Source organism: Magallana gigas, chromosome 5, assembly GCF_963853765.1.
Source record: "Magallana gigas chromosome 5, xbMagGiga1.1, whole genome shotgun sequence".
Taxonomy (NCBI): Eukaryota; Metazoa; Mollusca; class Bivalvia; order Ostreida; family Ostreidae; genus Magallana; species Magallana gigas.
The window spans coordinates 38,935,198-39,058,373 of record NC_088857.1 but is presented as its reverse complement, the minus strand read 5'-3'; the positions used below and the strand labels follow the sequence as shown (position 1 = coordinate 39,058,373).

The 123,176-nt window shown below is 35.3% G+C and overlaps 5 protein-coding genes and 1 long non-coding RNA gene across 6 annotated transcripts; 4 read left to right on the top strand and 2 right to left on the bottom strand.

Moving 5' to 3' along the window:
* Positions 1-6,881: 6,881 nt before the first annotated feature.
* Positions 6,882-8,114, bottom strand: LOC136275623 (spindle assembly abnormal protein 6 homolog). Its single transcript, XM_066085232.1, has one exon. The coding sequence runs from the start codon at positions 8,112-8,114 to the stop codon at positions 6,882-6,884; it is 1,233 nt and encodes a 410-aa protein (XP_065941304.1).
* Positions 8,115-13,340: 5,226 nt separating this feature from the next.
* LOC105322743 (uncharacterized) lies at positions 13,341-60,834 on the top strand. Its single transcript, XM_066085092.1, has 2 exons — positions 13,341-13,417; positions 59,248-60,834. Exon 2 carries the CDS (start codon positions 59,249-59,251, stop codon positions 60,821-60,823), a length of 1,575 nt encoding a protein of 524 aa, XP_065941164.1. The 5' UTR covers positions 13,341-13,417; position 59,248; the 3' UTR covers positions 60,824-60,834.
* On the top strand, positions 35,697-47,993 carry LOC117685947 (uncharacterized). The gene is made up of 16 exons (XM_066085453.1): positions 35,697-36,161; positions 37,668-37,787; positions 37,961-38,020; positions 38,326-38,370; positions 38,485-38,550; positions 39,124-39,307; positions 39,599-39,729; positions 43,283-43,548; positions 43,786-43,907; positions 44,484-44,825; positions 45,188-45,301; positions 45,619-45,859; positions 46,023-46,221; positions 46,308-46,355; positions 46,509-46,588; positions 46,687-47,993. Exons 2-16 carry the CDS (start codon positions 37,706-37,708, stop codon positions 47,023-47,025), a joined length of 2,319 nt encoding a protein of 772 aa, XP_065941525.1. The 5' UTR covers positions 35,697-36,161; positions 37,668-37,705; the 3' UTR covers positions 47,026-47,993.
* Positions 50,556-53,892, top strand: LOC117685946 (uncharacterized). The gene is made up of 9 exons (XM_066085231.1): positions 50,556-50,592; positions 50,910-50,961; positions 51,056-51,161; positions 51,278-51,411; positions 51,496-51,598; positions 51,966-52,070; positions 52,447-52,575; positions 53,295-53,514; positions 53,660-53,892. The coding sequence occupies exons 1-9, from the start codon at positions 50,556-50,558 to the stop codon at positions 53,881-53,883; spliced, it is 1,110 nt and encodes a 369-aa protein (XP_065941303.1). The 3' UTR covers positions 53,884-53,892.
* Positions 60,835-65,750: 4,916 nt separating the features above from the next.
* On the bottom strand, positions 65,751-70,074 carry LOC136275622 (uncharacterized). The gene is made up of 2 exons (XM_066085230.1): positions 69,752-70,074; positions 65,751-66,891 (listed from the first exon to the last, which is right to left on the bottom strand). Exons 1-2 carry the CDS (start codon positions 70,045-70,047, stop codon positions 65,751-65,753), a joined length of 1,437 nt encoding a protein of 478 aa, XP_065941302.1. The 5' UTR covers positions 70,048-70,074.
* Positions 70,075-119,438: 49,364 nt separating this feature from the next.
* LOC136275368 (uncharacterized) lies at positions 119,439-122,620 on the top strand. Its single transcript, XR_010713927.1, has 2 exons — positions 119,439-119,813; positions 122,431-122,620. It is a non-coding gene; the product is annotated as an uncharacterized lncRNA (long non-coding RNA).
* Positions 122,621-123,176: the final 556 nt, after the last annotated feature.

Here is a 123,176-nt window from a genome sequence, read left to right as displayed (position 1 = left end):
ATACAAGGTTACTATTTAGAGTTTTTGAACATTCAGGAATTATCTTGAAATTTTAAAAATACAGTTGTTACTTATAAATTTTTTTTTTACCAGCTTATATATATTGCAGTTCTTTACATCTTATGCCGGGCATTTATTTTTCATCATTGTTAATATAAAGAGGATGGAATTCAAAGTTTTTTTCACTTCTCTATATTAATTGTCATAGCGGGGCCCTTCCTGACTGGTCAGTTTTCTAGTTTTATTCTGGGTTTTTTTTTCTTTTTTAATGGATGTTTTGGTGTTGTTGTTTTTGGTTGCTATGTTTATATTAAAGGAAGCCCTGATTAAATTCAATAAATGGATGAGAGCAGGATAATTAATTCCCTGGGATTAATTATCTTGCCTGTTTCAGAAAATCTAAGGTCTGTCTTTATTTGTTATATGTATTACCGTACCCATGTGTCTGCAAGTGATGTTTGTTTGAAGTTGAGGCAAAGCCTAGGCATCATTGCATTGGTATCAATTCTTTGTTTTTTTAACAATTTTATTTCATCCCATGTTAACCCCCTTTATCCCGTGGATATGACTCATTGGATATTTTTTTGATATCTCACAGCTGTGACTTTACAATGGAATTTGCGTAGGCATAATGAAGTAAAATAATGTGGAGTTTTATAAACAGTGTAAACAGTGATTGTGGTGTATAAAACATGGGATAAATAGAATCTCATATGATTTGTAGTATAATATGATTTTTATCCAACTTGTGTGTTTTATCCCCTCACTAAGGCTTAAGAAAAAAACACTTTAATTGCTGGATGAAAATCATATCAAACTACAAATCACGAGATCCAATATATTCCAGTTCTTTACATCTTCTGCCAGGCGTTTATTTTTCATCATTGTTAATATAAAGAGGATGGAATTCAAAGTTTTTTTCACTTCTCTATATTAATTGTCATAGCGGGGCCCTTCCTGACTGGTCAGTTTTCTAGTTTCAACAACTTCCATTCACAGTATACAACGTAACATAAAAATCAATCACAATCAAAACATTAAGTATAAAATATATCAAACAACTTTCAATCAATAGTTTTAACAATACACAATGTTATCTCAAGAATTAACATCATTTAATTATCAATACTCAAGCATAAGTTTATCGACTATATAGACATCGAGCTAAACCGGAAGCGAGCAGACAGGAAAACATGTGGCTGCTCATGAACATATACATGCAATTTCCCGGCCATATAACAAAGGTAACATCATTTTACATAGATAAGACATAGCATAAGGACAACTAAATAATATCATCTTTATCAACAATCAAGTTGAAATAAAACGTAATAACGAATTCGTGTACAGTTCGAATTATCTCGACACTGTTTACACATGCTACCACTCATATTCTAAACTTCTTTATTATATCATAACACAAAAATATTACGTAAAAACAAATTGCATACATGCAACTTTTTAGAATCGAGCTCTGGATGTATTAATACTGTATCAACCCGCTCCAAATCACCACAATGTACAAAAACATATTACAGTCATTGACTCTATTTGATAGAAATATCAACCCGCTCCAAGCTCTTACAAAATAGTGAAATATTACAGTTATTGACTCAGTATAGTTCATTGAACACTGCCATAGATGAAACAATAAGTTAGACTGTGTCATCAAACATTATTGTCATAAAATAAAAAGTAGAGGGGGGGGGGTACATCATTACACTGCCCTCCTTTTAAAATGTTCATGTCCCCATGAACTTAACACTTAACAATACATCTCCACCTTATATCTATACGATATCAATACAACTGACAACACATAAAGACACTACTGTACACTCACTCAAAAGACAAAGACAATATAAATAGACATCACATCATTCACAAAGTGCTGAAAATAATTAATCACATCTATGCATTCATATATTCATCATAGCAACTGAGAAAAATATTTATAAATTAGGAATAATGAATCAATACTATGAGAACAAATATACTAACAGACTCTCAAAATAATATCACAGACAATACAAATAACTGGACAAAATATTGTCAAATAAAATCAATAACATTGGCCGACCCAACAACAAAAGTCTCGTCGGAGAAAAAATATAATATACATGCAATCCTGCTAACAAAAAATATCAAATAAAATGAGGTTCTATACAAGGGTTAAAATATGAACAATATAACAGGATATATCTCATAACCAGAACCTTTCGGTGATTAACCGTCGTTAATTACACCTATGCGGGGTCAGTCGTCACTGAATACCCGAATTTACACTAATTTTATTACATAAGAAAAACTAGTAAAAACTCTGACACAGAATTAAAAAAAAGTCAGGATCCCTGTAAATCCTGAAGTAACAATAATAGACCATAATTTAAACACACCAAATATCAGTGAGAATAAGTAATTAAAAACATTTCTCCACACTTTGTAATCAGTAAATGGATGTAATTATACATAAGAAGGCTCTACCAAACAATATAGTACATGCCTACATCTAAACAGGAATATAGTCATCAATATATACACAGAGGCAACAGCAGAAACAATATATCATATTTCAAACAATACAGCGAAGATGACATATTTGGAGACACCTAGTTAAATCTTCATCTTAATGAAGATATATATAATATGTACAACATCTAAAGTCCTCCCCCCAACCCAAAAATCTACACAAATATTTTTACCTCTACTTATGAACAATCTTAACTACCGACTTGACTTTGGGTGACGAATTTCTTTGGTGATGGTCTTTATCCTTGAAAAGGGTTGTGGCTATCCTCCATCTCATCTCTTGCCAGGTGTTGGCTCTCTTATTTATGGGACGGTGTCTCCTAAAGGAAGATGTATGGGGGGCAAGGGGAGCTGTTTTCCTTCTGACTGGACTTCTTGGTGTGCTTCTTTTCTTCAGGGGTGGAGTCTGTGCTCTAAGAGGAATTGGAGAGAGCCCCTGGTTGGACCGTTTCGATATAGTTCCGAAACCATTCTGAATACTTCATCTATTTTCTTCAATTTCTCGTCCAGTATCTTCTCTTTCTTAGCTATACATGTATTACCTTCCCTTGGTTTGTCATTCTCCTTATCTGTCTCTTGGTCGATCTCGTACGCGGGGGTGTTAAGGAAGGATATGGGCAATTTAGCGTCTTATTTTGACTGTTATATTCAAAATCGTGAAATTAAATAATTATTTTAAATAAGATCAAAAACTTAGTATTATCCTTTAAAATAGATGTTAGTGCAATAAAATCGGGTAGTACATAACTGCCACATTGGTGCATTATCACGTGACAACTATAAATAGCTTACGTATATTCCTTAACATAAAATGAGATAGAACAACACTACCCCGCGGTTTCAAAAATAAAATAAACATACCAAGTGAAAGCAAAACATCTCAGTTTAATCAAAACCGCTGCTAGAATCCTATTTTTTCCTTATTAAAAAGTTATTTATCCGGTTCTCGTAAAACCTTTATATAGTTTGCACGGAAAACGGCAAATTGCATCAAGACAACACACAACATGGGATTCTAGCACACTTTTCAATTTAAGCATTGATCAAACTAACGATACGTATAAAATTTTAAGTTCAATATATACGGAGTAGTGTTGTTCTTGTCGGAGTTTCATATCGTAAACAACGACAGAGGAAAGCCTGGCCGAGAAATAAAAGCAAATTTACATACCTTTTAGCGATTTATTGATTAAACTAACATCTCCCCCAGTATTCTTATGTTCAATTCTCAATAAATCACACCACAATACTTTATGAGAGTTCTTAGATTAGTTATATTTTGAATATGTTCACAATGCTTTCCGATAAAATTCACACGACATTAAATATTCAACTTTAAGTCATGACGTCATCAATGTGTAAATCTACGTAACACAAACTAATTTCTGGAAAAAAATTGTCTTCAGTATTTTTCATTTGTTTTTTATCTACGTTTCATCGCTTAGATATTTGAAAATGTATATAATAACTAAGATTTGTGATTTCAAGGAATTACATTTAACTCGGATTCCATATGCTTCCTTAACACCCCTGCGTAGTCCTCATCTTCTACTCCCAACAGTTGCCCTGCCCTCTAATAATCTTCTACTCTTTCTTCTTCCACCTCCGGTTCAGTCTTACTATTCTCAACGCTGCTTAACTTTCTGTCTGCTTTGTCATCCTTGTAGTTTATTATACCAGAACATAACTGATGTTGCCTTTTCCCATTTCTTCAGCTTCAATTATGAAGTACTTAAAGGTTCTTCTCCCTTGGTAACTTCAAATGATCCTTGTCCTTGGCTCTTGTGGGGAAGGTATCACTTTGTATGTTTTACTAATTCCTTCTCTGTCATTGATTCAAAGTCGCAAACAGAGCATTTAAAAGGGACTTTGACTTGAGCTGTATGTTTTTAAAAGCAGCACATGTCTGATCATGGCTATCCGTTCTCCATGCTCGGAACAATCTGTATGCGTACATTGGAAAACTGTGCCTCTCTTCTTGGCCAACTTTAGAGTTATTGGATCTATGGTGGCTCTTCTAATCAACGATGATAACAACAACTGTAAGAAGTAGATACATAAGAAGTAGATACATGTAAGTATAATTCTACTTATATATGTATAAGTAATCTATAATCCCTTGAATTTCCAACCCCAGGCCAGGACAAATTTCTATGATACATTAATTATGTATTCGACTTGGTAATATATTATCATACGAATTCAAAATACATCATCTCCTTCCTAAGGTATTGATGAAAAATATTCTTTTGACAATAAACAGCATATAACATATCTATGACCAATATATCTTGGTTATTATATGTATTTAATTCTTCTTGATAAACTTCCTCATCCAAGGCAACATTTCGCCTACATATGGTTTCATTTTATTGTGATGTATCATCTTGACGTTAGCTTGTTCGCTGATTTTAACTCTGTATAACAAATGTATTTTAGGTTGCAACTTGTGGCTCTCAAGGTCAGTATCTGGGCTCTCCATTAAAACAGAGACTAAATCACCAGTCTGATATTGATTCAAGTTTGACTTCTTATCATATTTATTCTTTTGTATGTTTGTTGCACATTTCAGGTTCTTCCTGACAATCTGGTGAGAGTGATACAGATTCTCTCTGAGTTTATACAGGTAATCTCCATATGAAGAACATTCTTCTGATTTTTCTGGGTCAGAGTATATAACTTGTAAGGGGAGTTTTACGTCAATCGCAAGCATAATCATGTTCGGAGTAAACTTTGTAGATTCTTGAGGAGTACTTCTGTATGCAAAAGCCAGGCACCCTAAATTTTTATCCCAATCTGTTTGTTTGCCTTTAATGTATGCTTTAATCATACTAATCAAAGTCCTATTGAATCGCTCAACTAAACCGTTGGCTCTTCGCGGCTATGTTAAGGCTGTCCGAAGCTAAATATATATCGAAAAATGATACTATTTTAATTATCGAAAAATGCTTTGACCGAGTGAGTTTCTTTAAACTTTTATTACCTAAGTAAACAGTGGCATCCAACACTATATTTGATGTATTTTTGTGACGTCATATAATTTTTTTAAGCACGTGACGGGTGTATTCTAACACGGTAAAAATTCTATAAAAATCGCATCGCCACAAATGAATAATGACATTAAACAAATCAAAAATATTTTTATGAAAAATCCTTCGATAAGTAATGTATTTTGCAGTTCTTGCTGGAGGTTCATATAAATATTTCGTTTATTTCAAATATTGTCAAAACATTTCGCACCGCCATCGAAATTAGGCACATATTTACCTTTTAGGCTCGATTTACACAAAATCGGGTCAATCGGTAGGTTTCCCCCAGCAAGATTCAAAGTGGTACTTATTTTCTCTCCCGATTTCACGTAAAATATACTAAGATTGTTTTTATCTTTCACTTGTGCCAAGCCTTTTTTTAAATGCACATACATATCACCATTCATTAGATTACACGTAGCAGGGGGAGTCTCAAAACCATTAGTTTATGAATAGTTATTTACATATTACGAAGCTTTAAAACTGTTGATTTTTTATACTCCTTATCGGTGATATTGAATTTAGTATCACTAGTATTTACAACAGTGTCTATGTAAAGGAATGAATATCGCTTATTACGTTACGATACATTCCCTAAGAACGATCGAAAGGAATGCAGATCGTGACGTCAAAGTTAACTATGACGTCATATCTTATGAAGTACAGACAAGTGACTTTCTACATGTCGCGATTGTATAGTGGTCTTTGAGTCAGATAGAATGAAAACACATCTGAACGCTTTGACTGGTTTATCTAGACTAATTTGAACATAAACATAATTATTGTCACGTTACCATGACGTCATATTATGATGACGTCATAATAGCAATGTCTCACAACGTCACATGCACCTTGACGTCATGCAAGATATTTCCCAACATACTCCGGGCCGCAAAATGTACAAAATCACAATTCAAAAAAAAAATATTAAAGTTCATATTAGGTCGCAAAATGTACAAAATCACAATTTACAAAAATTAAAAGTTCATAATAGGTTCGTTGTGTTTTGAAATATTAATTAGAAAGTCTTTCACTTCTCCTCAATTCTGGCTCTGATTTTCATATTTTGGGAAAGTCAGTATGTTCTTGGACCAATTCTCCAATCTTGAATTCGTTGAATGTAGCTCCTGCTCTCTTGTGGTAATGCCTGTGGTGAATATTGTTTTCTTCTAATGCTCTATAGAATTTGAATTTCTCCAAGTTGTTATGGGTATATGGATTCAATTCCCATAGCTGTGTCATCAATGATGAGTTTTGTTTCATTATCTCCTCTAAAGTAGCAATATTCTTTCCCATCTCCAGATTGATCACTCGAAGTTCTAGTTAATCCAGGTAGAGTCTCAAGTCTGCTGTATCTTTGTTTGCCATTTCCTGTGATGTGGTGAGGGTCTCACTGCATGGTTCCACGTTGGATTGAGTTTTCTGTGTTTGTGCTTGAAGCTGGTTGTTCAGATCTTCTAGACTCTTCATCTTCTGTTCTAAATCTGAATTTTCTCTCTGTATTTTCTGGATTTTGTGATTCTTAAAAGATGACTTTCTTTTAAGTTTGAAATTCTCTCTCCTTAACTGCAAAATCTCTGATTTAAGCTTTTCCACCATATCTTCTTGTTCTTGGTCTTCCTTCTCTTTATTATAGACTGTGTTGAAAGCTGACTTTTTTGTCTGATTTGTTCTTGTCTCAGCAGTCTGTAGTTTGGTATTCAGTTTGTTTGTCTCCTTGGTTGTGGTTACTTTCTCTTCCTCTTTACTTCGATCTCCTTTCAGCTGTTTTGAGTAATGTAATTGGATTGACTGCTCTAATTGATGTGATTCTTTCTCCTTTGTCCTCTCTGAATTTTTGACTGAGCTCGTAGATGGTGGCTTCAGGAATTGTGACTTGTAACATATGCTGGTGTGATGAGTCTTCTTACAAATCCTGCATTTGAAATGTGACTGACAATTTTTTACTTTGTGTTTCCCTAAACAGTTGAAGCATACTCTTTTTTCTTTTATGATGGATATTCTCGCCTCACAATCTTGAATAATACGGCATATTGCTGGTGAATGTTTACCATTGCAGAATAAACATAGCTTAACAAAATGTTGTGGTTTGTTAGTCTTTTTATGACTTGACCCAACAACCAAGTTAGCTGCTGGAATGAATTCCTGGGATTCCTGGCTTGATCTTAGATTGCTAGCTTGTCCAGCATCTTGAATGCATGGCTCTACCTTTACGGCTCTCCTTAGTGATTGTAAATCCCAGATATCATTATCATCTTTTTTGTCCACAGTATAATGAGTCATAGGGTTTCCTGAGTTACCTTGTGACATGTCATTGCATTGAGCAAACTCTTGCGCATTTACATTTAAATTGATGGATGTAGATTGATGAACATTCTCTAAAGTCTTGGTAGATGAAGCGCTCTTTGTCAACTCTGCTAATTTTAGTCTTAAATGTAACATGTACTCAACTGAATCTCTGTTTTCCATTTGGATCTCTTCCTCACTCGATAATTCTTGTAGGATCTGACTGTTGATTTTCTCTAACGTGTCTTGTTTCTCCTCCAGTATCGCCATTATGGTTTCTGTATCCTCTGAATTGTTTTCCTCTAAAATAGATTCTTCCAATTTTCTCAAAAGTCTTGTTACAGCACTTCTTTGTCCTGAACGAACTGCTCTAAGTTTAGAAGTCATATTCTCTCCGTTTGGTCACGGCACCAAAATGTCGCGATTGTATAGTGGTCTTTGAGTCAGATAGAATGAAAACACATCTGAACGCTTTGACTGGTTTATCTAGACTAATTTGAACATAAACATAATTATTGTCACGTTACCATGACGTCATATTATGATGACGTCATAATAGCAATGTCTCACAACGTCACATGCACCTTGACGTCATGCAAGATATTTCCCAACACTACATATCGCTGTAAAATTAATCGGGCAGCCTTAACATAGCCGCGTTAGATTTCTTGGAGTTGTCCTGGTTGTCTTGATTTCTAATATTTTACAAAACTCTTGAAATAAACTGCTTTCAAAATTCCTACCGTGGTCGCTGTGTATACTTTCGGGGCAGCCATATCTTGCAATTACTTCATTTAAAATTGTGTCAGCACATGTTTCTGAAGTTTGATCAGGAACGGGTAATATCTCCACCCATTTACTAAAATAATCCATCGCAATAAGTATATATTTGTTGCCTCGAGGAGTCCTTGGTAATGGTCCAAGTATATCTATAGATAAACGATCCATATGTGCTCCTGCACTCATGTTACCCATGGGAGCCTTTACAGGTTTATTAGAAATTTTATTCATTTGACAAGCATGACATTTCTCTATCCAGACTTGTATATCAGTTCTCATTTCGTACCAATGGAACAATTTCTTTATTTTTTCAGTTGTCTTTTTAATGCCTAGATGTCCAGACACTATTGAGTTGTGCATCTGTTGTAATACTTCTTCACGCAAGGAATGTGGTAACAATAGTGGAAGGTAAGTATAATTGCCATCCTTTGAGATGTACTCTTTGTACAAATTGTCATCTTTCAATACAATAGAACTCCACACATTGAAGTAATATGTGCAAGCAGGACTAGTATCTTTTAATAGAACTTCATCTGGTTGATGACCCTCTTTCTTTGCATTATGAAATAATTTCAAATCTGGATCATTTTGTTGTAACTTTGGCATATCTGGGTATATCCCTCTAAATATTTTTAGAATCGGTAGGACAACAAAGTAGTGCATTTAAGCAAAATAGTCCCTGTACTTGCAGAGTGTATAAACATTTATTGGGACATTTTAAATCAGAATGCTTGACACATGTCAGAAAAGAGGATTTGCAATTTTAAAAACAAGTGTCAAAATTGAATTATCATTTGAAGAAAAGAAATGAAATTGTTTGATGTACACCCTTTCCAAAACTGAGAAATTCCCTACTTTACTTTCATTTTCAGAGTTTTTCAATACAGACGCATTTTGCCGGAAAACGAATCTGACTTCAAACCACAAAATTTTAACAGGAAAGAGACAATTTGATGAGCTTTCATTCAAGAGGTCCCTCGTTGCTGAACGAAAATTAGGGCCGGAGCTATGAACCATAACGTTAACATTACCGCCTATGGAAAATGCATTAGTGGACTATACCCATATCTACAGTTTTGCAAACATCATTCCAAGATGTGAATTCTATATGTGTCTGATTACGGGTAACAGCACGAATGTTATTTTCATCACTTGTATGATTTTTATGCCACCTTTTCTTTTGGGGAGACTCTTCATTTCTTTTAATACATTTTTTACAGGGTCCACATTTTAATGTGTCTGATTACGGGTAACAGCACGAATGTTATTTTCATCACTTGTATGATTTTTAGGCCACATTTTCTTTTGGGGAGACTCTTCATTTCTTTTAATACATTTTTTACAGGGTCCACATTTTAACTTTGTGTCAACAGAACATTCACAACTATGAGGATTGGGGCATCTTGATAAAGCATCAGCATTGCCGTGTTTATGTCCAGGTCTGTTTTCTATTAAAAAATCATATGCTGATAGTATTTTTATCCATCTGGCAATACGTCCTTTTGGTTCTTTAATTTTGAACAGCCAAACTAAGGCTTGGTGATCTGTTCGTACTCTAAATTTTCTGCCTAGTAGGCATTGTTTAAAATATTCTACAAAGTATTTCACTGCTAATAATTCTTTGTGAGTGACGCAATAATTTGTCTCGGCCTTGTTCATAGTTTTACTGGCATACGAGATAACTCTCTCTTGGCCATTTTGAATTTGACTTAGGACAGCTCCAACGTTGTAATTACTGGCATCAGTATCAAGAATAAATTCTTCATTAGGCATAGGAAAGGCCATAATATCTGGTCCCGTAAGACATTTTTTAATTTTCGTAAAAGCTATATTGCAATCTTCAGTCCATTTGAAAGGGACATCTTTCTTTGTTAAATGAATTAAGGATCCGCAATGGCAGAGAAGTCCTTGACAAATTTTCTGTAATATGGCGCCATTCCTAATATTTGCCGTATTTCAGTAACATTTTTCGGTATTGGGTATTCCAAAATCTTGGAAATATTTTCGGGGTTTGGTTTAACACCGTCTTTGTTTACCACATGACCTAAGAAGGTAACTTCTTGTTGGAAAAACTGGCACTTTTTGGGTTTTAACTTTAATCCAGCTTGATGTATACAATCTAAAACTTCTTTGACTCTTTTTTAAAATGTTCATGGAAAGTTGATCCAAAACGATAATATCGTCTAAATAAATTAGACAGGTTTGCCACTGCAGTCCATTCAAAATGATCTGTTCTTTGGAAGGTTTGAGCACTTCCCTTTAGTCCCATTGGCATTGTTAAAAATTCCCAAAGGCCATATTTAGTATTTAATAAACGCAGTTTTTGGAACATCAGATTTCTTTACTGGCATTTGGTGATATCCAGAAGTTAAGTCAAAGGTAGAGAAAATAGAAGCTCCAGCTACAGCATCAAGACAATCTTGTATTCTGGGCGTCGTTTTTAGTTACATCATTCACCTTTTGATAATCGATACATGGTCTGACCTTTCCATTTTTCTTCATGACTAAGTTTAAAGGGGGTGCCCATGGAGAATTAGACTTCTGATTGATACCCTGTTTTTCCATATCTTTTATTAATTGAAATTCTGCATCAGCGTAGGCGAGAGGCACTCTTCTTGGTGGCAATTTTATAGGCTTACTATCACCAGTATCTATTTTGTGTTCGGTCACTGTAGTATATCCCAAATCTAAGTCATCTTTAGAAAAAGCACCACTGTATTCACAAAGTAAATTATAATTTTTTTCTTTGGACAAGTCTTCAAAATCATTATTTTCAACAGCATTGGTATACAAATCTTTCATATGGCCTGGCAATTCTTTAACTTCTCTTGCGTCAATTTCAGTAACGTCTCTGATCGACAAGGTAGAAGTGTCTGGATTCTTTATTCCACCTGTAGGAAGTTGAACATCATGTATAAATTCATCTGCTACACCTATAACAGCATCTCGATGGATACACTGTTCCGTATTGGTAAGGTTGAGTAGTCTAACAGGTACGGTAGTATTGTTTTTAATATCTACAAGAGTATTTGCCATATGAAGTTCGTATCGTTCAGCGAAAAGTTCTGACGGCTCAATTAATAACTCCTTTTGTTCATTGGGATCTTCAGATCTCTCAACAAAGGCCTGTATGACTCTTTCGCTGAACAGTGGAATTTCGTAATTGTCTGCCGCCGTAACTCTACGACATTTGCTGTTTGTAGTAGTCTGGAAACAAGGAATTTCCTTATTTTGTAGTTTAAGTATCCCTCTACTCAGTAATATTTCTGCAGGCATATTATGTTCTGCATATAGGACATCAACACCCAAAAGACAATCATCATCTATTTCTGCAACTATGATGTGCTGATCAGTTAGGAAATCTCCCAATTTCAATGTAAATTTTGCTTCACCAAGCACTTCTATTTCTCTGCCACAGGCATTCAAAATTTCAGTAGTCTTATGTAGAGGAGGTTTCTTCTCCAAAGTTTCGAAGACTGATTTTGACAAAATTGTTCTGGCAGCTCCAGTACCTAAAGTAAATATAAGACAGGATCCATTAACTTGTCCTTCAACGTAAATTCCAGGACTTCTTTGGTAATTACTATTTATAGCATTTTCATTTTTGATCTTTTGTAGATCGTTCTTCTCAGAGTCATGGACCGTTAGTCATGGACCGTTCGTCGACCACCAGTTACGATCCTTGGATGTTTAAAGGAGCAGCAGAATACGAGTTGGATCTCAAACTTCGATTATAATGTTGACTTACAGGAGGGGTTACATATGGTTAAAAATGCAACATGGGACAATCCTGTTTGAAGTGACCAAGTTTTCCACAATGATAACATGACATGGAGGATTTTGTATTCTTAAAAGGAGGGTTTCTTTGACTCAGTTGTTCAATGGATTTCTGAATCTCTGACATTAATTGTCTAAGTTTATTCATTTCATCTTGCAGCTGATTTTCTGATGATGAGTAACTTGACGACTTGTTGTTAACCTTTGGCTTTTGTTGTGTACCACTTGAAGTTTCTTTGTTTCTGGGATTATTCTTGAAATTATTCTGAGGAGCTTCAGTTATGGCCCTTGTCATTTTTTTCTCCTGCTTATTGCTGTTTCTTTTATTCATATCTTGGAAATTAACCACTTCAAAGACTGCATCATCGATGTTGTCAGGATCCTTGACAAATTCTACTTGCAATTGAACCTTTTCATCAATTAAACCATCGAAAAATCTTCTAAGAAGATCCTCTCGTTTAGTTTTGTCGTCTCTATCAGGATATGCTTTTGCATAAAGTTTCTTTAGTTCTCTAGCATACGTTTCAACACTTTCATTAGATCTTTGTTTACGGTTGCTAAATTTTGCCTCTAAGGATTTTTTTGTTTCCACAATTCTATATCTGCTATCTATCTCATCAACAAGTGTACGGTAGTTGCTTCTAGTTTTGTGTTTCAACTGATCAAATACAAATTCGCCAGCTTCTCCACGTAATTTTGGTAAGAGTTCATCCTATTTTTCTTCATCTGACCATCGAGATCTACTCGCTACAGTTTCAAAACGACTTATCCAAACGGACCATTTCTCTTTTCCTTCTCCAGTAAAGGGAGGTAACTTGCATGTAGAATGTTTTGTTCTCTTGTCTTTCACTACTCTAGTTGACATGCTAGTGTGGTACAAGTACCCTTTCTATTATCTTACTATTCATCGGGTTCGGGGTGCTATTAATACAGATAGATATACAGACCCTGACCACATGTACATGGAACAGACCAGACTCCTCTCCGAAGTCTTAGTTTGACCGGTGTATTCTAAGGTTTGTGTATACTTGCATATACATGCCAATAAATATTGACAGTATTCACTCGTCTCACGACATCTGGCGTCGCCGGGACACGGATCTACAATTTGTTGTATTTTTTTTCCGAGTCAGTTGAACTGTCGGCACTGACTCAGTTCACTCAGCTCATACACGTGTTTCGTCGAAAATTCACATTTTTTGACACGTGTTTCTTTATTAGTGTAGGTTAACGTGTTCCCTTTTAGTTTTTGAACGCTTTCAATCTATCTAATATTTTTTTTTTGATAAATAATTTGGAAGATACGAATTTTTTGTAGTTCGCTATATTTGCACATAACACGTGCTAGCCATTTTGGATTGGAATTGAGCAAGACGGAAGCACGTGACCGCGTGACCGGAATTGGTCATCTCAATCGAAAGTACTTTCATTTTGAAACTCAGTTTGTAAACAAATCAAGTTTTTGGTAAATTTCACGTTATTCTTACAATTTCTTAGGATTATTTGGGAAATTTTAATAGTAAATTAGCCACGTTATATATTTTGTGTGATATTAAAGGTTAGGAACATTTTACTGAGAAATAGCTGCCCTTATTTCAACATTACTTTATATATATAGTAGGTTGGTAGGGTCAGAGACTCTCAAACTGTTTTTGTGTTATAAACCTTTTCTCAAATATTACGGTTACACACAATTGTACAACTATGGCTGTCAATATCTATGCTGCCATTGCTCAAGAGTTGCGGACATTTGAAGGTGTTGGAGAAAAGAAAGCAGCCAGAATTATCAAGCTGCGTGAAACTGAAGAAGTTACAGAGGAAAATTTAGCTGCTGAAATTCAACTTCCCATAGAAACAATTCAACAGTGGATACGGGAAAACAAATTGTCACTGCTTAAGATACCAATGTCGTTGCCGACCCCCCAAGAAGATAGTGGTTTGCCTGCAGACCAAACGTCATCTGAAATGCGCCTTAGTCGTCTGGAGACCATTATTTTCCAGCTTGGACAGTCAGTGCAGACAATTGCAGAGGAGATGAAATCCCTGAAGGACTCCACCCTAGCCGGTAATGAAACAGTCCAGGAATGTCAGCAGATAATTCAGGAACCTGACCAAATGGCAGCACAGTTTCAGTACAGAGAAACAGTAACAGAAATTCAGTCCCAAAAATCAACAAGACGATATCAACAAATTGCTAGACGCTATCCCATCAAACGGAATATATCAAACAGCCGCAGGAGAAACTTTTCCCAAGGGAACCACAGATAGTAGAGCAAGCTATCAGAAAACAAGTACACCTATTTCGGGTAGCTGTGGAAAGCCTGTGCCGTTCTCGTTAGCTGCTGACTCCATGTCCCCTGTAAAGCCATTGGATAATATTCTGCATGGCGATTCAACCAGGTTTTTCTCAGCTTCAGGAAGCCTGCCTACCATGAGCAAACAGAAAATTTTACACCGTGATGTACCTCAAGTCTCTGAGGATCTCGTGCATGCATCATCAATGCCAAGAGTCAGTGTAGTAAATTCAGCCCCGACCGTGCCATTTGCAGCCAGCACTACTGTGGGGTCAATGGCTCCCGTAGCTGCGCCGAGTCAAAGCACATCATCCAAGAGAAGAAAGCGACATCGATACAGATCCAGCTCATCCTCATCAGATAATGGTGATTCTGCACCTCGAAACACCCAATTTGCTGCCAGCACTGAACTTGGTCATGAGAGTCGAAGGGACAGATCAAGAAGCCATTTGAATATGAATATTCCGGAGTTTTGTGACCTTCCAGTCAATGCCAGAACTGAGCATGGAAATGAACGACAGAGAGATAGGTCCAGAAGCAAAAGCCCAAACATACCAAAAATGGCTACCTTCAAAGGAACTGACTCGCCTAATTGGGAAGCTTTCATCTACCAATTTGAAAGAACAGCTGGTAGAAGACAGTGGTCTGACAATAAGAAGTTGTGTCGGCTACTAGACTGCCTGGGGGATGTTGTATTGGAATATGCCCGTCGAGTTAATGTGCACAATGACTATCATACCCTCAAGAAGTATTTAAAGAGGAGATTCAGTACAAAGGAGGCTCCTGTTGTAGCTCGCAGACAACTTCCATTCTTAAGGTATTCGATGTATAACGACCACGTTTTGTACCTAATAAATGAATGGTCCGATATTCTTAAACATGATATCATTTTGAAGATGTTATAAAATGAAAATACTCCACCAAAGGAATTTTCAAAATATTGATTATGGTCCAACTAATTACACCTTGAATTTTGCATTAGAGTCTATGGGCAACGTATGTTTTAATAAGATATTGTAAAAAGTAACTTAAAATTTGTAAAACTCTCTTGGTTAATACATGCATAAACTTTCTCTCTTTTAAAATATGAAATAAAATGAAACATTTACCGCAAATATTTTGACGAAATTAAAATGTTCTTCTTTTTTAACAAGGGGAGATAACTCTTTAAAAAATTTTAAGGTTCAAAATGACCGGCTTCTTACATGTTGTCAGTCATGTGAATTTGGTTCATTTCACTTTTATTGTTATCTAGAAACATATATTTAACTAGTTTAAAATGATTCAAAAATTTTCAACATCTCTTCATTATACATTGAATACCTTAAAACAACATGAAAATGAAACAATGGAAGAATTTTCTCAGCGAGTTTATTCCCTTACATTAGATGCTTATGAGGAATGTGAGGGTGATATCATAGAATAGATGGCAGTGAAGGCTTTCCTGAGAGGCTGCAGAGAGAAAAGTGCGGCAAGACATGCAATGGATATGGAACCTCGTACCATCCACAAAGCTTTAAAGTTTGTTAAAACTGCTTTAACCAATGATAGAGCACTCTTTGGAGGAAGGGCTAATGCTTACTACCACCGCCAAGTCACATTTCAAGATGAATCAAATAAGACAGCTTGTACAGGTTCCGCTGGTAACTTGCAGGACCAAATTGATATTCTTACCAAGGCAATTGAAACTCTAAATACTAATCTAAGAATGCCAAACCGATACTCGGGACCTGAGAGCAGACAAGATCGGTTCAGGTCACCAAGCCCAAGTTTGAGAGGGAGAAGCCCAAGAAGATTTTCAGACGGTCAGCAAGGTGAAAAGCTTAGTGATCGGAGCCCTATGCGCCCTCAGTACGGTCAACAAGACAAGTCATCTGCAATGTCCTACTATCGACAGCACGAAACACATTCACAGAGTAGGGCACCCTCGCTCTCACCTGTAAGAATGGGTAGTGCTAAGGATGAGGGTTTAAACACCAAAGGACCAGGTCGACAGGCCTAGATTTGGTCCACAAACAGAAAGGCCAAGTTCTTGAAGCTATGACAAGGTAGTCAAAAGGAAAAAGCCTAGTTGTAGATGCAAAGTTCAATTCAACACCATTGAAGGCCATTATAGACACTGCAGCAATGCTGACCCTAGTAAACAAGAAGCATGTTGAAACCCAGAGTGAAAATCATGAGGTATACATGTAGTTAAACTGAAGGGTATAGGAGGACATACTATAATGGGGTTTTAATTCTGCAAATAAAAGATTCAAATTGGCGCCCTTTCTTTTACCTGGGACTGTTGCGCTGTTGCTATGAATGATGACATCATAATAGGACTCGATATTTTGGAGGCTCATCATGGGATTGTCAACCTTAACAACAAGACTCTTTCTCCCTGCTTTCCAGTCGAGTTATTCCCCCCCAATACCATTTTAAACATACCAGTTACATTGGAACAAAGTCTTCCTAAGCATTACATAGTACAGCCTGTGCAGGATAGTACAGGAATCCTAGGCTCAACCATACTGGGAAGGGGAAAGCAAACCTTCATGCAGTTTATCAATGACTCCAACAAGTGTATTAAGTTGCCCGGTGGCAAGTGTGTTGGCTTTGAAGAGGTAATTGGTGAAGATTGCTTAGTTGGACCATCGGCAAATAACGAGGCTGAAATTAGACAAATAAACATAGAGCCGGATAGTAAACTCGCCCTACCTGAACATCTTGTAGACTTATTTAATAGATCTGCAAAAGACCTCAACGAAATCGAACAGGAACATTTAAATATATTGCTGACAGATTTTCAAGATGTGTTTGCTAAGCATGATCTGGACCTTGGTTGTCTTTCAGCAATAAAACATCGTATCGATACTAAGGATGCCAACCCAGTTAAGCACAAAATGCGTCGAACCCACTTGGATTTCAACACCAGGAGGAGGAGCATCTAAAGAAAATGCTTGACGCAGGTATAATACAGCCATCAAACTCAGAGTGGGCATCAGCACCTGTCCTAGTCAAGAAAAAAGATGGAAATATAAGGTGGTGCATTGATTATCGCAACTTGAACAGCGTCACTGTGAAAGATTCTTTTCCCTGCCTATCATAGAGGATTGCCTAGACACCTTACAGGGAACCAAATTCTTCTCAACCTTAGATATGGCCTCTGGCTATTACCAAGTTGAGATTGCAGAAGAAGATAGAAAAAAGACAGCATTTATTACCCGTTACGGGCTATTTGAGCACACCCGAATGGGTATGGGATTATGTAATGCCCCTGCCACTTTTCAGCGGGCAATGCAATTGGTCCTTAAGGGACTGACTTGGACTCAAGTTCTTGTCTACCTGGATGACGTCATTGTCCTAGGAAAGGATTTTGCTGATTGGCTTGCTAATGTAAGAACTACATTACAAAGGTTTAGAGAGTACTCTCTAAAATTAAAGCCAAAGAAGTGTGATTTATTTCGTCCCGAGACAGAATTCTTAGGAAAGGTTGTCAGCTCATCTGGAATTGCTATAGCCCCTTCCAAAATAGAAGCAGTAATGACCTGGCCTCGTCCAATGAACCAGAATGAAGTTTTGGCCTCTCTGGGTTTCTTAAACTTCCACAGGGATCACCTTAAGGACTTTGCTTCATTGAGTGCATGTTTGTATGATCAAGCTCACACAAAAGGAAGTTTTTTTGTGGGAAGATACACATGAAGAGGTTTTCCGTCGAGCAAAGACTGCATTGATAACCGCTCCATACCTATCATATCCACGCCCTGATGGTCTATTTGTACTGGACACTGATGCTTCGGATCATGCCGTAGGCGCAGTACTTTCACAGGTCCAAGACGGAAAGGAAACGGTAATCTGCTACGCAAGTCATGTGCTTTTAAAACCCCAGAGGAAGTACTGCACCCCGAGGAAAGAGCTACTAGCAGTGGTAAAATTCTGTCGGCATTTCCGACACTATCTACTAGGCCGACGATTTATGGTTCGTACTGACCACAATAGTCTTGTCTGGCTAATGAGATTTAAGCACATCGAAGGTCAACTAGCACGCTGGCTAGAGGAACTGGCTCAATTTGACATGGAAATCTTACATCGCCCGGGAAAGAAACATACTAATGCAGATGCTCTAAGCCGAATTCCAGATGATGGGCCAATATGTGATTGCTATGCTGCAGGTGCATCCCCTGAAAGCCTTCCGTGTGGTGGATGTGGCTACTGTGTAAGGGCCCATAATCAATGGTCAAGATTCTCAACGGATGTAGACGATGTGGTCCCTCTGTCAAGGAAATATGCCCCAGCAGACAACTCTCAGATGGAAAAACCAGAAGATGCTTTCAACATCCTTGCAGCCAAATTACTAGATGATCCCCATTTGCCAGTATCCTGGATTGAGGGGTACTCTGCAGAAGACATTGCCACCATGCAGCGAGAGGATGCAGACATTGGCATCGTCAGGACCTGGCTAGAAAAGGACGAAACCCCAACAAAGTCGCAACTACACCTGGAAAGCCCTGCCACCAAGGCACTCTGGTTGTTTAGAGAGTTCCTTCACATTAAAAATGGTGTCCTATATTATGAGTGGATTGACAAAATTGATAGGAGATTCTGCCTTGTAGTACCAACATGTCTCAAGAAAACAGTTCTAAGTTTTTGTCATGATACTAAGTCTGCAGGACATTTGGGACAGCAGAAGACATACAACAGGGTTAAGCAGTCTTTCTACTGGCATAATTTATCACAAGATTGTACAGAATATGTTAAAGGGTGTACCACCTGTAATCAAAATAAGAAACCTCATATCAAACCTAGAGCTGCCCTCAAGTCTTATCATGCAGGATTTCCTATGGAGAGGGTACATTTAGACATTTTGGGTCCGTTTAATATCAGTGAATCTGGAAACAATTATAAACAGGGTATTATTTCAACTCGGAATAATTATTTAACTCGAAATTTAAAGAATAAAAAAAATCGAGCAACTAAGTCCCCTGAGATGTTTGTAAAGCTCAATAAGGAAAAAATGTAGCTTAGTTTTCTTCATTCTAAGTCTAATGCAGTATAATAGCAGTAAACATTTTGTTTATTTGTACTACATGTATGTATCCTCCCTCTCAGATAATGTATATGATTATTTTATTTTATTTTATTTGTTTATTTCATATGTTTGTTTCATTTTTTATTTTGTTTGTTTTCATTTTTATTTGTAAACAATACTGTTGGCGGTGTACTCTGGATTAGATGAGAATTTTGCTTGGTTAGTTGGCGCATGCCCAAAGGGGTTAGTTGCCGCTCGGCGGCGACTAACCCCTTTGAGCATGCGCCGATTTTCTTGTTTAGATTTATAATAAATCCCCCAAAAAACTGTAAATCTCCATCTCTAATGTCAGTAAATCCTCGCGTTGTACGAATGAATTTTACGGTAACTGACATGATATAGAAGCATTTGAACTGCCACACACACGTAAATGCAATAGCATATTACATCCAGATCCTGCCTCGGTCTTCAATGCCAAATCCATCGATGTTTTACGGAGTTCTGTGAGCAGACGAATTGCAAATCAAGATAATCTCTGTAACTACGTACCATTTGCCTACCTCGGTCACGATACTGTGGGTTTTCCGATATCGGTGGTCAAACAGAGGCATTACGCAGTGCAACTTGCATTACGAGGTCCGATCAAACATCCTTCTGTCCTAGCAGAAGTTTAAACTGAGCGTCACTTCCTATTTGTGTGACGTCACATTTCCTTAGTATGGCAGAGTCAAATATATCGGCGGATCCATTCTCTAACTTGCCACCACAATGTATATAATTTATTTGATACGGAATGTTGACAATATTTATACACAGAAAAATAAACTAACATTCTTTTGCAGGTATCAATGAAATTGGAGGTATATATAGCAACGTTATACATATTTTCTTTCTTTGTTTCAGTAAATCATTTGTCTGTTCGTTTGTTATAGATTCATATTTTGAACTGTTGCAGGATTTGCCTGTACATTTATGTGTTTCTTTCATTCTTGTTCCGTTAATTAGCATGCATTGTTCATTGTGCATTGTTTATTAATTATATGATTAAATCATATCTAAAATACCGAGATGGCTTAAAATTTAACCTACATATTACGTGTATAGATAAAAATGGACAAGAGTCTATCGATTCCACTACACTTAATATAAATGCCTATCTGAAGTTGCATCTTCGATAAACTACCTGGTATCGTAATGTTTATAATATATACATGTATGTATCATTTTCAATGGTGCGATGTCCTGATAATATTTTTATGTCTGCATTACGTGCATTTATATATTTTTTCAGTTTTCTTTTCTAGGATCCTGCCATCTTTTTACGTCAATTCTTAGAGTGTCCCCGACTTGCATTGAAACATGTCCGAAGAGCAGTTCAAAAATATATCCATAAGAAGAAGAAAACCGGTCTCGAAAACATGAAAATCCAGGATCCGCCAGCCCATTTTCACTCATTTAAAATGCCACAATTTAGCGACAAAAAATCCAAGTACAAGCAATTCGTGACGTAGAATTTGATTGTGACGTCCGATCACGGCAATATCTATAATAATTTTGCACAGAGACTGGGTTAAAACAGAGAGAGAGAGAGAGAGAGAGAGAGAGAGAGAGAGAGAGAGAGATTGTGTTTTATGAATTCTATTAACTCTTAACCCCTTTCTATATATAAAATCCTTTTAATTTGGCCTCTATAATCTGCTATGCTTGTAGAATAATCAATATACCCCGCTTTAAGATAGTAATGCATGTTTCTGTGTTTTATACATGTGTGTGCCAGTGTGCGGGGTGTGTGTTGTGTCTGTGCACCTTCTTGTCCGCACTCTACTGATAGTACTCTCTTTTGTGAGTTTGTCTTTACAGCGTGTTACTTGTTCATGATTTGGATTATGTACTCTGCTTCAGCTTAGCAATGCATGTTTAATCACATTTGTTTCTGTAGTATATGCACCCTCTGATCCTTAAACACCCTCTGTAGTATGCTAGCTAGCTTTGTAACATAACTGCATGGTGTGCGCTTTAGTGCATATGCGTATGGGTCACTAACCAGCTAATCCAAGCACTATGGACACTGGGGGTTCTAGCTAGTGCTATCGAATCAAATCTCACATTTGTTTAACACCGAAATAGAGTTCCTTTCGCGTTTTGGTCTGTAATTCTTTGAATAAAGAAAAAATCAGATTTTTTTGTAGGAATAAATTCTGTCCCTACATAATTTACATGTACACCAGAATAAACTGATTTTGACAGTTTATGCGTTATTAACCGCCAAGCGGTTGATAAGAATAGTTTACAAATTGTTTCAAACTTGTTTACTAGCATATAATATGAATCCTATTTCATTTAAACGGTAAATGGTCACATCAAAAGTCAATCTTCTACCATGCTTTACTGGCATTGTTCGATTTAAGAAATAAGGAATCATTCTTTGGGTATTATGAGGTGATAATTTTGGTCGCAGCCTGATCAAATCCAATAAAGCACGAAGGGCTTTATGATATATTCAATATTTAAAGGATGATTCCTTATTACTTATATTATATAATTTTCAGCAATTGTATGATTAAATATTTGAATATTAATAAGGACACGCCCCTTGCGCCCCAATTATACGTCTTTTGAATTTATTGGACTGTAAACTACAAAATCGATACGTAGTGTTATCACGGGCAAAGACACTGGAAAATGTAAAATTATTTTATTAACTAAGAGAAGTTCTTGTCACTGAAACAACGAGCAGTTGAAAGAGGATTGTAATATATTGACCATTGTTTGCGGCTATGAAATTCAGTAGAGCTTCGGGAAAGGGACTAAAACTTAACATATGACGTACTTTGAGTGCACCATTGTCCTAAGATAGCCTTATGATTATACCTACTGTATACCTGTATCTTTTAAAACTTCATAATTTCCTGAAAGAAAGTTCCCGCTGACTTTCTTGATTGATGCATAAGTTGTTGTTTAGTAAAAATGTTTACAATTAATGTTTATAACGTTGAACGAGAAAATAAGCACCATCTTTAAATGAAGTGTTTCAGTTCATATGCTATTTTCCTAGTTGAGGAATGCATTTAATATTTATTAGTTTTATACCATACCGGTATAAAATAGCTTGGAATACTTTGCGCTTTCTTACTATTGAATTCAGCTTTAACTAATTGAATATGAAAACAGTTTTTACCTTTAAATTGTACAAAATCCAAATTTAACGTCAGTCTGATTGATACCGTCCAACTATGATGGAGGCAACAATATGAAATGAAATATTTATCTACCCAGTCAGAAAAGCGTTACAGCTAGAATTAAATTATAAAATGGAATCGTCATTGTTGTGACAAACTGCTTCCTTGACTTTGGAAACAAAATTAATTTAATCTTAACCTTCAGAGTCAGACAATTTCTTAAAAACTGCCATTTCAGATTTTTGTTTCAAAGAGGTAAATTTAAAAAAAAAAATCTAACTTTGGAAAAAAAATTAATACTTTTGAAATGTAAGAACTTTGAGCTAAATTTCCTCTAAATGAGTCATGCCTAGATTACAAAGAATAATCTCGCCCTGACCAGGCTACGCTCAGGTCACAGTAAGAATTCGTCCCATACCTTGCAATGAAGCAGCCGCGAAGCGGATCTGCTTCGCGACGATTTTAAGTCTGTTAAAAAATAGTCTACAGGAGAAAACGCATTTTTATACGTGTGTATAATGAACCTTTTTAAAACAATTATTAATATATGTTGTTAAGTCCACAAAATATACATTTAATGAGTCCTACCAAGGCATTTGGATAATTTATTTAAACAATAAAATGCTTCCTTTGGTGATTCTTGCGCGATATGAAGGTGGAATGCAAATTGAAGCGGACGCCTAAGAAAACATTGGATTGAAATTGTATTTATATATTTTATTTCATCAATAAGTATATAATCAGCAAATATGAGGAAATCACAATTCTAGGGAGATTAAACGCAAGGCAAATGCGTTGTCCCATGACTTCAGAGAATCAGTCGTCACAAGTCTGAAATCAAGTGGGGCCATTGTTGAAACGGAGTTTATTCCAAAAGGAGAATAATCTAAATTCTGCTCCTATATTTTTTTTCGCTAAGTTAATGTATACGAATAGTAATGAGCGTTCATTGTTTATTTAGTTATACACTAACAGAAAAATCACTTACTTCGATTAACTTGTGATGACTGATTCTCTGAAAACATCGGACAACGTATTTGCCATGCGTATAATCTCTCTCCAATTCGAATCTTTTCATATAATATTTGCTGATTATTTACTTATTAATGAAATAAAATGTGTTCGCTTTGCTGTTACTAAATAAAATGTTTTTCGATCGCTTTTAACTTATATAGCAAGTTAAAAAAAACGCTGAGGTGGATTGAAAATACACTTCCCATAACTTCAGTTTCAATCCGATGTTTTCTCAGACGTCCGCGTCAATTTGTCCCCGCCCATTTCAGATGTTTTGACTGTTACAGGTGAAATTGACGAACATGTAACAGGACCTGTATAAGCTATATATTTTCAATGTTGCCAGTTAATGTTCCGCGGTCTGATATATTTTTACTATTTCTACGTTTGAATTTGCCTGCCATTTTGCCGGAAATCCCACTATAAATATCTCGGATATCATCACTATCATTTAAGTTACACAATCTTAAATGATACAAGGCTAAATTGCACAAAAATAATTTTAAAAAACCCAGAAGATGTAACTTAATCTCTCTATTTTTTCATGTTTCAATTTAAGTGAAAAAAAATATTTACTACTTGGTGGATTCGATCCAGCGACCACAAAATCAAAAAGACCTCCGCGTTACCACTAGGCCACGCATCTAACATTTTCAGAAGATGCATTTTCAAGATATATGGCTATATACATGATTGTTTTAGAAAAAGACACTAATTGAAATATTTGTCTAATTTTCAGTACGAAGACCACGTTAAACCAAAACTAATTAAATGTAAACGTGAACTACAATACATGTAGAACATAATTTTAATCGGATTTCTTTGGTTTAGAGTGGTTCAAATAGTCAAATATCCAATTTTTTATCTTATACTAACTACAGACCTATATATCCCTATCAAAACCTTAATATTCTAATGATGTCGTATAAGATAATTAAGACTCTTAGAGCATGGTAATTGTGTAATTTGCGTTTCTTTGAATACATTGAAACTGAATATTGTATAATATTGAAAATGTCTGATGTTTGCAAAAGTGCTATATTTTGGACCAAATCGTATAAGACCGCGGATTAGAAATATACAGCTTACGTCAACTTCACCTGTTACAGTCAAAACATTTGAAATGGGCGGGAACAAATTAATGCGGACGTCTGAGAAAACATTATAGGATGTGTATTTTCAATCCACCTCAGCATTTCTAAAGCAGTCGAAAAAAATATTTAATATCAACAAAGCGATTGATAAACATTTCATTTAGTCAATAAGTATATAATCAGCAAATATGGGAAGATCCCAATTCGGGAGTGATTATAATATAGGCAAAGCATTGTCCGATGACTTCAGAGAATTAGTCGTACATGTACATTGTAACAAGTCTGAAATCAAGTGGGGCCATTGTTGAATCTGGGTTTATTTATTATTTATTATGAGGAGAATTATTCAAATTTCGGTTGAATAATTTCAAATTTTATCCAAATAAAAACTATATTTTTCCGCTTAGTTAATGTATACGAATAGATATGCGCGTTCATTGTTTATCTAGCTCAACATAAACTTGCGACGACTGATGTTCTAAAGTCACCGGACAAAGCTTTGCCTTGTGTATGATACATTGGCGGATCCAGAGGGGGGGCTCCGGGGGTCGGAACCCCCCCCCCCTTTCTCTGGGACATATGAATTTTTTAAAAACGTTTAATGCCTACTTAAAGGCAATTTTCCCCATTTATAATAGAAATACTGTTATTATCTCAAATAAATGCTTTTAAAATTGCTTATTTAAAGAATTTCGTACTGCGTCCCATAATTTTGTTCTTACATGAAAAAAATTAATCGATTTTTTATCGAAATAAAGTACATTGTACTCCCCTTCAGCATCTGGTGTTTACTACACTGAGTAAACACTGAGTAAACATGTGGAAAATTAAAGCAAAAAAAAAAAATACATAAAATTAAGCAGTATCGCTAAAAACACAGATTTATAATAACATCCACAATGTATTTCTTTAAAAAAAATAGATTATAGTTCATATACTGTTTTGAACTGTCAAGCCATCGAGTAAAACGAGTACACGTATTCGTTTTAGTTTAGAAAGCCGATTTGAAATGTATTGCTTAGTTAATTAACTAAAGTAATTATAATAGATGAGTTTTACTTCGTTTCATACGAAAAATACAAAGAAAATTACATGACCCGCTTATGCGGGTTATGCTATTTTTCTGGAATGCTAGCTACCTTCATACCCACTAGAAACACAAAAAAGGGTTTTTTTGTTTTGTTTCCAAGAATCAGAAATTCTGTTACAAAAATACCGTGTAAAGGGTTTATATGTAAACCATTATGAAAATGCCCAACTTTTCAAAACTTTTCTAAATATGATCGCATTTGTACTAGTGCCAGATGATGTAGCGCACCCATTACAGAGGTCACATCAAGTTCCCTGGTACGACAATTGCTTTTACCATTGTATTACACACGTACCATTTATTCAGCAGATAAATTATTCCCATTCTCTTGTCATATCCTATCATTTAGACCTTTATTTAGAAAATCAAAATCGATAAATAGTTCAGAATTTAAAGACATAAAAAAAAACGCCATTTTTATAATAGTTTGTCGTAATTAGTCCGAGTTATTTTTTGTTTCTTAGTGTTTCTTTTCTATCAAGCATAGACGCACTTTCTCATTGCTGGAGACTTGAGTTTCTTGACGTTAGATATTATGCACATCTTCCTTACCTAAACCAAAACGGCAAAACGCTCAATAATGCAGTGCAAGTACTCTGCTGTTGAAATAGATGTAATAGTGATGAGATAAATGTTTATTAAATACAGTTGTATACGCACGGAAAACGTTCAAAAAGTCCTTGTTAATTGACAAATGATGAATTATGCACATATTGGTTTTCATCAAATGGACCCCCCCCCCCCTTTTTCAAATTGCTGGATCCGCCTCTGTGATATCTCCCAAATTAGGATCTTCTCATATAGAATGATTATCAATCAAATATCTCAATTTGATTTATTCAGCTAGACAAAGTTATTTGTACAAATCAAAGTAAACTCATGCGCTCAGAAATGTATATTTGTATATTATAAGATTTCAAAGTGACATATAGGTCCAATGGGCTGGGTGTAATTTGATAATGTATAATTTTGTAGTGTACTATACTCATGACATAGACATGTCACTATAATAAAATATTTACTTACTTACTTACTTACAATCACCTTGCTGATATACTAAAAAAAAGTTCGATCGCTTTAAATCATTTACTCAACCAAGGTAGAAACGGTGAGGTGGATTGAAAATACACTTCCTATACCACTACAGTTTCAATCCAATGTTTTCTCAGACGTCCGCTTCAATTTGTCCCCGCCCATTTCGAATGTTTTGACTGTTACAGGTGAAATTGACGTAAGCTATATATTTCCAATCTTGCCAGTTAATGTTCCGCAGTCTTACATGTAGTTACATCCTACTGAAAGTCAAAGGCCTTGTTAAAATAGTTCTAATATATACATGTACTTTGATTGAAGTACATGTAAATATATGCAATACAAACAAAACATCATGAATTAAACACAAAATATCACAGACGATGCCAAAAATTTCCAGATACATGTATACTGTTAACACCACTTTCTGTACTTTCAGATTAAATATGTTTTAATTCTTTGTAACGTTTTTAAAAAAAAATTAATTTTACATATGAACCTTGCGTCCTTTACTTATTTACTACTTGAAAATTATTATATATAAATCATAATCTGTCATTTAATGATATTTTACCTTTAAAGGGACCCTGTACTAAATTGTCTTAAATTACATGGATTTCGTTATTTCAACAGATTGTGAGAATGAGTCTAATCCGTCTATATTAAATATTTTACATGACATATCACTGGCGCTTAACATATCTAACCGCTATTTTGATAATTTTAGATGCAGTTTGCTTTTAATCATTAGTGCTAAATTTACCTCCAAAAATATAAATATTTCATAAATAAATTAGTATAATAGGTTCCCTGTAAATTCATATATGGAATTTAATTAACGTAGGAAACAGTATGATTTATATAATTACCGTTAAGTAAAAATATTTTTCTTATTTCATTGTACAAATCAGTATTTTACATTTAATGCATGCTATCAGGTCATCAGGACATTATACAAAAAATCAGGACATAATACTCCTGAACAAATTATATGCTCTGAGAAATTAATTTGAAAGAAGTTTTAATTTATTTATTGTCTTTTTCTGATAGAAAATAATATTATTTAAATAAATAGATAAAAATATTCTTCTTATTTCATAGCACAAATCACTACTTTACAAAGCAGGTCATTGTAAGACCGCGGAATATTAACTGGCAAGATTGGAAATATACAGCGTACGTCAATTTCACATTTGAAATGGGCGGGAACAAATTGACACGGACGTCTGAGAAAACATTGGATCGAAACTACATGTAGTTATAGGTATTTTCAATCCACCTCGGCATTTCTAACTTGCTATATACATGTTAGTTAAGCGATCGAAAAACATTATATTTAGTATCAGAAAAGTGATTGAAAATCAAAATTATTTCACCAAATAAGTATATAATCAGCAAATAGGCAAGGCATTGCCCGATGACTTCAGAGAATCAGTCGTCACAAGTCTGAAATCAAGTGGGACCGTAGTTGAAACGGGGTTTATTCACAGAGAACAATCAAAGTTCCCATTTATAAGATTAAAAATATATTCAATAATAGAATATAGAAAATGTTTCATATAAGAAGTCATCGGACAATGCTCTGCCCTGCGTATAATATATATCCTAATTGGTATCTTTTCACATTTGCTGATTATTTACTTACTGATGAAATAAAATGTTTTTCAACCGCTTTTCTGATACCAATTAAAATGTTTTTTGATCGCTCTAAATTATTTAGCAAGTTAGAAATGATGAGGTGGATTGAAAATACATTTCCTATAACTACAGTTTCGATCCAGTGTTTTCTCAGACGTCCGTGTCAATTTGTTCCCGCAAAGAAAGTGAGCGTACAAGATTGTAAGTTTGCAGGAATCCTCGACACGAATCAATTGGGATTTAAATGTCTATAACCTCGAAAGGCTACATGTATGTCAAAAATATATTATGTTGAGAGTCGAAGTACATGGCTATTCCGGTTATTAAAAAACTCACAAGCTTTCAAAAAATGACAATGAGAGGTTAACTGATAACTAGTTATATTGGAAATGTTAATGCAAACATATTTCAATGAAGTTATATTGTGTATAGCCTAACAAACTAGTAATAAGAAAAGAAAATTGTTTGTACGTTATTATAAAACTTATATAATGCATACAAATTCTGCCTTAAGTCTAAAAATACATGTAGCTTCATGAGCTTGGGGCCAGGTATTGTATTAGAAAATTAAGTTTTGATTGTTACTAAATATTGCACTTTTGAAATGCTTATTATATATTTAATGTTCTTTTGATGCCGCTTTAGTACATTTTTTATGCTCCATCAATTCGCAGATTCAGATTTTTTGTTAAGGGATAATTGTGTTGGCGGGGGAGGGGGGGGGTATTTTGCTATGTGAATTAAATAATTAAAATGTTCAAAGAGAAACCCTCCCCCTCTCGATCCCCTCTTGCTGTGCATAGTGAACGTACAGTTGAACGAAGACCCGTAAGCGCCATTTTAGCATTTTCTCCATATCAGGATCATATATATTTTACAATGTCTCAACTCATGAAAATTACAATTTATATGTATTGATCTTGTATAAAAACACACTATAAAATAAAGTTATGAATTGGCATATATACGGGTGCATTGAAATGGAAAAAATGCGCTGTCATGCACACTCGAACTGTACTCGGCATCTCAGCTATGAATACGCCTATCAAAATAGCACGTGATCTTTACTGTATTTTATGATTGGATGAAAAAAAAAAATAGAGTACCGCCTCGGTTACGTCAGCAGCTTGCTAAATACAGTAGCTAGACGATCTGCCAGCATCAAAGGCTAGCCGCCGTCACAACACCCACGCAAGAGTTGCCAGCCGATCTGCCAGCATCAAAGGCTAGCCGCCCTCACAACACCCACGCAGAGGACAGACAATTTGAGAGAGAGAGAGAGAGAGAGAGAGAGAGAGAGAGAGAGAGAGAGAGAGAGAGAGAGAGAGAGAGAGAGAGAGACCCACGCAGAGGACAGACAATTTGAGAGAGAGAGAGAGAGAGAGAGAGAGAGAGAGAGAGAGAGAGAGCACTAGATTTTTTTGTAAAGGCATCGATATATACTGAATTATGATAGGCCCAAGTATTGATTAAAGTCAGTGGTAAGGTATTCCTCAAATTCAGCTACCGGTAGTTTAAAATGTACTTTGTTTGTATCCACGCTATTGATGTGACATGCTATGTATGGTTCAACAGAATCGGTTTTTTTTTACTTTGGGAGAGGTATATATTTTGACAAACAACCGGTTCTACTTGCCTTAATGCTTTTAAAGTTTTATTGAAGACATGCCTATTTATACATGTTCATACGTGTTGAAGAGAAAGATTTTTATAATTATTATTCACGATATGGTCATATTGTAGTAGCTGGTGACTTTAATGCAAGTTGTTTGGAGGTAGACATCGGAAGATGCAATTTGTACAAATCAAGGGAGCTTAAAAATTTTGTAAAAGAAAACCATCTTAATCATATGTTAAGGAATGATAAAGCGCTCAAATGTAATCACACATTTACGAGTACAGAAACTATGTTAGATTATGTATTCTCAGATGCGCATATGTACATGTCACTCAGTTCTTATGAAATCCTTGCCGAAGGGACGTTCTCAAGCACGTCTGACCACCTTCCCGTTTTGGCTGTGTACAATATACAAAGCAATCAACATCATCTCATTGAATTTACTAGCAAAACTCCAGCATGGCACAAAATATCAAATGAATCCAAACAAGCCTATGAAAGAGAGGTCACTCACCAGTTAGATAATATAATGGGGAATAATGTACCAGAGACCCACCCCGAAATTAACGAATTCTGTATGGCATTCGTTAAATGTATAACAGCAAGTGCGAATACTGTCGTTCCCAGGTCTAAATTTAACCCCCACTGTAAGCCCTACTGGACAGGGGAGGTCAAGGAAGCTCATGCCCAAGAACGGAGAATGAGGGTCATTTGGGTTAGGGAAGGGAGACCCCGCGGGATGCATCACACATCGTACTTTAACTATAAGCGTGCTAAAAGGCGTTTTCGTAAATGCCAGTCACTAGCATTGGAGCAGTATATCAAGAAAACCTATACCGACATAGATAACGCAGCCGGCTGCGACACTCGACTGTTTTGGAAACTAATTAGCAAACAACGACCCCGCAAAAGCAGGGTGTATCCGGAAATTCAGTACGGTGGTATAACTGCAAATACCCCCCAAAGTGTGTCCGATTTATTTGGAACGTACTTTGAAAATGTATATACCCCTCAAAACAATGGTATCTATGACGAAGAAAATTTTATGTACATAAATAAATTATATGATGACGTTAAATCTGATAACGAATGTGACAAACGTCTCGAATACGACGTTTCCGTATCGGAAGTAGACCAAGCCGTTAAATCCCTTAAACTGCGTAAAGCGCCGGGAATTGATGGTATTCAAGCAGAACATCTAAAATATGGGGGCAATAAAGTAATCTTTAACTTATGCAAATTGTTCAATGGGATTATCAAATGCGGGGCGATACCCAGTGAGTGGAAAAAAGGTATTGTTGTCCCAATATATAAAGGAGGCAATAAAACAAAAAACTCCCCAGATAGCTACCGACCAGTATCATTGTTGTCGTGTCTGTTAAAGGTTTTTGAAAAAATCCTGCACAATAGAATTTCGGACGTAATAACTAGCGAAATTAGGTTCCCAAACCCCCAGCAGCAAGGGTTTCAGAAGGATTTGAGTTGCATTACCGCAGGTTTTAATTTACAAGAGACTATATGTCATTACAATGACCACGGTAGTTCTGTATATGTGGCATTTTTAGATTGTAAAAAAGCTTATGACACAGTTTGGAGAAAAGCGCTCATGTTTAAACTTCACAAATTGGGATTAAAGGGTAAGATATGGAAAATAATAGACGATTGTCATATCAATAATGAAAGCACAATAGCTGTGAATGGCACAATTTCTGAATGGTTTAAAATTAGACAAGGTGTTCGTCAAGGAGGTGTATTGTCGGGATTTTTATATTGTGTGTTTATCAATGATTTATTGAATTGTTTAGAAAATGTAAGCAGTAACTTTGGTGTTTACAATGTAAAATCAACAAACCCAGCATTAGCCGACGATATTGCATGTTTAAGTTTAAGTCCGACGGGTTTACAAAAGATGCTAAACGTTGCATATAGATATTCATGTTTATGGCGCTTTTCCTTTAATGCGCAAAAATCTAGCGTTGTTAGGTTTGGTAAGGGAAGGCCCCCAACGCAGCATGCCTGGAAATTAGGAGAGGAGGACATCTCAATCAACGATAGCTACAAACATTTAGGTATTATCCAACACTCTCAATTCAAGTCTGGTGAGCGAACAACGGAAAGCTGTAACAAAGGCAGGAAAGCATACTTCGCAATACGGAACGACCTGTCTCATAATACGAACCCTCTAACTCTTGGTGGACTCTACCAAAAAATAGTATTACCTACTGTATTGTATGGATGTGAACTGTGGAACAATTTAAAGCAAACAGATTTACAAGTTTTAAATAAATTTCAACATTTCGTGATAAAAGACATCCAAGGTCTAAAAATCTCAACAAGGTCAGATATGTGTGAGAGTATGCTTGGACTACATCCCATCGTTTCGGAAATAGATAAAAGAAAATTAGCCTTTTTTGGAAAACTGTGCAAGCTTGATATTAACTGTCTGACGAAAAATATTTTCTTACTTAGATTATGTGACTTTTTACAGGACGGCAACAAACCATTTTCCGGATTTCTAAAGGATATTTACGAAATTCTAGCCAAATATAATTTACTTCAATATTTACATTTATTTCTTGAAGCTGGCAATTTCCCTGAAAAAAAGGATTGGAAAACTATAGTTAAAAAGTCGATTCATAATCACCATACTGAGGAATGGAGAAGTCGCACGGAAAATGACCCAGATTTCCGAATGTTTAAAGTTTTTCACAATACAGTCTCTCCTATCAGACTCTGGAAATTTGAATTTTCATTCGATGAAGTTCCATTTATTAGATTACTAGCGAAACTCTGGACCATTCCACCCATGTATATAGACCAAAACTGCAGAATATGTCAATGCACTTACAACAACCAATTTCAGCATGCTGCATTGGGGTGTCCATCCACAGCTTTTGTTAGGGATTCGTTTTACAACAGTTTAATCAATAATTTTGATGTCCATTTATATGTAGAGCTTTCACAGCTAAGAGATGAAGTTTTATACTATATTTTGCTCGGGGGATTTGAACCCACAACATTATTTGATAAAGAAAACAAGAAAAAATTTATCTGCAGTTGCGCAAAATTTGTATGTAGTGCAGCAGCATGCTACAATAGAGCTCTATTATTCTTAGAGCAAATGTAACAATTTATAAATATTTTCCTTACTATATATGTATATACGTTGTCTTCACAATTATTTCCTATTTTTGTACGATTGACTGATTTTCTTTATATATTGTAATTTACAACATGAAATCTCCGCAAGGGGGAAATAAAGATTGAATGAATGATACCAATTAAAATGTTTTTTGATCGCTCTAAATTATTTAGCAAGTTAGAAATGATGAGGTGGATTGAAAATACATTTCCTATAACTACAGTTTCGATCCAGTGTTTTCTCAGACGTCCGTGTCAATTTGTTCCCGCAAAGAAAGTGAGCGTACAAGATTGTAAGTTTGCAGGAATCCTCGACACGAATCAATTGGGATTTAAATGTCTATAACCTCGAAAGGCTACATGTATGTCAAAAATATATTATGTTGAGAGTCGAAGTACATGGCTATTCCGGTTATTAAAAAACTCACAAGCTTTCAAAAAATGACAATGAGAGGTTAACTGATAACTAGTTATATTGGAAATGTTAATGCAAACATATTTCAATGAAGTTATATTGTGTATAGCCTAACAAACTAGTAATAAGAAAAGAAAATTGTTTGTACGTTATTATAAAACTTATATAATGCATACAAATTCTGCCTTAAGTCTAAAAATACATGTAGCTTCATGAGCTTGGGGCCAGGTATTGTATTAGAAAATTAAGTTTTGATTGTTACTAAATATTGCACTTTTGAAATGCTTATTATATATTTAATGTTCTTTTGATGCCGCTTTAGTACATTTTTTATGCTCCATCAATTCGCAGATTCAGATTTTTTGTTAAGGGATAATTGTGTTGGCGGGGGAGGGGGGGGGGGGTATTTTGCTATGTGAATTAAATAATTAAAATGTTCAAAGAGAAACCCTCCCCCTCTCGATCCCCTCTTGCTGTGCATAGTGAACGTACAGTTGAACGAAGACCCGTAAGCGCCATTTTAGCATTTTCTCCATATCAGGATCATATATATTTTACAATGTCTCAACTCATGAAAATTACAATTTATATGTATTGATCTTGTATAAAAACACACTATAAAATAAAGTTATGAATTGGCATATATACGGGTGCATTGAAATGGAAAAAATGCGCTGTCATGCACACTCGAACTGTACTCGGCATCTCAGCTATGAATACGCCTATCAAAATAGCACGTGATCTTTACTGTATTTTATGATTGGATGAAAAAAAAAAATAGAGTACCGCCTCGGTTACGTCAGCAGCTTGCTAAATACAGTAGCTAGACGATCTGCCAGCATCAAAGGCTAGCCGCCGTCACAACACCCACGCAAGAGTTGCCAGCCGATCTGCCAGCATCAAAGGCTAGCCGCCCTCACAACACCCACGCAGAGGACAGACAATTTGAGAGAGAGAGAGAGAGAGAGAGAGAGAGAGAGAGAGAGAGAGAGAGAGAGAGAGAGAGAGAGAGAGAGAGAGAGAGAGAGAGACCCACGCAGAGGACAGACAATTTGAGAGAGAGAGAGAGAGAGAGAGAGAGAGAGAGAGAGCACTAGATTTTTTTGTAAAGGCATCGATATATACTGAATTATGATAGGCCCAAGTATTGATTAAAGTCAGTGGTAAGGTATTCCTCAAATTCAGCTACCGGTAGTTTAAAATGTACTTTGTTTGTATCCACGCTATTGATGTGACATGCTATGTATGGTTCAACAGAATCGGTTTTTTTTTACTTTGGGAGAGGTATATATTTTGACAAACAACCGGTTCTACTTGCCTTAATGCTTTTAAAGTTTTATTGAAGACATGCCTATTTATACATGTTCATACGTGTTGAAGAGAAAGATTGTGCAATGCTAAGAAAATAAAATATAGATCTGTATTTTCGTAGCCCCATACTTCACAGCCATTATAAATAAGATTTTGCCAATAACACTATTGAACAAATCAAATTGACATGGCACAGTATTGATGCAATAGCCAATTATCACGCACGTGTATAGGCCTACATTACACCATAAAACATGAACACGTTGGTTTTTCCAGAAACCACTTAATTTATCAAATATAATGAAGTGATTTGGATAGTTCTAAATATAGTCAAGAAAATACGCACATGTATCCTATATCTTGCATGGATTCAAAAATTTTCCCTACAAGGGAGACGGGTTGTCTCAGATATAATTTTGTTTGAGGAGGGAGGGAGGGGGGGGGGGAGGGGGGGGGGTCTTTGTCAATTCCAGGTAATTTTACCAGTATAAATAATTTCAACTTCACAACTGAAGGGTCTGGATCCACTCAATCCCTTCTCGGTCAGTGCAAGAGCAATGTGATTTATAAACTTCTTTAGAAACATTTATAATATATGGCCGTTATCTAAAATAATACTACTAATAATAAAAAGTTAAAAATATTATTTTACCACTTCTGAGTACTAACTAGTACTGTATATGCATACTACCTTATCACAGTGTGATTATTTATTTTACTCATAAACAATCGATATACTAAAACCCTTGTATGAGTACACATGGGCCCCCTTGGTTTTTTTTTAGAATATGACGTCATTTATGATATGATGATGTAACGAATTAAATTTTGAAATATGACATTCCGCCATTCTTCGCCGATAGAGAGAAGACAGCGTTGTTGAATAGGCATAATAACTGAAGTTTAGACCCTAACTTATACAGGTGAGATTTAATCATTAGGCCTGCTGTTTATGAATATTTCAATTAAAATAAGAATTTATTTATAATAAAAAATATATCTTTATAAAAAAGCGTACATAATATATAAACTGGTTTACCAGTAAGACCAATTTCGCTAGTTCTACTACGTTATAGCAAGTAAACGGATACATGGTTATGATTTGGTAAGCATATAAGAATGCATTACATTTACTTTAGAAACTTGAATCACTTTTACGTTAAAAATCTTTTTAAATGGTGTTAAAGCCATAGGCGTCGGAACCGGGAGGGAAGGGGCTATGGAGCTTAGCCCTAACCCCCCAACCCCAAACTTTTTTGCAAAGTTAAACCTACCATAAACAATCCCCTTTTTTTCTTTTTGTTTTTTTTTTCCTTGTCAAGATTTCTGATAAGTCCAGCCCTTTCATTTTTATTTGGTTTCCTTAGTCCGAAATATCTGACGTTTTTCTGGCTTTTTCAACGATTTTGATATTTACTTGCCAGGAATTCTATTCTAATTAGCTATACTATATATCGTATGCAAAATCCAAGCTGAAAAATCTTACTTTGGGTTGACCGTTGTTAAAATCAAATCCCACAAACTGAAGTAAATTTCTGACAATGAAATTCTGACAATGAAATATATAATGAAAAAAAAATTTAGAAGTTTTCCTGGCAAGTAAATATCAAAATCGTTAAAAAAGCCAGAAAAACGTCAGATATTTCGGACTAGTTGCACCTATAATTTATTACACTTTTTCTCGGAACAAACATTTTTCTTAAAATCACATAAATATTTACAAGTGAATTACAATGAACCCCCCCCCCTTTTTTTTTGGGGGGGGGGGGGGTAATAAAAACTGCAGTGAAAATAAGAAAATTTAGAAGTGAAATTGAATTCATACACCTGCCTGCCCAAATTATGTTATTTTTTTCATTTTTCCTTATATATTTCATTTAAAACAAGACTTTTTTTTGGAAACAGTTTTCTGTTGTTATAATTTGTTAGATTATGAAGAAATTTAAATTAACTAAAGTAGATTCAATTTGCACTTTTTGACATACATTGAAATAGTTTTTTGGCAAATCATTTGTAAAATTTGATATTTCAGTCACAACATAATTTTTTTTTATAGAGCTATACTATATATCGTATGCAAAATCCAAGCTGAAAAATCTTACTTTGGGTTGACCGTTGTTAAAATCAAATCCCACAAACTGAAGTAAATTTCTGACAATGAAATTCTGACAATGAAATATATAATGAAAAAAAAATAATTTACATACGTTTTGCATGGAATGTAGGTATACTACCCCCCCCCCCCCACCCACCCCCACCCTCACCCTTCCGGATTTTTTCAATTTTGGGAAGTTGGTTTTTGTTTTTGCATGTCAAATTTTTAGGGATGGGATCTATGCCCCCCCCCCCCCCCCCTCTTTTCAAGAACGATGCTTTATGCCTGAAAAGTACGAGTAGCTTATATAATTTGATTAATTTGATATTTTTAGTGACAAGCTGATATATATAGAAAGTTCGTTTGAAAGACATGGATATGGATACGTACACGGACACAGACACGGACACCGACATGGACATGGACGTGGACGTGGATATGGACAAAGACATCGGTAAAATTCTAAGTTTTGCTCTAAGTTCATGATCCTATTAATAATGATAATGAAATAATGATATGAAATCATATTAAATTATATCTATAACTTATAATGACTTTATTTACTTAAATAAAGAAATCAATATAAATTATGTAGTGTATGTAAATGTTATTTGTATGTACACGTAGATCTAGCCTCTTCCGACAGTGACAGTTATGGAACATCAGATCCATCAGGAAGTGAACCAGGTACATGCAATTCAAATGATATGATACATGTTGCAAAGAATTTAATCCAATCTATAGTATCTTAAGAGTTTAGTGCATGGTAACCGCATTTTTGAAAATGATAACTTACATGTATAACACTCATCGCACGTGATTATCTTCTTGATTAACCAAAGAAGGCAAAATTCATTAATTCTAAATTAAAGAAATGTATACCAGCCTGCTGATGTAGCGATTGGTTATACTTAATACAAGATGATTATATTTTTTGTATAAAACTTGTTTCCTGATATTCTTCTTCTTTCTTTTATTTTATCCTAAAAAAGGCTCGGATTTGGATGAAAATGGGACTGAAGAAAGTGCAGCAAAAAGTAAATTATTTTTACAAAGAACCTTCCAATTTTATTCACCGATAAAAGTTTGCCTAAAAGTAAAAGTATTTTTATTTCACAATACATTTTATGATACATGTACTTATATTACAGGAAAGCGTGGTAGACCGGTGGGATCAGTGCGCCGAAGATCGGAATCCCCTACTGAAGATTTTCAAGGTATATTAAATATTTTCGGCACCTAAAGTGGATATGGTTCAAAATTTTACATGCCTTTTTAAAAAAGAGACCCATGGGCCACATCGCTCACCTGAGCAACATTGGTTATAATGAAATCAGATTTATGGAGTCAAATATGAAATACATGTATCTGGACAAAGTAGTTCGTACAGTAATATTAGAATAGATTTTGTATTGAAAAAAAAATCAAATTTTCTCCAGATGTTATGTTGTTAAATTGAGCCCCTTTTGTAACAGGCTGTTCTTAATTATCTCCCCTTGAAACAGGGTTTGTCCCTTCATTTTAACAAACTTGAATTCCCTTCTCCCAATAATGGTTTGGCAAAGTTTGGTTGAAATTGGCCCTGTGGTTCTGGAGAACTCGATATCAAAAATTTGAAAAGTTACTGACAGACGGACGGACGCCGGACAAAAAGTGATCAGAAAAGCTTACTTGAGCGTTCAGCTCATGTGAGCTGAAAACTTTCATATTAATGGCAATTTTGATTAAAATTTTTAAATGACCATAATCATGACTATCAATACAATATAAGTTTATACTTTTTTGAATAGTGAAAGCGCCTAGGAAGAAGAAAATGATGGCTATAGAGTTCCTTGTTGCAGTCATGTGCTGTGCTGCCATGTGTCTGGGAGGTATCTCTCAAGAACTCATGGTGGCCAGCAGAGAAAATGTCCAATCCCTTTCTAACACCGAAAGGAAGCAGTGGCTCCTAGATTACTTTTGGAGCCATTCAAAGTAATTTATTATTTAACTTTATATATAACCATTTTTACAAGACCTTGGACTTGTGGTAGGATGTAACTCTCCTTTTCTTGCATCAAAACAGGTTAAAAATAACGCTGCTTTAAGTGAAATATGCACATATTGGGTAGTCTTAGCTCAATAGCCAGACAAATTTCAAAGAGCCATGGCTGAGTGTATTCAGACATTTCATAATAATTCTAAAATAAAAATAATTTTGATTGTAACACCTTGAAAAGTAAATTTGTAATAAATTTCAATTATTATTATTATTATTATCGACAGTTATGATGAAGAATCAAAGAAATGGAAATTCCTATACATAATTGGAACAGTCGGCGTCTGCTGTAGTGCATTCAGACAAATCCTGGGCATTCCGTCTACGACATTTTATGCAGTCCGGAGGATGTTTTTGAGTACGTATAATAATGTTGTATTTTATGCAATGCATGGTTTCCAATTAAATTGGTTGGTTTATTGTTGTTGGTTTTTTTTCGGTGTCTTATTAGATATATTTGGCGGGGTGGGGATTCGTCATAACAAGAAGACGTAATATAAGTTAAATAATAAATTTTGTAATTTCAATTTTAAATGATGATTACTTTTCATGATCAATTTCTCGATTTCTGTAACTTCTAAACTCTTATTTTCATTTCCTTTTTTACTGCAAAGTGGAAGATATCAAAGATAATGATATCAATTACCAGTGAACAGAAATCCCCGGCCCTGGTCAGAACATAAACTAGTGTTTTCTAAAGGTTTTCCTCAAAAAAGCAATGTCGATTTAAGTGATTTTTTGTTAGCTCGATAAACACCTAACTTGCATATGTTCGTATACATTAAATTAGCGAAAAAAAAACCCAGAATTTTTTTATCTGTGTATAATTTTGATTTATTAAATTAGAATTTGAATTATTATCCTCTGTGAATAAACCCCGTTTCAACAATGGCCCCACTTGATTTCAGACTTGTGACGACTGATTCTCTGAAGTCATCGGATGGACTATGCGTATAATCTCTCCCGAATTGGGATCTTCTCATATTTGCTGATTATACACTTATTGGTGGAATAAAATGTTTTTAAATCGCTTTGCTGATACTAAATAAAATGTTTTTCGATCGCAAGCAAGTTAAAAAAACGCTGAGGTGGATTGAAAATACACTTCCTATCACTTCGGTTTCAATCCGATGTTTTCTCAGACGTCCGCGTCAATTTGTCCCCGCCCATTTAAAATCAAGTGAAACTGACGTACGCTGTATATTTCCAATCTTGCTAGTTAATATATCGCGGCCGCTAAAATTTGATTGTCAGTTGTAGAGTTAAAAGCAAGATACAGAGCTCACAAATCGTTGTTATGTAAAAAAAAAACAAAAAAAACCTCCTGCATTGTTTTTGTTCACATTGGTTAAATTCACCCTAAAAGTTCTTTTTCAAGCCGATGTTTCTATCTGCTGATTAGTTTTGAACATAAATAAACAGGTCCTAGCATTTCCCTACAGCAGACAACGTTTGTTTACGTTTTAAAACGGCGTAATCTGACAGTGCTGTCTCACACTGGACAAACCGATCTCACACCGTTTCTTTTCCAAAATGGCAAGATATTCGGCGGTTTAAGATTATTTAGAGTACTAAGGCAGAATAGGTACTTGCCATAATTCTCCAGTAGACGAAGTGTAGAATGTAGATATTGAAAAATATAAAGTAAAACATTATTTTAAGACACTGACCTGTTTGATGGATCAATAAATATCTCTAACATTTGTAAACTGATTCATAACATCAAATATCTATCACTGTGTAATGCACTTTAAAAATGCCAGTTTGCATCCATTAACTGTGAACACCGATCAAATCCAAATTCCCCCCCCCCCCCCCCCCCCCAAAGCGGAAATTCGCCTCCTCTGTCGCTAACCAGCTATGTTGAGGTCAGATTTATTGCCTGCACAGCCGTTTAACATTTCACACGGCCTAATTTAATTAATGTCATTTGTGAATGACTTGCAACATTGCATTCTCTGATAACTTGATTCAGCGCTGGTAATTAATCATCACCTCTTGATAAGAGTAGAGTTTCATGCATGTGTTGTTTGTATATTTAGGAAACAAATTTTTCCCGATGGGAAAATTCGATATCAGAATTTGAACAAAGCAAAACATTTTGTGAACTTAAGTGTTGGTTAGAATAAACAAATTGGTCTCTACCATTATTTTTTTCTCAAACAAGTACTTGATACAGGTATTGTCCGATCCGGAGAGCAGTTTGAGTTTAAAAGTACATTGAAAAATAAAAATAATCAAATTTGTAAATAAATTATATAAAAAATATTAGGCCAAAAATTTCTGTAGAGGCCAAATAAGAGGCCAGGCCAATTTTTGAGGCCAGGTCAAAATTTGGGGCCAAGCCAAATTTGAGGCCAAAAGTGAGGCCAGGCCAATATTGAGGCCAGGCCAGGCCAATGTGGGCAAGGCCAGGCCAGGTTTTAGAGTATGCCAAACTGCTAGAGAGACAGAGACAGAGAGAGAGAGAGAGAGACAGAGAGAGAGACAAAGACAAAGAGAAGTGAAAGATATGATATTCAGTAAATTTATTGTATGGCCGAAGAAATACTTTGAGCGTTGATTTTTCATTTGACAATTAAATATCCAATTCAAACAGATTATTGCACTATTATTTAAGGAATGAATTAAATATTTATTAGTTTTATACGATATAAAATGGTTTGAGGCAGTTTACGCTTTATAAACCGCGATGACTTGCGATGAGTATCGATGTGTTGTCGAATCCACGAGCTGTTGTACCAATGATTTGTCCTTTCTATGAGCTGTACATTCTGCGAGTTGTCGCATCGATGATTATTTTCGACGAGTTATCGTAAAAATACACTTCCTATGTCCAATCTTTTCTCAGACGTCCGCGTCAATTTGTCCCCGCCCATTTAAAATGATTTAACAGGTGAAATTGACGTAAACTGTATATTTCCAATCTTACCGGTTGAATAAATAATACAAGTCCGTAAATTCGTGGCCAAAGTCACACATAGTATTTAAACAACCTACTCTCTTGTGTCTGAAATGGCTCAGTGGTTAGAGCACCTGACATAAACTAATCTAATAAATTTAGGGGTTTTATATATTTAAAACTGAATATAGTTAGAAATTGCACTTTTGCAAACTTGTATTTAAGGAATGAATTCAATATTTATTTATTTTATACGATATAAAATGGTTTGTGGCAGTTTACGCTTTATAAACCGCGAAGCGGTTTATAAAAAAGCGTAAACTGTTTCAAACCATTTTATATCGTATAAAACTAATAAATATTGAATTCATTGCTTATAATTCAATTATTTTTACTCTCCGTTGTAGATAAAAACGGTCATTTGACCTTTAAAATGACGTAAAATTGTACAAAATTCAAACGTAACGTCAGGCGTATTAATTGATACGTTTTTGACGTTAGTCTTACTATGACGTAGGCAACATTCTTTATACGATATAAAATAATTTTTTAGCCAATCAGAAAGCGCGTTACAACCAGAATTAAATTATAATGATATATTTGAATGGATTTAATTGGGAAAAAATAAATTCAAAATTGGTTTTTCACGACAGAATCGAATTGACAGAATTTTCGCTATCTTATCCCCCCATCTTCTTTTGAATTGCGAACTGCTTTCTAGAACGCAGTTCACTATTCAATTGCAAAAAGGCCAAAATTTCAAAAACCAGAGAAGACCAGCTCACCAAATTTTCATGTGGCAGTGGTATACCACCAGTAAATGCCCCTGAAAATTTCGAGCCCCAAATATGAATTTTAAATTTTGAAAAATATTTCTCTACCTACTTTATTGAAATAGAACAATGCTTCCATCATGCTTGTGACTCCCGAATAAATTCAAGTAATAATCGAAATAAATGACTTTCACTCGTCACTTACACAAACATTAATTTACATAATGCTTTTCCAGATAAACAAAGGGTAATAATCAACAGGAAGGAGAGACAAAGGATGACAAAATCAAAGTCGGCTGTCGAGTGGTTGAAATATTACGCAACCAGCTTCGGGGAGAAATTACCAAACACTTGTCAGATACATTTGCCCCCATGTTCAACCAAATTACATGTGTATGAAAGGATGGTATCAGAATCTCAAGTGGAGTTTCCTGAACCTATTTCATATTCTCATTTCTTGAGATTGTGGAGGGAAGAGGCTTCATATATAGCCATTCCCAAGGTATACAGCATAGCATAACATAAACTCATATTAACTTCTCTAATCAAGATTACATGTACATGCAAACAATCTTTCATTAGATTGAAAAAGCTTTCTATTAAATGGAAAAGATAAAGATTTTTATATATAAAATACAATATACATGTATAAGTAGTGCCAGCAAAGAGACTGAAAATATCAAACGACCCAGAAAGACAAAAATATCAATAGTTAAAAATGCTGTATATTATGTTTTAGCACAACAGATTTTCGAAATGCGACACATGTACTTTAATAAAGACCAAACTAGGAGAAACACGAGATCCTGCAAAGAGAGCAATTCTGATTGAGAAAAGAGAAAAACATCTTCGATTACAAAAGTAAGACGATCATCATTATCATACACGAACATTACACATGTAAATAAATGTATGATAAAAATTTCTTTCATAATTTCATTTTATATAATATTAAACTGTAATTATACTTTAGAAAAACAGAAGAAAAAAATAGCATTGCCATTAATTTTTAGCTCATCTGAGCTGAAAGCTCAAATGAGCTTTTCTGATCACATTTTGTCCGTCGTTTGTCTGTCTGCATGTCCGTCTTTAACCTTTTCACAATTTCAACATCTTCCTCAGGTAGGGTAAATTGAACGGGGGGTGGGGGGGTGGGGGGGGGGTGCAATTTGTTTACATAGGATTATATAGAGAAAAAACTTTTAAAATCTTTTAAAGTCAATAGCCTATAAAAGCTGTAACTTTAGTGAAAGCAATTTTAGATAGTGTAGAATCGAAGGGTTTATATACCCTAACTATAACTACACCCCCCCCCCCCCCACCCCCGGATTAGGATTTTGAAGATTTTGGGAAACTTCAAACTTAGGCTAGCGATGTGACCCATGAACCTCTTATTAAGTAAACATTTGAATGATAAATGTGTACTTTGTATTTCAGCATGGAAAGACAAAAATATTACAAGCACCAGACCAAAGCAAAGATCCATTCATCTAAGTATCTTTCCATCATAATTGATGGAATGGATCAGAGCAAAACACAAATTCCACACTTTGTGCATGCCAGTAAATTTACCTCTAGCATGTGGAGGTTGCGTGTGCACTTGGTTGGTGTTATATTACATGGGATAGGTGTATATGGCTTTTTCGATCTATTTGAATACAGCCACTCAACCAATCTAACATTATCTGTTCTTTTGAGCATATTTTATATGCTCAAAGAATCTCTACCTGATGTATTATACTTACAAATGGACAATTGCGCAAGGGAAAATAAAAACAGGTATTCATGATAAACACAATACGAATCATTAGTTAATGATATTAATTAATCTATCAAGATACCGATACATGTACTGCTAATTGAGATATATTAAAACAAAAGTGGTATTGTTCTATCACATGGCGATGGCTTTGTTAGAAATTGTAACATAGGAGGAAGGATAATTGCCATCTTTGGACATGTTGCTTCTGATCCCTTGTTTAGGAGAGAGAGGGTTTTCTATTGCAAAACAGTTACTAGTAGGAGCCTAATTGAAATGGCTACTGGTTTTACATCTACACAAATCTGATCTAGTAACCTTGATAATTAAATATTAAAATATATAGAAAATTTTAAACCAAAAACTTATCTTTTATAAACAGGTATGTGTTGGCTTTTATGGCCTACCTGGTAGAGAGGAAGATATTTAGGAAAGTGAAAATATCTTTTCTAATGGTGGGTCACACTCACGAGGATGTAGACCAGGTGTTCTCCAAGTAAGTACATAAAGTTAATATATACACGCTGAAATAGATTTTGCACGTTACCCCCATAGCTTCGTGTAGTATATTAAGGTAGTCTATCTATTAGAATCACGATTCATTTCTTGCAACTTTGATAACTTACTTCAAAACTCTTTAAAAAAGAGTTTCAAGTGCAGAAAGTTCATTTAATTGACATACTCCCAAGTTTGGTAATTGTCAGCTTCATAATAATTTTAAAATACAGATGAAATGTAGTTTAGATCGATGAAAACTGTTGAAGTCACCTCAGTTATGGGTGGACTACATTAACCAATAATTTACTTTGATAGATTTAGTCACTGGTTGATTCGCCATGCAGCGACCACCTTAGAAAAGTTGATGACGGGGTTTGAGAAATGCTTCTCCCCCAGACCAACCAGCATCCGAACTTCTGATGTGTACAACATTACAGAATGGCTGACCCCACACATTAATGCAATAAAGAATCACTCTCGACCCCATGTCTTTAAGATAACATCGGACGAGTCTGGCAAGGCTAGACTCTTTTGGAAAGAATGGTCCACGGACAAGGTGACAATTCATTAAATATGTCACTCTTAACGTTTTAACTGGGTGGGAGGTGGAGGGGTTTGGAAAATTAAAGATAAATAATATTAAATTTTGGGATTATCCATAATCCTTTTATTCCATAGAATATAAGACTTTTTCATAATTGTAATTTAACATGTTTTAGAAATGGAATGAGACTACCGAATACATCCTAAAATCTGATGTGGAGGGTGAACCTGACATCGTTGTCCCCTCCTTTGACGAAATACATGACAATATCGACAGACTTGAAAACGATGTTAAGACCAGTTTTAAGTATTTCGCAAAGGAGGAGGACAAGGAATGGTGGAATTGCTTTTTCCGAAATTATGATGCCCCCAATGGTAATTAGACTGCCAATTGCAATCAAAATTAAATAAGAATTAAAATTATGATTATTATTTTACAAGTGAACTTTTTGTTATTCTAGACACCAATCCATCATGGCCGTTAGAGGACCTTGTTGCAGAAAAACGAAGTAAGCTGAAATTTTACATTGATATTAGATATATTTAGTTTAAAGCTGTGCTGCAAATTAGATTTACACTTGTAATTGAAAACCTATTTTACTTGCCTTTTTTTATTTTCATTTGAAAAACAAATAAATTTCAAAACTGATCTTACATTACAGAGAAACACTCACATGCAAGTGAAGAAGAGTTAGGGGATCCATTCACATTTCATTTACAAGAAGAAACCCCCATACCGCCAGTAAGTTTATTTGTTAAGAACCTAATATTTATTTATTATTCATGATATTGCTAAAATTCATTTTAGATTTTTCTAAAAATAATGTTTTGTTAACATAGGTTGTTATCGGCAAAGGCAGTTCCGCTTCAAAACCCAGGGCTGTCAGTAATGACGACTTTGTCCTGGTGGACATACCGAAATATGCCGGCGAGTGGCCCCAGCTGTGTCAAGTAATCAATGTGGCTGGAGACCAATTCACAGTACATTGGTATAGAGGTTCAAGAACTACCGCCTGGACTCCATGCAAAAGAAGAATTCAAGGAACCCGAGGAAAGCAAGAGGCATGGACAGAGATAATTAATAAACAACAGATATGGTCCTCAGCTTTCAAACTTACACCTTCAGGACATATTCCCAAAAAGATAAGAGACGAACTAGAGTCGTATGAACATTATTAATACATGTTCATGTATCATTCGTAGTTGTATACATATTATTGTATATTAATATTTCATAAATATCATAAGTGTTTCTATCGTGCGTGGAAATGTGACCACTCCATGTACATATTATATTGTGTAGTAATGTTTCATAAATTATATCAGGAGTGTTTCTATCGGGGGCGGAAATGTGACCACTCCACGTGCATATTATATTGTGTAGTAATATTTCATAAATTATATCAGGAGTGTTTCTATCGTGCGTGGAAATGTGACCACTCCACGTGCATATTATATTGTGCAGTAATGTTTCATAAATTATATCAGGAGTGTTTCTATCGGGGGCGGAAATGTGGCCGCTCCATGTGCATATTATATTGTGTAGTAATGTTTTATAAATTATATCAGGTGTGTTTCTAACGTGCGTGGAAATGTGACCACTCCACGTGCATATTATATTGTGTAGTAATGTTTCATAAATTATATCAGGAGTGTTTCTATCGGGGGCGGAAATGTGACCACTCCATGTGCATATTATATTGTGTAGTAATGTTTCATAAATTATATCAGGTGTGTTTCTATCGTGCGTGGAAATGTGACCACTCTACGTGCATATTATATTGTGTAGTAATGTTTCATAAATTATATCAGGAGTGTTTCTATCGGGGGCGGAAATGTGACCACTCCACGTGCATATTATATTGTGTAGTAATGTTTCATAAATTATATCAGGTGTGTTTCTATCGTGCGTGGAAATGTGACCACTCCACGTGCATATTATATTGTGTAGTAATGTTTCATAAATTATATCAGGAGTGTTTCTATCGGGGGCGGAAATGTGACCACTCCACGTGCATATTATATTGTGTAGTAATATTTCATAAATTATATCAGGAGTGTTTCTATCGTGCGTGGAAATGTGACCACTCCACGTGCATATTAATTGCGTAGTAATGTTTCATAAATTACATCAGGAGTGTTTCTATCGGGGGGGGGGGGGATTTTATCACTTCATGTACTGTTTGTAATATTGTGTAGTAATATTTCATAAATTATATCAGGAGTGTTTCTATCGATGGCGGAAATGTGGCCGCTCCATGTACATATTATATTGTGTAGTAATGTTTCATAAATTATACCAGGAATGTTTCTTTTGGGGGCGGAAATGTGACCACTCCATGTACATATTACATTGTGTAGTAATATTTCATCAATTTGTAAAACTCTGGTGAAAGCACTCTAATTCAAATCCATTTTTATATTATTAATATTCATTTAATTTATTGTGTACTAGTTTCATAAGTAGGTGTAGGTCTTCTCTTTCTAAATCAAAATTGAAATCATTTGATTATGTTGTTTACTAATTTCATAGATGTATGTGGAGTGTTTCAATCGGGGGCGGAAATGTGGCCGCTCCATGTACATTGTGTGTGTTTGTGTGTGTGTGTTTGTATGTAAGTATGTATGTATGTATGTTTGTACCTTGTATTAAATACAGACGATTATATGAAAATGTACACAGGTTGTTTTTTAACATTATTCTTTAAATAGCAACTGCCATAATCCTTGTTCATTTTTGGCGAACTTGCATCACGGGTTCGGGACGAGTCATGCGTACCAAGATAAGACCGCGGAACATTAACTGGCAAGATTGGAAGTATAAAGCTTACATCAATTTCACCTGTAACAGTCAAAACATTTTAAATAAGCAGTGACAAATTGACGCGGACGTCTGAGAAAACATTGAATTGAAACTGTAATAAAGAACAGAATGGTGTTAACTCCAATACATAATTTTTTTGAAACTTCAGATACATGTATCTGTGCAATGTTGGTGAATTTTCTTAAATCTTAATGTTCCGCGGTCTTATGTCTCAGATTTATATTAAGTAAGGAGGGAGGGTTAATATAAATTTATAGCTTACCAGGAGGGGAGTTAATGTGAAGTTAATAAGTTAGATTTCAAACACCCCGACATCCCCTTCTATATTGTCAACATCATCAGGGGAGAGGGGGGAGGGGGGTCCAGTCCCTCCCCCCTGCAAACTCAAATTTCTTTATATTTGTATTATAAAATTACAAAAAGTAAGCCTCAGCCCCCCCCCCCCCCTTCCCCTGGAAAACTTAAATATCCCTGGGACATCCGCCCCCCCCCCCCCCTCCCCCGGAAAAAAATTCTGAATCAACGCATGTACATTTACCTGGACAAAATCCCCCCCCCCCAAACTTTTTCTCGCAGCAAACATTTTTCTTAAAAAAATCATATAAATAAGTTAATGTAAGAAATGGTGTTATATAAAGTTTTATTACACACATAGTAATAAATACAGGTTTTTTGCACATGTGACACCGATGGCATCACAAAATCCGTATCGGCCTCCGAGGCTGATACAGGTTATCAGCCCTCCAGGGCTGATACGGATCCGTATCACACCCCTTGCGGAACTCCTCTGCCTTTTTTTTTTGCATGATTACAAATGAAAAATAAAGCTTCATGTTTGTTATAACAAGAAGAATTGATATTTTTATTAAATACATGTACATGTCCAGACTATTTTCAAATAATATGAATAATCAATTTGTTCAAGTTGATGGTTTAAAAAAAAAATTATTACTATAAGTATGTTATAAATATAATAATAGATACCCTTTTCCATATCACAGCGTGTTTCAGCCCTCGACCAATATCATCCCTCGGGCTGATATACGCTGTGATATGGAAAATGGTATGTAATATTCTCTATATAAAATACTCTAATGCCATCCAAGAAATGCTCAAATATGACGTCATAATAACAACGTTGCGTCATTTTCATCTGTCGTTTGTAACGCAAAAATGGCAAACTGGGGAATACTGAAAGAGAATGAAAATCTCTATATCATTATTAATGGAATGCGAGCGAGAAATATCAAGAATGGAGAAGAACATGGACCGATCGAGCACATTGACCATGGAAGAAATTCAGATGAGTTGTGGGTAAGAAATATTTACCAATTTTCATATTGAACAATTCAGTATACTATACAGTATATATATGTACTGTATGTACCATAGATCAGCGATAAACTCGCCCATATCTTAAATTGGAGAGCAAAAGTGGCAAAAATATAACGAAGGGGGGGGGGGGTATTTCCCTGCAAAGAGTACTAATTTTAATATTATCTTGTAAAAAAAAACTTTATATAGTTAAAAAATATGCTTCAACAAAATTATAGTTAAACATCCCCTCTTATTTAGAAATTCATTTGCCCACCCGTGATAATCATTTGTGCTGCATACCATTCTATATCATATATATATTCAATAGATACACTTTCGCGATGAGGAAGCAGGTAAAAGAATAAACAGAAAGATGTTCAAGCCCTTCCAAGGACAATTTCTGGAGCTGGAAAATGCTTTGTCAAATGCAGCTTTTATTGACCTTCTCCGGGAGCATGGGATAACAAAGAAGAGAAAAAATGTCAGCACTAAAAGTCGACAAAGTGAAAGCCAGAGAGTTGTTACTCCGTCAGTTGACAACATTGAGGGACCAAGGCAAACAGTCCCTATGAGAGAGTTTAAAAACTCACTAGAAAAAAAAATTGGTAAGGAGAGTGGCTGGCGTTTTTTAAGATAATAGAATCTAAATGGCAAATTTCCTCGAGCGACAGAAACAATCAATTCCGCAAATATTTTTTAAAACAAAGTTTCTCTCATTGTCGTTTAGGCTAAAACTAGCCCAATAAAGGGTGTATTAGAGAGCGTTAACTGTCCCAAACTGTCCCAAACCATTTCACATAATATAAAAGTAATAAATATTGAATTTACTCTCTAAGCATTATAATTTGGAATTTTAGAACAGCTTTATTTTCAAGGTGAAAGAAATGTCGTCCATTTTTTTTAAATGTTCTTGTTTTTGTAGGAACTTTCAACGTGAAAATTGACAATTTACAAGAAGCGCCTGAAGACTTCAGGTATTCTTTTATACAAAAATGTTAGGGATAAAAACAATTTCTAAAATTACATTTATAATTATAAAATCATATTAAAATCCATTGTTTTTGTTAGATGTAGAGCTATTGACCAGGACTGGGTTGCAGAAATCAAGTCCAGCATACGACAGGCTCCGGGAGAACTTGTAACGAAGGTTCCTGTCATGATTCCCCTAAATGTTGTAAGTAAATATACATCTACTTAGTTCTCTAAAATATCTCTCTCTCTCTCTCTCTCTCTCTCTCTCTCTCTCTCTCTCTTTTATATTAATATGACCTTTCGTTAATTTTCATAAAGGCGACAGATCCTTACCAGTTTCAAGAGAGCATGTTAGATGGTGTATTATATCTGATAGGAGGGAACCACGTAGTGAAGGCATGCAAAGAACTGTTAGAAGAGGAGAAGGAAAACGAGGAATTCAGAAGTTACAGGTATATATGTGAGGAGATTGTCACTGAAAATCTCACACATTGATATTTTTAAAGAACCACTACAATTTAAAGATCTCTTTTCAGTAACATTTCAGCAGATGTTTTTCTGGGTCTATCACCAGAGCAGGCCAAAATGATCGGAAATCACCACAACAGAAAAACAACAACAAAAAAAGTGCTTTTCCAGGTATAACATTGTGGATAAAATCAAGATAATAAAGCTAATTGGTTACATTTCATAACTTAACGACTTTTTTCTTCTAACCCCACCCTGGCTTAAAGTTAAAGGAACATAGCTGGGCTTCATTAGGCTTAATGTATTAAATGACATAGTTTCATATCCAATAATTTTAATTCTAATAATCTTAATCATATTAAACTAAATTTGACACATTGTTAGTTTAAAAAGATCAATCCCATCTTCCGTAGTAAAGGGTTTCTGATCCGCACCGATATCCTTTGGAATTTATAATTTAAAAATTTTATTTTCTAATTAGCGTTTACGAAATGTACTTGGCAATCTAGATGAAAGGGTGTTTATGATTTCCTTTAAGGACCAGGTGCTTCAAGCGAGGGAAATATATTTAAAACATAGGGAAGAAGGAGAGGATGCGTGGAAAGAGACAGCTACCATCATACTTGGCAATCTACATGAAAGGGTATTTCTCATTAGAAATTATTGATCAAAATTTTTAAAAAACATCTCATTAAGGTTATTTTCTAAGGTGATAGAGACTCTTCACTGAATGCAGAAAATGTCCTTTGTTTCAAAATTTCTGCATTTTGGATATGAACTCCAAGCGGCGAATGGGTTAGAGCAACAACAAAAAACCTCAACAATTATACCGTCCATTGAGTTTCTTAGAGATCGTGAAATGGAATTTGAAGAAAGTTTAAGAAGTGATAGAAAATAAAAATTATCCCGTTAGCCTTGCTCACAAGGGATTTCTAATTATGATTACGATTGTTATTCATATGCTTATCAATAAAATCAATGAATAAAATCCATCATGTGTGTGTACACTTTATCCGTAGACTTACACAAAGAAGAGCCTATCATTGGTTCTGAGCGTAGCCTCTCATGAAGAAGACGTTTTCTTTCAAATTGAAAGATTGTTTGAACTGTGGAATTCCCGAAATTCTATGAAGGACTTTCCTCAACAGGTACCAATCTACTGTACTTGACATGTTTACAAAATGTCAAATATATTATTTTTATAATTAAGCCAGTGTACCAAAGTCATGCAAATTTTGAAGCATTTTTTTTCTTAATCACGAAATTGAAAACGGTAATTCACTTAACTCCTAAGCTCAACGTGTCAACGTATAATGTTTATTTCAATTTAATATATAATAAGACCGCGGAACATTAACTGGCAAAATTGGAAATACACAGCTTACGTCAATTTAACTTTATTTGATATGGACGGGAACAAATTGACGCGGACGTCTGAGAAAACATTGGATTGAAACTATAGCTGTAGGAAGTGAATCTTAAGTGACAAGACGAGCATAAAAACATCATACACATCTAAAAGTGTGTCTAACAACAAAATTCTAAATACAAAAGTGCAAAATTTTCCTGAAAACGTATAGAACAGAATGGTCTTGAATAACAAATGATCAAGGTGACTACCCGTAATAAAGGGAGTGACTGTGTGACTGACTAATTAAAGAAGTGACAGTGAATGACTAATCAATAAACTTAATGACTTATAAACTGAATGACTGGATGACTAACTAATTAACGGAGTGACTGGATGACTAACTGATCAAAAACATTATATCTCCAGCAACAAGCTGGTTTGTATAAAAGATCGATATAAATGGATTGCATTCGCAAGATTAAAAGATTATAGTTATGCATCTGGTTTTATTTTTAGATTTTCAAAAACATCCCATGCGTCGAGGGGCCCAAAATATGCCAGTATTTAAGGCGCGTGGAACAATTGAAGGACATAAAGACGGTGGCAGAGGAGATCTCAAAGGACAGAAAGAAAAGAATACTGGAACAGGTCTTTACAAGCAGGACTGGCTGCCAAACATGGGAGGAGGCTTCAGAGAGATATGCCCTCCATGCAGAAAAAATGGAAGAATTCTTGGGTAAAGCTTCAAAAAATTTATGTTTTCTAAACATAATACATTACAAATTACTTGTAAAATAATCAGTGTTGAAATAAGAATCAATATTAACATAATCTATTTAAGTTCATCACATATCTAAAAACTTGTAATTTTTCATTTAAAGATTCCATCAAAGTCAGCCAGAGACTAATTCCCACTGATTTCATAAACTTTTGCGATGAGGCAGTCCGGCAAGAGGTACCGGTAGACCTTAACACAGTTGTTACCGTCAATGTTTCCGTAGAGCTGAACGAAAAACAGAGAGAGTATTTAGATCAGGAAAAGAGAAAATTTGAAATGAAAATATGTAAAGGTCTTAAAAAACTAAAAACTGCTGCTGAGGAATAATAAAGTATATCATCGAACTCACCCATTATATGTCTGTTCTTAATTTGTATCAAGTTATTACTGACGGGATTTTATTTATATTTTAGAATAGAAGCAGCCAGAGAGAGAGAGAGAGAGAGAGAGAGAGAGAGAGAGAGAGACCCATGGCTTGAGACAATGGACTTTAAATTTCTTTTGTTTGAAGTGCAATATAATAATAGAATAAAGGGTTAACTGTCCCAAGTAATCTGATATCACATTTATGAAGCCATGGGCATTCCTTAAATAGATAGATATTTGAAATAAATTTCTTATGACCTTATCAATGTCTTATCTCAGCCATGTTTGAGTGATCAACGATGAAATAGACATGTACAGGCCTACGTCACATTGCTGTTTGACACAACTACCAAAAGTCCAAGCTCTTGTTAAAATGGTTCTAATATATGTGTTTTATTATTTATGTGATGCATGTTACAGAGGTATTTTTTTATTACAAGAAGGAAAGGGGCGCGAGTGAGTAAGCGTATTGCTTAAGAACAATCCATTTTGTTTGCTGAGTAATGATTCATGAAAGATATAAACAAGGTATCGGGTACATATAACAAATAATTATTTATTTTCATTTTATATTACATCAAGATATCACAAACTCAAAATCTCTCTCTCTCTCTCTCTCTCTCTCTCTCTCTCTCTCTCTCTCTCTCTCTCAAATTGTCTGTCCTCGGCGTGGGTGTTGTGAGGGCGGCTAGCCTTTGATGCTGGCAGATCGGCTGGCAACTATGCGTGGGTGTTGTGAGGGCGGCTAGCCTTTGATGCTGGCAGATCGGCTGGCAACTCGTGCGTGGGTGTTGTGACGGCGGCTAGCCTTTGATGCTGGCAGATCGTCTAGCTACTGTATTTAGCAAGCTGCTGACGTAACAGACGCAGTACTCTACTTTTTTTTCATCCAATCATAAAAAACAGTAAAGACCATGTGCAATTTTGATAACGCCTATCAAAATTGCAAAACTGCATTCATGGAGAGAAGACCGAGTACAGTTTGAGTGAGCATGACTGAAATGTTTTGACTGCAACAAGTGAAATTGACGTACGCTGTATATTTCCAATATTCCGCGGTCTTATTAGTTAATTGTTGAACAATACATGCATATTAACGAGAAAAACCCCTACAAACCCCCCCCCCCCCCCCCCCCAAATAAATCTACAATCAAATCCTGCAACAGTTCAAAATATGAATCTAACAACAGACACAATTAATGTGACGCGCCAAGATATGGCGTTGAAAGGTTATACTTGTGACCTTTTTTTTTTGTTTGCAAAAATTATCGAAGATTTTAATGTTTAAACACCAACAGCGGAAAAACGAACAGACAAAATTAATGTGACGCACCAAGCAAAAATTGCTTTGAAATGGCAAATCTGATCCTTCAATTATGACCAATCTGTTAAAAGATGCTTCTATTGTACTTGTTTCTTGGCTCACAACGAATGATGAAACTTTTAAATTGGCTAATTTAAATTGTTAATGATTTTGGAACATTACAACGTAACATGGGCGATCCAGACGTTTTGCCCGGGGGAGGGGGGGGGTATCCGAGGGGTATCTATATTTGTAAAGTCTTAGTAATTTTACTATCTAATTTTCAGAAATTTGAAATTTCCGTTACAACACTATATATATATATATATATATATATATATATATATCTATATATGAATAACATGTGCTTTTATCGCGTTTTGTACACATGTACTTGTATTATTTACCTTATCAAGAAATTCATTATGATCATTCATAAAGGTGGGGATGCGAGTAATTTGACTCAGGTCGTCCATCCGATTTTTTTCAGACCGGAAGCTATTGTTTGAATCAAGCAACATTTATTCTAAAAATGCGTTTGTTATGCATGATAGAATTATTTTTTGAATATAATAAAACTTAGTTCAATCAAGACTTCCAACATTTCAAATAGATTCGATAGCACTAGCTAGAACCCCCAGTGTCCATAGTGCTTGGATTAGCTGGTTAGTGACCCATACGCATATGCACAAAGGCGCACACCATGCAGTTATGTTACAAAGCTAGCTAGCATACTACATAGGGTGTTTAAGGATCAGAGGGTGCATATACTACATAATCACAAGCCGTGCATTAGTAAATTGCAATGAGAGAGAGAGAGAGAGAGAGAGTGGAGAGAGAGAGAGAGAGAGAGAGAGGCGTCGGAAACAAAAAAAAAATGAAAAAGGGGGTTAGCCCCCAATTTTCATTCATTTCAATTAAAATTATATGTACACAATATATTTTTCTTAAGTATATTTCCATTTTTTATTTGCTTCCGACGTCCAAATGAAATATCATTATACTTATATTAAGGGGAAATGAAATGAAGGTGTTTATAACAGGCACGTAGCATCTGGAGGGGGGGGGGGGTGTGGTGCCCCCCTCCCCCCACTTTTTCACGCAGCAACTAATTTTTCAAAATTTACATATAAAAAAAAAATTATCACGGAGTTGGCCCCCCACTTTTTTGGGAGCATGTAAAAAATTAATATGAAAATAAATTAGGTATAAACTACGCCAACCCCCTCCCCCCCCCCCCCTCCTCCGGATTAGGATTTTGAAGATTTTGGGAAAGTCATAATTTTTTTTTTTGCTTGTCAAGATTTTTTGGATGAGCCTGCCCCCCCCCTTCCCCCACTTTCAGAAACGATGCTACGTGCCTGTATAAGCAGGGATATACTTTTGCTGTATATAGAGTTACACAACAGCATCATGATTACATGTAGATATTGCATGTGAAAGCATTACACACGTACATGCATTATTTGAGCAGGAAGCTTGCGTTTGTGAAATAATGTTGAATAAAAAAAAAATTGCGTGTGCAGAGAAACCGAGTAGATCTATATTCTATATAATGAACACATTATAAAATCATCATCAAATTGTACTTTTCCTCTATCTCCGAGGACAATACGTGTTATATTTCATTGATCTCTGATCTCTGATCTCTGAATCACTGATCACTGAATATAAAACAAGGTTGTGAAAAATGACGTCACAGCGGCTTTATAACTCTCCACTTGCACACTAAAAATGCATCTCTTAGCTGGAGCTGAAACACGGGTGCGGATCATGGATCTTCAAACTTCGAAGTCCGATTTCTCTATTTTCTACTTTCCAGTTTGATTTCCTCTTGTGATATTTGATTGTGTGGATAAAATGAAACTTTTTACAACAAATTAAAAGTACGTGTATTAAATAATAAAGACTATATGCCTTATATTACTTACAAGGCGCAAAGTTTGCTTTAGATTTAGAAAGTTCGGGAAAACAATGTACCTGTGACGTGGTACTTTACAACGTGACGTCGATGAGTGGTAGTCTGCATGAGGAAGGAGGTGCTGTAAGTTTTAGTCAGTGTTTACATCGTAGGGTTTGTCTAGTCATTTTGCGATTTAAAAACGTTGTTACGATTGTGAAAACATGAGAGAGATTATGTGTTAGAGATTATCTTGATTTGCAATTCGTCTGCTCACAGAACTCCGTAAAACATCGATGGATTTGGCATTGAAGACCGAGGCAGGATCTGGATGTAATATGCTATTGCATTTACGTGTGTGTGGCAGTTCAAATGCTTCTATATCATGTCAGTTACCGTAAAATTCATTCGTACAACGCGAGAATTTACTGACATTAGAGATGGAGATTTACAGTTTTTTGGGGGATTTATTATAAATCTAAACAAGAAAATCGGCGCATGCTCAAAGGGGTTAGTCGCCGCCGAGCGGCAACTAACCCCTTTGGGCATGCGCCAACTAACCAAGCAAAATTCTCATCTAATCCAGAGTACACCGCCAACAGTATTGTTTACACAAACAAAATAAAAAATGAAACAAACATATGAAATAAACAAATAAAATAAAATAAAATAATCATATACATTATCTGAGAGGGAGGATACATACATGTAGTACAAATAAACAAAATGTTTACTGCTACTATACTGCATTAGACTTAGAATGAAGAAAACTAAGCTACATTTTTTCCTTATTGAGCTTTACAAACATCTCAAGGGACTTAGTTGCTCGATTTTTTTTATTCTTTAAATTTCGAGTTAAATAATTATTCCGAGTTGAAATAATACCCTGTTTATATACTAATGATGATAGACCAGTTTTCTAAATGGATAGAAATTGCAGCTTTACCAGACCAAACAGCGTTGTCTGTTGCTCACAAGTTTCTTATCCACTTTGTCGTCACTTTTGGGTGTCCCTTGGAAGTGCATACTGACCAAGGTCGCAATTTTGATAGCAACTTGTTTCGAGCTCTATGTGATGAGTTACAGATAGCCAAGACCAGAACTACCCCATACCATCCATCATCAAATGGACAAGTGGAGAGATATAATACAACAGTCCTCCAGATGATTAGATGTTATATTGAGAAGGACAAGAGAAATTGGGATAAAGATTTACCGCTTCTGGCGATGGCTTTGCATTCCACTGTGCACCGACAAACTGGATACACACCTAACAGACTAATGCTTGGACGAGAAGTGATACAACCAGTACACCTAATAACCAATAACATACCAGGACACTTGTCACCACAGACTGCAGATGAATGGATTGCTGATCTGAGCCTTCGACTTGCTGAAGCGCATGCTTGTGCCCGCCAGAATCTGAAACAGACCCAGCATAGACAGAAGCGTGACTATGACTTGCGAGTCGTGGAACATCATTATAGTGAGGGATATCTGGTGTACAAATTAGACTCCACCACCAAAGTTGGCCAGTCCCAGAAGCTAAGGGCACCCTGGACTGGGCCATACTTAGTTGTTGCCTGTAGACCCCCGATATACACTATAAGGGACAGAAAAAAAGAGCACATTATTCATCATGACAAATTAAAGATGTGCCAGGATCGGGAAATTCCAGTGTGGCTTCGCAGGCTGCGGCATCAATATTTCCAGACAGATGACTCCTCTGGTAGTCAGTATTTTCCAGAAGACCATGAAGGTTCCTCTTTGCCAGATCCCGAGGTTGATACAAGCAACAGGGAATTGGAATTACAATCTGGCAGCGTTGATAACAGTCAGCCATCTGCTGGACAGTCTGACAGTATTTCTCATCAGACCAGGGCAGGTCGACCAGTCCGGCCTCCGAACAAATACAAAGATTTCTGTTAAATGAAAACCCCCTAGAATTTTGTTTAGTGTATATAGAACAAGGGTTATTAGGATATGTAAGGACAGGGTGTCTCTTGTATCATTTTGTGTATATGTTTTCTTAAAAGAGGAAATTTATGTATGCATACTTTAACTGATTTTACATTCATTTATAGCTGTTATATTTTGCCATTTTTATAAATTCATTTTACAGGATGCATTCTGATGGGGAATTAGATGAGAGCAAGTTTGTCCCAGACTATAACGAGGAGTTAACACCATCCCAGAGCAGCCATGGTGAGCCCGCATCAACGAACACGAGCAGCCTCTGCTCGATGGATCTGATGATTCTGGATGAGGTTCGTTGCTCATCAGATGAGGTAGAGGATCCCAAAGAACCCGTGCACCAGCTTTGTGCCGACCAGACGAAGGAAGCTGTGTTAGATAAACCCTTGCCAACTAGACAGGAGGGAGCTGCCTACAACTGCCCTCTGTGTCAGATAAGCCTTAGTGGTCATGTCAAGCGTCATGTCTTCAGGGTCCATCTCCCACCGTTCTGGGGCGGCAATTGTAACCAATGTGACTCTGGTGCTTCTCATACGCTCTCTCTAGTGGGGCAAATGGGAGACCAGCATTTTCACAATTGGTGTGAATTGGTTAATGGGTCGTTGCATCTCCTGGGAAAGTGGGTAGGAGTAGACACTCTAGAGCAGTTGCTAAATTTTGTTGTTGCACATAAATTATACCCAACAGTTGGGCACTTCACTGACACCGAAATTAGACTAATGTCATTTTATGCAAGGCATTACAGCAACCATGTTCCCAGCCAGTTTCAAACTTCACCGCCCAATCACGTGATTTGCATCACCCATTGGCAGGTGCTTTGTACTGTCCTTCGACAGCTGTCTCCAGAGAAGCACAATTTATTCCGGACTTCGAGACAGTCTCGTGGTGGCTTGAACAATTTTGCAGTAGTGGTCGATTCCCATTTTCACCTTGACCAGATGTTTGCAAGGGGAATCATCTCGGAGTGTTCGGAGGTTTTTTCATCCCCAGCTAAACTGGGCCAGTTTCAGCTGATGTATGCCGTGGCCAATTATGTGTTTCCCAAACACTGGTCACTGTGGGAGAGTCAAGTCAGCAAGAACAAGCAGGTTCGTGTAACCTTTGGAATACACCCCCATCTTTCCAGCCGAACATCGCTTGATATGTTGTCAGAGCTCCGAAGACTTGTAGCCCTACCAGAATGCATAGCAGTTGGAGAGATTGGAATTGACATGACCACTACTTGTGATTGTCAGCACCCGTGTTCCCGGCCAGCGTGTAGGAAGACATTACTCCATAGCCAAATGGACCTTCTCTCCGAGTTGTTGGTGCACGTGTTGGCCATGGAGACCAACAAGGCTGTTGTGTTATATTGCAGGGACTCCGGGACTGGAGAGGCGGCTAAACATGTGCTACAAGCAATCAGGATGTTGGACATGGAGGGACATCTGTTCCATCGCCACTGTTTCACCGGCTCAGTTTCTGACGCAGAGGAATGGATGGAGAGTTTGCCGTCTGTACTGTTTGGGATTTCTCCTAAAATCTACACAGACAGGTCAGTTCAGAATGCTGCTCGGTTCATCCCTCTTGAACGAATGATATTGGAGACAGATAGCTCATACCTAGCCGCAAGTCCAGCGGAGACAGATGATGTTGCTCGTGAAGTGGCAAAGCTGAAGGCCCTGTCCATCGAGGATGTTCTCAGGTCTACTTCCATGAATGCGGCCCGCCTTTACGAACATTAATTGTTTTCTCTTTTTTTTCGTTTTTTTTTTAATCACTATTTCCCTGTGCAGACTATAACTTTTCAGAAATGAAGAAATGTAAATGTGTTTTGCAAATGTTTTATATGCATTTCATTTTGTAATTTGTTTATCTTTAGGAATCGTCAATATTTCTGTTTATATGTCAATCAAATTTATGCATTTGTTTTCACGGAGGGGAGGAGTGTGGTACAAGTACCCTCTCTATTATCTTACTATTCATCGGGTTCGGGGTGCTATTTATACAGATAGATATACAGACCCTGACCACATGTACATGGAACAGACCAGACTCCTCTCCGAAGTCTTAGTTTGACCTGTGTATTCTAAGGTTTGTGTATACTTGCATATACATGCCAATAAATATTGACAGTATTCACTCGTCTCACGACACTATCATCATTACTGTCAGAAATGTTGTCTGGACTGTCTTCTGAAGAGCTAGAGATGTCATCAGAATCACTGTAATTGTGTTTGGATCCTCGGTAACCTCGGTACAGATTTGGTTTTCTGCTTTTTCTGAGGCGTGGATCGAATGTCGGTTCCATTACTTACAAATGTATTTTATCATTCATTGTTTCTAAAAGGACTAAGTGCGGTTTTATGCAATGTTTGCCCCCCAAAATCAAATATTTAGAAAGAGCTTTAAAATAAGGTGAAAGATATTTAAAATCATATTGAAAATAAAGGTGTAAAAGGTTATCACCACAGTGACGTCATAATGTAGAAATGACGTCATGAATATTGCATTATTTTGATAAATTGATAGTTTGTAGCAAAATATGGGTGTTTTCCGATAGTTTTTCGACTGGGAAACATCGAGCGCAGGCTTGCTTAAGTACCATTTTGAGTATAATATGTATAACTATCTGAAGAAAAACATATGTTAAAATCGCACATGAGCAGACCTGCGCTCTATACTTCCGAATGAAAAAATAAAGAGCAAAAATGAAAATATCTTCTTTTGTTTGCAAATTTGTGGAAATTAGGTCATTTTAGTGACGTCATAGATAAACAGCGAGTGAGCAGTGATGACTAAAATCAAGATTAAAGTTATAGGCATCTTCTTTACAATGATTTGTGAAGATTTCATTTTTATGCGATACTATTTAAAAATTGGTTGAAATCGGGGGCAGATATTTGACCATACCGCACATAGTCCTTTGACTCATGGTCTGAAGAACATCCTTGACATTTGTCACTTCATTTGTATCATTTTGATTTCTATCTCTTTGGCTCATAACTCCATCATGTACTGGTACATAGTTTCTACAAGGTGAATAGTTCATAGATCTTCTTGGAGGCAGAGATGCTGGTAAGGGAAATCTCTTCTCTTCGTATCCCACATCTGATTGACATACTGGTTCAATATGTTGAGTAAACGTATAATGCTGTCTAAATGGAGTATCATCGCCTCTATCAAGACACTGATGTCCATTATCTCCAATGGATTACAGTGTCTCTGAAGAACTGGGTTGTTGTTTGCTTCAATATCGGATATGCATTTATGTACAGTTTCAAGACCGGTTATCTGACCGTTTGTACTGTTGACAGTGTCAGGCATAGTTAGCATACTATTTCCTTTTCTGTTGCAAGAGAGATTTATAGTGTCAAGATCGGTTATCTGACCGTTTCTTTTACTGTTGCCAGGAATGAAAGTGACAGTTTCGAAGTCGGTTAAATGACCATCCTTCTGACTGTTATTTAAGAGTTGTGTACTACCATGTTCAGTTAAAGTACTGGAGGTAGTTGTAGTCCTATCCTGACCTACATTTACAGACTGTTTAGAAACAGATTTTTCAGACAGGGTCCCCTCATCACACTCTTTCTCTCTTTTTCTATTTTTCCTCATGTTTATTGTAGAACACTTCTTAGTACAAATTTTTCAGTAGGCTTCAGTACAACATGAACTAACAAAACGAAATGTGTAAACATATGTCACTACACACAACACCTTTAAAAAAAAAAAAGTCTTACAATATTGAAAAAGAAAAGTTCGTATCACAGGATATCCCTAAAAATAAACAGGATATCCCGCCGTTGATGCCAAAAATGCTCACGGGTAGCTGTAATTTATCGCTAACCTATTAAGCTTCAATGTAGCGCAACAGCATTGTAAGATATTTAAAATTACGCAAAAATTTATAAACAAAGTCAATACCAGTCGGATCTGTGCAGAACTCCAGAATTCATTCAATTAAATAATTAAGATTTATTCAAGATGATAATATTAAATTTATTCAATAACACAACATATGTAATACTATAATTATAATTACACTCTCACACTCATTCATACCTTAATTACACATATAATTAATAAATTAGAAATCATTAATGTATCACCAGAACCTTTATATAAAAACCTCTCAAAAATATAAGGGTGGGCAAAGGGGAATAACTTTTATTAAATAATCCCGTTATGTGACGTTCATGGTTGGTTCAATTGGAAGGCATGTAACTTTACATAAACTTCCTAAAGAAGTGTACACAAGACCGAGCCGAAACTTGCCTCAAAAACAGAAAAAGGTACTCGTAAGAAGGGATCCACACAAGAGAATATGCAGGGACCCAGAACGCACAGACAGTTCGATTAATACTACAGACAAAGCAGGGATATTGAAACACCATTCGTGAGTACTACACTGTATATGTAGCATTCAGTTGCTATCTAATACTGTGAAAAAATAATGGATTCATAGATTGACAACCATAATCATTATGATGTATGAGAAACATAAACACATATTTGTTTATATGAAGTGGTTATCAGGTTATCGGCAACTATTTAAGTTAATAGTATGGGGCTCATGCACCACCCTCTTCCCTTCTTAATTTATTAATTACAGTGAGTTATTTTACATTTAGAAGAATGTTTACTGTATCATAATACCCCCTGGGTGGTTTTTTTTTTGATTGGACATATATTGTGATTTTTTTTAGCTAACCCAGTTAATGGACTGAACTGCTGAAATTGTTTTATATTAAATTTGTAGGTACTCTGCTAGTGAATTGGTTGATTTGACAGCACATGAAGAACCCAGTGGATCAGGAAATATGTCCAAAGAGACCCAAATCTGTTCACAGTCCTTAGTTTCTGTTGGAATAGATACCAACCTACCGGAGATAATGATTGAGTCCATCCAACATTCTAATGAGTTGATGATGTTTTTTGATGATGTTTTACACAGGAATGACTGACAGTGATACTTTTTTCGCTGTATTTAATTCGCTAATGGAACAAGGAGCAGACAAGCTGTCAACAGAGGTTTTGGGAACAATGAATAACAATAAATTAGGTCGTAAAAGAAAACTGAGAAGGATAGATGAATTTTTGTTAGTGATGATGAGACTTAGATTAGGATTATTGTTGAAAGATCTTGAATTCCGTTTTAAACTGTCTTCAAGTGCTGTGTCAAAAATTTTCAATTCCTGGATACTTTTTATGTATGAGTGCATGCAATCTCTTGTTTTTTTGCAGGAGCTTGAAGTTTTGAAGCTACATGTTCCTAAATGTTTCACAAATTTTTCAGACACACGTGTAGTTTTAGACTGCACTTAGATTTTCATCCAAAGTCCATCTTCTTTAGAAAACAAGTCCCTGACTTTTTCTAATTACAAATCACACAACACATTCAAAGCATTGGTTGGAGTTAGTATGACAGGGGTTGTAGTTTTTATTTCAAAACTCTGGCCAGGATCAGCGTCTGATGTTGAAATTACTAGAAATTCTGGTATGATACATTTTCTTAAGAAAGGAGATGCAGTCATGGTTGACGAAGGTTTTATTCATATAGCTAATGATTTGAAATGTAAAGGTGTTAAACTTTATTGTCCGCTTTTTAAATCAGAACAGTGAAGTAGAAACTACTCGTAGAATAGCTTCTGCAAGAATTCATGTAGAACGCAAGATGGAACAGATAAAGAATTTCAGAATTTTACAGGGTATTATGCCTTTAGCAATATGTGACTTTGCTGACCAAATATTCTTTGTGTATGCTGCTCTTACCAACCTTCTACCACCCCTTGTGTCTGAATAAATTACTGGTACTTTCTATTTGAACATGAAATGTTTTATAAAAAAATCAAATGAATTGTTTTACTTTGATTTTATTTCTTAATCTTACTTTAATATGATCAGTATCACATGTGTATATTTTACATATACCGGTACATGTACCCATTTACCTGGTGTATGATACATGTTTATTCATTCATGCACCAGTACGTTGTACATTTGTATAAAAAATATTGTTTTTAATTTTTGATTGATCAAATAAAAGCTGAACACTACTCATAAAAGGCATTGTTTGCCATATTTTTCTCTTACTCATCACTATCCCTACAATTAACCCCTTTCATAAGTCCAGACCTCTTTAAACAGTTTAGAGTTCTTCGCTGCGCATGTCTCACCTGTGTGACACTTTGCATTGCCATGTTATTCTGTCAAGATGAAATAATCAAATTTTATGCACTTATTTTAAGCCTGGGGAAAAGTAACATCAAATATACAGGTTTTATAACAGTGTGCTTGTATTTACTTATGAGTAGTGTTCAGCTTTAACAATTTTATACATTTAAAAGTATGGTATATATTTAAGTATTAACTAATATTTACAGAAATACATGTACAATGAATAATGTATATGCATTGCATATCTGATGTAATACAGATCTTTAAACAAATAATACAAAGAAAACAAGTGCACTAAAACTGTAAACTCTCTCATCGCCAGTTATAAAAGTTTCACTTATGATTTGTCATTAAGGATGAAAACATGGTTGACCAATGTCAATATTGTCAAATGACACATAATATCACAGGAAATAAAACATTGGATACATGCATAGACTATGATTCATCATTTTACACAAAATGATGCAATTCAAATGCTCATAAAACTTAGTCTTAGTTTTTCAATTTTGGAAAGAGCTCTTCAATATAGAACTTCTTTAGCTTAATGAGTAATGATTGCCAAAAAGAGTTGTCAAATTGGATGGGAATGACTAAAAAGTCTTTGATTGTATAAATAACAAAGTCCCATCTCTCCATTTGACATACACCCATTTGACCCTGTACCTGGGTATAATATTTATGACTTTTCTTTAACTGAATTTTATTGGTATCGTCAATATAACAACAAAATGTTTTATCCTTGCACGCTTCTAAAATAGTACACTGTCTCCATTTAAAAGGACACTTTATTTCCAAAATATATTTATGAGTTTCAAACGTCACTATGCCATCAGGGCTTGCACCTAAGTAGGAGCAATGTGTATACAAAACCAGCCCCATATCTTTAACAATGACATTCTGTTTTTTCTTCAATTTCATGTAAGCTTTGTACCTTTTCTTAGCAATGGGTTCTTGCTTAATCCCCCAATGCACAGCACTATTTTCTAAAGGTTTACGCTGACCCAAGAGTCGACATATGATATTTTCCGATTTAGTGGAGTCTTTCTTTGTTTTAATTTCATGAAAATTTGAAGCTGTTATACGAGCTGTTCGAGCTGAAACCCACAAAGGATTGTTATGTTGCCCTTTCGTTAGAACTTCAATTTCATCAACAATTTCTTGACTGCGTGTGGATATAAAAGTTAAAAAATCAGATTGAGACATATTTTCATCTTGAACAGTTTTTTGTAATGCAATATATTTGTCAGAGAGGTGAAGAATGTGTTCACTAGTTTCTACTTCTTCAAAATGAGCAACATTAAGGTCACTTTGTACATCAATATTGTTATTAGCACACGGGGGAAGAATGTAAAAAATAGCAGCACGTGAGTTATTTCCAAGTTTTGCGCAAAATGAGTTTCTAAATTTTATGCTATCTACTTTATAATTCACAGTTTTTTTATTCTTTACATTTTCTCCAGATAATTTGATCTTCTTGAAACTCATGTCTTGCACAGGTTTTGTATCTTTCCTTTTTTTGCTGGGTCGATTCCACTCACAAGGCTTTGAAGTGCATGGAACATCATCATCTGTCACAGGGCGTCCTTCCAGGGCAAACAACAGTCCAGCAACATGGGTACATCCCTCACCAAGGCTGCAAATACATAACATAATCATATACATTTGTACATGGATTCATTTTAGCTATGAGAGTTTATAACATTCACAGGATGAATGACCATCTTTAAGTCCTCCTTAAAGATAGCTTAAAGGTGTTTAAGACGATCTTTAAGCCACCTTTAAGCTATATGTGTTGCTTAAATGTGGCTTAAAGAAGGCGTAAAGATGGCTTAAAGACTATCTTTAAGCCACCTTTAAGGACAACTTATAGGTCCTTAATGTCCAAACTTCTTTAAGCCACCTTTAAGCCACCTTTAAGCTACCTTTAAGCCACCTTTAAGCCATTAAAAAAAATTATTTCAATATTGTGCTTAATTTCAAACAAAATGTATTAACTTTATGAAAGAAAAGGTATTAAAACGGTTTTTGTTATAAACAGAAAAATGGAAAAAAACACACACAAAAAAAAAACTGGCCACGGCGAGAATTGAACCCGGGACCCTTATTTTACTAGCATCACCACACTTCCTCTGCGACACGGCAACTTACATATACATGTGCGTTTTTATATCCTATATATCAGTGGATATTGAATCACTGTTACAGTATTGAATGTGTTTACTTGAAAAGATTTTGACAAACCATTCAGTTTGTAACAATCAATTATATCTAATTTATAAATTACATGCATGCATGTATTTAGAATGAAATACGGAACTTGGTCTTCAGTGAACAAAAATATATTATACCTAAATGGAAACCGTTAGGTTCACTATAGTAGGCTTTCTTAGTTAATAAATTTAAACCGAGTAGATATACGTTCATCTAATTTATAGCTATAAAAATGTAAGAAAGAAAATGAAATTTCTTTTATTAAATGCATTGATACTATTAGGGTATTTGTACAATTTCCCGCAATTTCCCGGTTTTCATGATCGCGGCGCCGTTCCAATATGTTTAAATATTTACATGTAATTGTATGTACATGATTTTTAAACTATCAATTCTATAACAAACAAAATTACCAATTACCGGTGACGTATTTACTGCATGTGGCAATTGCAAATGACTTGTACATACAATTGTATGATGTGCCAGGCCGGGTATATTTGACATATTTACCCTTATACATATATTTAAATAATCAACCCCTATTTATGATCACCGGTACATTAATTAATTAGCCTCAAGATTTTACTCTTACATACATGTATCGTTAATTTGTAGACGTAACATCTTTAAAACCCAGAGCTAGGAAATAATACTTTGAAAATGAATTACAAATGTAAATTAACTTTTATTCACTAGACTTATCGTATACTCGTACATACTAAGATTCAACGCCTTTAGAAACCCTGACGTGCACCTGGGCACACGACACACCTGTTGTGTATATCTTGTATATTCTGTGTTAGTTCCAGGGGTTTTCTTAAGTTGGACAAACAATAGACTTTAATTAGATATACACAAACATGCACCTGGGCACACGACACAACTGTTGTGTATATCTTGTATATTCTGTGTTAGTTCCAGGGGTTTTCTTAAGTTGGACAAACAATAGACTTTAATTAGATATACACAAACATGCACCTGGGCACACGACACAACTGTTGTGTATATCTTGTATATTCTGTGTTAGTTCCAGGGGTTTTCTTAAGTTGGACAAACAATAGACTTTAATTAGATATACACAAACATGCACCTGGGCACACGACACAACTGTTGTGTATATCTTGTATATTCTGTGTTAGTTCCAGGGGTTTTCTTAAGTTGGACAAACAGTAGACTTTAATTAGATATACACAAACATGCACCTGGGCACACGACGCAACTGTTGTGTATATCTTGTATATTCTGTGTTAGTTCCAGGGGTTTTCTTAAGTTGGACAAATAATAGACTCTAATTAGATATAAACAAACGAACAAAACTATGTCTAGACAAACAAGGCAGTAATATCATGCCCGATATAACAAAGGCAGTTGAGAGTCTTTTCATCTTTAACATGTATCTAGCAGATCTAGAGTTAGAAATAATGAAAATTGAAAAAAAAAAATACAAACCTTAAACCGATTATCAAATTAAATCATGCATTTTTGGTTCATTATTTTTATTTTGTTTAATAACCGGAAGAACTGAGAGAGAGATTTTTTTTCACCGATTAATTTATAATAGGAAACAAACATACTTTAATTAGTTTTATGCACATATTAAGATACAGAGACTGCGCTCATCCCTACAATAGTTTTGAAACCCCCAAAAAATTATAAAGAATTTTATAACGGCAATCTGTGTCCATCGGAGCGGTGCTGATGATAGCAATCTGTGTGTAATGGAGCGACGATTAAAACCGCCTGGAACACCCCCCCCCTCCCCTTCCTTGGAAATTATATTATCACTCGGATGACCCCCTCCCATCTCTATAAAAGAGCTTTTGCATTTATATGTTTTTATTGTTCAGCTTGATCAATATTGACTTAAAGGCCACTTAAAGACAGTGTAAAGGCAGTGTAAAGAGAGCGTAAATGCCACTTAAAGATGCTTAAAGGTGGCTTAAAGAAGTTTGGACATTAAGGACCTATAAGCACTTGCTTAAAGGTGACTTAAAGGCGGCTTAAAGGTTGTATAGCCTTTAAGCTCCTTTAAGCCACCTTTAAGGACTTGCTTAAAGATGGTTTTTCGCCCTGTGATTTATCAATTTGATTAAATAATGCTATTCACTGAGATATCAAAAATTAAATTGAAGTGTTCATTGTTAGAAATATTGTTTTAATGAATGCATGCATAATTAAATAAATAATGAGAGAAATAATCCATTTATTTCATAATTCTAATTTGGCATATTTATATGGTTTAAGAAAGTGATTTTCATTTAGTTAATACTGGTAATTCATACCCTGCTGGGCACGTACAACTTGCTTTCTGGACGTGAAATGGGGGCTTCTTTGTTATTAGGATCCACTGCTCATACACACCCTGCTTCATTGAAGGATAGCAATTTGATCGTATGTAACAATACTCGCTGTCAGGGTTTATCTCATTCATCATAATCTTATGTATGTAGCCCTCTTTGAAAAAATTTAATCCTCTAATATATTGTCTATAGCACTGCATTTTCTTTGCATCGACAGTCCTGTGGCTACTGTGGATCAAATAATTCTCCACATCTTGAATTTTAATTTTGGGAAACATATCCGATTTACCTGCCCAACATGAATGCAGATCCTTTATATCTGGTTCAGGTACATGTACGTCTGAAGTTTGACACGGGGGTATTTGACTGGGCGTCGTGCACGAACGATCTTTTATAGCCTTCACTACACGTTGGGCGAGTTCCAGCTTGTTGCCCTCACTTTTATGTGATTTACTCGCAGAAATGTTTGTATTTGAGATTTCTGATAATTAAGTATATCTTCCACCGTGGTATTGCATGACAACGGCAAGTCTGTGCCTTCATTTCGAAGTGGTTCCATCGCATCGTTTGGAATATGGCGCTATGCAACTCTTTACCGGAAGTTTACATACCGTCCCGCAGGAACGATAACTCGTATGAGCAAACATTACGAAAGGAGGGAATAAGATGTAAGAATTATACATATTATAATCTATGCAAGTATGATAATGAATGCATATAATGATACATTTATCACAATTTCTTATAATATAAACAAGGGGGGGGGACTCTTACATTATCCCCTCTTAAAAAAAAAATTGTTCGTCCTCGAACAAAACATCTTCATATAATAAAAAAAATAATCCGTAATATTCCACACGTAAATGTGGAAGTAATATATATTATATTCAGTATTGAACACATTGTGTTTGAACACGTACATGCACATAATGATAAATATAACACTTCATTTGCTAGAAATGCATATAAATGCAAGAACAAGGTGAGGACGCAATCATAAAAGGTAAAGTATGAATTAATGACATACAATAATACATATAAAAATTGGAAAACTAAAACATGATCCATTCAACAAATAGTCATCATACATAGTATGTTTGGGTAACTAAAAAATTTATGTAAAGACCACCCCCACCCAAGGCATACAATACAGTAGCCATAACCTAACTAAACAACACCCATAACTACATACAGTTCAGTCCTCAAATACAAATGTCTGTCTGGTAGAACACTGAATTCCTTTCTCCACACAGGATAGACGGGGGCTGGTTTCTGGGATATATCCCCCGACGTCTGGGTAGCGACTTCTTTCGTGATCTGGAAGTGAGGATCCTTAGTCCAAGTAGCAGTCAGGGAATAAGTTGTACCATCTGGCAGACTGACCCTCTCGACACGTTGAATAGCCCCGAATCCCAGGGGCACATGGTGGAGGGACCTCTGGCCACATTTCCGAGCTCTGGAGTGTGCCTCCTGCAGGATCCGGGCTGCTCCTGATGGAAATATCGCAGATGCAGCTCCCGCAAAGAACAATCGAGGGTCAGCTGCCAGAAACGCGTAAGGGTCTGCATCTTCACTGGCTGCGGAAATGTCCTCCAGACGTCGAAGGAAGTAATCAGGAACATGAGTGACGGTTACGGATAATTTCGCAGCGCCAGATGAAGGTAGTGTGGCCTGATCCAAGGACTCAGGGACAACTGGGCAGGGGCCATGGTGCTCGGGTCTGCTTACCTGGGCCGAGATGACTGGATCGAAACCACAGGAGTTTCAGGGGTGGAATGCGATGGTGACTCGAATTCAGACACAGGGGAAAAGTCTCTCCTTACAATCTTCCTTGGGGGGTCAAAAATTCCAGTAGCCTCCACCACGTAACTAAGTAAGTCATGGTCCCTCGTGGTAATTTCCACTGGCCCCAGAGGGATGTAAAGACTTGGGGATCGCAAAGGTGTTAACTGCGACCTGGAGCCATGGACAGGGGAAGGAGCAGGTGAAGACACTAAAGGTACATTGGGAGACACGGATGCAGAAACAGTTGCAGCACAGCGGGAGAAGGCACAGTGGGTGGTTTCCGGATACTGTCTGGCTGCACATGATGTATACGATGAACTCTAAGTGGTTCCTCATTAAGTAGGGTCTGCTCTGTGGTACTACGTACCGGCAGTGCGGACACGCCTCTGTAGGACCGTGCTTGTCCTTCATGTGCCTTTCCAGCTGTGCCCGTGTGTCGAAGTGTCGAACGTTGTACAACCATCAATCCTGCACAAGTACGATGAGTTTCGGTGGTGGGAGTATGTCACTGTATAAATAAAAGGTAATATTAAATATAAAGTTGAATATTGCATTAATTCAATAGTTTGTCCTGTGGTCTCGTCAGCTGTCGTCTGGTAATGACTAATAAATATTATATTTTCCATGATGTATTTCCAGAAGAGTATGGTGCACGATCTTGACGTTCCCCTGTGTGTTTTTTTGATTTTGTAGACCAAGTCACTTAATTTGGAAACAATGGTATATGGACCCCCCAGGACTTGGTGAATTTGGGGTAAATACCACCCTTTTTTTTATTACAAAGCCACACATTATCTCCTTCCTGAAATGAAATATTTTGAGCGTTGTGATCATAGTAACGTTTTTTGTCGATCACTTGCTTTGATCATTTCTTCAATTGCAAGGAAGTGTATTTCCCACAGGGATTTCTGTAAGTTTTGTACATATGAACATTGAGATTTGGACTTTGTTGCAGGAGAGCTCCCAAACAGAAGATCAATGGGAAGCTCGGGCTCACGATCTAACATCATTAAACTGGGACTAAATCCAGTACTATCATGAACAGAAGTTCTGTAAGCCATCAAGACCAAAGGTAAGTAAATATCCCAATCCGTCTGAGTTTGTGATACAAATTTTGTTAACATGGCCTTTAAAGTTCTATTGCAACGTTCAACAAGTCCATCACACTGTGGATGGAACCACGGGCCCTGGAAGTTATTGTAAATATATTGCATGTGCATGTATAAAAAAGTAAGGGTAGGACACTCTTTTTGGGGCGAAATCGGGTTTGACGAAGTCTGGGCGTTCCTCAAACGAAATTTCGCGATAAATCGTTCAAGTATACTTTACTTACGACATATGTATACATTCGTTCCGCTCCAATGCTGTTACGTCGAAGAAAAAGGTGTTTTTATACATCCAAGTGCCTAAGAATTTCGCTAGACTGGTTTACATCCGGTTTAATCGCAGTGAATCGAAAGGTAAATTGAAAGGTAAGTTCTGATTGGTCAATAATGAAATAAATTCTTTAATTTCTTATCGATATTTGTCAATCTTCTTCATTATTCTCGCATTTCATTGTTAAAAGGCCAAACTACCCAGTTTCTATATGCATAACTCCTTTCAAACATTTGATACATACTCACCATAAATTGTTATCAGTTTCGCCACCTTATATTGACGAGCAGGTTTATTTTATTATTAACCAATCAGAACTTATCTTTCGATTCACTGCGATTAAACCGGATGTAAACCAGTCTAGCGAAATTCTTAGGCACTTGGATGTATAAAAACACCTTTTTCTTCGACGTAACAGCATTGGAGCGGAACGAATGTATACATATGTCGTAAGTAAAGTATACTTGAACGATTTATCGCGAAATTTCGTTTGAGGAACGCCCAGACTTCGTCAAACCCGATTTCGCCCCAAAAAGAGTGTCCTACCCTTACTTGTTTATACATGCACATGCAATATATTTACAATAACTTCCAGGGCCCGTGGACGGAACGTTGTCGTTCTGGTTTTGTCTATTCTAAACAATGAACACATTTCTTGAAACAGCGTGCCCTCAAATTGAGTACCTTGGTCAGTGTGTACCTGGCGAGGAACGCCAAATCTACATATAAAGTCGAAAACAAATACTTTTGCAACTGTTCTTGCCTCAATATTGGGAAGGGCAAAAGCCTCTGTCCATCGGGTGAAATAATCTGCTATGACCAAGATATATGATTTTCCTCTTGGAGTTCTAATTAAGGGACCCACTAAATCAAGGCCAACTCTTTCTAGAGGAGCACCAACAATATACTGTTTCCTAGGAGCTTTAGGAGTACTTGTAGATGGGTTACTAGATTGACACTGTATACATTCATGACAAAATTTTGAAACATCCTGCTTGATTTCAACCCAATAAAATCTCTGTCTAACTTTTGCTATTGTTCTATTGACCCCTAGGTGTTCACTAATTAGATCGCTGTGTAACATTGTCAGAACCTGACATATGTGATTTTCAGGCAAAACCAGCTGCAAAGATATATCTGACGTTTTGATATGGAACCATTTCCTGTATAGAATATCAGTTTCTATGACAATTCTGTCCCATTGTGACCAGTAAGATTTGATTTTTGAATTCATATGAGAGATATCCTCCCACTTTGGTCTTGGAATATTTTCCTTTTTTCATTTGTAAATTATACCTATGTTCGGGTCAGCTTTCTGAGATTCAGTTATGTCCACCTTTGGAAAACTTGCAAACCAAGAACATGTATTTTCATTTTTAAAATTTTCTTGAGAGGTTTTAAAGGAAGAAGAACAAGACAAAATTCTAACTGTTGCATGAACGGGTGTATTTCCGTGTTCATATGAAACTTCCTGTCTTTCACAGTGGGTACACTCTGTTCAAGGACGTCGAGATAGTCCATCAGCATTACCATGCTGGGAACCTGGCCTATGTTGAATATCAAAGATATATGTAGACAAAATTTGGAGCCATCGGGCAACTTGGCCTTCAGGGTTTTTTAATTTTAAAACCCACCTAATAGCATCATGGTCAGTACATATGAGAAACTTTTTGCCATATCGGTAATGATGAAAGTGTTTCACTGATTCAATGATTGCAAGTATTTCACGCCTGGTAACGCAATAATTTCTCTCACTTTTGCTAAGGATTTACTGTAATATGCAATAACTCTTTCAGTCTTGCCATCTGTCTATGACAAAACTGCACCTTTCCCGAATGCACTGGCATCTGTGTCAAAAATAAACATTTCATCAAGAGATGAATATCCTAAAATTGGGGAAGTAACAAGAGCATTTTTCAAGAGTTGGAAAGCCTGTTCACATTCAGAAGACCATGAGAACTTTTTTATTTTTCTCGGTAAGTTTATGCAAGGGCTTTGCAATATGTGCAAATCCTTTAATGAACCGTCTATAATATGAACATGTACCTAGAAAGCTTCTGACATCATGTACATTTCTAGGTTGTGGCCAGTTTTGAACGGCTTCTACTTTACTAGGGCCTGTAGCAACTCCTTCACTAGAGACAATGTGTCCTAAGTAATTGACTTTGTGTTGAAACAATTGGCACTTTTTGGGAGAAATTTTTAGACCTGCTTTTTCTATTATTTCTAAAACTTTTGACAATCTTTTAATGTGAGACTCAAAGGTATCTGAAAAGACAATGATATCGTCTAGATAGACGAGGCACGTTTGCCAGTGTAAAGCATGACAATACAGATTCCATTAATCGCTCATAAGTAGCGGGAGCATTGCTCAACCCAAAAGGCATTACATTAAATTAAAATAAGCCCATATGTGTGCTGAAAGCAGTCTTTTCTTTGTCTTCAGGATTTACTTCCACTTGCCAATAGCCATTGGCTAATCTAAATTTGACAAAAATAGAATTCCTTGGTCCCCCGCCGGTCAAGCAGTAGATCTATACTAGTATCGACCAAAGCTAATTTACGGACTTGACCAAGGTATTAGTGATATAAACATTTGGTATAAATTTCATGTAAATCCGTCAAAATTTGTAGGCATGAGAGCGCTAACAAGGTGAATTTTGGGATAAAACGGAGTCATTATTGTGGTCAAAGTCCCATAATTCCAACAAAAAGTATCGACCAATGCTGATTTTCGAACTTGACCAAAGTATTAGTGGTATAAACATTTGGTATAAATTTACTGAAAATCCGTCAAAATTTGTAGGCATGAGAGCGCTAACTAGGTGAATTTTGGGATAAAACGGAGTCATTATTGTGGTCAAAGTCCCATAACTTCAACAAAAAGTATCGACCAATGCTGATTTTCGAACTTGATCGCAGTATTAGTAATATAAACATTTGGTATAAATTTAATGAAAATCCGTCAAAATTTGTAGGCATGCGAGCGATTACAAGGTCAATTTTTGGATAAAACAGAATCATTATTGTGGTCAAAGTCCCATAACTCCAACAAAAAGTATCGACCAAAGCTGATTTTCGAACTTGACCAAGGTATTAGTGGTATAAACATTTGGTATAAATTTAATGAAAATCCGTCAAAATTTGTAGGCATGAGAGCGCTTACAAAAAAGTGTGACGGACGGACGCCCAGCATTTCTTTGTCCCCGCTCCGCGTTGCGGCGGGGAACAAAAACCATTTAGAACCCTTTAAAGTATCTATGGATTCATCAATTCTAGGAATAGGGTAACAGTCACGTTTTAAAACTTTTTCATTTAGACGACGGTAATCAACACAAAGTCTAGGAGTACCATCTTTTTTTTCTACTACAACTAAACCAGAGGTCCAGGGACTGTTTGAAGGTTCAATGATATTCTGTAGCATTCGCTTAATTTAGTTTTTTACCATTTCTTTTCTGGCTATGGGTAAACGTCTAGGTGGTTTTCTAACTGGAATAGCAATGCCAGTGTCAATTTTATGTTGCAATACACTGGTTCGACCTAGGTCGTCTTTGGATTTAGCAAAAACATGACTATGTTTGAGAATTGCTTCTCTTGCCAACTTGGCTTGCTTTTGATCTAATGAATTCCCTATAAAACTCCATAATATTTGTAAATGTTCAGGGATCTCTTGATTAGTTTCACAGTTTTGTGATTGTATTTGTCGGACAGTATGACAGTTTTGTTTTTCTTGGTATTCTACCATAGAGTGTACTTTCGTAACAGGTTCACATTTGGCCGCACAAGTATGTTTGTACAGTGTTTGTGCTTGATCATTGAAATTGGCTATTCTAATAGGTACCTGACCCGAACAATGGACTTTCCAACAAGGATACCCTTCTCTGTAAGTTTAGAATCCAGAGGTCCAATGATGCCTTCAGAAACAGGTGCTCGTTTGAAATCAACAACAGAAGCATTTATAATCATCTCACAACGTGGGGGAATCACCACATTTTCATTCAATATGATACGAAATACTGAAGGTTATTCACTTTCTAAGTGACCTTTCACTCTTAGACCTTCAATAAAAAGATTTGACCCTGTAATATCAATTAGACAATTGTATTTTGACAAAAAGTCATTTCCCAAAACCAAAGGAGCTTCCACAGCTGCTATAACTGTACGCTGTTGGAAAATCTGACCATTTTCAAGGGGAAGATGTACATAGCCAGGAGAACAGACAACACCTCCATCAGCCATTTTAAGTTGTACGTTGTCAGTTATGATCTTTGGCTTATCTGATCTGGCTTATCTTATAACAGATTGAGTTTATCTGGATGCATAATTGTAATTGTAGATCCAGTATCTATGAGACAATTCATTTCTATCCCATAAATATTTGCCTTAACAAAAAGACCATTTTGTATTGGTATATGATTCTCACTTTCAGAATAAGATGAAGAACAAGAGGGCCCATATAAAGAACTCTTTGCTGAAACTTGGCCCTTGGCTTCAGCTAATATGCGTTTCCCTGGTTTTGATCAAAACCAGATGACCTTTTGTATTCTTTCTGGCCATTCTTTAAGTCATAAAGTCTCTTTCTACAATCCTTAATGAAATGACCTTTGTACCCACAATAATGACATTCCCCATTGTTTTTGCTCTGGTTATTGAATTTTATCTTGTTTCTGTCATTAGGAACAATCCAACTGTTTTGCGAGATCTGACGTATATCAGACAAATGGGAATCATCAAAAGCTGGGGACATATTTGTATTTTGTGACATTTGCTGCATTCTAACACCTGCCTGTTTTTGATACATTCTTTGTCTTCTACCATTTTGGAAAGCTTCAAATTCCAGAGCCAGACGAACAGCATCATCAACAAATCTTGGTCGTTCTTGGTGGACGGCCCACTCTATTTCCTGATCATTTAATGAATCTATGAAACAGTCCCTTGCTAACTGATCTCTCACGTCAAGAGAAGCATCTGGATAAGCATATCTTATCTACTTTTTGATTTTGTGAGCAAGGTCTGAGAGTGGTTCTCCCCTTCTACGTAGTCTGTTCTTTATTTGGGCCCTATATAATTCAGATTGATTCTCTTTGGTTCGAATCTCTGTGACAATGTATGAACTAAGTAATTGAAGTCCTTTCTGTAAATAGGACGCGAGTATGATAAGGCAACTCACAGCGATCAAATTCCTCTAATCGATATGACGTCACAATAAGCAGCATGATGTCATATTTTACTCAGAAACATGTCGATTTTAACTTTATCTCTGGTTTATATTATAAAAATTACAGACATAAAATATCACTAGAAACTCTTCTAACTGAATATATCTTCGATTTCTCTCTATTACGTATAATTATCATTGATGACGTCACAAGCATGTTTAAAAGAGAAGATCATGTCGGGAGACAAATTATCGGAATGCAGTGTAAACAATGCCGAAATAAGACTTATTTAATACGGATACCTAAGATTTAGATGAGTGTCAGTTCGAATATAATCAGGATAATACAGGCATGGATATTTTGTTTAATCAGCGAGTGTTGTAAGGTAAGGGGATCGACATTTATATGGCTTGACCAGCCTTTCCTCTGTCAGTGTGTACAAAATATGGCAAAAGTGTAACACTACCCTGGATATTAGGAAAGATGACTTTGGTAAATATCAACGGTATATGACCTAAACTACATGAAAAGTGCTGCTAGAATCCTGTGCTTTGTTGTTTTAAACGAAAAATACGTAGTATTTTCAATGAAATTTTAGAAGTTGAGAGGGTTTCCGATAAATATTTACAATATTTATTTTATGCGATGTACAATAGGATTCTAGCAGTAATACTAATAAACATGAACTAATTTCCAATCGAATTATTGTAGAAAACATACAAATGAACTTCGGGGTAGTGTTACACTTTTTGATTTTTTGTTAAGGTAAAAAAGTGATCTATTTTTAACTGTCAAGTGATACCATGGCACGGCAGCTTCAAAGATAGAGTCGATTCCGAAGTAGAAAAATAATACCTTGGTGAACTCTTTCACTTGGTATTAATATCCAGCGCTGTTTTCATAAAAATAAACATTATTTAAATTGGTCATAATTTTGACGGTCATTAAACTATGAGTTGCCTTAACCTACCCGCGGAGTGACATTACTAAGTACTTGTTGAGCCACCCCCCGTAAACTTGTTGCAAGTTGAATGGCTTTAACAGTATCATTCCATGCATTTAGTTCTGAGACCATTTCAAATTGAATACAGTAATCTTGCCAACTTGTTTTTCGATCATATGTTGCAGGTTTCTTCAGATATACACGGATCACCTCACCAACACACTCAGCGGTACCCACTGGACCCTGAAGGGCTGTGAGATGGGAACTGAGCCATTCCCTGGGTTGGGCGGACCTTGACCATGCGTCCATGATCGACTGTGAACATGCGCCAACAGGCGGCTTATCATCCATCAAGGAATGTCGAGCGGACTTGCCAGTTGCCGTCTCACCTGATGGGATCTCCATATACCTATCTTGCGAACATTTATGTTCAGTATTGACAGTACTGAACTGATAACTTTGAGAGGAACCAAATTTCATCTGACTTCTGTCAGGATTACCAGAGGAACCAGCCTCAACAAATCTCTCAGACGGACCCAATTCATATGAACGCGCACAACTATTTGAAGTACCCAGACCACCAGAGTGTATCCTAGCATTAGCTGATGATGAGCTCTTTTCATCAGAAAATGATACAAGTGAATTCCTTTTGGAATCGCAACTCCGTGACCCTTTAGTACCAACTATGGTTTCCAAAATGTTCACCCTTTCCACCAACGTAGTACTCAGCTCACTGATCTGACTTTGAATGCTTTTCAAGCAGTCGGACACAGAATCATTACTCAAACTAACTCTTGACATTCTTGGATGTAATGTAGTTGATAAATCTTGAACAGACAAACTAGGGGGTAAATGAAATTGTACTTCCCCTATAGGTGTGGCATCTAATGTTATAAGACTAGAGTTTCTATGAAGGTCATCTGGGAGTGGAGTCTGCGGAACGTCAGCTACTGATTGAGGAAGGATTTGTATACTCTCACCAACCTCTGACTGACCAATAGTAGACTTATCAATAAACACCAACTCATCACTTTCTATAACTTCCATTTTGGTCACAATAAAGATGCAATAAAACCAAAATATTGACCAACAGAAGGTTTGAAGATCCCACCGCTGCCACCAAATGTCTGTATCGTGCCGAGGTATAGGCTATAACCTGATGAGTTGGTTATATTCCAATGAAGGAAATATATATATAATAGTTAACCAATGAAGGTAAAATTCCAGATTGGTCAGTAGACTTTTACATACTCAGAGGTAGTGAGAGTACAACAAGAAATATTCCAGGGTAACAATAATTTATTTATGCTTAAATATTCATTGAACAATATGCACCAACTTCAAAATAAATAATACCAACTAATCTGTACAGTCGGTAAGGTACGTCAGACGTCACGAAGAAAGTTGTATGAAAAATATGTATCCAATAAAAGATAATTCCGTAATTTGCTTATTTGGTTATAGAATTATCGTATTAAATATAAGTATGGGTCTAATTCAGAGTATTCACGTACTATTGCTATCTTCACCCGTAGCCGGCGTTCTGCAAAGTCGAAATGAAACTAGCGCGTTGCTAGCGACGGTATTTATAGACTCTAACAACCGACATGCGCACTCGGCTTTACCTAACCAAAAGGGAAAGTAGAGACAAACTATGGCGGACGATGCTACAGAGTGCCGCAAAGGAATAAACAGATAAATAATGTAAATATCGTGACGTCCAACGGAATACAAACATGTATAATAATAAAAACAAAGGTAAGACATTTTAAATATGGCAAAACAACAGTTATAATATGTCCATTTTTAATGGAACAGGTTCGAGGACGATACTAAAAATAACCTTAACCCCCCTATATAAATAGATTCTTCCATTACACCATTACCAAAAAGGAAAATCGCACGGTTTGTCTTTTGCTAAACCAACAGGTATTTATGCTATTAATAAACAATGCATCATCTTTAAACTGATGAAATAAATACAATGTGATGTAGTATAATTAATAAAATCCAAAGATAAGAAACAAGACGGTAGATTTAGACTGGAAATCATCGGAAATGAATTGGGTCAGGTTACCAACAAGAAAAACATAGCGGTACATGACACATCGCATATATGGTTTAAATGTTCACAAATGCTGTAATTATAAGATGTAAGAATTATACATATTATAATCTATGCAAGTATGATAATGAATGCATATAATGATACATTTATCACAATTTTTTATAATGTAAACAATGGGGGGGGGGACTCTTACAGGGATTCCAATCTAAGGTGGGGCCAAAACACTCTAAAGTGTATAGGGTAGGGATTCATTTGCAAGGTGTGGCCAAAATGGTCATATAGTGTCAATGTACATATAGAATGTTTCAAAACGTCCACTGACGCAGAATAAAAACTGACTGCATCTTTTTAAAAAAAGAAACATTGAACTGTCATCTTTAATAATATCTCATGTCACCTACATATAAGGCAAGGGTTATGGCTGGGAGGGGGTATATATTTGTATATTTGTTTTATTCTGCTCAGGAATTTCAAAGAAAGAAATGAGTTAATTCACCTATTTAGAAAAAAGACAGAATAAAGCTGTTTATTAAAGTTAAGAAATTCAACATTATTCAGTTATTAACCATTAAGTATAATGTAATTAAGAAGTTGTATAATTAAGAGATATGCAAGTATTTTTATCGTTCGAAACAAAAGAGTTTATGAACTTTTTTAATGAATAATTAAATAAACTTGTTAATGGTAAAGTAATAATTGGTTAACCAAAATCACTGATAAACATTACATGTAAAATGATTTTGGTATAAATGCCAGATGGTGATTTCTTGTTTAAAGAAATTGAATGTATAAAAACTGGAATAGGAGAAGTGAGTAACTCAAGAAGGCTTTTAAAATTGTGGGGTATTTTCCGACAGGGAGAGTTTCTGTCTGCCCCTGGGAATGAGGGATTGTAGGCTGTCTCAGATAAAACATGTATACTAGCCACCTTATATTAGTTTACCCATGAAAACATATACACATACAACCTATCTTGAAAGTTAACAAATATGAGGGGAAAAATTATCAGAGCCTTGAACCTTTTAAATATCAGGTCATGCACTCTAGTATGATCTTTAAGTTTTTCACTAAATTAAAATTATAGGTTTCGTAGTCCTTTTTGAAATATTTCAGACAGGGAGGTGGTTGTGGTTACAATATTATAAGAAATGAAACTTAAATAAATGTGTAAATGATACTCCTCGACATTTTTTGTGTGGGTTATGGTACTCAGGTGGCCGGCCATTTATTTAAAAATAGCAAGTTTATTTTATTCTATTTACATGAAGTTCATTCTTATATTTTGTGGGAGTTTTCTTGGAACTTTATTATTACACTCGCGGCATAGTCCGATTGATTAGACCTAAAAAGCGAATGGTCCTAACGATTAGACTTACGAAGCGAATAATTTTTAACAAAATAATAAATTTTACAGCAAATGATGTCTATTAGTGTAGAAAAAAAGTATATTGAGAGTCAATTTATCAATCAAACGGCTAAAATGATGAATGAATGAGTACCTAAATATCAACTAACATTTTAAATATGGAAAGTTTTGAGGGCCTTCTACCAGATATTCTTTTTTATTGAAGTTGTTCCAACATATTTTAAATCATCTACGTATAAACCTTAGACAAAATGAATAATTATATGATTTATTTGAAATACTTTTACATGTATTTTGCTGCCTAACACATGCATAAGTCTTAGCCGTTTTATAACCAATTTTATACTACGAAGAAGACACTTTATTGCTGTTCAATATTCCTCAGGGTCTTGCTCATCGATCAAATGTTCAGAAATCCGGCCTTATTCCGATTAATACTGTGGTTAAAAAACACAATTCACTCTACAGGTGGCAACGCACCTATTCATATCTTTAGTTCCTTGGTGCTCGTCTGAAAACACCTACATGTATATTAACATTAACGGTTCTTTAGAAATTTTTATGCAAACCATTATTCGCTAATAAATCGCCATCAACTTCGCATTTTCCCGTGGCGTATGTAATCAAATCCTAATAATCAGAGAAAAAATATCCAATATACTTGTTGTATCTAATACTTTTCTAAAGCCTACTCAGTATTGCCCAACAATATCAGTGATCGTATTACCACCGATATCCTTCTGGGTAAATTGCCATACATACAAATAGTGGTAGAGGTAAATCGCTTTATCATCTCAATGTCAACTCACGGGATTACAATGCAGAACTTCACGGCAAACGTTTCGACTCTTTCAGAGCCTTTGCTTACAGACGGCATTCTTATCCCCATTGGAAGTCTCGTGATTATTGAAAATGTCCTCGCTATCATCATTTTGTACCGTTGTACTCGACTGAATTTCCAAATCCGCCTTCTGTCCTTGAATCTAACTTTAACAGATCTACTCACGGGAATAATGCTAAGCGTGCCACTGCAGACTTTAAGATTTGGCGAGGAAAATTGTGAATTTAAAAAATACACGTCGTTCCTGTTTCTGAATACTTCGCTACTCACAGTCACTCTCTTTAATTTGGACCGATGTTTTGTGTTTTGGTTTTCGATGCGATACTACGCATATATCACTAAGCGCCTGATCCTAAAGTTTTGTGTTATTCTGTGGTCTGTTAGTCTCTTGATGACCTACATGATGTTCTTTAATTCCGACATGCCTTTTGGCATCCATTGCGGTTTTATGTACACACTTGAAAAGAATTTTATCAACACTTCTGGAAAATCTTTGATTTTAATTTTCATCTTATCAAACTTGTTCTTGTACGGTTATATGCTATTTTACGTAAAACATCGAATGAGAATGATTTTCAACATTAACTCCACTGGTAATTTGGCACCGAGCAACCAATCAAAAGTAGCTATAAAACTTTCTGTTCTTACCGGCACCTTCCTGATTATGTTTACCCCGTTCATTATCACGCTTACTTTTCCCATTTTAAACTATTCGAAGAAAACTGGGATACTTGTTCACAATCTCACTGGAAGTTTAATGCTTCTAAACAGCGCAGTCAATCCAATTCTGTACGTTTGGAGATTCAAGGAACCAAAGTATCTTTTGAAGAGAATGTGTTGTTTCTTTAACACAAACTTATTAACCAAACTCAGGGATAGACACGAACGTGGTATTACTTCTATTGATTTGAAAACCTACGGGAATTCATAAGAGATGATTGTGTTATGTTCGGAAGGTGAAATATACTGAAAGTTGGAGACTTTATAAATTTTACTTATATCTATGTTTTTATCTTCAACCAATATTACAATTGTACCTGATGTTGCTACAAGACAGGAACTTTTCACGAATATTGAGATAAAGTGTTTTTTCGCTCATTAAGAATAATGACGGACAATTACCTAATATGATTTGAAATTGGCATCTATACAAAGATGTACATGTATGTACAATGTATTTTTAGGTCACCTGAGTCACTCAGGTGACCTATTGCAATTGGTCTTCGTCCGTCGTCGTGCGTCTGTGCGTTAACAATTTTACATTTTTTAACTTCTTGAAAACTACCAGGCCAATCGTTATCATTTTTGGTGTGAAGCATCTCTATGGTAAGAAGAATCTATGTTGTGAAATTCATGGCTCTACCACCCTTGGGGTGCCACGGGCGGGGCCAAATATGCAAAAAAAGCCAAATTTTCAAAAATCCTCTTCTCTACTCCCAGGCATGTGAGGAAAAAACCAGTTGCATGGTTATGATGTCCATGAAGCCCTCTACCAAAATTGTGAAATTTATGGCCCCAGCGTGAGGGGTTCTGGCTCTAGGGTGGGGCCATATAGTAAAAATGTATTAAATCTTAGAAAATCTTCTTCTTTACTACCATATATATATATTTAAAACTAAATGCATGATTATGACATCCATGAGACCCTCTACCTATATTGTGAAAATTATGACCCCTGGGTCAGGGGTTCAGGATCCAAGGTGGGGCAAATATGGCCAAATAGTAAAAATGTATTAAATCTTAGAAAATCTTCTTCTCTACTCCCATATATATTTGTTAAAAACTAAATGCATGATTATGATGTCCATGAGGCCCTCTATCAAAATTGTGAAATGCAGGTCCCCTGGGTCAGGATCTAGGGTGGGGCCAATGTGGCCAAATAGTAAAAATGTATTAAATCTTAAAAAATCTTCTTCTATTTGTTAAAAACTAAATGCATGGTTATGAGGCCCTCTACCAAAATTGTAAAATTCATGACCCCTTTGTTAGGTGTTCAGGCTCTAGGGTGGGGCCAATGTGGCCAAATAGTAAAAATGTATGAAATCTTCTTCTCTACTTCCATATATATTTGTTAAAAACTAAATGCATGGTTATGATGTCCATGTGGCCCGCTACCAAAATTGTGAAATTCATGACCTCTTTGTTAGGTGTTCAGGCTCTAGGGGGGGGGGCTATATGGCCATATAGCAAAACTGTTTTAAATCTTAAAAATCTTCTTCTCTACTCCCACACATGTGAGCAATAAACTGAATACATGGTTATGAGGGCTTCTACTAAAATTGTGAAATTCATGACCCCTTTGTTAGGTGTTCAGGCTCTAGGGTGGGGCCAATATGGCCATATAGTAAAACTGTTTTAAATCTTAAACAAGTGAAAAGCTGTCAATGTGACAGCAAACCGGGTTTTCTTTTATGTGAACTGTATCCATAATCCATGTCAACCCGTATCCAAAGAAATAGAGTACCCTATATGCAACATTTTGCCAAAATATGACCAAGTTCAAAAGCGAGTATTTTTTTCATTAATAATCAGAAATCAAAATCCCACCAATATGCACACCTCTGATATATGTACAATTGATCTTCAAAAGAACAACTTCCTATCTTGAGAACTGTAGGAGGAGTTATCCGTACAATGAGGGTACCCTTTTGGCAGCCGCCCGCCCGCCCGCCATTTTCACCTTTTTAATAACCGGATTTTTCCGTTGGAAAACCCGGTTAAAAATGCACACAAAAAAAATGAATACATGGGTATGATGTCCATGAGGGCCTCTACTAAAACTGTGAAATTCATGGCCCCTTTGTTAGGTGTTCAGGCTCTAGGGTGGGGCCAATATGGCCATATAGTAAAAGTGTTTTAAATCTTAAAAAATCTTCTTCTCTACTCCCACACATGTGGGCAAAAAACTGAATACATGGTTATGATATCCACAATCTCCTTAACCTAAATTGTGAAATTCATGGTCACTTGTTCAGGGGTTCAGGACATGAAGGGAAGGGGGCGCAATATGGCAATATAGTTAATGCATATAATTTTCTTCTCTATTCTCACACATCTGTATTAAAAAAAACTGACTAATTATGTTTACCAGGAAGTCCTCTACTGAAATTTTAATTTTCATGTCCCCTCAAGGATGGGTTTTGACTCTAGGACAGGGCCATAATGGATGTATAGATGTTAATGCATATAACGTTAAAAAATCATATTCTTTACTCCCACACACCTGAAAGGAAAACTGAATTCATGATTTTGTAGACCAAATCTTAGTTTTTCACCAAAATTATAGGTTTCACAGTTCTTTTTGAAATGTGGTCGTCATTACAAATGTATATCCAGTATGAAACCTAATTAATTAGATGCATATATGAGGCTCCGTGATAAGTTTGTGTATGGGATGTATGCTACTCAGGTGACCGATAAGGCCGGCCTCTTGTTTTCTTGATATATTCATATTTTATTGATTGTAAAGAAGCAAATTGGTTCTTTGTATCTGTATATCAGGTGAGAAGCTGGAAATTTTCAAACTGTTTTTGTCCATTTTTATACCCCCGCTCCGAAGGAGAGGGGGTATACTGTTTTACCCTTGTGTGTCTGTCTGTCTGTCCGTCCGTCTGTATGTCTGTCTGTCCGTCCGTAACAAAAATTTCTGTCGCATTTATCTCAGCAACTATTTATCGCAGATGCTTGAAATGTTTACACAGTGTTTGTTAAGGCATGCCATATCGTGGGATATATTTTTGTACCAATTGGACGTCAACTTCCTGTTAAATGACGACTTTGTTTATTTTTAGCAAAAATTTTCAAACAAATTTTTGTCAAAGAATTCTCAGCAACTGTTTATCGCAGATGCTTGAAATTTTAACACACTATTTGTTTAGGCATGCCATATCGGATGCCAGCTTTCTGTTAAATGTCGACTTTGCTTATTTTGCATATTCACATCAGAGCGGGGGTATCACTAGTGAGCATTGGCTCACAGATATCTTGTTAAAATCTACATGTTCAGCTAAGGTTATCTAAAGATTTCAGTCGTCGAGATATTCATTGCATATATTGCTACGTTCGTATATATTTGTTGCGTGTCATGTTTTGTTTAGAAATTCATTATTCGTTACTTAACTATAATTCAGCACCATGGTCACCGTGATACGTGTGTGATATTCTCTTTTTAGTCTTTTTCCCTAGTTTCCAGAATAGGCGTTTGTCACACTTAGCTGCTGTGTCAAAGTCGTAATATACGTCTTTCATGTGGTTCTATTTCGTGTCTAGATCAGTTCGAAATTGTCTCTTGGCGCGTTTCTAAGTATATGACATGTCACCTCTAATATTCTATGTTAGAATTTGTACCATTATTGACAGAAGTAAACGCGTCCATGAAGTGTTCATTTTTTTCCATTAGGTATTTATTATTTTCATAGTCATATTAGCGCAAGTTAACCTCAGACTCCCAACTTTTTTGTGCCGGGGGGGGGGGGGGGGGGGGGCATTTTCCCCCACTGGAGTTCGCTTAGCCACTTTCTGCACCACACCATCCGGTCTGAAGTCATGGTCTTCAATGGTATCCGCAGGGTTAAGAGGGATGTTAATATGACGACCCCAAGTCGTAGGCGTGGAGAAAAACAAAGTGTTTATTTTGATGCCTTTTTGTTGGATATAATTTGAATGCCCAGACTTGTTGATTGACTGTCTATTCCGGATAAGTTATAATGTTCCTTTTTTTCTCTACAAAACCCCTATGAAAATGTCTTTTTCTTGTTGATTGTTATTGCGTGGACCCTGAGGTCCACGCAGAAAATATATAAGCGAGGTTAAACCGGATGCTATGGGGAAAATTCAGCCTGCGCATGAGCTAGCCTGGTTCCTGTGCGTAATGGGTAGCTCAGGGAACCAGGCTAGCACACGTTTATCGGAATCGGAATCGGGATTCCGTACCATATGCACACATAAGTTCAAAGGCGCTGTAATTGTAAAGTTTTCGGTAAACAGTACAGAAACAAAGTATTCCTTTTAAAGAAATGATTGGCATGTGATATGAACTATCAGTATTTTGAAATAAGTTAATGTTATGCCGAAACTACAACATGCATCAAATAGCATAATTTGCAATGTTTTGTTGTTTTCCGAATACACATGTAACTTAACTTTACTTTTATAGTAGGCGAGGCTAGAGAACTTCCCGATTAATTTTTTTAAGCATTTAAGTATGATTGAATAATTATGTCACTGTAGAAAAGTTTAAATCTCAAGTAAAATGCATTAAAATGTGAAATTTTTAATTTACTCAAAGCTGTCACTGCATAGTAAACAAAATAATGCGAATCGTAATGTGTGCGCATATAGTAGAATTCACCGAATGCCTGATACTAAACATGCAAACTTCATTCATAGATAGATCATAATTATTTTAGAAGTATGAACCCTATAATTCTGAGATAAAAAGTCAGGGCTATACATACATGTATATGTAATACACGTACAAATTTAGTGGTTAAAAGCAGAGGGCTAGAGTCGGTGGAATCTCTGATAATCTTAAGGCTTTCACGTTTTCGTTGTAAACACATGCAAATGGTCCACGTATTGTAGTCCTTTTTTAAAGGACAGCAACTTGTTTTTCTTATATTTCTCATCTACAGTAACGACACTTGATTCTCCATTGTGAACGGCACAGTTCTTTTGATCCGGTTATACTTGTGCCGTTTTCGCGCTCTCGCTTTATAAAACAACCTGGATATTACAGGCGGTACCTTTGAGGGACGTTTCAATATTGGGTTCGAAGGTACCTTTAATACAATGAATAAAAGAATCACATAATAGGTAAAGTTTTTTGAATTTTTATTAACACAAACTCAATCTAGAAGGTCGGTGCTGACTCCCGTCGGTGCTAATTCTAGTCGGTGCTCGGTTCTGCACCGAACCCGGTTGCGTGGTGCTAAACTAAAACTTCTGCACTAGGTGCTCCATCTAGTCCGGTGCTACAGGTGCTAAATTCTGCAATTATATCTATATAAAGTTCTTGTGCAATAATAGCTTTACCGCCAACCGACTAATCTAATTATTCAACGTTCATATACTATTATAATCAATACAAATACGAGATTCGGGTAGTGCCATGCATAACTACACCATATAAAGACTCGGTGCACACCGGGTAAACTTGGAAGGTGCAACCTGACTAAATTTAGCCAATTTTACACAAAGCAATTTCTGCACCTTACTAAAGACAAGCAATTCTAAAACGTTATCTAAACTTTTTAAAAACACTTGGAGAAAACCGGGAGAAATAAATTTCCCCGGGGTCAGAGTCCAGGGATGCACCGACTAAATTCTACATATTTCCTAAACATATTAACTAATAAATTATTTCAGTATTCTTTAGTTTTACATTCTTACTATGAATTGTCTACATTTCACCTACATTAATCCGCACAAATACATAAATTTATAATTCTACATATTCATACCTTCTCTCGGTGCAAGCACAATAATCTCGGGTACTTTCTTCTAATTAATTCTGGCCTCTGACAACGCGCACTCCGTGCGTTCCTTTCTATACTATGACGCACATCATATTTTACGTCATAACTTTGTATGAAAATTAATATTCATAAAGAATCTAAATTTATTCTCTATGAATAACAGCTAAAATTAAAGATCAATCAACTAACTAAACTGTATTAAAACATCTTTAATCAATTCATAAACCAATACCGCCGTATTGATTTATTATTTAAAATATGAACTTCGTATACTGGAGTAAATCCGGAAATATTTACGCTATCCGTATCTACTCGACGTTTACACATCAAATGGAATTTCCAGTTTGTCTTGAAAGAAACCAAACGGTAAAATAGTTTTTACTATTAAACAAACTTCGTAAAAATATCTATTTAATCTGAAAAGCAAAGACTAAATCTTGTGCCAACAATAAAGACTAAGTTCCTGATTTCATTTTACAATATTCACGTAATAGACGTATGTATATTCTGACTATAATAAAAACAGCAAATGCTCATAGTCATATTCACCCATTTAGACTTAAGAAATTAAACTCGAGGCATTGTGCTAAGGATTGGACCGAAGAAGCGGATGATTTTTAACACAACGATGAACTTTACAGCAGATGAGATCTACATGTATGCTTGACTAATACAGTAGAAAAAAATTATATCCTTTGAAAGTCAATTTATCAATCAAGCAGATAAAATGAAGAATGTAGTACCATTTTATCATCAAATACTTTAAACATGGGAAGATTGGAGCGCTTTGTACCGGTATACCGGTATTTTTTATTAATATTGAAGTTATTCTGGCAGATTTTAAATCCTCTACGTATAAACCTTAAACATACAATCATAAATGAACAATTTATATATGATTTAATTCTAATATTTGAACATGTATTTGTCTGCCTAATATATATAAGCCTTTCCCTTTTTAGAAACAAATTCTATTCTTTGAAGTAGGAACTGTATCGATGTTCAAAATTCCTCAGGGTTTTGTTCAGAAAATATGATGTTCTGATAAGCCCGACCGTCTACGGATTAATACTGTGGTTGAAAACAGAAAATCCAATCTACAGGTGCCAACGCACATATTCATGTCATTACATTATTAGTACTCGTCTGGAAACACCTACACCTTTATTGCTACACTATTAACATTTACGATTCTTTAGCAGTTTTATACAAACCATCATACGATTATAAATTGCCATCAACCTCACAGTTTGCCGCCACAGTGGGGTATGTAACGTTGGTAATATATTTTTTTTCTGCAATGTCATCGCGCATGAATCATCGAAGAAAGCATTTTATTGTTTATTTTTACATCTTTCTTTTAACAAATTAATAGATTGATTGTAAAAAGCAAGTCAAAATGATTAAATTACTGTAAATGTACATAAGTGCGTTAGCTAAAAGAAACAGCAAATCTTCTTCTATGGAACTTTGAGTCTGACATCACCATAACTATTTCTCTCTATCCGTGATTATTCTTATGGCGCTATAGGTTTCGACCAATCTATAAACGGGGCGTGTCGATTGTTTCTTTAGAACTGTGAATTAATTGTTTCCGTAAGAAATAAAGAGAATCATACCCGATAATTGAAAATATATCCTTATAATCTTTGCTTTGTTGCATTCGTTCCAGACTTTGAAATTCTGATTTTTGTAGTTCTACGAAAATTTTGGTTGATAGGATGTAGTGCTACAGTACCTTACATAATACACATTATTATACTTTGATGTTAAATACTGAAATCTGATTGGTAAAGACGCAGTTTATAATCCGTTCTATTTCCCTCAGCGTTAGCAACTCACTTGCCATTGGGTAGCAACGAATTGTTACATGCGCGTAAATTATGTGCGTACGATTCGCGTCATCAGTAAAGTTTTCTTTAAAATTAAGACATTAATTCAGTATAAAAAAAAATAAATAGTGTCTGTGTGGATGTGTAACAGTTGAAATTGACAACCCCACAAAAACTATTGTCAACCTTCGCTTCGTGTCGGTTGACAATTGTTTTTTCGAGGGTGTCAATTTCAACTGTTATCCTCCCAAGTAGGCACTGTTTTTTATATAAATACTCCATGTGCAAAAATCGCCCGTGCAACTTTTGTATTTTATTAAATGCTCTATGGAAATATATGAATTGTTTTTACTAAAATTTGTTACTTTATGAAATATTTGAGTCAGCTTTTTGATCTTTTGTCGCTCACAGAACCAGATACATGTTTCTGAGAGAGAGAAAGAGAGAGATGGCTTAAACATAAGATATCCCATTGTTTAATTATATAAGTTTAGTTACTTACAGAATCAGGTGCACTCGGTTTGACTTTAAGAGGCATGGTCAGGATTTTGGTCAAAAATTATTTTTTTCGATTTAAGTGTTTACAATAGTTCAGTAAGCATTTTTAATTGGCAGCCAAAATTTGAGTGTCATTTGATGAGTCATAAGCAAGTTACAGGGTTTACAATTCTTCGCTATGTAAACAGAGCGTTTGTTTACATTTTGAATGTTTAATTGAAAAATCCAGTTTTAAACCTAAAATGAGTGTGTTATTATCGTTAGGAACTGTTTATCTATGATTAAAATGAATAATAAAATAGACAAACCAGCTTTAACAAGAATAGAATTCCTGGGTCCCCCGCCGGTTATTTATTATACTTACATGTATCTCTGATGTCTTCAGATGTTAATAAACTAGCAATATATTCGATGATGGGGCGGAGCACGATATAACAGTATACAGATGGACAAACAGACGCACGTTTGTACTGAATTACAGACGGAAAGGAGTAAAACAATATGCCCCCTCCAGCTCGTCTTTGTGTGAGCATAAAACATTAGGTATACATTTTATGAATATCTTAAAATGTGTAGGCATGAAAGCACTTTCAAGGTCAATTTTGATATAATAATGAAGTAATTATTGTGGTCAAAGTCCCATAACTCCAAAAAAAAGTATCGACCAAGGCTGATTTAGGATTTTGACCAAGGTATTAGTGGTATAAACATATGGTATAAATTTCATGTAAATCCGTCAAAATTTGTAGGCATAAGAGCGCTTACAATGTCAATTTTTGGATAAAACGGAGTCATTATTGTGGTCAAAGTCCCAAAACTCCAACAAAACGTATCGACCAATGCTGATTTTCGAACTTGACCAAAGTATTAGTGGTATAAACATTTGGTATAAATTTAATGAAAATCCGTCAAAATTTGTAGGCATGAGAGCGCTTACAAAAAAGTGTGACGGACGGAAACACGGACGAACGCCCGGCATTTCTATGTCCCCGCTCCGCGTTGCGGCGGGGGACAAAAAGATTTTGACTGGTATATTGAACCTATGTAAACAAAAACAGGGCATGAGCCTTGTTTACATGGCGAAGAATTGTAAGCCCTGTATCTTGCTTAAAACTCAACGACTGGCACCCAAATTTCATTTGATCATTAGAAATGCATTCCTTAAGCATTGCAAATAATAAAAACAAAAATAAAATTTGACCAAAATCGTGACCATGCCCCTTTAAGTCAGCCCTTATGCTATGTAGAATTGACAGTCTCGGGTAATGTACCCTGAAATAGAGAAATGGATTTTAATGATTATCAGTTTCCTGTTGAATTGGTATTCATGGTTAGGTTGACTGTTTAAAGTGAAATTGCAGGTACATCCGATAAATAAGTGGATGGGACAGTCGTAGTAAATCATACACCGGTGTGTTGCTGACATGTACAGGCGCGACATGCATTTAATAAGAATTGTAAGATCTTTGCTGGGAATTAGCTTGGAAAGTCTTAAAAGCTGGGGAAAAAATCAGAAAAAAGCATATAAAAGGATCAAAATCTTTGAAGAAAAAAACATTATATAGAAAAAACCGATCTGCCTAGTATTTTGTAGAAATCTGTGTTATGCCTTATAACAAGCGAATTTAACGCATTCGTCGAATAGCAGCAGTGGAGATTCTAGTTACAGAGTTCCGACGCCACACACCTCCTGGCTACAGTGGTTTGTATAAAATAAAAATACAAAAGTACTGACGGGAGTTGATTTTATTGATTATTATTTATTTTGATATCAACGATGTGTTATTTCGAATGTCAAGTAGTTTCTTTTAGTTCTATATGATTAATTAACACATTTTTTTCTCTAATACGAATTCTCGGATTTTCATTTTTCATGACAAATTATTAAGCTACATTTAAAAAATATGAATTTTCTCGGTTTTCCGACAAAAACGGAAAACAACATATAAATCACGTTGTGCATTATTCAAAGATAAAATTAACGCCATCAAAATCTACGATGTATTTTATATCGACGTGAACTTGAAATTAAACTTACCTCAGAGCCTGCGTCATCTGTTCCATATTTGGATATTTTACTGGAAATTGACATTTATGGTTACCTAACAACAAAACTTTATGATAAACGCAATGACTTCAATTTTTAATAGTCAATTTTTCTTACTTATGTAGCAATATACCTTCATTACCTGCATATGGTGTTTTTTCGATACACAAGGGCATGCTTCTCGTATAAACTAAGGCGAGGCAAGCTTCTGACAAACAAATTGATAAAACAGGATTATCAAGTCTCGTTTGAAGTCATCTTTTCGTTAGTTCTATGGTCGGTACAACGACATTTCCAGCAAATACAATTTTCCACTGGGTCGCTTGCTGACTGACATTTTTCATACAAATTGTTAGACCATAATTAATTTTCGGTTTTTCCATCCGATTATGACAAAGAGCACATGGCCGTCAGCAGAGGATGCTCACTCCTCCTAGGCACCTGATCCTACCTCTATCTTATTAGAGATACGTGTTGCTCTGCTTTTCGTTTAATGGATTTTTGAGATGGTTGACAGTTTGTTATTATAATTTTTCATATCTGATAGTAATCGAAATATTTCTTGAAAAATATATCAAAGCAATTTTCACAAACAAATTATAATAAAGCCTCGTCTACGTCAGTACTAGCCCTATCTTTAGATTGGTTAATCTATGCTTGATTCCAAACGCAACCACAGTAATCGAACTCTCTGGCGTAGGAATACATACGACGTCAGAAATATCTAAATTGTTCGTCTCATTTAAAATCTGACTAATTTAAAGGTATTTATAAGTAAAGTACCTTGAAAAACAATGCTTTCAGATACAATACATCGAATTAATCGATTATTTTCAAGTACTACGCTTTGTCAGCGGTGATGATTTGTGCTTAGGTCCAAACACTGTTCTACTTCCGGTTTGCAGAGTAACAGTTACTGCACAAGAGACGAACCACATTAGCACAAATTTAACTCAACTTGATAGAGTTCTCTCGCTTTCTGCAATTTTGTTTCTTCTGGATAGTGATGCGCTTTGTGAAATGGGGGTATTTTAATTATCTTATGCTAGTTGTTGAAAAAATCGATGTATTTCTTGCTTACAATTACATAGAAGCAAGCTATGTACATTTTCGACTACATCGGAACTTCTTGAAGAATAAAACTCCCATAAAATCGAGGGTACTTAATTATCTTTAAAAAAGATTCTCAAATCGGCAAATACTGATTAAACCGTAAAAGAAATGGCTATTTTTGCGTTTGTATCAATTTGAAAAATAAATAATTGAAAATTAATAAATTTTTACACTTTTTTATTATGAATTCAAACATAGTTATAGTTTTTTAAATTTTAATTTTAACAAGAAAACGTCCATGATGCATTTTAACTCATCATCTGTGGATACGTACAAAATGCTTTGTATCCACTATAGAAGGGGGCATATTCTAAAAAATTTAAACATTTATGTATATGTCAAGTTCTTGCGACACAGTCTAAACTTGAATCGTGCAGTGCTATAAATGGGACCCTCGGGCTCACGTGATTAAGATAACTCGTTTGTGAGGTTCTTAGAAGACAATGCTTAAAGTCTTTATATACATGAAAGTTCCAAATATGGAATAAGAGCAAGACAAAAATTTAATGAATCGTCTCAAACAAATTTGGAGAGCTGATCATTGGAACAGGGACTAGGGGGGGGGGGGGGGGGAGGTGTCAAATATTCTTTTACAAAAATTGCTAAATATTATCTTTGCTAAAGAAGTGTGTTGGTGAAGACTTCGTATTGAGTGAAAAAAATCAGGTTAGGATTATATTGAAATAAGGATGATCTCCATCACAATCGTAAGTGGTTGGAATGCGTAAGGAATGTTACGAAGCATCCTGTCTGGAACAACGAAAATCAATGGTACTTAATATTTCCGGGATGTTTTGCATGTTATTTACACGGACAATGACAATCTTTCGTAATTGAACTTTTCATACCTTTACGACATGTAAAACGTGCAAGAAACGCACATGTCAGGCAATTTTCAATTCTTAATAATCCTTGAAAAATTAATTAGTCATGTACCTATGTACAATTGAAAAATGCAATCTAATAAAAATGCTATACACGTGTTACTTTCAGCACAGAGTCACACATAGACGTGGGTTTTTGGGGGTGGGCGCATATCCTTCGTCCGATAGCACTGCAAACATGCAAAACCCTAAGTGTCCTAATATCTAAATTTCAGCTCGCTTTGTTTGATAAAGCGATAAAATATCAATAATATGTCTATCGTCCCTATGGAACAGCCGCGGATGAATAAATTTTCCCGATGAATATTCTCCTAGAATTGCCACAAAGCAATTACTGTGATTGATTGATAATATTCTATTTACAGTTACAATATATGGATGAACGATTGTGGAGACCCTTCTTTTATACATTAACAAACAACTCCTACAAATTCACTCCCTTCCTAAGATCCAATTTTCCCGGATTTCCCTTGCGAGTTTGTAAAGGTCCTGGTCAGAATTGTAAAATCCTTGCAATGCCAAGAATGTATGTGAAGAAGTTGACGTCTGGAAAAGAAAAATGTCTCCTACACTTGAAATCGGAAACTTCTTCTTGTAAGGAAGCACGCGGCCCACTTGATATTGAAGAATACGTTTCCCCTTGCTTGAAGGACCAGACAATTGTCTTATAATAACAACATTGTTCTTAGAATGGTGATTATATTTATTTTGGAAATTGATCTTGGAATAGAAATAAATAAATAAATGAAATAGATATTCTCGCATGGCGAATTGTTATATTCTCCTGAAGGGAGGAGAATATAAAATGCGGAAAGCATCGTAAGTCACAAAACATATGTTATATGTTTGTAAATAAAAAATATACTAACAAACACTAGAAATATAGTGTGTAGTGCAACAAACAATATTTCAATCATTTCAAACTGATCATATTACATTGTGTAGTGCAACAACCAATATTTCAACATTTTTCAATGTGATCATAATGCATTGTTCGGAAGGAAACGCACCAAGTGTATAAATTCTTGGAAGATAGACAAAGAGTTGGACCGGAGAATGAATACTAGTATTTCAAAAAAAAGCCAGTATTTTTTATGGCTCGCATATATAGTGTTTATCTAAGAGTCACGATCTAACTTTCGTTTTTAAACATTCCGGAAGCAATGATTGCAATTTGCTTTTTAAAAAATTACTTAGCCCTTTTCAATTTTAGAACGTTGCAATAAAAAAAATTGAACACTTAATATTGCTAGTATCAACATTTATTTTTAATATGCTGGTCGATTTTCTTTTTTCTATACCCGTTACAGATTATTTATAGGTCGCATTTTAGCTTTAGAACACTTAACATTGCACAAACAAAGAGTAGACTTCCAATAAATATCGCAAATACTTTGTGGTTCTTTTTAATGCCTTTTTAAGTGCTTCTAAGGCTATTAAGTGTAAGGTTGTGTATGTTAATTCGTCAATTGTTTTAAGAATAAAAATGTAAAAAACATATAGTTTCAAAATTGTAAAAAAAAATTTAAAAAGTAAAATAAATTTTCTTTGCGATTTGTGAAGAATCCGTCGTAAGAATATTTTCCTTATAACTAAAGATGTATAGGTATATATTGGTAATTGTCTGTTAAAGCTGCCACTTAACGCATTTCAAGGTGTGCGCATGCTATTGATTCGTGTGCGTTCTTTAATGGCGTTCACGTCACAAGGATAAACAAAGTGTCCAACGAATCGGATGCTCCTCAACAGTCTAATGCATTTAGCATTTCTATAGAAACGTTCTTCTCTTCTTGGAATGTTAAAGATTAAAAGTGCATTCGTTTAATATTGATTGACAGCAACTAGAGTGCCCGCTGCCGCGTGTGCTCGTCTCTCGCGCGGTTTGAAAGTTCTGAAATAATTTTATAAATTGATCCTTGTAAACATGATATGAACGAGCTCATTTTTCAACTCAGTCAATTGCATAGTGTTAATACTATTTAAAATCTATATCGGTTAGAATTAATTTAGTACTGAGACAGCGACTGGGACGCTCTGAAGTGAGATGAGACTAAATTGGTTTTAGAGAGAGCGAGCTGTGACAAGGAGTCATTTACTTGGACAATAATTTGAGTAATGGTATTCGACAGTCCACGCTAGTCATGTTGGCACTTAATTTATGAATCACGCACTTGTAAATATGGGATTCGACTGCATTTCTATCGAAATGACCGAAACGAATGGAAGTGGCTTAACCTCTTTCGATGAAAACAACACTCTTGCTGGGACTCTGATATCAAAGGGATCTTGGAACCTGGAATACATTTGTTTGGCAGTTTATCTAACCGTATGTTCCTTTGTTGGAATTTTAGGAAACATTCCAGTTCTAATTGTGTATTTCCACAAACGTGATCAAATGGTATCAAACACTTTTATTAAAGTTTTGGCCATCTTAGATCTCTTGGTATGTATGCTTATTATGCCATACACTATGATTTATGAACTGCATATGGTTAGTTCGGATGTAGCGTGTCGTCTTTTTGAGTTTTTACGCCATTTCGTTATAGCAGCATCGAACATTACACTTGTGGCAATCAGTGTGGAAAGATATATTGCCGTGTGCCACTTGTCCTGCAAAATGTCCGTGGATCTTGTGAATAAAGGAATCATTTGTATAGCTTTGATCAGTTGTATTATGGCGGCCCCAGCTGTTGGAACTTTTGCCGTTGTATCATACGAGAGTATAAAGGAGATTCATTGCTCTTACGACGAGTTTCATGTGAGTAGTGGAGAGTTTTGTCACTTTACCTACTCTGAAATGGGACAGTTAGCTGTGTCCATTTACCAAGGGTTTCTTGCTCTCTCGTTCATTGTGACGTTAGGAACTATCATGGTGCTGTATTTCATAATATACTATGTTTTGTGGAAACGTTCAAAGTTAAGACGTCGGCGACATATCAGATCGCAAATGGTGTCCGACGTGTTAGAACTTTCTTACAGTAAAGAAAACGTTTTAGCAGACAGGAATAAATACGTCGATGACGAGAAATCTAAATCCTTGATAGGACCAAACGAGGAAAAGTACTTGGAAATTGACAATTCAAAAACGCTCATCGAACCCGTGGAGAAAAACTCTGTGTCCGAGAAAGACTCGGAAATTTCCGGTCAAGATCAGGTTGGAGAAAAGTACGTGTCGCCATCTGAGAGACCTAGATGCAGAATGAAGCACACAACTAGTGTGCTGTTAGAAAGAGAGCATCTTCGGCGAGCCGCGCACAGAAAAACTGCCCAAATGTTGTTTTTGTGTAGTGTGATATACTTAGTGACATGGCTGCCTTTTTGGCTAGATATCTTTGGACTCACTGGAAATTTACTACTTAGGTATTTGTTCTTTATTGGAAATGCTTCAAACCCAATAGTTTACGGAATAGTTAATACCCAACTTCGTAAATCGTTTAAGAAGTTATTCTTTGATTTTCTACAAAAACTTTTCCCATGTGTTGTAAAAGAATAAAGTAATTCAGTTATGAATGCTCAATGAAATTGTCGGATTGCTTAGCGCAATAAATTCAGTAAAATTGTAACGTTTGTTACCTTCAGTTAAAAAAGGGTTTTAAGTTTGTTTTTATATGATTGATTTTGAGTAACATATGTAGCAAGTGATGAAACACGAATATCAGACTGCGAAGTTTAGATGAATGGGCAACAGATTTTGTTGAAAAATCGTGCACAAGAAATCTATCTAAAAACTCCGTACAGTTAGGTGTATCAATTGTAACAACTGTTTAATAAATCACACCGTCTATCACAGAATGTAAACACTGATATGGGGAAAATATAAAGCTTATATTCATTACAAAGCACATTTTCATTATAGTAGAATCATTTGTTGAGTACAGTAACGTTCTAAGCTTATATTAACCCCCCCCCCCCTCCCCCCTTCTCTTAAAAAAAGTACAACACTCATCTTTTCAAATATGATACTTTTAATAAATAGATGGCATGTTCTAATTGCTATTTATAAACTATATGCAGCATACACTTGTAAAGAAATAAAATTCAGTCATAGCGTGTATAACTATTAACCACTCTGAGACTGGTGTTTCTTTTAAGGCAGATCAATTAATTTCAACTAAAGTGGACGGAAAGTGAACTACGTGAATGGAAACTTATCTACATTCTCGGTTAACCCAAATACTGCTCTCATATCATGGTCATCAGCCGGGGTTGAATGAGATAGCGCAAGAAAAACCCCGATAGTAGAAACCTGTTGTTATTAGATTTACAACAGAGTAATGAACTAATTTCCCAGGTTGTCAGGGGTGTCCTCCTTGTCTGTATCTTCACTCTCCTTGACAAACTAAGCTCGTTACAGAGACAGTTCTGTTCTCAATTGACAACGCCAATGTTCTTGACATGCAGTGATGTATGTTAAAAGTTCAGCGTACGCAAAGAAAATTAAAAATCTTCTCATTCTCAGATCATCTTTCGGGTCACCGCGCTGTCAGCGACACATCTAGGTATCATTAACCTATATAAAATGTACTTAAGACAACGGTTGTCAATAACATTTGAATAACAAGTTAAATTTAGAATATATCCGATTGGAAAGTTCGGTTTATATGCCTATCGTTGGGTACTCTTAAGGTCACAAGTTAATTAAGCAATAAGGATTCATTCTTTGAGTATTATGAGGTGATCAAATACGGTCGAGAGTAATCAAATTCAATAAAGCCCGCATTAAAGCACTTCGGGCTTTATGGTAGATTCGATTTCTCTTGACCTTATTTGATCGCCTCATAATATCTAAGTAATGATTCTTATTACTTATATTTATGTTGTTTTTTTCAGAAATTTAATGATGTTTTGGAATATACATTACAAAATCGTTTTGTCGTGTTATTTTATATTAGACATAGATACTGGAAAATGTAAGTATAATTACATATAACTTCCTATGCATTTTTTTACACAGAAACTAGCATTAGTATGAGAAAAGTATATACACAAAATAAAAATAGAAAGAAAAAATCTAATGCACGATCTTTCATTTAAAATAAATTTGAAAGGACACACATATCTACACTATAATATTTTCAGAAGTTTATATTTACATCTACCGAGTATGATTCCCTCTATTTCTTACGGAAACTTGTAGTTACGTCATAGCAAAAAAAAAACCTAACAGGACTAAAATCTACACGTCCCGTTTATCAATTGGTCAAAACCTACAGTGACTGAAACAGAAGGAATGAAATTTAAACGCCCGTGTCTCGATTGGTCGAAACCTACAGCGATCTAAGAAAATTCACAGACTGCACGAGATAATCATGATGATGTCAGACTCAACGATCTAGCTGTCTCTTTCTCAACTAACGCACTGATGTACATTAACAGTATTTTAGTGATTTTAACTTACTTTTTCAATCAATTTATTAATTTGTTAAAAGTAAGATCGATACTGCACGAAGTCTAAATTGTTCATCATATTTCTTCCATCCCAAATCTCCCTCCCCATATCGTTATGCCCCTTGTCTAATGTCATGCAAATATTTAAGAAGACCTTGAAAAGATTCTGGATGGGCTGAAGCATAGATACTTGCATATACTAGAAATGCATCTGTCCATCTACTGATAGATTGAATCTTTATGCTGGGCCTAACTACCTCTCTTGTGACCAACTCACCGTTATCATTAAAAAATATTCTTTTCTCTGGGGATTCCGTCAGAGAGGTATCATCAAGGAATAAGCTAATGTCAATGTATGATGAACTAATAATTTTTGACTTCAATGAGTTAGAGACATTGCTAGATAACAATGTATGAATGCTATTTACATATTGACTTTCAACACCAATGCTTGTACCTGATTGAATAGATAAAGCAGGAACAGTTGTTGGTGGCAAACTTTGGTTCACTGTTGCCATATCCTCACTTTCTATTGCGATGGCGCTTCCCCTGTTTCGTGAAAGACTTGGTTCCTGTGACGCCTGATCGTTAGTTGATGTCGCCGATTGCTCGGGTCTTGACCTCTTTGACCTTGATTCTTTCCCCTCGTGGTTTCTGCAATTCCTTTTATTATTTTTTTAGGTGGCACTTTTGCTCATTAAAATGAACAATACACACATAATAACTCAGTTGAAATTAAAAACACGATTTCTAAAAAGTCGACTTCAAATTTTACAAATTATAGGAATGGTGCCTACTAAAAACACCATACTTTTAATCTGGCCCCGGCGCCCATCAATAGTAAATACAAACGCCGGATTTAAAATAATGTAAAAAACACGTAACTTGTCTATCCATTAATGAAATTTCGTATATATTTAAGATGGATGCAAAAACATAACAGCAAAAATTTTCAACCTACTCTCTATTCAGCAACTTTTGGAAAAGAATGTTGATCCCGAGCTTCCAGACTTGAATAGTATTAGAAGGTCGCAGGCCGATCCCGATCAAAATTAAGATAGCCCTTTTCCCGTAAAATAAAGTCATTGATTTTAAATGCATAAAATAGATTGTAGTATTTAAGTGTTTTTAACTTACTTTTTTAATCAATTTATTGATTTGTAAAGAAAAGATGTAAATGTGTTTTTTTTTATGATTCATGCGGGTTATGAAGGTAACGATCGTTAGAGAATTAACAGTAAGATTTAAATTAACACAACGCGCTAACGCGGGTAATGTACATTTTCTGCAATGTCGCAACCTTCATTTTCCGCATGAATCATGAAAGAAAGCATTTTATTGTTTAAAAATTCTATACTTTTTAGAAATATTTTGTTTTGGATGACCTTTAATATTATTTTTTTCCATTTTGTTTTTTTTTCAAGTTGGTCCCTTAGTTATTACGAAAAATTAAAATGACTGGCGGACGGAAGGATACCTTGTTAAGTTACTAATAATCAATTTACATGTAGTAGCCTCGTGAAAAACACGTGGGCACGGCAATTGGTAACAGGTTACATGTCTCCAGAGTTCTGTTGCACTAGATTTCCAACGTAGGTCTTACGTGCCAGTTGGCATGTATACTTGTAGGTGAGTGAGATGAGATTTCCAACGATTGGCCAAAGAAAATATTTTGTTTGGGGTGACTTTTAATAAAAAAATTTCCATTTTGTTTTCTTTTAAAGTTGTCCGTTAGTTATTACGAAAAATTAAAATGACTGGCGGACAGAACTATACCTTGTTAAGATACTAATAATCAATTTACGTGTAGTAGCATCGTGAACAACACGTGGACACGGCAATTGGTAACATGTTAAATGTCTCCAGAGTTCTGTTGCACTAGATTTCCAACGTAGGTCTTACGTGCCAGTTGGCATGGATACTTGTAGGTGAGTAAGATGAGATTTCCAACAAAAGGCCAAAGAAAATATTTTGTTTGGGATGACTTTTGATAAAAAAATTTCCATTTTGTTTTTTTTTTAAGTTGGTCCCTTAGTTATTACGAAAAATTAAACTGACTGGCGGACAGAAGGATACCTTGTTAAGATACTAATAATCAATTTACATGAAGTAGCATCGTGAACAACACGTGGACATGGCAATTGGTAACATGTTACATGTCTCCAGAGTTCTGTTGCACTAGATTTCCAACGTAGGTCTTACGTGCCAGTTGGCATGGATACTTGTAGGTGAGTAAGATGAGATTTCCAACGATAGGCCAAAGAAAATATTTTGTTTGGGATGACCTTTAATAAATTATTTTCCATTTTGTTTTTTTAAAAGTTGGTCCCTTAGTTATTAAGAAAAATTAAAATGACTGGCGGACAGAAGGATACGTGAACAACACGTGGACACGGCAATTGGTAACATGTTACATGTATCCAGAGTTCCGCTGCACTAGATTTAAAACGTAGGTCTTACATGCAAGTTGGCATGGATACCTGTAAGTGAGTAAGATGAGATTTCCAACGATAGGCCAAAGAAAACTTTTTCCATGTAATATAGTTCAAGAACAATCTTTTGAAAACCTTTTACTCCAACAATGAACTAGTTATATTGCTTCTTCTTTTGCAACTTTGGTTTGATTTTGTGATAAACATCAATAATTCAAAATAACTGGATAAAATTCGCCTATTCTCAATTCAGCAAGTACCAGTTGGGATCTCCTTGGGCTTACATTTGCACAAAACAACAAAAACAGTAACATATATGTTGCCATCGTCTCCAATATATGCAGCAGACTACTTCATAAACAAAGCGGGAATATATATGCTGATATATAAAGGTTAAAAGGATAAAATGTCGTTGTTGGCTTTGTTATAATAAGAAAAATGTACATGAGTAAATGATAAAACATGAGACCGAATATTTTACAGAGTAGTGATGGCCTTGGTTATTCATATAAAGAAAAAGAATTAATAATTTATGAAAGTGAATATCATGTGGATATTTGAAATTTCTCAAATGACTGTAAAAGTTTAACAGCTACCGTGTGGATACGGCCTATTGTTTGATAGAAACGTGGTTTTAGCGAAAGTTTATCACAAGTCGTCTCGCAACTTCATGGCAACGTATGTGAAAAACAATCACTGGCTAATAAAACAATTAAATAATTTCTGGTAGTCTGGCGTGATATGATGCCACATGTTGACTTGGTATTTTAAAAATGATTACATGTTTAGCATTAACGAGTTTATTTTAGAAGAATAAATCATTGATCGCTCCATATACATCAAAGCACGTGTTAGTTCGTGTGTTTACATACAAGAGAGAATATTACTTTTTGTTATAAATTTTGACATCTCTCTTTGAAACCAATTTTTTTATATGATCCATGTTGAGAATAAGTTGTAAATAAAAGTAATATAATGAGGCGTGTTCAACAGAGCGGATGCTCGCGAGCGCTCGCCAAAATTTCCTTTACCAGCAACACAAATTTAGGCGAGCGCTCGCTCTGCTGAACACGAAGATGATTTAATTCTAACGGCCGTTGTCATCATGTCGTCATTACGACGTCATCACATAGGCTACAGTATGGGTGGCGAAAAAGGTTAAAAAAAAAAGATGTTAATGCAAAACAATCATCTAATTTTCAAAAACATATTGATACGATCACCGATGCACTCACTGAACTGACACTAGATGGCGTGCTAAGAACGTGCCCTGGTGAAAACGTACCCTGACTTATAATGGACGTTTTCATTGTACGGATCTAGAATTTTTTCCGCCGGGGGGGGGGGGGTCGATGGAAATTTAGGTTTGCCAGGGGTGGAGTGATGGGGATCCGAAGCATATTTTCGGTAATTTTGGTGTGTAGATTTAAGAAATTTGATTTTTCCAGGAGGTGGGGAGTTCCGGACTTGAGCTTATCTACATAACAAAGAATCCAAACATAACAATATTTGCGTCAGTGTTTGAATCAACAATAAACAAGTAAATTACTTTCTAAAAGAGGTTCTAAAAATTTAGGGTTTTTTTAACCGATGTTTATGCCGTTATTCGAACTGATTAGATCTGGTCTTTGCATTTGTTCTTAGACCATTTATTTTCAAAAAGATTATAGACTGTCATATATGGCCAGAAATTAGTCTTGACTTTTACCCTTTTCTATTTGTAACCAGTAACATTGGTTACATCTGTAACAATGCTTGATTATGAATATTTTACAAACTTTTGTGTACTTGTGACAGGTTACAGTGGTTACTGGTAACATTTGTTACAAATTAGGTTAGGTTTGGGTTATGATAAATTAGGGTTAGGGATAGTTAGGGTGTGGGTTATGTAAAGCTTAAATTATGTTTAAGGTTTTAGTTAAGAGTTAAGATTAGGGTTAGGGTAACCATTGTAACCAATGTTACCAATCTAACCAAATAAATTAGGACCCCTTGTAAATCTTGAAATGACTGTCACCACTGTTATCCTATGTCTCCAAGAGAATAATAGCTGTAACTATTGCTACTATGGTAAGCAAATAAAATAAGATCCCTTGCTAAACAGGGAAAGGCTTGTAACCTCTGTTACCTTTTTTCACCCACAGAATGTAGGTGTAATCATTGTAACCATTGTTACCAAATTAAAAAAGACCCCCTAGCTAAAAGGATTTGTCACTCCTGTTACCCTTTGTTGTCAAGAAATTATATCTGTAACCACTGTTACTGGGTGAAAATAAACCATATAATGGAAAGGAAATAAACAGTTTTGTCAGATATGTTAATTTTTGTCACCTGAAAACAGTGCCTTGTGACTGGTTACAAATGGGATAACAATTAGGAGAAATTCCTGGCCCTATCTATAAATTGCTTTTATTGGAAATAAACGATATGATATTCAGTGGATGTATACATTTTGAAATCACGTGATCATTCAACAGATAGAGTGACATTAACTCGATAAAATCACGTAAGCGGTCAACCTTATCTTGGATGTCAATATACAAAATGGAAAATAATAATGTTATTTCTGTTTTTATTGTAATAAAAGCTAACTACAAATTCTATTTAATGAAACAACAGCACCTTTTGCATACTTTTTACATCTATGTTACGAATTTTTAAATGCCCCCGATATGATAGAATCAAATAAATAAATTTCGTACTTGTCAGATAAGTTGACAAAACTTAACTGATTCCAAATATAGGCTAAAAATATCTGGGACATTAAATGTTGGCATTTGACCAACTTTCCTCAAGTCAATACCCAGCCTCAAATCTGAGGTTTGACCTCAAATTAATGCACTTTTCTTTAAAGGATTTAAGTTGAGGAATGAGTTGAGGGATTTAAAAAATTTTGGTGACGGTGGAACCAGATTACTTAGCAAGCTAAAAGTAACAAAATTGTCATGTGAACGTCGTAATCTATCAAGGTTGGTCCAATGCATGAAAATCACAAGAATTTTGCATTTAAATTGATGCTAAGTAAATGTACCTAGTTTATGTATATTGCTAAAACAAAGACATAATGTAGAGTCGAGCAACTATTATAGACTTCTATAAGCTAGTGTTATTGTTAACACATACGTTATTTAAAAGTATGCTGTTTTAAATGAAAATTTTAAAAGAAAGAAATGTTTTCATTTTTCCATTAAACTAAAAAAGTTATTTACTTTCTGCAAATTATACAGTTTCAATCAAACGCATTCAAAAGTATTTTATATAAATTCGAGTTTATTTATTTTTTGACCGGGCCGGTCAATAAACGCCCAACTTTGAAATATTCATTAAGACGTGATGTGGCAATCTAATTTTAGAACGTTCACAAGAGGTCAACGCGGAAACGTGGTCGGTCCGTTAGCAGTGGAATAACGTGTTCGAAGAGAAAAGAAAGAAAGAAACATATTGACAAAAAACGTCGTAAAATGAAAATCTACATTGAAGACCACTTTGAGCGGTGGAGACGTGTTAGAAACTTCGTGTTTGACTATGGGCTTGCCGGTTTCTTATTATGGACAGGTGGCCAGGTCACACAGGGTTTTCTTTGTTTAAAAAGATATTTACTCATAAAGGAAAAAAAGCTTATGACACGATATTCATTGTCTGAATATGATAAAACTTGTATAGCTATCACTCTTAAAATTTATAAATTGTATATGTTTTGAGTCGACGGGCCCCAGACGGGATAATTTTGACGTTCTATTATGATAATACATTTTGTCAATGTATAAAAAAAAATGGTCACTGCAAAAGAGCTCTCATCGGTTGTCTTCGACATCGATACGCAACCATCCTCATAAATTGCAGATGACAATATCAGTATTTTTCTGTTAACAGCACACAAACCTGTTTATATGAATTCAAACCTGTCGTATTACCTCGTTCTGCATTTTCTGAATTACTATTCCCGCACACATGCACAAATCCACCTCAAATGTTAATTGTTTATGAATATGCATAGGTAAATCTCCGTTATTCGTTTTTAAATTATGGCTAGTACCTCGATAATATTTTTCACAAAATTTGCAAAACTTTCTATAAACTTCTTTTTCATATATCTAGTCATGCTGACAAAATTTGGGTCTGGTTTTCAACATTGCAAAAATGCCGTTAAAACGGCTTATATACCTTTAGCAATAAAATGATTTTTAGGTGACTTATGTGGGATATTAATGTGTCGACATGGCAGAAAAAAATACATAGCGGGTTATGTTATTATTGCAATGATCGATTCACATCCTTCTTTTAACAAATTAATAAATTGATTGAAAAAATAAGTAAAATTCTCTAAAGTATTGTTAATGTACATAAGTACGTTAGCTTAAGGAAACAGCCAAAATCGTCTCCTATGTGAATTTGAGTCCTACTTCTTCATGATTATTTCGTGAAGTCCGTGATTTTTTAAGATCGCTGTAGCTTTCGACCAATCGATAAACGGGGCGTGTAGATTTTAGTCTGGCTGTGTCAATAGAGTAATGAATTAACTGCAAGTTTCCTTAAAAAATAGAGGGAATCATACTCGGTAGATTTAAATATATTGGTATAAGTTTCAGTCAAATGCTGATAATACATGTTTTATTTATGAACACGTTTAATAAGTTTATCTGCTTTGCCACGAGTCATTTTGTTAGAGAAATGGTAATTTCTTTATTCTACTTTACTTGTAAACAAATATAAGACTCCAATTTTGTTTTAAAAACAGTTTACACTAAATTCTTACCTCTGTATCTCTTTTGTAACTTGATTTCAATCTAATATTCAAGTTTGGTCAATCATTCAAAATGCTCAAGTAAACTATTTTATAGATAAAACAAAATTTAGACGTTTTATCTTAATCGTGTCTAGATCCCTTTAAAATGTTTACAAGTATAGATCAAAGATGAAAAGAAAATGACTAGATGTTGATCCGTCGAATAAAAAAACACATATGTAATATTTATAAGGGTTGTGCCGTCTTGATAGAATGATCCAATGCATTGCATAGCTAAGTGGTGCTCCTAATGGAATTAGTTTTTTAAATGATGAAATATGCCGTGTAAAACGTTTCTTTATTCGAAAATCTTGTGACGTATATTAAAAATATTGTGATATCTTACGATGTAAATTCGTTACACTTTTGTGATGTATGCTCTAAATCTTGTGATTTATATTCGAAATCTTGTGATGTATGTATGTTATCTTGTGTATATGTTAAATATCTTATGATGTACATTCAAAATCTGTGATGTATATTTGAAACCTTGTTATGTATGTTTAATATTCTGTGATTTATACTCTATATCTTGTGATGTAAGTTTAAAATCTTGTGATGTAAGTTTAAAATATCTTATGACGTAAATTTCATTTCTTGTGATGTGTATATGCTATATATTGTTTTATATTTATATATACCGATATATACTCCCTCTGATTCACACGAGCCTTCGTACCATGGAACGCATGGCCGCACGTCCAATCGCAATGACGCACGTTCAATCGTCCGATCACTTGATCTCTCGTGCGATCCTATTGCATTTTCTTATAAATCTCGCTTTCATTGTACAACATTCGCATACAGACACAATCTATATTGCAAGATTTAATGCGATTGCATCACACAAACGTCGCTTCAAGCCACTTTCACGATTGGCGCAAGAGCACTTTACAACACTTTGCAACCGGAATTTTTTTAATTCGCACGAGCTCTCTCATACGTTGCACGACCTCTCGCATACGCTGCACGAGCTCTCGCATACGCTGCACGAGCTCTCGCATACGCTGCACGAGCTCCCGCATTCGTTGCATGCTTTTTCGTGCTTGCATCAAGTCTCCTAAAAATAGTGGACATGCACACTATTCAGACGCGACTGAATGCAATCCAAATCATTGCAGTGCAATGCACGAACATTAGTACGAACGTGTTATCATGTACGTTTTACTATCAGTGTACAACTTATCAATAATATGCCATGCTTTGACATTAGTATATATACCCTGTATAAGCATCTCTGTTTAAGACCACAATTCAACAATATACATTTATTGCATAATGGTGAGGGAAATATGAAGATTTATTTCTCCAAGAAAAATCATATTTCCCCAGGGCATCGCCCGCGGGAAATTAGTTTTTCTGGGAGAATAAATCTTCATATTCTCTGAACATAAGTGCAATAAACGAACAACATATGATTATACAAAATACGTTGATTTCTACGTTGATTTCTAAAAATTGTTTGATTTCCTCTGTTACTCTCACCTTTCTCTCATAATTTCGAATCATAGTTAAGTTGGTTTTGTGAAATATAGAGAATCATAAAGATTAAATATTTTTGATTTAATCATACTTGTCTACATCATGTGCTCATATCGGCTTTTGCATTCCTATGAAATTGCCCTGTCACTGACTTTCTAGACCAATCAAATATAATAGAATAATCATATTGAGGTATAATAATAAATGCTGCTGCATCACTGTTTCTTCTTGGGCGGCATGTTCTCTTGATTTCAACTATGTCTACTGAAGAGCGTTGGAAATGGGCGGTATATATACACCCTCTGACTCGCACGATCATTCGTACCATGGAACGCATGATCGCAGGTCCAATCGCACTGGCGCACGTTCTATCGTCCGATCACCTGGTCTCTCGTGCGATCCTATCGCATTATCTTCCAACAGTCGCTTTCATTGTACAACAGTCGCATATAGACGCAATATATATTGCAAGAATTAATGCGTTTACATCGCACAACGCTTGCTTAGATTGTGCGATTTCGTACGAATACTTTTTTCAAATGTGATTATTTCGACAACAGTTTACGATTCATATCTAATTTTATCTGTCGCACGAATATTCAGTCGCCTCTGCTCGTGCGCTAATTGTGAAAGGGGCTTTAGATTGTGCAAATTTCAGACAATTACTTTTTCATATTCAATTATATCGGCAACGGCAAATTTAGATCCAAATCTAAATTTTTTGATCGCAGAAATATTTTGTTGCCTCAGCTCGAGTGCCAATTTTTGAAAGGACCTTTTCAACATGTAGTGGGTCCCCGTGTCATTTATCCTAGGTTCTCACTGTCTGTTACGGACACTAATATTGACCGATAATAAATGATCGTGAAAATTCCCTATAATTATATGTTTCAATACGATGTGATAAGAGTCAATACGTTCTTATGCGATTTGTTGAGCTTTGATACGATAAGGTTACGAAAGACACGATTTCTGGTGACGCAATTTCCCTCAATATCATTGTCAGTAAGATACACGTACGAAAAATATACGTTCTGATAAGATCGTGCAAATAAAATACCTGACTGGATCTTGATCTGATTCGAACATCGCGACACGAGTCCCCGATTTGGAACGCTTGCGTACCGTGCATATACGTTTGTATAGGTTGCGATACGTTTAACACAAACCGACGGCTTTGTTGCGATGAGGTATGATGAGGATGGCGATTCATTTCACAATGAAGATGGAAGATGATCAAAATTTTAGCCACGATTTGACCCGATAATATCTCTATTTGGCCTGATTGACCATATTGTCGCATCGCAATTGAGCGCAGTGCATCGTGGTGTTTGCCTCCCCAAAGATTGACCCAAATCAATACGATTAGAGGGACACGATTAAATGCGACGTGCAGTGCGATCTGATACGATAACAAATGTGTACGTTGAAAAATTTATCGTGTTAAAACAATATTTAAGGTCGTCCGTTTCCAACGGAAGACCTTATAGTGATTGTAGTGTTTTTTCTTTCTTTCTCCCTTATTATTTTTTTTTTCTCCTTTTTTGTCGGCTGAATTTCTCTCGTGGTGTTTGCCTCCCCAAAGATTGACCCAAATCAATACGATTAGAGGGACACGATTAAATGCGACGTGCAGTGCGATCTGATACGATAACAAATGTGTACGATGAAAAATTTATCGTATCAAAACATTATTTAAGGTCTTCCGTTTCCAACGGAAGACCTTATAGTGATTGTAGTGTTTTTTCTTTCTTTCTCTCTTATTTTTTTTTCTCCTTTTTTGTCGGCTGAATTTCTCAAAAATGGCTGTATAGCCCTTCCCTGAAATTTTCAGGGATGATAGAAAATGATGATATCTCGAGGTGTTTTTTTCATTTTTTTTTCTAAATTCGTTTCCGGTCGTCCGTTTCCTGTCCCGCGACAAAAAGCTTGTGGCGTCGAAATCTCAGAAACGATTAAGTCTTGAACATCCAAACTTTGTGGGATGATAGATTTATTGTTGTAGATGTGTTTAAACTATTTTGTTTTGTTCGTCGCAACTTCCGGTCGTCACCGACAGCACTTCAAAAAATTTTGTTTTTACGTATTTAATTTATTTTCCGTAGAATAAAAATATTAGTATAGATCCTTACATTTGTCATCTATGCAATGTTAAAGAAACAAAAAAGTTCTACTTCCGGTGAGATATCTCGATTATCTCAGGAAGCTTTTTTAAAACATATTTTGTACCCGCAAGATCACAGAAACTGTACGTGATCAAAACACGAAACTTTAACTGATTATAGACATTTGATTGAAGATGTGTTTAAACTGTTTCATTTTATCGACCGTCACTTCCGGTCCACACCGGAAGAGTTCAAACAAATCAAGCTGTTTATCCGTTTAATTGTTTTCATTCGATAGTAAGATGGACAAGTAAGCAAGAAACAAAAAATTAAATTCTCATTGAGTACTTCCGTTTGCCCGTTTCCTGTCCCGAGACAAAAAACCTTATTTCGACGAGATCTCAAAAACGGTAACGACTTGAACAACCAAACTTTGTGGGATGATAGACCTATGTATGTTCATGTGTTAACACTATTTTGTTTTATCCGGCGTAACTTCCGGTCGTCAAAGGAAGTACACCAAATTTTGATTTTTAAAAATAATTTGGTTATTTAGCATGGAAGTAACATTTTAGCTATAAAAATACGAAAGGTTATCTACACATGGTAAAAAAAAAATAAAAAAAAGTTTCTACTTCCGGTGAGACATATCAAATATCTCAGGTAGCCTTCTTTTTTTTTCAACAAAGTACCCACAAGATCTCAGAAACTGTGAGAGATTAAGACACAAAACTTTAATGGACAATGGACATTTGATTAAACATGTGTTTTACGGGTTTCATTTGGTCGTACGTCACTTCTGGTTCTCACTCGAAGCGTTCAAGCAAGAGAAGTTTTGGTTTTTTTTTACTTTAACATTTTTTAACATTTTACTCAATGAGATGAACAATAATATATCGTAGGTAAATATACTAAAATATCTATTTTCAATTTCTTAATCACTTCTGTTCGTTCGTTTCCGGTCCCGAGACAAAAACAGAAAGTACTAAGAAAAGTCTTTTTGTTTTTATTTCTTGGGAATTCCTTTACAGTATATATTATATCCATTTTCTGTTTACAAGATAAATGGATTTTTTGTACAGATTAATACATGAGGAACGGAAGACCTTTTTTGTTGCTATAGCAACACGAGTCTAGTTGATATTATTATTTCTCTTTTTAAAAAATACTGGCAACAAATGTTAATCGGGTTGAAATTCCATTTTAGGTGCAAAAAGGTAATATAAAATGCGCAATCAATTAAAGGGATAACACTGACCTTCCTGTTTTCTTTATTTTGTGTAAAAATTTTAATAATATTCTTTTCAAGAACTTTTTGATAGAATAACTCTGAGGAGTGAGATACCTTAAGCAGTTAATGGCAAACAGTTGCTAAATATCACATTTAGAATTAAGTTGTCGTTTCTTTCAAACAAATATGACACTGATACAAATATTGGACAAAATTTCACAATGTTCTAGACTATGTGTGATTTTTTAGTACGCGTTCTGTCATAAACACTTCTGGTTGTCATAAGAAGTACTGTGTACTGTCAGAAACACCAACACCATATATCGGTCGTGTGTCTTCTACACTTCTCTCTCTGGTGATGGCATTTCCAATCTCCTTTTTTTCTTTCGTCGAGTTTCATTTATGATTAGAATTGTCAATTACACTTTATTTTACCTTTATATGTGATAAAATCCAACTATAAAAGCGAAGAGTTATTGGGTGTCGCGGGCAAAATTCGGCACCTTTTTGACATTAATATCATATAAGTGAATTACAAATGTAATTCAATCCTGTTTTTCACAGATACACTTATCACTATCAAAACACAGGTCAGTGCTAAATTAAGAAGCACTTATAATCAGACGCGTGGGGAGAAATCCATTTTATAACGGTTTGAACTATTAAGTTAAAAATTATATTGTCTAGCAAAGTGCTTCTCAGTCACCTTAACTGAATTTTTAAAACGTTCGATATTAAAAATTAATTAATTTTCTTAAAACAACGATCTTGAACTACATCCCTATTTGTTTTGTGATATGTGGGTAGCACGTTGAGAAACGACTAGTACACGTGCCTTATGAAATTTAATTCGTATACGAAATGGGGCCAATCATACTTTGCTTTCGGTCCTGTGAAAGATACTGGGTTGACCAAAAAAAATCCCCATCAGATATACATGTACCTTAACTATCCAATACACCAGTAATCCGAATAAAGTAACGGCTAAGAGAGGCTTTGAATACAGCAAAACACTTCTAAACACCTAGACCTAAGTAGAAAGTAAGAATGTTATAAAAATCATTCTGATAGACCAAGGAAGCATTTAACAACTACATGTACAATAAAAAAGAGATATAAGTTAAAGTTTAAAAGAGGGAAACAATTGAAAGGCCTGGATGTATAAGTATGGACTACTGCTGCAATCAATGTTGCCACTCATTAACCCTCTACGAGGTCCTTAGCAAGACAACGGAAAGAAATGTTTCGAGTAATAAAAATTTTGTAAATGAGTTTTATAGTATCTCGGCACGACTAACAAATCCCAGGCTGTAAAGCGTGGCCATTAGCAAGTAAAGGGATAGTTTAAGAAACCCGAGTTTCGCTCTAACTTTCAAAGATTCAATGGACGATAAGTTCGAAATGGCAAGCATTGAGATACAAATAAAAGAATAAGTCAGTTTTGGAGTAGGCAGCAAGCAGACTCATTCAGTGGTCACTTAACCGAAGGTTAAAATAAAAACCTACAAAGATAGTTGGATCAGTAGTGTCTTTTACAAAAATGTCATATAAAATATAGTCCTTTAGATTTCCAATAATCAAAATTTTAGCAACACAGATAAAGGTCGGATTGTCTAAGCAGGATTTTTTCAAATGTTAGAAGAAATGAACGATGCTAAAGTTTCCGCTTACATGAACGACAGAGAGAAAGCTGATTTTGGAAGTGGAATTAAAACTAGAAACCACATTCCATCCAGTAAATATTGAAACTTTTCTCTGGTCTGTTCCCTTCACCAACAACCCTATATACATTTTGTAACTATGGTCTTACGGAAATGAAATGTAAGCTTTGATGAGAAATAGGCACTTGAGAACATCTTTAACTTTTTGCTTTTTAAAACACAGAAAAGATACAGTGAAAGAGGCTAAAAGGTCAATTAAATTAAACATTAGATTAACCTTAAAATGATTTGTTAAGTTATAAACGATCATTTAATGAAAAAAAAACCCATAAATTTTAACTTTAAAGTTTGAATGTTTTCCTAGATCTGTACACAGAACGACAGACGACGTGTGCAACTCAAGCTCTACTCTCACTGTATTAGATAATAATTTTCAAAAATTATCGATAAAGAGTGAGTATGCAATTCAATGAAGATAAATTAGTAGTCCATATAAAGAGATAGGGGATATTGTTTAGACTAATCATTAATCAAACCCCCTTTGAGATCAACTGCATTTATTTCTATTGTTCGATTCAATTTAAATGATGGCAGGTATCGGAATAATGAATTCTACATTTAGATACATGTAGCATATTCTTGGATTGCCTATTTATTTATTCATATCGCCAACAATTACAGCCATGTTTTACATACTGCCAATTTTAAAATGCTGACTAGACTGTAGTTGGAATTATTAATTGGGTATCGTTACTGAATTCTTTTCTACTCTTTCGTGTTTGTGATTCGATTTGAATATTGATAATACTCTAGGTTTTTTTTACCATATCACATGGTTTATACGTCTGCAAGCAAAGCTTGGGGCTATACTGGAACCACTCTGTCCGTCTGTCTGCTTGTCTATAGACACATAGTTGTCCGTACATGAAATTTGAAACTCTTAATGAAATAATCTAAAAATTGATTCTCAATCTGAAGATGTGCACCTGGGGCTCGAAACATAAAACATGCTTAGATTTTGACTTAAATAGGGTCATAATTAGGCGGATTCTTATGACCAACTTAAGTTCTACTTAATGTCTTATACCGCAACATAAAGCTAGCTAAGCAATGTCTTAGCTAAGTCACGTTTATGTTAAAAAAAATAAAAACGAACTACTCATCTCTTTTATCTAACTTGAGTGTATTGATAATAAATCGTTATTCATACTAACATATAAATACAAGTGCTAAATATCTATATTAGATAGGGGTAGAAGATTGCCCTCGTATACAAAATTCAAGATGGCATGGTTATATTATAGATGTACATAACATTTTTTTTATTATACTTTCATGTTAAATACTGAAATCTGATTGGTTTAGACGCAGTTGATAATCCGTTCTATTACCCTCAGCGTTAGCAACACACTTGGCAACGGGTAACATAACGGATTGTTACATGCGCGTAAATGATGCGCGTATGGTTCACTGTAGAATTCAAGTCATTCTTTAAAATTATGACATTCAGTATGATAAAATAAATAGTGTCTGTTTGGGAAGATAACAGTTGAAACCGACACCCCTCGAAAACTATTGTCAACCTCCGCTTCGCGTCTGTTGACAATGCTTTTCTTGGGGGGTCAATTTCAACTGTTACCCTTCCAAACAGGCACTATTTATATAAAATATCTCAAACGATGGATAATGTACTCAGTCTATTTGTTGTTTTTTTTTTGTTATGACGAATATTCACTAGTTTAGTCGTTCTCGAAGACTCCATGTTGTGTAAGACGCGATGCCGTCAAAACTTTTTAAACTGTGTAATTTCGTTTTGTCTTGCTTTTCATATCTTTTCTCACCAATTCACAGTTACTCCGAGTATAATTTCTTCAAGTAGTTGTTTTCATATAGATAAAACAAGAGTAAAGATTTATGAGGGTTTTCTTTTTTCATGGTTTATATAATTGAGTTCTTATGTTGAAAAGGAGGGGGAATCCTTTCTTTGTTATATTAATAAACAGTAAACACACCAAGCTCGATTTTCTTTGATTTTGTTAATTTTTTGTTATTAACATAAAGGAAGTCGGTAAGACATAATCGTTACATGGTTTGTAGTGGAACTATAATCTGGTTTATGCGCGATCAGAAAATTCCATACGGGGCAAGAGCATATGGAATTTACTGACCACGTATTAACCAGATTAGGTAAACTACAAACCACGTAACTATTCATTCACCTCTAAAAGCAAATATAACTGCATTGTTCTGACTTCTTATTTCTGCTTATTTTTTTAAGGTGAGAATTTAAAGATGGCGAATTTCAGCATTTTGACAACTTTGATATTGTTTGCAAACTTTGAATTCTTCATTTTACATTTACATGACGTAAGCAAATTCTTATAATTTTATGGGTTTTTTTCGAGTTAAAAAGCTCGTCAATGAAACTCATAGTCCTATTGGAACAATTATCTGAGTCATTAAGTTAAATAATAGAAGAATTTGAGGGGAAATTTTGAAAAGACTTATTGAATCTGTCAAGACTTGGTTTGGAAACATATTTAATGTTTTACCTAAAGGAGTGCTTTGTCTTTCTATTCTCATCAATTAAAGGGGTATTCTCACTGTGTTTCTGTTTAATTGAAATAAATATTAACAGTGGATGTAATGAAGAGTAACATGTTCCATATAGCATGTGGGCTACTGAATAGGTTGTAAACACTTTTAAAACATTCACATTCGAAATAAGAAATAAACAATTTGTTTTTAGTTTTAACATAAGCATGACTTAGCTAAGACATTGCTCAGTTTGCTTTATGTTACGGTACAAGACATACTTAAGTAGGACATATGCAAGCCCTAAGATAGCGCATAAGTCCAATACTTATGACTCTAACTAAGTACATGCATGAGTCCCTGGTATCGTACACACTACCAATAGTAAAAATATTTAAGTTTGGAACAACCTAAAGTCAACCTGGAATATGTTATACGAAGGTCTGGTCCATAACATACCAAAAATATTTAGAATATCAATAGTTTACCCTTTTTATTAGTAAAATATTAGAAACTCAAGGGGTTTACTTATCTATTTAAAAAAGTCTGAATGGATTGAATATAATGAAATTTATCAGTTATCCGTTACAGTTAACACAGATATTTTTGTCTATCTATCTCATGGGATGGTTTCTGCTGAAACAAAGCGATTGCGTTGGAGTAACTTTATAAAAGTATCGCAGAGAAATGATATTATTTTCATTTTGTTTTAGTTATGCTTAAAAAGTTGCATATTTGTATTATTCTGGTTGACACCACTAGTTTAAATATTTGATATTACGGACTTACATTACCAGCAGAGTTTTATATTGTTAGATTTACGGTTCGTTCATACGTATAATGTTGTTTTTGAAAGATGATAGAAAATAAAGAAATTTTAATAATTGATTCATAATGACTTCTTGTATGAGGAAACTGTTTTGAATTATAATCTAGGTGGGTTGTAGAAATCAACAAAACTAACCGGATATAACAATCAATTTTATTTAGCTTGCGAGTGAGGGATAGTTTAGTCATTTTGTTCATCTTTTTGTAAGAGCCATTACTCGAGGGCGTTGGTCCCAAGGGACCATTTTATGAAACCCTTTTAAATATTAGACATTTTTTGATCGATTTTAACAGTGGATAGCGAGTAGCCAGATGAACAAGCATTCTGAGAGTATTGCATAAGCAATACACGTCCCCTACCGGTTTGTATTATTCTGTGAAAGCTTCCAAGCACACAACTATTTCAGAGCTATTGACCCTACTGTAAACGAGATGTCATGCTTTATTCAGAGGTAACAGAACAGAAGAAATTAAAACTATATAGTTGATATAGAAATTAAATACGAAATAGGTAAAATAATACTCTTTATTTCATCTCCTGTAATTTCGCCAAGTCTATTCTGTATTCGCTGGTAAAAGTTTGTGAAAACAATGCACTGTTATGTACAATATCATTTCTTACCGTCTTCTGTACCCCGAATCAAACCAAACAGTTAAACAGCCCAACCCGACAACGAACCCGATTGTAATAATACAAAAAAAAAACCCTATCGATTAAATTTACAACACAATGCTTGACACTATTTTACAGAATTTATTTGTTTGTTAGAAATGATAAAAGGAATGGTACAAGTAACCCACGATATTATTACTGACCACATACTGGCCTCGTTTATTCAATACACACCGAACCCGATAACGAACCCGAACATTAAAAATTTGGAATATAAAAAATAAATTTTCTCGAAAATATGTCAATCAGACGCTACAAAGGTGTAAACTTGATCTGTAGTTTGACATTTTGAAGCTGTTCAGCAAGTTTCATATTATTCCTCAAATGCATAAAGAAAAAAAGTGTGGAAAACTGAAGTGGGACAGACAGACGGACGGACGGACGGACGGACAGACGGAGGCAGATGAAAGCTATAGTCCCCACCGGTGAAACCGGTAGGGGACTAAAAATTGCCTCAGGGTTAACAAACCCATTTATCAAACCAAATAAAAAGAAAAACGTGTTGGATACATCACCAAGAATGACGTGGACAATGTAAGCCTTGTAAAATGTATAAAAATGTTTATGAACAAAAGAAATAGTGAATGTTAATAAGTAAATTATATTACTTGGGGTTAAGTGGGGATAAAGTTTCGAACTAATGCAAACAAGCATTCTGAGAGCATTGCATAAGCAATGTACGTCCCCTACCGTTTGTATTATTCTATGCTTCGAAGCATACATCTATTCAAAACTATTATAAACGAGATGTTATGCTTTAATCAGAGATAAAAGAACAGAGGAAATTCAAACTACATAGTTGATATAGAAATTAAATAAAAAATAGGTAAAATAATACTCTTTATTTTATTTCCTGTTATTTCGCCAAGTCCATTAAGTATTTGCTGGTAGAAATTTGTGTAAACAATGCACTGTAATGCAGAAGATCTCCTGTACCCCGAATCAACAGACCAATCCGATAACGAACCCGATTGTAAAAATACAAAAAACCCTGTCGATTAAATTTACTACAACACAATGCTTGACACTATTTTACAGAACTTATTTGTTTGTTAGAAACAATAAAAGGAATGGTACAAGTAATGCACGATATTATTATTACTGACCACATACATTTCTCGTTTATTCAATACACACCGAACCCGATAACGAACCCGAACATTAAAAGATTGGAATATAAAAAAAAATATTTTTCTCGAAAATATGTCAACTGGACGCTACAAAGGTGTAAACTTGATCTGAAGTTTGACATTTTGAAGCTGTTCAGCAAACTTCATATTATTCCTCAAACGCATAAAGAAAAAAGTGTGGAAACCTGAAGTGGGACAGACAGACGGACGGACTGACGGACGCAGAGGAAAGCTATAATCCCCTCCAGTGAAACCGGTAGGGGACTAACAATTAGTTATACAAGTGGTTTCATAAATATTTTAAACGCATCAAATTTCGATGACCCCGCATTTGAGCGGATCCACGAAATGAAATGTTATCAATGAAAAAAAAAAACGAACAAAAAAAATATTAAAATATCGACGATTTTCTTAAAAACTGTGTGATAAAAAAAAAACCCACAAAAATTATACTCACAAATGTAAATATTACGAAAAGCTTATGATTACACAAAAGTAGAGGGCATTCTTACCAAGAAAAGAAACTTTGTAACAAAGTAAATCAGATGTAAATACCAAAGTTGTTCTAATGCCCATCAGATGCAATTGATGGCGAAACGAAAGAACGCTGAATTGGACCTAGCTTTTAATATAAAAAGATACAGTTAGCAAAATTACAAATTATTTTGCTAGACAAATTTATCTCGGATGTTCTACTGAAATTCCATCGTGCTCGGTATTAATGGAATATTAGATTATTAAAGAGAGTATTTGATGGATTGCATTGTCGCGTACAAATATCGAACCCAGCATTTCAAAGAGGCGTTCCTGAAAACGCATCATTACGCAGATTAAGCTGACAGAGTTGCATAACATATGTAGTTGGTGGCATTTCTTCAATTCTTACAAGACCCTTGAGCACAAAACTAATCCTTTCTTTTTTCTTCAAATGGTGGAATTCAAAACAGTTTGGTTCGCCCGGTACGTAGCCAGAGTTGGGTGAAATTGCAAACTCCATTATCCAAAGATGATTTGTAGGCGCATCCTACCAAAACCAGTAAAATATATCAAATATGTACTCTCCTACTTTGATATGAACAAGGCTGGCTGTCTGGTTGCGAAAAGATTTTAAAAAAAAAATAAATGTTCACGTCATAGTTATTCCGGAAACAATGCAGGTGTAAATACGGTGTAGATTTTTACGATTTCAATTGTGTCGTTTTTTACAACTAATGGCGCTCTTTTGGTTTAAAAATATAACTATAATTAATATGCTATCTTTTGTCAGTGTATGACGTATGAACCTATGTTTACCTATGTTATGATAAAAATACGTACTGTGTAATCATTAGAATTCGTGGTGGCTCAATTTTCGTGCAATTCGCTGTTACTTCTCATCCACGAATTAACATCCTCCACGAATTAATAAATTAGTGTTATAGAATCATATGTCCTAATGTTGGTATAAAAGAGTACACGAAATTACGTCCCCACGAACCTGTAAAAGTTAACCAATCCACGAATTTTAATGATTTCACAGTATTAAATGTAAACCTATGAGATGGTTTTCGTACGGAAATAAAGAACTTGAACTTCTGGTTTAATAATTATGGAACATTTTTCGTTGGTATTGTATTTGTGTAACGTATGGAACCGTTGAAATACATTTCGAACTGCAGTCCAACTCTATTTAATTGCTCAAGTCAAAAATCTAACTTCATTGAGTCATTTGCTGCATGGTGTCTTGTTTGTTAATTCAAATTAGTTTTCGGGCACATATTTTTTCATTGCCATCAACATGAAGAGTGATATGACTTGGTAAATTTAAAACCGGTGTGACGTACTAAAGCATAACGTAATAGTCACATGGCATAGTTTGAAAGTCTCAAATAATTTAAACGCGACCGATAAGAAAAAAGTGTTACATAATTCTATCTTTGCGAGGTAGTTATCACAATAACTCGTGGTTTTATAAAGATTAACCTACTTTAATCCAAGGTTCGCCTTTACTCGTTTCTAATTAGTTGCTTATTTACGATCAGGTGCAGAATCTTTGGGAGAAATGGAAGGAAACTCTAAAGCAAGCTAATTAGAGGGGAAAACCACTGAAGACGTGAGGCGAGTTATTGAGAAATGATTAACCATGGGATGAAGAATTTTATCTGCGGCATGACTAATTAGCAGATGAATGCTTGGTTACCGGCCTAAATTGTAATAAATTTGAAGAAAATATGTCTGTAATTGATATATGTACCCAGCTGGTCTGCCTATCCTTTAGAGAACGTTTTTAGACAATTTCAAAGGGAAAAAACATTATTGGTAAAATACTTTATTACATTATATACCCTTCTTTCTTATAAACAGAACTAGAAACTATGGTGGCATATCTCTGCCTCTTGTGTGCAAGTTGTTTTCTTTCAAATATGTCAACATGCAACATAACTATGTTGACATGCAAGAAAATTACAATCAAATAAGAATTATAAAAAATCTCAAATATCGCCAACATGTGACATCCAAGATGTTCGATGCTACCTATTTATGTCGAAATGCAACTTATTTAAGTTAATATGCGAAATAAAAATTTTGACAATGCAACTTATTTATGTCGACATGCAACTTATTATGTTTCCATGCAACTTCTTTATGTCGACATACAGCTCATTTATATCAACATGCAACTTAGTATGTTAACATACAAGATAAGTATGTTGACATGCAACATATTTATGGCGATATGCAAGTTAGTTATGTCTACATGCAACATATAAGTTGCATGTCAACATAT

Excerpts from the sequence above, each read along its gene's own strand:
- LOC105322743 (XM_066085092.1), top strand. The coding sequence starts at position 59,249 with ATGCATTCTGATGGGGAATTAGATGAGAGCAAGTTTGTCCCAGACTAT.
- LOC117685946 (XM_066085231.1), top strand. The coding sequence starts at position 50,556 with ATGAGAGAGTTTAAAAACTCACTAGAAAAAAAAATTG. Across the intron at positions 51,162-51,277 it reads TCATGATTCCCCTAAATGTT|GCGACAGATCCTTACCAGTT; the intron begins GTAAGTAAATAT and ends ATTTTCATAAAG. Across the intron at positions 51,412-51,495 it reads GAGGAATTCAGAAGTTACAG|TAACATTTCAGCAGATGTTT; the intron begins GTATATATGTGA and ends ATCTCTTTTCAG.
- LOC117685947 (XM_066085453.1), top strand. The coding sequence starts at position 37,706 with ATGGATATGGATACGTACACGGACACAGACACGGACACCGACATGGAC. Across the intron at positions 38,371-38,484 it reads TGAAGAAAGTGCAGCAAAAA|GAAAGCGTGGTAGACCGGTG; the intron begins GTAAATTATTTT and ends CTTATATTACAG. Across the intron at positions 45,860-46,022 it reads AAGAATGGTCCACGGACAAG|AAATGGAATGAGACTACCGA; the intron begins GTGACAATTCAT and ends AACATGTTTTAG.
- LOC136275623 (XM_066085232.1), bottom strand. The coding sequence starts at position 8,114 with ATGGCGATACTGGAGGAGAAACAAGACACGTTAGAGAAAATCAACAGT.
- LOC136275622 (XM_066085230.1), bottom strand. The coding sequence starts at position 70,047 with ATGTTTCCCAAAATTAAAATTCAAGATGTGGAGAATTATTTGATCCAC. Across the intron at positions 66,892-69,751 it reads AGTTGTACGTGCCCAGCAGG|CCTTGGTGAGGGATGTACCC; the intron begins GTATGAATTACC and ends ATGTATTTGCAG.